We start from the raw sequence: 118789 nt of genomic DNA, 5'->3' as shown, positions 1-118789 counted from the left end.
TTTATGATGGAGAACACAACACTTGAAGACTGCTCTCCAGTGTCATTTGGTTTAGTGTTAGTGTTCTTCTGAACCCACTGCTCTGTGAATTCCTCCAGGTCAGGGACTTGGTCAAAGGTTTTCTTCATAGTCCAATGCCTAATACAGTGCCTGGCACATGGTAACTATTCCATGATTTTTTTTATTTTTTATTCTTCACCTGAGAATATTTTTTCCCATTGATTTTTAGACAATGGAAGCGAAGGTGGAGGGGGAAGAGAGAGAAACATCAACATGAGAGAGACACATCAACTGGTTGCTTCCCACTTGCATCCTGACCGGGGTCAGGGATTGAACTTGTAATCAAGGTATATACTCTTAGGCAGGAATTGAACCTGAGACCCTTTGGTCTGCAGGCCAACGTTCTAACCACTGAACAACGGGCCAAGGCTCTGTGACTTCTTTTTAAATAAATGGGTGGCTGAAGGGTCCTGGGTTTGATTCAGGTCAAGAGCATGTACCTCAGTTGCAAGCTCCTCACCGGTCCGGACCCTGGTTGGGGCAAGTGCGGGAGAAAAACAATTGATGTATTTCTCTCATTTCACATCGATATTTGTCTCTGTTTTTCCCTCTTTCTTCCACTCTCTCAAAAATCAATGGACAAATATGCTTGGGTGATGAGTAATAATAATAATAATAATAATAATAATAATAATAAAATTTAAAAAGAGAACAAAGTTGAAACATAACAGTGAGATGATATTCCTAGGTCAGCCCATCAATGCTTGGCAAACTCATAACTCTTTTTTTTTTTTAAATATATTTTATTGATTATTTTACTGAGAGAGGAAGAGAGAGGGATAGAGAGCTAGAAACATTGATAAGAGAGAATCATCGATCAGCTGCCTCTTGCACAGCCCCCACTGAGGATGTGCCTGCAACCAACGTACACAACCTTGACCGGAATCGAACCTGGGACCCTTCAGTCCACAGGTCGACGCTCTATCCACTGAGCCAAACCAGTTTCGGCGCAAACTCTTGTTAAAACTTTTTTACACCTTGGAGTTGTTTGTTGGCTTGTTTGTTGTTTTTAAATGAAACCTTCCTTGAGCACAGTGCATGTAAAACAAACTGGTCCCTGGCTGATGTGCAGGAAGCTGCAACTGGAGCTTTGGCCCTGTCTTCCCTTGCCTCTCCCTGTAGAGGCCCCTAAAGCATCTCGGAAAAATTCTAGGGCATTACCTTGGAAGCCACTGATGCAGTAAATCATGGCCTCAGGGCCCCAGATGTCCCTGAACTCTGATCATTTGGCTCCTCTTAACCTGCTCTTCTACAGCCTGAAGCCTTCCTCTGGCGTGAATAGTAAGATGGACAAGGCAGATGGACAGCTCCTGGGCAACAGAGGAGAGGGAGAAGTTTATAGCACAAGAAAAGGCTCTGGCCTGATGTTAGAGGCTACCCCAGAAATAGAAATGGGGACATTTATGAAAGGGAAGCAGTATCAGCACTGGAGCACTTAAGGGCCACTTGTTTGTGCCGTCATCTGCCAGGCGGGAACCTTTATAAACGTTGTACCATTCCTGACTATTAAAGGAAAAAGCTCTTGTTTGTGTTAGATCCTTATACACGTGAATAATCTCTGTCACAGTGATTTCACTTCTAATAATTTCCACTAAGGGCACGATCAGAAATGTGAGTAAAAGACATACACAAGGACAACAACAAAAAGCTATGCAAGGGTATTCGTTGCAGTTTTGTAACAGTAAAATTTAAGAAGAAGGGATATCGGATATCTGAGCCGAACCTTAGAGGGTGAGTAGAAATTAGCCAGGCTTACTGGGCAGGGAGTAGAAAGAGGAGAAGGTGTTCCAGCTATGGGGAACAGCGTGTACCAAGGTACAGATAGGACAGAGTCTGGTGCAGGGAGGAATTATAAGAAATTGGGAATAACTAGAGTAAAAGATACACTTGTTAATGGGGGGGGGGGCGCGCGGGGGAGCATGGCTGGAAAGGAGGAAAAGGTCAGAGGCAGAACAAAATTTAATTCCTGTTTTAAAAACACAATAATTTTACTCGAGTGAAAATACATTCTTTAGGTTGGCGTGTATACACAGAAGGTGAGAAATCTAACCCTGTTTGCAGGAAATTCAAACCAAGGGAAGTAGTGAATTATCCTTAAGTATAAATGTTACTTGAAACAATAAAACAAGGAAGATTAATGAGTCATGCTACTTTGATGTCAGATACATCGGTGAAAGTTCAAGAACTGGTTATCTTTATAAAAAATATTACTCTTTACAAGGTCATCACAACGGTTCCAGAATTAATAAGTTTTGTTTCCCATGCAAAAAGTGCCATTTTTAGCCAAGATGATTGTAAATATTTTTTCCATATGAACTATGTCCATTTACGTAATAACAATTGCTCCCCACCCGGTGGTGTGGCTCAGTGGTTGACTGTCAAGCCATGCACTGGTCAGATTCCAGGTTGGAGCACATGTCCGGGTTTCAGGCTTACTCCCCAGCAGGGGGCTTGCAGGAGGCAACTGATGACGTTAATGTTTTTCTCTCATCTATGTTTCTCTCTCCCTCTCCCTTTCCCTCTTCCTAAAATCAATAAAAACATATTTTTAAAAAAACACACTTGAGCACTCATTAAAAAACATTGCTCCCCAATTTACCTTTATCACATTGATTTGGTCATTACCAGCTGTTGTTGCCACGTGCCTATTTTTAAACTTCTCTTACAATTCCCTGTTTACTGGCCCCACCTGCAATTTTTTTTCCCCTTTCTTTCTTTTTTTTTTTTTTTTCTTTTGCCACTTCTACTGCCAAATAATCATCTGAAAGGAAGCTTTCTGTTTCACCTCTTCCCACTGCCTCATTGTTCTCTGAGCACAAAGATCAAGACCAGAACAGAGTACCACCATAATACTAATTATTGCATCCACAAACGCTGGGCCAACAGCAGTACTTGCTCACAGGTGCTCACAGGTAGAAGATTATCAGACTCACTGGACTGGTGAATTGAAACAATTGCATCTTAAAATGTCCTTCTGTGAGCCTCAGATATTTAAGGGTCTCAGAGAAATGTAATTGAAGGAACAATTCATAGAAGAAGAACCAGCCTTAGATCTCAGAATCATGATTATAGAATTTTAGAGGCACACACTAGTGTGCCACTCAGAAATTATCTTATCCGGCTCCTTACAGATGAAACAGCTGCAACACCTGGGAAGATAACATGGTGACTGTGTGACTTTGGGCCATTATTTTCTCCTTGCCTTTCCTTATCTATCAAATTGATCTTAGCAGTACCTCTACCTCAGAGGGTATATTGTAAGGAATGTGAGACAATGCAGTTGAAGAACTTAGAGCAGTGCTTAGCCCAAATATGTCCTTCAATGAATGTTTTTTGTTATGAATATGGATACAACAATGAACAAGGGGTCCTGAATCTGCTTTTAATTTGCAAAGACCTCAGAAGGTTCCTCAGTTTTACCTATCTGTGAAATGGAGTTGGACTAATTAGGTTAAATGGTTTAAGTTGTATGGTGGAGCTCCACGGCTCCTCAGAAGGACTAGAAGGAGAGCATGGGAGACCAGCAGGCAGGCATCAAACTCCTATTCTCCTTCAAGCAAAGCTGTTTCGATTTTATTTTACTTCTTATATTTTTGTTTGAATAAGAGTTCTCAAAAATAACAACAATTACAAAACAAGATAGTCTTTTAAGTTTCTTCAGCTTAAGGTTCTGTGATTTTTGCAAAGATAGCACTGTGTCCCTCTGTCAGTCTGGTTTTGAAATAAAGACAAGGGTGTTAAAGTTTTAAGGATAAGATCAACTTATGACTGTAGGCACAGAGCCAGACAGCTCTGTATCTCCTGACAGTAAGGAAGAGACATGATAATCTCTTGAGGTTAACGCGAAAGAGGTCCTCATATGATTAATGCTCAGTAATGGTTACAGACATTCTTGTGTCTTGCTTTTAGGGAAACAAATCCCACATTTTTGCTTCTTAATTTCCTCTTGAATTCTTCAAGGGGGTACGTGATCTTTTGAACAGTGCTGATGACTGTCTACTCTGTGATTACCACATTTATTACCCAATCCTTTTCTGGGTAACTGAAGATTCAAATCCTCAAACTGAATGATAGTTTATTGAGAAAGAGGACCTTAAGGCGAAATTTCACCATCACTTCTAATCAGATTTAATTTTTGAAAGATTTAGAGTAGTTATTGTTGTATTATTGAAACATCTAGGTAAAGTTTATATATTTCAGATGATGCCACTCTTTGATGTAGTTTCAAAGCTCAAATAAAAAAAGAAGTTGTAAGTATGTCAAAATATTAAACGAGTGAAAATTTTGACACATAATAAGGTTATGGTATATTTTCTATTGAATTAAGTTATTACAGTTGTCTTGTTTTCTCTATGTTTCAGACTTTCCCATGATAAAAAATGTTTAGATTTATACTTACTGTATGAGATTCCAGTACATAAATTTCATACCATTCTTTCTATCTTGCCTTTTCATGTGTCTCTGAACTGATGTTTCCATCATATGAAATAGCTTAAGGACATTGACTTTCGTAAGACAAGAAATGTAACTCTAAAAGGTATGCAGCCTTCTACCATGTAATTTTAATTCTCACATAGAGCACACCTAGTTCAGACTCTGTTATAAGGCATTGTAGTCAACATAACAGATCTGAACGTAAGTGAAATAAAATGTTTCTTTCTGCATTTTCATAAAGATTTTGTTAAAGCCTAAATTTCATAATAATCACTACTAGTACTTCTTTCATCCAGGTATTGCTCTGAGGGGTAAAGACAGGACTTCAAGTCCAAATACATTGTATCTCGATGGTGTTTCTATTACATGGGAGTGATTCTTGAATGCTTCTGTTTAAAAGACTGAATATTTTAAAATTTGGGGAGGCTTTCTTATAACATAAACATATTTAATAAAGAAATCTTAATTCACAGAGTATACTATACACAACACCATTCTGCAACAACTGAGGACAGTAGAAAAAGGTCCACTTTTCTAACAGCTGTATTTGCCTTCCTAGGCATCTAGGTTTTTGTTTTCAAGATTTCTTAGGAAACCCCAACCAACTGCTACAAGGAAGTGTTGCTTTTGGTTGATGTTTATGCCAATACTGCACTCCACCCTTAAATGATCTTAGTGACTAATAGGACTGGCACCAGTTCTCCCTTACCAGATGCGAGTTCCACTCACCAGCTTGTTTTTTTTTTGTTTGTTTTTTTGCGTGTGCCTTCTGCTAATTTGCAGCAATAGACAAAACTAAAGAACTTCTTAAAATAAATGAAAGTAGTCAGTGATGTAGTTGCTCTTTAATTTTTAAATTGGCCCCGCCCTATGGCCTCACCTAAAAGTATTTTGGTCTGTCGGTCGGTCTTATGTTCCCTGACTGTTAGAGGGCCCTCCCCTGCTGCCCACAGTGACTCAGGAGGCAGCTGCAGATAACAGGAAGGCCTGAGATTCATGTGACACACCATGTGCCTTCACCAGGGCAAACCAAGCAGGTGGGGCATTTCTTTGCCCCTCCCCCCTTTACGTTGCTCTTCAGGGACTTTTTTTTCCCCCTTCTCAAACTGCTCTGAGTTTACTCTTTGACCTAATTTTCATCTGTGGAAAAAATGCTGTCCAGAGGGCCTGCTGAGATACTGTCTGGGCCTGCCTCCCCGAAGGCCAACGGTTCATTTGCTCACCAAGAATGGAAAAAATGTTTCTGTGCTTCAGAGATTACTGAGCACACTTTTTACGAAAAGAATCCATTCCTTCCAGCAGGGACAATTTTCAATAGTTGGGAAAATGAAGTATCTAAATTCAGTAGCCAACCTCTAGATTTCAAAAGAGACCACACGTTTTCAAGGTTTCTTGTGGTTTTTCTTTGCCCAGTTTAACCCAAAGTATGGCCTCAGGGCTACTTAGAATCCTAAAGGTTAAGGAATCATTATCTCTGGAGAAAGACCCAATAATTTGTGATTTTAATAAGCACTGCAATTCGTTTTTATATACAAAATTAACTCAGCTAACTCGGAGTTCACAAGCCTTCATTGCTAATGCCCATGGAGACAGTCCTGGGGCAGAGAAACACTAATGCCTTCCCCGCCTTGTCCTCACCTCTCTATTCCTTCCTTGTCCAACTCGCCAAAAATGCTATTTCTGGAACTGTGGCATGGTCGCTGCAGAAGGAAATAGAGGAAAGACTAGGAGCTAAGCAAAGAGCAATGTTCTCTCTTGGTTGTGCTGGTGTTGGACTGGATCCCTGGCCTGTGCAGGGGAAGTGGGAGGTCAGACTCCTAAGGTGGCCTCACAGGAAAAGGAGAAGACAGACTGTGCAGTACAACAGATGCTTCGTCAGTGTTGTGCCCACTTTTGGCAAGAAGAAAGGCTGCAGTGCCACTCTTGTAATCTTGGCTTTCTCTGAAAACGCCACTTAGCCCAGTTTAAAAAAAAAAAAGATTTCACAAATGCCTTAGAAATAGGCGTTTCTAAAAGGACTGATTTTTAGAAAACAATGGACCAGAATGCTTAATCTTTTACAAAGCTTGTTAAAAATGCAAATCACCCTTCTCCACTCTAATTTTGGAGGTGGAGTGTGGGCTCTGGGAACCTGCATTTGTGAAGGCACCTCAGGTGATTCTAATGCAGATGGATCTGGGGGCCCATTAGGGTATCACTTGTTTCCTGTCCTGGAGCCTGGAGCAAATAATAGATTGGGAGAAGATACTTGCAATGTCTATAACTCACATTTATTAGCTAGCTACAACAGCAATTTTTAAAAATATATATTTTATTGATTTTTTTCAGAGAGAAAGGGAGAGGGATAGAGAGCTAGAAATGTCGATGAGAGAGAAACATCGACCAGCTGCCTCCTGCACACCCCCACAGGGGATGTGCCCACAACCAAGGTACATGCCCTTGACCGGAATGGAACCTGGGACCCTTGGCTGACGCTCTATCCACTGAGCCAAACCAGTTTCAGCTACAACAGCAATTTTTAAAGTGTAGTCTCTGGACCCATGGAGTTTCTGAGAATTTTCAGGGGGTCTGCCAGATCAAAAGTATTTTATAATAACACAAAAATTTTATTTGCCTTTTTCTTGTGTTGACTTTTGCACTCATTATTCAAAATCAATATTGGACCTGGTTGGTATGGTTCAGTGGTTGAGTGTTAACCTATGAACCAGAAGGTCACGATTCGATTCTCAATCAGGGCACATGCCTGGGTTGCGTAATTGATCCCCAGGAGGGAGTGTGCAGGAGGCAGCCCATCAGTGATTCTCCTTCATCATTGATGTTTCTCTCTCTCTTTCTCCTCCTCTCTGACATCAATTTAAAAAATACATTTTTTAAATCAATGTTGGGTAAAATTTATGGCCTAGGTACTTAGTGGATAGAAATGAAATAGAAAACATAGAAAGTATAGTTGAAGGGAAAAGGAAGACTACAATTATGTGATACCATAATCAATAAAATAAAATAAAATAAAATAAGAAAAGGAAGATGATTCTAGGTGTGTTGATTTGAGGTGCCTATGGGACATCCAGATGGAATTAGTATGTAGGCATTCATGGTTCTGGAGCTCAACAAAGAATTTTGAACTGGACATACACATAATCAGTCTTCCTTAGGCGAGATGGGTAGTAATTATGCTTCTCCAAATTAGTTAAAATATTCCTGATATTCTCTTTTTGTCCAATGATACACAGCAAAGGATACACTTATCCATCTGTGTGAAATTAGGCAAGTAAAAAAAGACCTCTCTCTATTTCTCAATTTTCTCATCTCTAACATAAGGATAAAGGACCTTTATTATAGCACTACTTTGACAACTAAAGGACTTAATGTGTGTTAAATGCTAAGAACGGTGCATGGTACATAGCAAGCACTCACTAAATACTAGCTATGTTTTTTAATGATGGCACCTGTACTTTTTTTTGTAGCACTCAACACAATTGTTAGCATATAATTACCAAGTTATAAGCTTCATAAGAGTCTGAGTCTGGATCCCCTGCTGTATCCTTTTTTTTTTTTTTAATAGAGGCTAAAAATATATGTATTTGATGAATTAATAAATATATGTTCCAGAGCTGTGGTTGTACTGTTGTAAATTTTTTTCCATCTTGAAGCTGCTCTTAATTTAACTCAGATCAACAAGTTGGAGAAGTAAGTTCACTGAGACTTCATCTTGGCTTTGTACAGTATTGTGTTCCTCAGAATCCCTATGATTGTACATATACATTATGATCAATAAGAGCTTAGGGGTTGGTTGATTGAATGATGTGGATTGATCCTCATCTCATACCCAACTTTACCTGATGTCAGATACAAGACAAAGAAAAAAATTAGGGAAGCAACTCTTAGGTTATAGAGGCCAAATCTTTTCTTTTTTTTTTTTTTTAATATATTTTATTGATTTTATACAGAGAGGAAGGGAGAGAGATAGAGAGTTAGAAACATCGATGAGAGAGTCATCGATCAGCTGCCTCTTGCACACCCCCTACCGGGGATATGCCCGCAACCAAGGTACATGCCTTTGACCAGAATCGAACCCGGGACCCTTCAGTCCCTAAGCCGACGCTCTATCCATTGAGCCAAACCGGTCCCGGCTAGAGGTCAAATCTTTAAGTTGGCGTTTTAAAAATATAATCTGGCATCCATAGGAGCTTGCCTGTTTATCCATCACTGGTCTGAAAAATCAAGATCCTACTGGTCAGCAATCAATTATTACATTATGTCAAATATTATATGTATTAAATTTCATACATGCCCATGTTGTGAATTAATAGGTGTTAGTGTAATTAAAAGTGTTTGTCTCTTTCATCTTGGGCTTTGCAAATGGATGGGTAAATATTCACTCTTCTCTTTGTTATACCAAAATCATAACTATATTAGAGCACCAATAACTCATTAGCTGTGTAGCTTTGGATAAGTTGTATCTATCTGGAAGTAAATTTCCTCATTGATAAAATGAATTGCTTGGCTTCTGGTCTAAGTTCTTTTCTAATTCTGACATCTTTTTTTCTTTGTATCATTCAATACACCAGACCAAACAGATTCATTTTTGTTCATTTTTTCCTCCTCTGTTCACAGAGAAAAAGGGATTCTGTTTTTCCATAACTCTCTCTCTTTCTCTCTTTCTCTTTTTGAGGTAAACTTTTTTATTGTGCTTCTGTGACTGTAAGGGACTTTTCCTTGAAAATAAAATACTGAAAATATAGACTTCTTTTTTCTATTTGGCCATTAGATGTCGCTAAACATTCAGGAAGTGGAATAAACCAAGCATGCGTTATAAAACTCTGGTTTGGTCCTGCCCCTCCTCTTCTCGTCCCTCACCCCCTATTCCCACTGTTTTAATCTGTGGTTTGCTTAGTCATGTATTAGTATTTGTGCATCAGTGTCTTGCTGTTTGAAACCAAAAATCGCCTCAGCCACCAGAAAATGTGTTTTTGTAACAACTTAATTTTGCCATTTAAATCAATATATACTAGTAGTTATTGAATACCCAACTTACTACATACTAGGATCTAGGCCCTCCGTAGTATAATCCCCACTCATCCTTCCAGACCTTGCTCAAATGCTACCTCCTCTGTGGAACCTTATCTCACATTCCCTTCAAACCCAGAGCACTGGAGAACAGTTTTTGTCACAATACTTCTTTGTATTGTTGTATTGTGTGTATTTACAAATCTGTCTTTCCAAATTCTGGGAAAGATCTGAATCTCCATAATAAAGGAAATGCACACTAAAACTACAAAGAGAAGCCATTTTCACTTAGAGTTTGGCAAATAGCCACAATTTTGTAATATATTTGGTTTAGGGTAACAAGGTTTCTCATCCATCTTTGGAAATGTATACTGGTTTATGCTTTCTGGAAGACAATTTGGCAATATCCCCCATCAAAATGTTAAACACAGCAATTTTTCTTCTAGACGTTTCCCTAAAGATATATAGTACTTTCTCACATGGACATGTACCCGTGTAAAGAGGTAGTCATTGCACAATTATTTGTGGTAGAAAAGACTAGACAGGACCTAAATGTCCACCAACAGCAGACTGGTTAAATTGTACACCTTACAGTGAATTATTCCCAGAAGATGTAATAGTCAACATTTATGGTGCACTTTAATATGGAGCTTCTCATTTACTATTTGTAAAAGCCCTAGAAAGTAGGCATTTGCATAATCACCACATTGTGCATGAAACGGAGGCAGAGAGGAGTTAAATAATTTGTCCAGCCAAAACCGGTTTGGCTCAGTGGATAGAGGGTCGGTCTGTGGACTGCAGGGTCCAGGGTTCCATTCCAATCAAGGGCATGTACATTGGTTGAGGGCACATCCCTGGTGGGGGGTATGCAAGAGGCGGCTGGTCAATGTTTCTCTCTCATTGATGTTTCTAGCTCTCTATCCCTTTCCCTTCCTCTCTGTGAAAAATCACTAAAACATATTTAAAAAATAAATAAAATAATTTGTCCAAGTTCTAGCCCTTGTTTGGAAGAACTGATATTTAATTCCAGGTAATCTTGATTTCAGGGTCCTTTCTCTTAATCATTACAATGCTTTTATGTGTAGTAGTGTAGATGATATAGAAGTATAAAGTTCATATTATATGCCCCATATATATCTGGATTCATAACAGCTTGGTAACGGTAGCTGCGTCTGGCAGGAGAATTGGGGTTAATGGCCAAGAAAAGTTTCCATTCTACACCAGTGGCTCCCAGCTTTGGTCGCACAATAGAATCACAAGGAACTTGAAAAAATACGTTTGCCTGGGCACATTACTGGTGCATTAAGTGAGAATTTCCGGAAAGAGGGACTATGCACTGGCTTTTCAAAACTTCCCAGGTGATTCAAATGTGAAGTGGGCAGTAAGAACCATTTTCTATACCTTCTTGTAACCATTTGGGGGGGAAAAATTTTTTTTTGAACAATAGTGTTACTTTAAAAAGATTCTCACAAAGGAGCATTGTTTTAGGATGCAGGTTCTGCAGAACATAGTTTCCTTGTTGACATAGCTTCTTTATTGTGTGAAAAATTACCTTCCTAAAAGTTGGTGTATTAGACTGGTTATTTAGCAAAAACCAAACATTTATGTTTTTGCCTTAAATCCTTAATATATATACACTTCAATTGACATATTACTCATGACTTGATAAAATCTTTTTAAAAAAATATATTTTATTGATTTTCCACAGAGTGGAAGGAAGAGGGACAGAGAGCTAGAAATGTCGATGAGAGAGAAACATTGACCAGCTGCCTCCTGCACAACCCCTCCTGGGGATGTGCCCGCAACCAATGTATAATACATGCCCTTGACCGGAATCAAACTTGGGACCTTTCAGTCCGCAGACTGACGCTTTATCCACTGAGCCAAACCGGTTTTGGCTTGATAAAATCTTTAAGTGAGTTTATTCTATATCCTACAATAATATAAAAACCTCTCTGGCCTAAAATGTTCTTAATATAATAAAAAAATTAGCTCTGTTTTTTGTTAAAATAGTGATCAACAAAATTATTTAATATTATGTTCCTGACATCTTCATTCCTCCCTCCTTCATCATATCACTTCCACACAAAAGCACCTTTGTGATCTCATAGTACAAAAGAGCTGATTTTCTAACACTCTAAGAAATTTACGCATAAAACAATCTCAGAAATTATTTAAGTTCATCAGTCACAATTCTGTTCTCTCCTTTACTGACATAAGACAGCTGAAGACGGGCTTTCCAGAAAACTCCAGTAAAGGCTTTTCTAGGGGGGAAGGAGGGGGGAATAAAATACACATCATGAAACCAGAAGAAAAGTTCACACCAGGTCAGTGATTTACAGGTCCCAGGTTAACAAACTGGTAAGACTTGGGATGAAGAAGAATAACAGTAGCAAGATTGCATTGTGGGCAAACTTGAGTAGGGGAAAGAGAATGTTGGCCTGAGGGAGAAAGGGGGGTGGTAAGTAGGACAGCTGGCATCACTTACACCATCAGTACCTATGGGTCATCCCTACAACCCCAAGAGGATTAAATTGGCATCCTCTGTAGTATCTCTTTCTACCCTTTGGGAAAAAATGTCCTGCTGTTCACCACCTCCAACCTCCCTCTTTCTCCAGAATGCTGCTGTTTATACTTGAGACATACTTCAAAACCATTTTAGTTGGTTGTGTATTTTGCAACCTGCACAGGGAAACTGAGGCACAGTTGGAGACTTTCCTACAAAGTGTTCCAGCCTAACACCATATCTCTGCACAGAGCCATGAATGTAATCATGGTTTCATGGTGAACTTGGTTTTGACTGAATGTCAACATTTTGAGGTTTTGTTTAGCCACAAATTGGATTACTTAATATTTGTTCTCATGTTACAGATTTAAAAAGCTCTTCAGCAAAAGGCTCTCATTTGCTTCTGGTTGATGCCAGAAAATGAGCAACACAGTAGCATCCTGAATATTCCTTGCTGCTTCAACAATAGACCTAAAACAATAGTGGGCTAAAATAAAAATAGAATCCTATATAATAAAAGACTAATAATATGCAAATCAACCGAACGGCAGAATGACTGGTCACTGACCACCAGGGGGCAGACACTCAATGCAGGAGCTGCCCCCTGGTGGTCAGTGTGCTCCCACAGAGGGAACACCGCTCAGCCAGAAGCTGGAGGTCACAGCTGGCAAGCAGAGTGGTGGTGGTGGGAGTCTTTCCTGCCTCCGCAGGAGTGCTAAAGATGTCTGACTGCCAGCTTAGGCCTGTATCTTTTTTGTTTTTCATTTTATCATGTTATGATCTGAGGATTTGGTTTATATAATATTGGCCATTTTGTTTTAGAGCACCTTCCTTTTGGATTAGTACATTGTCAGTTTTATTAAATGATCCTCATGTGCTTCAAACGTATGGTTTTTCTCTAATTGTTGGTTGCAGAGTTCTGCGGTAGGCAGTTAGGCATGAGCAGAGCAAGGACAACGAGCTAGGTACAGAAAGTCACCAGGGCAGAAAGCCCTGGGTGCCTAGCAACAGGCAAAACTGGGAAAACAAGGACCTTACCCCCAGGGTGACCTTTTCTCCCCTAGCATATTTCTAGTCATGCACTTTAACCTCTGACCTTTTATATCACTGGTCATTGGTTTGGACCCTCCTCTGACATTTCCTCCCCAGCATATTGCTAGTCATGCAGTAGAACCCTTAGAGGAGGAACAAGGAGCCGAAGAATGGCCTCATGCAACTTCTATGCAGGCCCTTGCATGACCACTCCCTTGAGCATTAACCCCTAGAGATAACATGTAGGCCTCAGTTGTGTTTCAACTCCAGGCCCAGAAAAGCAGCAAAACCAGACAAGCAATGCCATGGCTGTCATCAGGACCAGCTGTATTGACTAATGACCCCCTTGCCCTGACACTGACCGTTCAGTAGAGACAAAAACCCTGAAAGGATACCTGTGGAAAGCTGATGAATATTCTATTGAGATCCTCCCCTGGGACCTTCCCTAAAATCCCAGCCCTGCTGAAACTGGTTTGGCTCAGTGGATATAGAGTGTCGGTCTGTGGACTGCGAGGTCCCAGGTTCGATTCCGGTCAAGGGCATTTACATTGGTTGCGGGCACATCCCTGGTACGGGGTGTGCAGGAGGCAGCTGGTCGATATTTCTCTCTCATCAATGTTTCTAGCTCTCTATTCCTCTCCCTTCATCTCTGTAAAAAAAATCAATAAAATATATATTGTATATTAAAATCCCAGCCCTTAGGCCTAAAGGATCCAGAGAAGCAATCTCTTCTCTCTTCTCTTTCTCCTCTCTGTCACCCACCCTCCTTCCCTTCACCCCTCCTTTCCTCACCTCTCTTTTTAAAAAAATATTTTAAAAAAATTTTTTTGTGTGTGTGTAAAACTCTGGTGCCTAATATGATCATTGCAATCCAATAAACAGGTTACTGTTTTAAGAGCTTGCAAATCTGATATGTCCCCCACAGGTTGGGAAGGAGCTGAGTTTCCCCGTCTGTGTACAGACATTAGTGGGGTTCTCTGTTAGAGCAGAGAAGGCTTTATGCAGGTAAAGATTTGGGAGCTTGCTTTCTAATTTGATTAGGATTCCGGCAGGCAAGAAAAAAGAAGGACTTATAGTAGAGAGAAAAAATATAAGGGTAGGTAAAGAGGTAGAAATGTATTCCCCACAGGACAATGAAGAAACCAGCTTGATCTGACCTCCAACTCTAGTTGGATCAGTACAGAGTAACATTGAAAAGATAGGATGGGACAGGTCTGTGGTCGGCAAACTGCTGCTCACAAGCCACATGCGGCTCTTTGGCCCCTTGAGTGTGGCTCTTCCACAAAATACCACGGCCTGGGCGAGTTTATTTTGAAGAAGTGGCATTAGAAGTTTAAGTTTAAAAATTTGGCTCTCAAAAGAAATTTCAATCGTCGTACTATTGATATTTGGCTCTGTTGACTAATGAGTTTGCCGACCACTGGGACAGATCAACCTCTTATCATTGTACTGATGAAAGAACACAGCACCAGAATTTCAGAGTGTTAATAGTTATGTGATTTCTCTTTAAGTAATGTGTGGTGTTTCTCCTTTTTCCGCGTCCCGCACGGAAAAAACGACAGGTTCCTGAGGGGAGGAGCTGGGGATTAAGAAATTAGAGAAAGAAAGAGAAAGAGACAAGATGCAGAAATAGATTCATCAAGCTGGGAGCTAGGTGGGTGCCATCTCCCTGATGGAGAGACAGTCACACTCACCACAGACAACACAGCATATTTATTGGCTTCCAAAGGGGAGTTTAAGGTCAAAAGGAGTTTCGGGTGTGCCCAGATCCTATTCATCAAAATCTGGGTAAGCTCCTTATTTTTTGGTACAAGATTTAGCATATCAAGACCTGGGTGAGTCAAGGTCCTATTTGTTCCTCATTCCCCAAGCACATGGATTAAGAAATCAGTACTGATAACAGGATTCTGCCAGTGCCCTCGGGCTCAGCTGATAAGAATTAAAAGAATGTCCACGTAGCCGAAATCGGTTTGGCTCAGTGGTAGAGCATCGGTCTGCAGACTGAAAGGTCCCAGGTTCTATTCCGGTCAAGGGCATGTACATTGGTTGTAGGCACATCCCTGGTAGGAGGTGTGCAAGAGGCAGCTGGTCGATGTTTCTCTCTCATCGATGTTTCTAACTCTCTATCCTTCTCCCTTCCTCTCTGTAAAAAATTAACAAAATATATTTAGTTTTAAAAATGAAAAAAAAAATTTTTTTTTGTTAATCCTCTCCACCCCCCCCCCCCCCCCCCCCCCACTGATTTTAAGAGTGGAAGGGAAGAGGAGAGACAGAGAGAAAAACATTGATGTCAGAGAGACTCATCAACTGGTTGCTTCCCGCACGCGCCAACCAGGGCCGAGATTGGAGCCTGCAACTGGGATGCCTTGACCGGAATCACACCTGGGACCCTTCAGTCAGCAGGCTGACGCTAAGCACTGAGAAAAACCGACTAGGGTTCCTCACCTCTCTTGATCACACCCAGGCCTCTCCACACCTCCTTCTCCAGGTGCATTTCCCTTGCCTCTCTCTCATCAGCTGCGAAGGCCCTTCTTTTTCCTCTGTAACTTGTTTCCTGAGCCCATTTCTTCTATGGCTCACTTCTTTTACCTCTGTGACTTTCTTAATAAACTTTTGCTTGTATTTGAGTCGTGGCTTTGAATTCTTCCTTGGCCAGAACTCAAGTCCTGAGGTTGCTGAACTGAGTTCTGATTGGACTTCACAGGTCTGACACATGGCGCTGTTTTGCTCTCAACAGTTCTGTACTAATTATTTGAGGAAGTGTTTTGTGTTGTACAAATGTCATACTCTCAGAAAATGTCTTTTTGGCTTGAATTCTCTCTCTCTCTCTCTTTTTTAAGATATATATAACAATCTTCTTGCTTGGCATGCCTGTGGGATGGCAAGGAGACCAGTGGGTGGTTCAAAGGCAGTAAGGAGGAGAGGAGTAGGCGTTGAGATCAAAGAAGCAGTAGGGCCAGATCATGTCTTAAAGGCTTTGGATTTTACTGTGAGTGAATTGAGCAATCTTTGAAGAGTTCTGATCAGAGGATTACACTGCCACTGAGTTGAGAATAAAAAGGGGGATGTAGTGGTGGGGCATTTTGTAAGAGATGAGCTAAAAAGATTATTGTAGAAGGCCAGGCAAGAGAAGATAATATTTGGACCAGGTGGTATGGGAAGAAGAGGTAAGAAGGGTCTGGATTCTGGAGAGCTAATGATTTAAGGATGACTCTGAGATTTCTTTACCTAAACTATTAGAAGAATGGAGTTACTACTGATTACTAAGAGGGGAATGTGTAATATATATCTGTGAGTTCCTTCTCAGCATAGCCAGTATCTTCTGTTTCTTTGCCTCCTCTTAGTAGTGACTTTATAATCAGATCCCAACAAATATAATTATGTTAATATCTAATATGTATCTAGTATTTACATGTCAGGCATAGTATAGTTAATGTAAATGTAAATTTATTCCTTTAATGTACATTCTAAATAATTTAATCCTTACACAAATCAATTAAGTCCTATTGTTATCCCCATTTATACATAGAGACACTGAGCCCTATAGAAGTTAATGAACTTGTTCATGGTTGTATAGCTAGTAAAAAGGAAAATGGAAATTCTTCATTCTCTCTATTTTCTCTAAATGTACACCTTTTTACTTTTTCTTTTAAAACAGTTGCTTTAATTTTTCAACAGGTGACAAAGTCATGTAGTTTAAAATAGAAAAAAAACATGATTTTTTTTAACTTTTTATTCCTCAACTACCCACTTCCCCTTCCCCAAGCAATCAATCATTCTTTTAGTTTCTTGAATATTCTTACAGAGATATTTTAATTTATAAACAAGCAGATACAAAATAGAAAAGATTCCCCCCTTTTGTTTTTTCACAAAAGATAACATACTTTATGCACTGCTCTATACTTTGTTTTTCCACTTGGATGACTTTCTACATAGCTATATCAGAAATTATTTCATTAGTTCCCTGTTGATAGACATTTAGTATATTTCCAGTTATTTGTTATCATAAAAAGTACTGAGGTGAATTGCTTTGTACATATACCATTTTGCAAAGCTGGTTATTATAATAAACTAGAGGCCCAGTGCAAGAAATTCATGCATAGGTGCAGTCCCTAGGCCTGGCCAGTGATCAAAGCACAATACTGACTCCACTGCCACCCACTGCCAGTGCTGCATTGCCAACACCCACCATGTTGCGTGCCACCCCCTGGTGGTCAGCACACATCATAGCAAGCAGTCGAACTCCTGGTTGAGGGGACAATTTGCATATTAGGTTTTATTATATAGGATATATGTCTGACTTATTTTGCTTCCATGCCACACTGCCTCCCGATATGTTATTGATTGGTTTTAGAGGATGATTCTTCTTAACTCAAATTTATGAGAGTACTTTATGTCATTTTTTAATTATATTTTTTGTAAAAATTTTTATTGATTTCAGAGAGGAAAGCAGAGGGAGACAGAAATAGAAACATCAATGATGTTTATATAACTGCCTTCTGCCTGCCCATACTAGGGATTGAGCACACAAACTGGGCATGTGCCCTGATGGAGAATTGAACTGTGACCTCTTGGTTCAAAGGTCAATGCTCAATCACTGAGCCATGCTGGCCAGGCAAGAATACTTTATGTCTTAACCCCTGGGACACTCAGCTTCCAGCCCCAGGCATAGCCACTCCTGATCACCTCTTATGTTCCTAAACACTGAATCTCCTCCGGGGATCTTCCCTGGGAGCCTTGTCCACACTCACATGACCCTGATGACAGAGTCTAGGAAAGGGAAATAATGAACTCCGGGTATTTGAAAGGTTCTCTTTGCTTATTGGCTTAAAGTAAAAATACTCTGGGAAGTAACCCACAGAGTGAAAGTGTATAGGGCAGATGGGAAACCTTTTCTAAAGTGAGATGACAATCTGACCACTGCCAAGACTGACTGCACACCAGCACGTTAAGCAATGCACAGAGTCACCACATTGTGCATGACACTTAACACTCGTTGCTTTTGTCTTGCACAACTTTTCACCGTGCATGGGACTAACTTTGTTCTATAATGATTCCAGTCATTTCCTGTTAAATGACTTATCTCTGCTTTGTGGTACCGGTTATGATAAGGTAGATGAGTAACTTAGCAACGCTATGTAACACTGAACTTTGGTCTAGTTTGTGCTGCAATGAAATACAGTCCTCGGTGAACTTTTACCTAAATATCTAATTCCCTGCAATTATTAATAGTACTTTGAGTGGACTTATAATCCTTTTTAAGTCTATTGATATTTGAGATATATAAATAATACATAAACATTATTAGCATGTACAGTTGAAGTTAAAAACCATTTTTCCATCTCAGCTATAGAAAACAGCACTTGCTTACCTTGCCCATCCTCTGGTAATAGTAATAATTATTACTTATTGAGATCTGACTACAAGCTGGGTATTGTTGTAAACCCTTTAGGTAATACTCACAAGAGGTGGGTTCTATTATTATTATTGTCCCCATTTTATAACCAGGAAATTAAAGCACAGTGAGGTTAAGTAATTTGCTTAAGATAACTACTCTAATAAGGAAACTGGGACTTGGACCCCCTGGCGTCTGGCGTTGAACCCCATACTCTTAACCACTCTGCCATGAACTTTTTAGGACACAAAGCCCTCCATCTATGTTACTGCTACTGCCATTTCCTACTTTCCCTTCTTGTCTTTTTTATCTACTTTAAACAACCCTCTGCTCTCCACTCTTAGCCAAACATTGGCAAAGCTGAGTTGGAGAATCAGCTGTCAGAATACAATCCCATGATGTGCCAGAATGTCATCATTCTCTGACTGGGAAATGGTAATATCATTGGGAAATGGTAGGCAGTTCGACAGACAAGGACGATTGGCCAGGTACAGAAGGTCACCAGGGTGGAAAGTCCCAGGTGGCTGGCAAAGGACAATCAATGGTAGGGTGGGACTTCACCCCCAAGGTGACTTTTCCTCCCCTAGCTTATTGCTGGGCATGTGGTTTGGACCAGGATCTCCTGACCTTTCCTCCCTAGATAGCATCTATGTCTAGAACAGGTAAGCAACAAAACCAGCCTCAGGACTAGCAGCATTGAATAATGACCCCTGGTGCCAGCCAATCAATCAGTGGAGACCACAAACCTGAAAGGACACACCTGGAAAACTGCTGAATATTCTAATACTAAGATCTTCTTCTGGGACCTCCCCGAAAATCTCTACCCTGAAACCCTTAGGACCAAGAACCCAGTGTGCTCTCCTTCTGGGGAGCATGCCGCACCTTCTACCTACATCCCCCATCAATCCCCAGGAACCATTAGCTTTCTTGCTCCCAAGCTCCAAGTGCTCTTCCTTTACCTTTATAACCTAAGCCCATTTTTTTCCTAGGAATTACTTTAGCTACCCCTGTGATTTACCAAATAAATGTTCTCTTAAAGTTTGGGTATTGGTTCTGAATTCTTTCCTAGCCAGAATGAAGTACTGAGGTTGCTAAACTCAGATTTGGTCTACCACCTGTTGCTTTTCCCGCAGCCCACAACAATAGTGAAGAACATTTCAATGAGTGCCATAGGTCTTGTGTAGAGATCAAAATGCTGGTAAGGAAGTCAATCTGTTAGGGGCAGAAATAGAATATTGGGGATTAGCTATCCTATATAATAAAAGAGAAACATGCAAATTGACCGTACCTTCACTACGCCCAAGCCACATCCACCAGCCAATCAGGGTGAGAATGCAAATTAACCCAACCAAGATGGCAGTTAATTTGTATATCAAGACAGTGTGGAAAATAGCCAAGCACTGCAGAAGAAGCGAAGCTGCGGAGAAGCAAGCAAGTGGGGTGGGGGAGAAGGGAGGGAAGCAGAAGACAGGAAAGCAGGTGGAGAAAGGAGGGAAGCAGGCAGGACAGGGGAGACCTCAACAGGAAGCCCTATTGCAGGAATTTTCCTGCAAGGGGCCTCTAGTCTACCTTATAAAACCCTAATATGCAAATAAGACCAAACAGCGGAACAACCAAACAATCAGTTGCTATGATGTGTGTTGACCACCAGGGGGCCCACACAGAGCATGGCTGGTGTTGGCAGCAGGAGGCAGAGTATGGAACATGGCAGGCATTGGCCATGGTGGGATAGTGGAGAAGGTGAGCAGGCGCGCCAGACCAAGGTGGGGCACCGGTCACTGTCCTCGGAGTGAACCTATGGTGGTTACTGAAAATTCTTTGCTCCTGTGTGCCATGGTCCCATTGGGCACTTTCACCTGCTGCCAGCATCAGCCCTGCTTGCACCCACTGACAATACGGGACAATTGGGGCTGGAGCCGTCAGTGCTTGGGAGCTGCGGCGGCAGGAGCTGGGCTGCTGGCAGACAGGGGACTAAGTGCCATGGTGGGAGGGGCCGGGTGGGGGCACAGAGGATGGGCCAAGACCTGCCCCTGTGCCCACCACAGCCTTGTGGACCATAGTTCCTTTCAAGGTGCATGAATTTGTGCACTGGGCCCCTCATTAGTTATAAGAAATAATTATAAGCTATGTTAATACCCGTGCTCTGTTAACTGGGATTCCTTTGTTCTGATTAAAGAAAGCACATTCTAATCTGGCTGGGAGTTATGCAGGGGACCTGGGAGCTCACTTGGAAATGCTGCCCATCATCCCCATCCGGGAGCTGCCTGTTATCCTGGAAAGAGTAACACCTTGTAGAGGAAAGGAAACAGTGGAGTCCTGGATTCCTCATTCCCTTTGCAACCCCCCAGCCCACATTGCCCACAATTGCCTGCAATCTGTAACCATTATACCCATTCTTGTTCCTTTTGCCCACTCCCTCATGTAACTTTCATGGATGAGCTGCTGCTCTCCCCTACTGCTGCATTATTGGAATAAACACTCATATATGATTCAACCCTCAATGTGATGTTCGGGTACACCAGCTGCGGAATACTTATTTTCCCACCCCTGGCTTCCTAGGAATTTCAAACTTCTTCGGGGTTTCCATAGGAGCCAGGCAAAATTAGTCTTTCTTCTTTTCCAAAAGAGCTGTGCTTTCTGAGTTTTTTTTTTTTTTTTTTTTTTTTTAATTCTTATTGATCTCTCTCTAATTCATCCTCTGCATTGCTGCCAGAGACCACATAATCCCACTGTAAACTGTCCATTGACTTCCGAACATCACTTTCAGAATAAAGGTTAAACTCCTGAGCTCATCTCACCAAGCCTTGATGATCTGGTCTCTGCCTCTCAAACCGGGCAGCTAATGGGTATGGGCTGCCTGTCTCTACTTGAGCTAATTAAGCAGAGACAGGTTTGAATCATACATGAGCCGTTTATTCCCATACTGCCGGCAGTATGGGAGAGCAGCAGGTCATCCACAAAATCTGCTCTGCAGTCCCCCATAAACCAGCTGCTTATATTGGGCAGAACAAAGGCTATATGGGGAGGTAGGAATTACAGGCTTGGGGAAGCAGGCAATGCGGGCCGGGGTGAGATTCCATTGTTTGGGCAACAAGCTTTTCCTAAGTATATCAAGCACTTCATTGATATGGTTCTCATCCCTAGTTTTCACTGTTCTTCAAAACCCTGCTCCAAAGCCAACTACTTTATGGGAGCTTCCTCGAAACACTGCCCTAATCCCTCCACCCCATTTGAATGAGCTGCACCTTCAGCTCTGTCGTTGGGGCATGATTCTCTTTTATAAGAGAAAATTTTCTTAGAAACTTATGGGTGAAAGAAAGAAAGGAAGGGAGGGAGGGAGGAAGAAAGTCATAGAGATTCAGGAAACAAATTACAGAGGCAAAAGAAAGATCCTTGGAGCTCAGGAGAGAGGAAGGGTAAAGGTAACCGACCTGCCTAGGGGGAAAGAAGTGGGAGAGAAAGGACGAGCTGGACAGTGGCTCGTGATTCTCTGTTTAGATCACATTACATCATCAATGTAGTACATTCAGTTGTTTACAATCTTCTTTCCTTGAGATTGGTGACTGGCACTGTATCTATTTTGTTTCTATATCCCAAGCACCTGGCTCCTAGGTAGTGTTCATTGGAAATGCCCTAAATAATCTGTTTCTTATGAATAAAAGAAAGGCAGGCAACATTTGCTAAATCATTTGTATTTGAGGTACTGGTAAATAAAAGCAACAGATGATATCACTCATACTCTTCTCATTTTAGTAAGAGTTATAGCTTTTAGATGTGGCTGAAAGAATCTAGAATAACACCATGCAATCGGTAATCATAGCCACCTATGGTTATTTAAATTTTTATTAATTTAAAAATTATTTAAAATTCCTTTCCCTAGTCAAATTATCGATAGCTGCATGTGGCTGGTTGCTAATGAGCAAGTGGCACAGATATAGAACATTTTTATCACTCCAGAGAGTTCTGTTGGACAGCATCGATCTAGAATGATTATTGGTACAGATCAGTGGAGTTAAAATAAAGGTTAGCTACCTATTCAGAAACCATTGTAGTGAGCACATGAGGATAACACTGATAATAATTTCATCTTAGAGAATGTCTGTGAATGCTTTACATTTGGATAGTTAACCTTTGGTCAATGGCCCAGGTTTACAGTAAAAAAAAAAAATAATAATAATAAAAATTCATTGGTAAAACATGTTGGAAATTGCTTTGAGGAAAACCTCAGCAATCAGAATCTTAAAAGTAACTTAATAATTGTCAAAAACAGACCTCTGTAGTGCAGCCAGGCCCGGAGCAGCAGCTGCCAGGCTGGGAGCGGCCAGGCCCGGAGCAGCGGCTGCCAGGCTGGGAGCGGCCAGGCCCGGAGCAGCCAGATTGGGTGCGGCCAGGCCCGGAGCAGCAGCAGCCAAGTCCAGAGCAACTAGGTCGGGAGCGGCAGTGACCAGACCCGGAGCAGCTGGTTGTGGAACAAACCAGAGAAACAGAGGCCAGGCCCGGAGCAACCAGGCCTGGAACAGCTCGCTCCTCGCCTGCCCCTGCACCACGGCTGCCTCTCAGACATGGCTGGAATCTTTTGTGGGAACTTGAGGGTCTGCTGAATCAAGTGATGAAGGCTTAGATCTGGATGTGTTGAGTTAGTATAGCGCTGGGGTGTTGATCTGTGAGTGCCTTGGGTGGGGCCTGGATGAGGCTGGTTGACCTATTTGGAAATGTCTTTTGTGTGAAGTGTATCATTGGGCATGTGGAGGTATTATTGATATGAGAAAATGCTAAGTAACTGATTTACTATCTGAAAAGGGATTTACTATCGGGGAAAGGGAGGGAGGAAGAGACTGAACATAAACTGTGCACCTATGGATGAGGACAATGGGGGATGGGGAGGGGGCGGAGGTTGGGGTGGGAACCTGGTGGAGGGGGGAAGAAATGAGGAACTTTTGTAATAATATGAACAATAAAGATTGATTTAAAAACAAACAAACAAAAAAACAGACCTCTGTAGACCTTTTGCAATATATACAGAGTCAAAAGTAGGCATATAAAGGCAGGAGAGGAGCCACAGACAATATGTCCTTGAATGGCCATGCTGTGTTCCAATAGGATTTTACCTGCAAAAAACAGGCGACCGGCAGGATTAACTAGTAGTTATAGTCCGCTGATTCCGGTTGATCCCTGATTTTTGAGCAAGAAGCCCCCTCAGAATCTGCTTGGAGAGAAAGAAAGGAATGAGGGGTTGGGAAGAACAGAGTGCTTTCCTCCCACTCATTCCAATCAGAGCAATTTAACTTTAATCCATTTTGTTTACATAGCTGAGTATGTATAATCAAACATAAAGAATGTTTAATCAAAAATTCTGAAATTTGCCGAAACTGGTTTGGCTCAGTGAATAGCGTGTTGGCCTGCGGACTGAAAGGTCCCAGGTTCAATTCCGGTCAAGGGCATGTACCTTGGTTGCAGACACATCCCCAGTAGGGGGTGTGCAACAGGCAGCTGATCAATGATTCTCTCTCATAGATGTTTCTAACTCTCTGTCCCTCTCCCTTCCTCTCTGTAAAAAATCAGTAAAATATACTTAAAGAAAAAAAATTCTGAAATTTTTTTCCTCCTCCAAACCCTGGAAATCGTAGGAGTCCTGATTAAATGATACAGGATATTTGATCCCCTTGGTTTTCACTGTATACAGTAATTCTATATCATTACTTTGCCAGAGAAGATGGATCAAAGCAGACAGTGGCTAGATTGAGGAAGATGACAGTTTCATATCTAGAATGAACTTCAGAGAACATGCAGATGAGATGTTTCCAAACACAACTGCCCACTTCTGACCATGTCACTTCTCAAACTTCAGTGGTTCCTGTGAGCCATTCCTTAATCTGCCCACCTCCTTCATCTCACCCTCCTGGCATCTAACATACCATCTAGATCAGTCATATGGGGCTTTATGTCTGACACTCAGAAAAGATGCTTTTACTGCTGTCTTCCTGTATGTTCTCCCCTGGACTGGAATGCCCTCTCCCTCCCACCCCACCCTTCCACTTGGTGAAATCGGACAAATGGTCTATCCTTGTCGCTACCCGTCTCACATAGAGACAAGGTTGAATCTTTATGTTGCACTTTTTTTAAAAGGTGTTTTTATTGATTTTAAAGAGAAAGGAAGGGAGAGGAATAGAGAGACAGAAACATCGATGAGAGAGAAACATCAATTGGCCGCCTCCTGCATGACCCCCTATTGGGGGATCAGGTCATAACCCAGACATGTGTCCTGACCGGGAATTGAACTGTGACCTCCTGCTTCAAGGTCAATGCTCAACTACTGAGTCACATTGGACGGGTTATTATTTCAGATGGCCAGAAGCCCAAGAGAGCATCAAGCTTAATACCCTGAAAGAAACTGCTCTGACATTTCAAACCAGCCCTTATATAGGGTGGGAAAAAGAAAAAAATGTAAAACCACGTGCGTCCCCAGGGGCTGTTTTCTATCATTGTCCTTGCAAAGATTACCCGGGACACTGCCTTTCTTCAGATAAGTCCTGTCCTTAAAATGTATCTTCTTTTCTGAGTAATGGACCCATCTGGGCTTCAGGCCGCCTTATCTTCACAGCCCTGTTTTTCTTCTCGCAATTCGTCCTCCAGTTTCCCAGGCTCTGTAAGAAGAACCTCGTTTCTGTGTGAATAGCTACAAACAGCTGTGATTCTATTTCTGTTACGTGCCCCTCCCTGTCACTTGCTCTGTGGGATCGTCTATGATTTCAGTACCCAGAAGCAGCCTCCTCTCTGTTCCTGTGTAATGTTTGCATGCCGCTTTTATGTCCCCAGGTCCCCGTTCTCCAGCTGGATTAATATGCTCCTGATAGGCCCCAAATCACCTTTTACAGATCTTTCCACCCAGCACACGCACAGATCAGAACCACATTCCTGGCAGCCATAGAGCTCTTTTTTTTTTCTTTTTTTCTTTTTTCTTTTTTAATATATTTTATTGATTTCCTACAGAGAGGAAGGGAGAGGGATAGAAAGTTAGAAACATTGAGGAGGATCCAAGATGGCTATGCCCAGGTAAACACCTAGCTGCAGCTGCACACAACAATTTCAATAAAATACAACTAAAATATAAAATGGACATTACCCAGAACTACAGGAAAGTTGACTGACTGGAAATTCTACAACGAGAAGCAAGGAGAAAACCAGAAGGAAGCGTGGAGGAGCTGTAAAAGCCTGAGGTACGGAGACACGCGGCACGCGGAGAGGACGGAGCCGGAGAGGAGGGAGGCCGAGTGCCTGGCTGGCGTTCCCTAGCGGGAAGGAGATAAAACTCCGACTGTGTTGGGCCCCAGTTCTGACTGCTCTGAACCCCAGTTCTAGGCCAGACCCTGGGGACCCTGGCTCATCCATAGGGAGCTAGGCTGTAAGGCGGAACCCCGGGGAAGTGGCGAAAGGAGGTCCCTGTGGTGCGCACATTGCACGCAGAGAAGGGACGGTCGGCTGTGTCATGGGATTGCCCTGGCCGGAAGGAGACTGGAGCTCCAGTCTGCTCTGAATGCCACCTCCAACTCCACTTCCAACTGAACTGAACCCCAATACCGGGCTCATTGGGGGAGAGCATAGACTGTTTGGCAGCAGGCGAAAATCGAGGGCACCTATCTCTCAGAGGCGCTTTGCAGCGAGTACTGAAGGACCCTGAGACGCAGGAGTCGCATAGGGCGGGGCTGACGGAAGCCAGGGCTGTAGGCTCCACCCTGAAACCCCACCCCATCTGTAGCTGCGAAATGCGACAACGAAATCGATCACAAATGAAAGAAATGGAGGACAAAAAGCGACTGGATATAGAGTTCAAATCTACGCTTATAAGGTTTTTTCAAGAATTTCCTAGAAAAGATGGATAAGACCTATGAGGATATGAAAAGAGATCAACTAGAATTAATAAGGAGTCAACAAGAAATGATAAGGGATCAACAAGAAATGATAAGGGATCAACAAGAAATAAAGAATACATTGTCTGAAATAAAAAATATTATACAGAGTCCTAAAAACAGAATGGAAGATCGCAAGAATCAAGTCAAAGATTTGGAACATAAAGAACCAGAAGACACTCCTCCACACCACAGAAGCTAGAAGGCCAGAGAATCCAGAAAATTGAAGATAATGTAAGAAAACTCTGGGAGAACTTCAAGCGAACCAACATCAGAATTATGGGGGTCCCAGAAGATGAGAGAGAGAGCAAGATATCGAAAACATACTGAAAGAAATAGTGACAGAAAACTTCCCCCACCTGGTGAAAGAATTAGACTTACAAGTCCAGGAAGTGCATAGAACTCCAAACAAAAGGAATCCAAAGTGGACCACACCAAGACACATCATAATTAAAATTTCAAGAGCAAAAGACAAAGAGAGAATTTTAAAAGCAGCAAGAGAAAAGCAGGTAGTTACCTATAAAGGAGCACCTATATGATTGTCAGGTGACTTCTCAACAGAAACCATGCAGGCCAGACGGGAATGGCAAGAAATATTCAAGGTGATGAATAGTAAGAACCTACAGCCAAAGATAATCTATCCAGCAAAGCTATCACTCAGAATCGAAGGTCAGATAAAGAGCTTCACTAATAAAAAAAAAGCTAAAGGAGTTCATCAACACCAAACCAGAATTATATGAATTGCTGAAGGGGGTTCTTTCAGAAGAGAAAGTAAATAAAGATAAAAATTATGAACAACAAATACGTAACTATCAACAAGTGAATCTAAAAACCAAGGAAATTAAAAAAATCTGATGAACAATATTAACTGTTGAATATAATAGAATCAGAGGTATGGAAGGGGAGTGAACTGATGATTCTTGGGGAAAAGGGGAGAGGGGGATGTGGGAAGAGACTGAACATAAACTGTGCACCTATGGATGAGGACAATGGGGAGTGGGGAAAGGGCAGAGGGTGGGGTGGGAACCTGGTGGAGGAGAGCAATGGGGGGGGGCGGGGAGAGGAACATTTGTAATAATATGAACAATAAAAACTTATTAAAAAAAAGAAAAAAGAAAAAGAAAGTTAGAAACATTGATAAGAGAGATTCATCGATCAGCTGCCTCTTGCACACCCCCTACTGGGGATGTGCCCTCAACCAGGGTACATGCCCTTGACCGGAATTGAACCCTGAACCCTTCAGTCCCCAAGCTGACGCTCTATCCATTGAGCCAAACCAGTCCCGGCCAAACCTGGGACCTTTCAATCAGCAGGCCGACACTCTATCCACTGAGCCAAACCGGTTTCAGCCATAAGAGCTCTTTATTTGGATGGAAAGAGAATCCTACCTGCTCAAATATGTCTTCACCTGCCTGACATCTTCTCACTTCTCCCCTCCCCACTGCCCACTGAAGGCCACAGTTAGAATGCCCAGGTGTTCCCCGTTGTTCTGAGACAATACTTGGTTGATGCTTGGGAACTGAGCGAATAAGATGCAGGTAAACTTGCAGGGGAAGGAACATGAGAAAGGAAGGGATTGAGAGGGAAAGACAAGTCCAGAAGCCTTGGGTGATTGGCAGACAGAAGGCCTCTGGCCCAGATGGGCAGGCTCCAGACTGGGACATTTGCCAGGGTTTTGAGAGACAATGTCATGCAGTGAGGAGAGAACAACGAGTTTTGAGAATGGACATGCCCGTGCTTAAAATTTACAGCTCTTCAACTTTGGGTGGATGTACCACCCTCTAAGCCTTATCTGCGTGTTAAGAATAAATACATCTTTTGAATTTTTCTAAGGGTTAGAAATCTCTCTGGGACAGAGGAGGGGCTCAATAAGTGGTATTAGAGGTTGTAAAGAAGGGAATGAAGAGGCAAAGGAGAGCTAAGAATAAAAAGAGAAAAGGGCTGAAACTGGTTTGGCTCAGTGGATAGAGCGTCAGCCTGCAGACTGGGGGTCCTGGGTTCGATTCCGGTCTAAGGCATGTGCCTTGGTTGCGGACACATCCCCGGTGGGGTGTGTGCAGGAGGCAGCTGGTCAATGGTTCCCTCTCACTAATTTTTCTAACTCTCTGTCCCTCTCTCTCTTTCTCTCTGTAAAAAAATCAATAAAGTATATTTTTAAAAAATAGAGAGAAAGGGGTAGGCTTTAAGATAAATGTCATTAATTGCTCCTTTTCTTTTTTCCCACCTGGGATTTATCCAGCAAACCTCACTGGCCTCCTTTCTAACCTGTGGCTGAAGTGAGAGTGTAACAGTCTGGCATGTGCCCAGGAATCGCCTGGGGACCTTTAAAATGCAGATTCTTATTCCGTGGGTCTGGGTGGACCTGAGCATGGACATTTGTGATGTCATGCTGCTGGTCCATGAACCACACGGTGAGTAACGAGGTGTTCATCCATGTTGGGTGTTAAGAGAAAGAAAGATGGATGGGTCTGCGGGGCTATCTGGTCTGCTTCTCTCAAATGCCTAAATACTCCTGAACTTCAAGAAGGAAGAGGCCAGCTAAGGGAGGCTGAAGTCTGTTGGGGAGAACAGCACCACATGGGATGATAGGAACAAAGGGCAAGGAATTTACAAGTAAAACAGAGCACGGGTTGCCGAAACCAGTTTGGCTCAGTGGATAGAGCGTCAGCCTGCGGACTCAAGGGTCCCGGGTTCGATTCCGGCCAGGGGCATGTACATTGGTTGCGGGCACATCCCGGGTAGAGGGTGTGCAGGAGGCAGCTGGTCGATGATTCTCTCTCATCGATGTTTCTAGCTCTCTGTCCTTCTCCCTTCCTCTCTGTAAAAACTCAATAAAATATATATTAACAAAACAAAACAAAAAAAAACAGAGCACGGGAGTTCCATGGGGATTATCTACAGATCATATTTGGACACAAGGACCTGGATGTAAATGCTTATTGAGGGACTTTAATCTCTTTGGGTCTTGCATGAAATGCTGGAATAGAAAGATGAGACAGCATGTAGGACTTTTGCAACAAACCATTGATTCCTTGCTCCTATAGCAAGGCAGTGTGATGTGTTGGAAAAAGTACCAATGGGCAGTGTCAACTGAGTGAATTTAGTTAAACTACAAAATATAGCAAATTATTAATTGTGGAATTAAGTAGTGATTGTAAGGGTGTTCACTGAACAATTCTTCCAACTTTCCTGTATATTTGAAAACCTTTGTAATAAAATGTTGAAAGAAACTACAATATATGCTTCCTACCTCTGAGGGTTTCCATAGGTAGAAATGAGAGAAGTTCAAACATAGTAGATGTATCTGGATTACGTTAGCCTAGTTTGAACAGTGCATACTCTCTGAGGGACTTTCTCTTAGCAGTTTTAGAAATTATTTTATAAGCATAAATACAGGGTGGGGCAAAAGTAGGCTTACAGTTGTGAGTACACAAAATAGAACTTATTCTTGTATCATTTGTTATTGTATTATTTTCTATATAAACAATTATAAACCTGCTTTTGCCCCACCCTGTATGCATAAGATGCCTATGGGAAGGGAATTGGTTGGCTAGAAGACAAAAAGGGTAGGGAGCCTGTCAATGAGTTCCCTTTTGTGAGTTTTGAATCGCAAATAAAAAGTATACAATACCTATTCAAAAGTAAATTTTTTAAATTTTATTTTTTCATTAAATTATTAGCAGTGTACATATTTTACCATTGCCCCCCCCCATCCCATACATACCCTCCCTCCCCAGAGTTTTGTGTCCATTGGTTGTACTTATATGCATGTATACAAGTCCTTCAGTTGATCTCTTATCTCCCCCAGATCTCCCTCCCCTCCCCACTGTAATTTGACAGTCTGCTTGTTGCTTTACTGTCTCTGTATCTATCTTTTGGTTCATCAGTTTATAATGTTCTTTATTATCTATAAATGAGTGAGGTCATGTGGTGTTTCTCTTTCATTGACTGGCTTATTTTACTCAGCATGATGTTCTCTAATTCTATCCAGGTTGCTGCAAATGATGAGAATTCCTTCTTTTTTATGGCAGCATAATATTCCATTGTGTAGATATATCATAGTTTTTTGATCCAATCATCTGCTGACGCCTATTCAAAAGTAAATTTAAAACAAACGGGGCTCTCAGAGCCTGCCCCTATTCCAACTAGGATAGTAAGTGTTAAGTTGCAGAATGTGCTGTGTATGGCTCTGGGTTAGCAAGGAAGTCAGTGTCCAGCTTCGTGACCTGGGGCATCGAGGGGCTGGACCAACCCAGCAGCAACAAGCGGGCTCTGTCCACGTGAGGACGCTTTGAGCTATGAGCCAAAGGACGGTGGTTTCCATTTCTGCTGCTCAGCAAGTAACTCGGTTGGGAAGCCCAGAAGAACGAGGAGTTTGGAGGTAGACTGGAAGTCTGGGCCATTGGTGCAGACTTGCATTAAAGGAGGCAGACGGAGACAGGGAGTGAAGAACTATACCTCATGATGTGGGCATGGTCCTGTGTAATTAATAGATTACAAACTCCAGTTCTAACTGGTTTGGCTCAGTGGATAGAGCATCAGCCTGTGAACTGAAGGGTCTCAGGTTTGATTCTGATCAAGAGCATGTACCTTGGTTGCAGGCACATCCCTAGTAGGGGGTATGCAGGAGAAAAAAACAGATCGATGTTTCTCTCTCATTGATGTTTCTAACTCTCTATCCCTCTCCCTTTCTCTCTGTAAAAAATCAATAAAATATATATATATTTTAAAAAAAATTACATACTCCAAATTTTATCGTTTGCAAAGTGTTTATGTGCATTGCCTTCTTTGAGCCACACATCTGTCCTAGGAGGTAAGTGGGCATGGATTTCGTCCTGTTGTGTTGAAGAGGAATCTAAGTGTGATGACTGTGAGCTACGCCTTTTAGATATCCTTCCAATTCCATGAAGCAACGGACTGAATTCTGTACACCTTAAGTCCATCAGTGTGTTCTGGCTGAGGCCATGCTACCCATGGATGGGCCGCTCCCAGTCAGAGGGGAGTTTAGCAGGGATATTGGGAATATTAAGGCAGGCCCATTCTTTGGAAATGTGGGGCTCCTCTGCTGGCTCGAGTGCTCCCCAACAGCCTTGCTGGACTTGCCCCAGAGTTCCTTGGAAACTGCAATTCAATAAGCTTCCACCCAACTTTCCTTCCCTCTCTCTCTTCTTCACTCCTGGTGAGGCCTGCGTCAGTCCGTCAGTCCGAGGGTTCTCCCAGCCTCTCCTGGCTCTGTCGCATTTCCTCTTAGAGGCACTTCCTGCAAGTTAATACTGTTTTGGCATAAAATATAGATCTGGGTGATTCCAGGCTGTGCTTCTTTCTTTTCATGATCTTCAGCCTGAATCCCCAGATAGGCAACATCCTTTTTTCTACCAGTTTGCTATCATTTTTAATACTTTATTATTAAAAATACTTATGTGTATTTGATTATGTCTGGCACATTCCATAGGCATATAAATGAAAATTATTTTATCTTGTAAAAAATGTAATTGTACTTTATTAAATTATGTAATTAATTTTATAAAACAACAATTCACAAAGCTTGCTGTTTGTGTGTGTGTGTGCGCAGACTGGAGGTTTCCTTTGTTGTTCTTTGCTTAATCTTTTGTCCTCTACCATTCTCCAGCTTCAGTGTTTATTGTCCTTATTAATTCTCTAGGGCTTATAATTATGCTGGCCAACCTAGAGATTCTAGGAATTTATGTAGACCAGAAGAACTAACATTTGTAGGTGGCCCTTATAGTCTCTCAGGAAATATCAAAACCCCACAAATGTTAGTCAGAGGAGGAAGCTATTTAAATCTGTTGAACTGGTGTCAGCAGGAGAATGGCGGCATTGTCATCTGTGAGCAGGATGCCATTTAACGTAGGGTGGGGAGGAGGCTGAGGAACCTCAGGCTCTTCTAGGTCCTTCCTGGAATTGGCTGCCCTGCGTGCAATCTGGTTGGCTGTTTGCCGAGTTCCCAGGACTCTATCAGGAGTTCATTCTGAATAAACAGAGTAATTGTCAGAACAATTAGGTCTTCATTCCTAAAGTGTGCTTGGCCAAGAAAGAAAGCAGGAAACCCTCAGGGGCCAATATTCTAGAAGTGATTGACCCTTAAGTGATGAGTGGATGAGGGCTGGAAAGTCAGGAGAGTGGAGAGGATTTGAAGCAACTAGAATAAATGATGCCTGTGAAAACCATCCTCACTGACAGCAGACTGTATCATAATAATGCTTATTTTCTGTTCATCTATTCCAGGGGTCCTCAAACTTTTTAAAGTGGGGGCCAGATCACGGTTCCTCAGAGAGAGGGAGGGCTGGACTATATGAACTACTAATTCCTACTGTAACACCTCGACTGCGCTCACTGCCCAAAAAACCTGGCGGGCCGGATCAGACTCCTCTGCGGGCCGCATGTGGCCCGCGGGCCATAGTTTGAAGACCCCTGATCTATTCCTATGGAGACAAGAGGTGTGGCTGGAGAGTAGGAGGATAGTACCAAAGCCAGAGCCAGATTGAGAGCTTGGCCAGCAATTCTTGATTTGGTGAAGAATATCTTTAAAGAACTGTGTAGCCATGATCAGTGTGACTCAGTTGTTTGGACATTGTCTCATGCACCAGGAGGTTGCCAGTTTGATTCCCATGCAAGGGTACATGCCTGGGTTTCAACTCCATCTCTGGTAGGAAGCGCACAGGAGGCAGCCAATCAATGTTTCTCTCTCATTGATTTTTTTCTCTCCCTCTCCCTTCCTCTCAACAAACTATCCTTAAAAAAAAAAAAAAAAAAAAAAAAAAAAAAAAAAAAAAAAAAAAAGCTGTGTATATAAGCAGAATAGTGATGAGCAGGAGTCAGTACCTTAAACACGTTTATCCTTGTGCATGCATACACACAGGGAGTGAGCGGTGGGAGTGGGGATGAAGGAAAAGAAGGAACAATATTACCTTGTCCCTTTATAACAGTCAAATCCTCAGATATTAACTATATTTTGGGCAATTCAAGAGCAGGAGTCATATATTTTTTTTCTCTATTTTGTCCCAGCTTAGAGCTGCATTGGTGCCAGGGCCTCCTTGAATATACTCTGAGTGGCCAGATTATTATGATCTCTGAACGCATAATAATCTGGCCACTCAGTGTATATCCTATACAATAAAAGGCTAATATGCAAATTATCCCCTCAACCAGAAGTTCGACCAGCAGACAGGCCGGCGATCCGCCCATGTTCCCTCCTCCTGGCCAGGATGGCCAGACCCCACCCATGTGTGAATTCATGCATCGGGCCTCTAATATATACATATATACATATACACTGAATGGCCAGATTATTATGCGTTCAAGGTCAGTGTAGTGTGTTGCTCCTTTGGGTGTCAAAGAAAATGGGCCCTTGGCTTCCTGGCAATATGTCCTTGTATCCCCAGGAGCTCAAAGTTCCCCCCCTTACCTCTAACAATCTTCCTCCATATATTTTAAGAGTTCTGCCTAACAGTCCAGTTCTACCCTTTGCCTTTGACTAAGCTTGCGGTTTGTTGTTACCAACAATCAATATTAAATTAAATCCCCTATGGCCATTAGCCACTTTCTTCTTTCTTTTTTTTAAATATTTTTTTATTAAGTTATTATTTTTGTACATATACCAATGCCCCCCTTCCCGTACATACCCTCCCTCCCCAAAGTTCTTTTTTTTTTTTTTAATATATTTTTATTTATTTTAGAGAGGAAGGGAGAGGGAGAGATAGAGACATCAATGATGAGAGAGAATCATTGATCGGCTGCCTCCTGCATGCCCCCTCTTGAATTGAGTTCACAACCTGGGCATGTACCCTTGACCAGAATCAAACCTCGGACCCTTCAGTCTGAAGGCCAATGCTCTATCCACGGAGCCAAACCGGCTAGGGCACCATTAGCTACTTTCTGAGAGGACTGGGGAGTCAACTGTAAACAAAAGATGTAGGGTGGGGAGTGGGAGTAGGTGTTTGGAGGTGGTGGTAGGCAAGGACCTGAAGGAAAACTGCTCATTCTGATGGCTGAAGACAGTACCAGCACACCCAAGGGAATGAGTCACTCGAAAAGGAAGTTCAGGAGGCTTCTACTTTTTCCAAGATTTATATCTGCGCAATTTCCTACCTATTCAGAGAATTGGTAAAAGAGCTGCCAGATTTTCTCAGGGACTCTCACAGCTGCTTGGAAATTGTATTGGGGATTCTCAAAGATAGGAATATCACAAGGAAGTCTGGCACTAAACTAATTATGTTAATATGTTATCCATTGTTAAGTGATATGCAAGCTGCTTTTTTTTATATTAACCTTATATCCTGTGTGTTTGTGTGGGAGGGAGGAGGGAGACAAACTTTCCTCTACTCTTAAGATTCTTTCGGCTATTCTAATAATCAAATAGACATGAGATAGATTAATGAGAGAAAATAACCCAACTTAATATGGTCATATGTATGGGAATGCCACGTGCATGAGATAGTCAGAGATCCCACATACACGAAAGGTTCAGAGATAAGGAAGTGAGGTTGAGGAATATTCTGAGCTACAGATGAAGTAATGTTTCTTGGGGGCTTCAAAAGGTCATTGCAGAATGACAAGAAGAGCAGATGTTTAGTAAATAGAAGTTTGCCCTGCTGTATAGTGGGTCAATTATTTTGGGAAAGGTCCCTAATTCAAATTATTTTAAGTAGTTAAAGGGAGGGTCAAAAGTTTCTACAGCCTGAAGATCAAATTGCCCTTAACTCAAAGCAATTCACATACTACAGAAGCACGTCTTGTGGTGTGGTTCTGAATGCCCACAGCTGCAACCATCTTTGCGATAATCATTTGTTAGTTCCAGGAATTCTTTTGGATCTTCTAAATAGATTATCATGTCATCTGTGAATGGAGAAATTTTTATTTCTTTCTTCCTAATCTGTATACCTTTTATTTTATTTTCTTGTCTTATTGGATTAGCTAAAACTCTAAGTACAATGTTAAAAGGGAATGGTGAGAGGGGGCATCCTTACCTTGTACCTGATCTTAGTGGAAACGCTTCAAATTTCTCACATTATGATGCTTTTTAAATTTTTTGTTATGGTTTCTGCTTCTAAAAGTAGAAATAGCACTGGCCAGTTTGGCTCAGCGGATAGAGCATCGGCCTACGGACTGAAAGGTCCTGGGTTCCATTCCAGTCAAGGGCATGTACCTTGGTTGCAGGCTCCTCCCCAGCCCCAGCCCTGTTTGGGCGAGTGGAGGAGGCAACCAATTGATGTGTTTTTCTCACATCAATATTACTCTCTGTCTTCCACTCTCTCTAAAAATCAATGAAAAAAATATCCTCGGGTGAGGATTAAAATATATATATATATATATAAATTAATGAATGAATGGATAAATAAAACAAGATTATTTTTATAAAATAAAATAAAGGTAGAAATAGAGGCTCATTAAACATTTGCAAATGTTTTTTTAAAAAAAATATATTTTATTGATTTTGTACAGAGAGGAAGGGAGAGAGATAGAGAGCTAGAAACATCGATGAGAGATAGACATCGATCAGCTGCCTCTTGAACACCCCCTACTGGGATATGCCCACAACCAAGGTACATGCCCTTGACCGAAATCGAACCCGGGACCCTTCAGTCCCCAAGCCGACGCTCTATCCATTGAGCCAAACCGGTCTTGGCACATTTGCAAATGTTTTAAAATATATATATATATATAATATGAAAAGTAGAAGTTTTTTTACAATCTGTGCTCACCTACCCTAAATTGCATTTCCAGTTGTTGGGCATGTTTCTCAAGAAGCTATACTTTGTGATTTTGAAGCAGATTAACACACACTATCTCTCACCCCTCAAAAAAAAAAATTAAAAAAAATTGTACCACAAACTGAGATTCCTTGGCAGTTTATTTTATTTATTTATTTTAAAAAAATATATTTTATTGATTTTTACAGAGGAAGGGAGAGAGATAAAGAGCTAGAAACGTCGATGAGAGAGAAACATCGACCAGCTGCCTCTTGCACACCCCCTACTGGGGATGTGCCCACAACCAACGTACATGCCCCTGACCGGAATTGAACCCCGGACCTTTCAGTCCACAGACTGACTCTCTACCACTGAGCCAAACCGGTTTCGGCTCCTTGGCAGTTTAGACTGTATGTGCCAAGTTGTGTGTGTGTGTGTGTGTGTGTGTGTGTGTGTGTGTGCAAAAGACAGAGAGAGAGAGAGAGAGAGAGAGAGAGAGAGAGAGAGAGAGAGAGAGAGAGAATAAATGTTATGAAATCATACCTGCTACTTTTCTGGGAAATGCTCATCAGTTCTTGATTTTTATCTTTCATAGGAAATTGTGTAGTCAGATCATTTCTTTAATGTGATTATGTTAAAATTTAGTTCAATCCCAGAATGTCCTTATCAGAATTACCCAAGAAATAATAAAATAAAAGATTGATTATGAGTCATGAGACACATATGTACTCACCTGTTGGAGAGCTGTCAAGAACATGGTGGCTAGGTATGGTTTCTGTAGTTCTTATGAACACATGAAGAAAAGGAGCCATATCTTAGATGTCCAGGAAGGAATGGTAGCTTGAGAATTCCATTTGTAAATAAGTGTTTGGGAACCTGCAATTTAAACTTAGAACCACTCATGAAAGTGAAACTGTGTGCCTTTGGGGATGTACCACCCACCAAGCAGCTTCAGTGAGTGGTCCTGGCTAGTTTGGCATGCGTGTCCTAGGAGAAGACAATTGCAGCGGGCCCAGCAGGTGACTAGGAATAGGTCCTGTGATAGTATAGCTGACACTGTTCAGTGTATGGTCCCAGATCACCATCCTCACTTTTTCAGAACAGTTGAGAGACTATATCTTGGTTCATCAATTAGACTTGCAATTCTGAAACACCCTAACTGGCCAACTCTAAGCAGCTGTGGGAACTCTTGATTCAGGTATATGTGTGAAAGTTCACAGTTGGAGTTTCTAGAACAGGTGAGCAGCACCTGTAATCAGGCTGTGAGGTAGAATTTAGCAATCAAGATTGACTCATCTGGCTAGTTGTTTAGTTTTTGAGCATTAATTACAATTTAATAAGAAGCTTAACTAAAAAAAAAAACAACTCCTTTTTATTCTGTCACAAGTAATATATGCTCATTTTAGAGAACAGAGATAAACAATAAGAAATGAGCTATAATTCTTCTATATAACTATAATTAACATTTTGGTACATTTCCTTTTAAAATTCCCATACTTTATAAAAGGAAATGTACCAAAATGTTAATTTTTAAATCCCCATACTTTAATAAGCTTTCAATAAATAGATATTTTATAGATATGTGAGAAAGTTTTTCTCTTACTTTTATTTAGGGATAACTATGATGTTTCTTTTCTTGTTTCTCTTTATAGAAATATTTTATTAATTTATATTTTTTAAAAACATTTGACCATGAATTATTTTTATTCAATCCTAATGGCAACCTTGGGTGGTTTTAGTTTGCTAAATATAAACATGAAAATTTCTGAGCCTTGTTGCTATCATAGATGCCATTCTTACAACCATAACTTTGTGACTTTTTTGCATTTCAGTGTCCTAACATTTGAAGATCATCAAAGACAGACTAATTAAATGCCAAGGGCAAAAGACAAGGAGAGAATCTAACAAGCAGCAAGAGAAAAAATCAGTTAGTTACCTACAACGGAGCACCCAAGGGAGCATGACTATCAGCTGATTTTTCAACAGAAACTATGGTAGGCCAGACATATTCAGTGGCAAAAAATATTCAAAGTGATGAATAGCAAGAACCTACAACCAAGATTACTCTACCCAGCAAAGCTATCATTCAGAATTGAAGGGCAGATAAAGAGCTTCACAGATAAGAAAAATCTAAAGGAGTTCATCACCACCAAATCAGTATTATATGAAATGCTGAAAGGTATTCTTTAAGAAGAGGAAGAAGAAGAAAAAGATAAAGATAAAAATTATGAACAACAAATACATATCTATCAACAAGTGAATCTAAAAATCAAGTGAATAAAAAGTCTGATGAACAGAATAAACTGGTGAATATAATAGAATCAGGGCCATAGAAAGGAGTGAACTGACAATTCTTGGGGGGAAAACGGTGGGGGGGATGCGTGAAGAGACTGGATAAAAATTGTACACCTGTGGATGGGGACAGTCGGGGGTGTGGGAGGTAAGGGCAGAAGGTGGGTGGGAACCTGGTGGAGGGAGCTATGAAGGGGAAGGGGAAGAGGAACACTTGTAATAATCTAAACAGTAAAGAGTTATTTAAAAATAAATAGATAAATAAAAATTAAATATCAAAATATGGAACTTTGAAATGGTTCAGCTAAAAAATGGCCCTGGTACTGGTTAGAAAGTCATGTTTCCCAACTTCCTCAGTTGTTGAGTCATTAAGGTTGTCAGAAGCCAACCTAGGAAAGGAATCTTTGCCAAATCCAGTTCCAGAGCTGGAATGTGGATGTTGACAGTAAATAGAATAGCTAAGTAACTCCTGAAACATTGGGCTCAGTCATCTTTCCAAATTAGCACACTTAAACAAAACCAAAAACAAATCTCTCCTCCCACCTTGCTCCGGACCTGTAAGAGGACTCAGAGAAAGGAAGCATCAGGCATCTTCACAAAATGAAACTAGGCCAAAAGGACGGGTTCCGAGGATGGCTGCCCACAGCACTTGCCTCTAACAAAACTGCTGAAGCAGCCATCTGAGGAGAAGGTGCTTGGCTGAGGACCTGTGCCCAGGTCGTTCCCTCGCACACAGAAGCATGCAGCAACTCCCTGGGTTACTATAGATAGTAAATAACCACCAGGGTCTCCTCCTGCTCTTAAACTCTAGTGCTTTTGACCTCAAATCAAATTGACCTAATTATGATCCTAAGTCTTGAGAAAGAGCACAAAAAGAAATAAACATGTTGTCCACAAGCCTGAGGACTGATACATAAGTAGTATATGGGAGGTGTGTGTGTGTGTGTGTGTGTGTGTGTGTGTGTGTGTGTGTGACTTTCTTAACTTCACATAGGCTTCTTGCCCACCTACCAAACAAAATTGCTTTCTGTTCACCTAAGGAAATGCCCTAACATTTTTTTTCTGTTTCTTTCATATCTCTTCATTCCCTCTTGCTCTTAAAAAATTTTTTTTTTAAATTGATTTCAGAGAGGAAGGGAGAGGGAGAGAGATAGAAACATCAGTGACAAGAGAGAAACGTTGATCGGCTGCCTCCTGTGCACTCCCCCTACTGGGGATTGAGCCACAACCTAGGCATGTGCCCTCACCCATAATCGAACCGTGACTTCCTGGTTCATAGGTTCACACTCAACCACTGAGCCACGCCAGTTGAGCCATTCCCCCTTGCTCTTTATTTTAATATTCATTCAACAAACATTTACTGGGAACCTTTAGACAGTTATCCTTTGGAAACATGATATAGCTGAAAGAACTTTGTCTTCAAAGGCTATAGACCCGACTCTGTCACACACAAGCCCAGTAACCTTGGACAAGAGAGTTTGAGTTGGTGCACAGAATAGGAATAGCATAATGTCCTTCTTACTTTGTATGAGAATATATTTTGAAAAATTTTTTAAAAAATTTAATACCCCTATGAGAGGGGAGTTAATAAACTAGCCTTTAGCATTCTGGCTTGAATTTGTTGATAAGGTCTATTTGCATTGTTACTTTAGAGCACAGGTTTATTAGGGTTGGAGTGCATTTGGGAGGATGCTGTAGGAAGGAGACTCAAAGCAGGCAAAGAGCACCAGGGGAAAGGAGGATCCTCAAGGAGGAGCTAAGTGGCTGCAAGAGTAGCTGAAGTTGCCTCGGGTAGTACTTTGACCTCTTTGATTTTACTGTGGTCAGGCCTGATTGTCAGTGACCTGGATCCACGGTGCACTGTGACCTCCAGGCCCAGCTGCTTAGTTACCCAGGTACAAAGGCCATGCTCTAGCAACTCCCAACTCATACCAAGGTGGGGTTCTGGGCCTTGACATTGGGAATTGGTTCTCATTCTAGTGCTAGGCTGGCCAGTAAATTCATGTCTATGTTATACAGGACTAATAATTTGATGAAACGGATTTATTGTTGAGGGGTATTATTTTATACATTCTGGAAAGGCATCTTAGGTTCTGATTTAAACTCTGCCAGTGGTGGTGCCTTAGGCCAGGGATTTTCAACCTTTCTCATTTCGTGGCATATGTAAACTAATTACTAAAATTCTGTGGCACACCATAAAGTATATATGTTTTTGCTGATCTGAAAAAAATAGGTATAATTTTTATTCATTCACACCATGTAGCTATTCAACATTGTGTTGCCTGTTATCATATTTTATTTGATAATCTAAGGCAGAGGTTCCCAAACTTGTTTGTGCCGTAGACCCCTTGCCATGTTTTTCGGTTTTGGGTACACCCCCTACTTACCTGATATTGATTTTTTTGTAAATTTCTAACTGTAGTGAAGTTTAGTGTTAAAAACTTGAAATAAAACACATGTTAAGTTTTATACATTTATTTATTGAATTTAAATTAAAACTACTCAAAATAAAATTTTGTATCTGTTATATAAAATATACGTAACATAAAATAAACTAAGCAATAAGTAAATGTTTTTAGTGGGAAGGATGAACCTGATGCTTTAATACTAAATTATCAACATTTGGTGTCAATTTTGTAAGGTTTAATCTTAAATCTCCTCGGCTAATGATGTCCAGTCTGTTTCTTTTTTTTCGTTAGGAGATTGGTAACAGCGCTAAACCCCCTTTCCACAAGGTATGACGATGGAAAGGAAATAAAAAATTTCCTCGCTATATTCCATAATACGGGATAAGTAACGGGTATGTTTTTTTGCAGCCAGAATTGCTGATATCCGTTTTTAAACTGAACCTTAAGTTCTTCGTTTGTACTTATTTCAGTCAGTTCCTCTTGTATTATGACATTCGTTTCTTCTATTTCACCATATGGGTTAATTATCCACGGTGGTATTACCATAGTCAAAACATCATCAAACCTAGTTTCAAAATAATGTACCTACTTTTCTCCGGCATTCTCAAACAAAATAACACTGATTCACTATAATTTGTATGATAAACTACCAGTTTATATTTTTTAAAATATTTTCTCAGCACTTTCCTATTCAAGATTCAGGAAACGAATGAACGTATTTTTCTCACATTCATATTTATAGAGTGACGAATTGGACAAGTCGGTGCAAGTTCGCGAAGCTTTGAGACAAAAATTGGCAAGAATGTTTACTGCGCGTATGCTTGTAACAAGATGATACTGGTATATCATTATGTGCAGGTTTTTATCCTACAACTTACACAATTTTATAAACATATATAATAAATTTTTTACTTCATAGGTACTTTTATAAATAATGTATATGTTTTTATATTATAAGATAATATGATGTAAGTAAATAGGTACTATCAGTGTATGTTGAGATCCACTATCGTGGACCCCCATTTTCATTTCATGGACCCCCAAATTTTTTTTTTCGCTGACGTAGACCCCTTGCAGGTTGTCATAGACCCCTGGGGGTCGATATAGACCACTTTGGGAATCACTGATCTAATGGAAAAGAGGTCAGTGCCCCTGACTAATCAGGTATTGCCTTTTTAAAAATTTCTTGTAGCGCACCAGTTCAAAATTGCTGCCTTAATGCAAATCACTCAGCTGCTTTGTCCATCAGAAGAGTCTAGTAAACGCAGTGTTTATTAAAGTATAGTTCTTGGTCTATCTGCATCAGCATGTCCTGGACTATTTCCTAAATCAGGTGAATCAATCTCAGGCGATGAGCCCCAGAATCTATATATCTGTGTATCTATCTATCTATCTATCTATCTATCTATCTATCATCTATCTATCTATATCTGTATATCTAACTATCTAATCTAAATATCTATATCTGCTTATCTATATGAATATATTTTTATTGATTTCAGAGAGTAAGGAAGCGAGAGGAGAGAAATAGAAACATCAATGATGGGAGAGAATCATTGATGGCTGCCTCCTGCTCAGCACACACTGGAGATCGAGCCCGCAATCAGTCATCTGGTCAGGCAATCATGCCCTTGATCAGAATCAAACCTGGGATCCTTCAGTACACAGGTCAATGCTCTACCCACTGAGTGAAACCAGCTAGGGCTAGAATCTATATTTTTAACAAGTGTCCCAGGCCACTGTCATGCACACAGGGACCCACCAGATGGGACCATCAATAGGATCTCTTCCTACTCTCCCTTCCTCTCTTATAGGGAAGCATGGGAGACTTGATTGGAAAGTTTGTAAGGAGGAACATTCCCAAAAAAAGGAGTGGGCTGAAAGCAGCTGCCCTGTGTATCAGAATTCCAACTTAGGGGAGTTTGGCTAAAGACGGCTGCCCCTAATTGTTCATTGACCTTTCTTAACAAGTCTGTGGACCTTTGAGTGTTTACTGGAATCTTTATGCTTAACCTCTAGGTTGTCCTTGCTTAAAAGACACTGCAGACACATGTGTCCTCCCAAGATTACTTACCCTACTGCTTATATCTAAAAGATAAACTTTATCTCAAACCACTATTACAATAAAAGCCTGAAGAGCTGTCTGGTTCCTTTAGCCAGGTAGTCCCTTAGCCCTCTCTTTCACAGCAATCCTGTGTCAGAGTAATCATTCATCCATTACTCAGGGTCTGCTGGTCAGCCCTGGCACTTTCTCTCTAAAGTCAGTAAACATATTCTCAGGTGAGGATTATAAAAACCAGAATGGCAGAGAATTGAGTTCAGGGGTGATTAGGAAGGTAGATTTAGTGGGGCATCCAAGAGATTCTTCCTGCTGGTGACCAGTTTGCATGGAGTTTGAAGTAGTCAAAACAGATATCATCTGGCCTCATGACTCATTACTTGTGACCCATTATTTTTGTCTCTGATCCATGAGAAAGGTAGCTTCCCAGCTCAGGTAAAAAGAGGAAATGGACATAGTAATATTTCCCTTGCGTTTGCATGAGGCTGTGACAAGGGAGTAGGAAAAGGCATCTGTCTCATTTGAGATAATGTTTAAAGAAGGGCATTGTAAAGCCATAAACAAGGCAAGGTATTGTTATTTTTTGAAATAAGATAATACAACTGGAAGGAACCCTAGATATCCTCTTACTCCTTTATCTTCCAGGCTCTGAGGCCTATGAGAGTCACTTGTATTTATCACTTAAGAGCAAACACCATGCAGAGGTGTGCAGCATTGTCATATATGCCTGGTTTGAAGCCACTTACTTGTCTGTGAGCTTAGGGCCGAGGAAGACCTTACAGACATGAAGACCTGAGTCGAACAGAGTGAGCAGAGTTTGCCAGATGGTGTGAGGGTTCAGAACAGTCCTTCCCAAATGGGCCACTGTGGCATGTGAATTCTTTTGAGCAGACAGCAGGCTCATGAGAAACTTTTATATCTCCCTTAAAGAATTTAAATTAGGGACCTTGCCCATAATAAGAGTTGTCTCCAGAAATAACTTTAAAAAAGATTTAAAAAAAAATTAATTTCAGAGAGGAAGGGAGAGGGAGAGGGAGAGAGATAGAAACATTAACAATGAGAGAGAATTGGCTGTTTCCTGCACACCCCACACTGGCCATATGCTCTGACTTGGGCATGTGCTCTGACTGGGAATAGAACCATGATTGTACTATTTTTCAACTTTTGTGGAGCTTAAAATATTTCAAAATAAAAGATTGAGGATATTATATAGCAAATAGAGGCCCAGTGCATGAGTTTGTTCACAGGTGGGGTCCCTCGGCCTGGCCAGTGATCGGGACCAAGGGGCTGTCTCTCCCAATTGGGGCCAGTTGGTGGAGGGGGAAGGGAAAGGGGACCGAGAGAGGTTCACCGGCTGAGGTTGGCCGTGGGAGCACACTGACCATTGGAAACAACTCCTGTGTTGATTGTATATCCCCTGGTGGTCAGTGCATGTCATAGCAACAGGCTGACTGGTCGTTTGGTCACTTAGGCTTTTATATATACAGGCAGGCCTCAGGTTATGTGGGACTTGATATATGTGGTTACGTAGCCATCTCCCATTTATTTATTTAAAAAAAAAAAAAGTTCCGTCATTTCGAAAAAAGAGTGGCGGAGGCAATGGAAGCATTTGTAGGTGAAAGGGCAAGAGTCTTATTGCAAAATAGGTCAGATTAGTGAGAAGTAAAAGAAAAACAACACACACACACACACACACAATTTGGTCTATATGGAGCAACAAAAATTTTCATAGAACGCAAAAATAGTATTGTAATATATTTTTTAAAATTTCAACATAAGTATAATTTACAAATATAATAAATAAAAATTATGTATAGTGGTGTCACTTTCAAGGCCAGCGCTAGACTTTTTGCTGCCACTATAAAATATAAATAATACGAGTACTGTCTGCTAAATTCAAGAAAATTTATATATTTATGAAATACATAAATTACTTACCTAAATTATCTGAATAGTTGATTTGTAATGACATCACTTGTTTAACTAGCTTTCTAGCACACAATATGATGTGTATCATCTGAGAGACAGTTACAAACTGTTTTTTGTCGTTGCCAATCCCCAAAAATGCCATTGTTCATTAAGTCCAAACAATGGTGGTCGAATTCTAACAACTGATCAACAATGCGAACTTTGATAAGCAGTTCTAGATAATCAGTTCTCAACAATTATTTGTTATTATTAATGTTTAACATTATAAAAATTAACAAAAATAATATAAAACTCCTCCTGGCTAAATAGCCACATGGCCGCCGAAAACCATATATTCCCTTCCTGTTCTCCCGCCGTTCCCTAGCTTGTCGTGCATTCTTTCCAAAAATCGGGAATTTTTTAAAATGCGCGGGACGTGGGACAAATTGTTAGAAATCAGGACTGTCCCGCCAAAAGCGGGACGTCTGGTCACCTTAGTTAAGGGCATGTAACTTGGTTGCAGGCACATCCCCAGTAGGAGGTGTGCAGGAGGCAGCTGATTGATGTCTCTATCCCTCTCTCTTCCTCTCTCTAAAAACTCAATAAAATATATATTTTTTAAAAATGACAACAGCCACACAATAGCCATCTGGTATGAACAAAACAAAATTATACCTCTTCCCCCCCCCCCCCCAGATTGGCAAACAATATAAATTCTTTTGGTGTGCCACAGAATTTTAGTAATTAGTGTACGTGTGCCATGAGATGAAAAGGATGAAAATCGCTGTCCTAGAGACTATCAAAATCGCCCTGAGGACTTAAGTACCGTTCTTGCCACCAGCTCCACCTTCTCACAGACTCATGAAGATGAGAGCTGCAGGTGGAGAATTTGGGGCTTCATCGCCCGTGATGTAACAGAAAAGCAAAAGGACATTGCTCATCCTTTAAAGAGGACAAGTGACTCACAAGTTAAAAAAAAGAAGAGAAAAAGAGGGGCGGGGGCAATGGAGGTGAAAGGGCAATGGAGGCATTTGTAGGTGAAAGGGCAAGAGTCTATTGCAAAATAGGTCAGATCAGTGAGAAGTAAAACACACGCGTGCGCGCGCGCACATACACACACATACACACACACACACACACACACACACACACAAAACCACACCCACCATTCCGTACATTCCTGTGTCATAGGGCAGAGGTAAAATAATGATAGGCACACCAAACATCTGCTCAGAGCACCAAGAAAGCCAGAGCACCGGAAAGAAAAGAAAAAGGTGGTCATTTGATTGCTTCAAGCATTGAAGCTGTCAGTCACATGGGGGAGAGGGGGAACAACTTTTTTGGACTTCCTAACATTTATTTGATAGTTTAGTCTCAAATTTAATCTTGAGTTACATGGGGAGGGAGGAAGAGAAATGCCGTAATTGTTTTTCTTTGCTGAGAGCCTGCAGATGTAATCTGACACGTTTTTAATGGTCAGTTTGGAGCTTTAAATACGATAAACAGTATCTATGTGCATGCAACATTAGTTGAGTAATTGAGCTGAAGACCTTTGAAGGCTTTTCACAATTTGCTGCCTCCCCTGGCTCTCCATCCCGGAGGCTGGAGGCGGAGGGCCGCCCGGGGGGTCAGGGACACCTGCAGCCACGTCACACTTCTGCCCAACACTCACTGGGGCAGAAGTCCCGGAACACCTGCCCGGGTCCGGCCAGTGGCACAGCCTGTTTGCTCAAATAATCAGGTTGAAGTCAGGAATTTTACACAAGAAAATCCTGAGACTCAGATGTTGATTTAAGTTTCTTTTAAAAATAAAATAATGCACAACCCACCACTTTAAAAAATTAGTCATCTTGCATAATAAACATAGACAGTTGTTGGGAGTATCTTGCTGAGAAAAAAACAAAAACAAATATGGGGACCAATCTAAAGTATTCAAGGCCCCTTTTGGAAATTCCAATTCAACTTTAAAATAGAAACCTCTACCCTAGATGGTTTGGCTCAGTGGCTAGAGCGTTGGTCTGAGGACTGAAGGCCCGGGGTTAGATTCTGGTGGAGAGCATATACCCCGGTTTGGGGCTCCATCCTAGTTGGGGTGGGGGAGGCGGAGGGTGCAGGAGGCAGCCGATTAGTGATTCTCTCCCATTATTGATGTTTCTGGCTCTTCATTCCTCTCTAAAATCAATAAAAACCTTTTTTTTAAATGTAATAAAATGGAAACCTGTATGAGGAATTGACTTCCAAGTCCCGAGAACAGTGGACCAAATCTCTGTAGGTTTGGTCACAATTCGGGTTAGAATGTCACAAAACTGGAGGTTTTTGCTTGCTAAAAATGAGTGTGGAATCATTGCTCACATTTTGTTTAAAAACACACTCTTCTATTTTGAGGACCAACGGTAATCAGGTTAGTGTTTACCTGTGTCTCCTCCGTAGCCTTTTGCAAAAAGCCGCCCGCGTTTCTGCTCCAGCCTCCCAGGAGCCCTCCCTCCGGCTGAGCCACCCCACCCAGGCCGGGCACCCCTCCACCCGGGCCAGCCACCCCTCCCCGGGGCCGGGCACCCCTCACCCGGGCCGGGCACCCCTCCTCCGGGCCGGGCACCCCTCCCCCGGGCCGGGCACCCCCCCACCCGAGCCGGCCACCCCTCCCCCGGGCCGGGCACCCCCCACCCGGGCCGGGGACCCCTCACCCGGGCCGGGCACCCCCGACCTGGGCCAGGAACCCCTACCCCCTCACCCAGACAGGGCACCCCTCCCCCAGGCCGGGCACCACCCCACCCGGGCGCAGCCCCCACCCCCCCAGGCGGCCAACGGTGTGGGAAGGCGCCCTGTCTCCGCCGAGGGCGCCAGTGGGCGGGGCCGCGGGGGCTCGGGTTCGGGCCGCGGGTCACGTGCCGCGGGCGGGACGGGGCGGGGCCGGCGGGTATTTAATGGGGCGTCCGCGCCCCGCTCTCCCAACGCCCTAGGTGTCGCTGGAGCCCTGAGTGCGTGACTCGTCCGATCCTCGCCTCCTGCCTGCTGTCGTCGGTGGGTGCGCGCCCCTCGGAGACCTACGGGCTGCCCGGTCTCCCCGCGGGCTCCAGGCTGGGCGGCGGGGTGCTGGCCGGCGGGGTGGTGGCCCGGGGGTCCCCCCAAGCCTGGGCGCTGGCTGGGAGGGGCCCTGGGCCTGCGCCTTCCGCACTTGCTTTTGTTCGTGGAGTCTTCTTTTCTGCCATCCACTCGACCTTCTGGGCGTGGTTGCGGGGTAACATTTCTCATCTGTCCCTTAAGGACAGGATTTAAGAGGAATGTATTAGAACTGCGTCTTAAAACCGAGGTGTATGCAGCGTGCCGTGGGTGCGGGGCCGTGGGTGCGGGGCCGTGGGTGCTGGAGCCTCCCTCCGCCTTCGGCGCGGCTCCCCCTGTCCATGTCCGCCTGGGACCCCGGGGGGCGGAGGGGGAGCTGATTGGCCCGGGGGTCGCGGGCAGCGGGCTGTGCAGCTTCTTGAAACGGCCTGGGCCGGGCCGTGAGGCAGTTTTGTGCGGGTGTGGGTCGTTGGGAACGCAACATTTTAAAGCTCCTGGAACGTTTCTCAGTTCCCCGGAGCACATCCTTCCTCCTCTGCTTAGTCACCACCAAACTATTGTAGTTCTTTTTTACAGGGAAGGAGCGAATCCCCGCCGAAGTGCTCCCACACAGTCCTGCCTGTCCAAGATGCCTTCCGCTTGAAATCTCTCCTTAGTTTTAACATGGATTTTTATTTATTTTTAAGTGATTATTACACTCGTTTTTATTTTATGTATGTCAGAGAGGAAGGAAGAAGGAGAGAGAGATAGAAACATCAATGATGAGAGAGAATCATGGATCGGCTGCCTCCTGCACAGCCCCCACTGGGGATCTAGCTAAGGGCTCTTGATGGGAATTGAACCAGGGACCCTTCAGTCTGCAGGTTGACGTTCTATCCACTATGCCAACGTTCTATCCACTAAGCTAGGGCTTAACATGGATTAAAAAAATAATAATAATTAAAAAAAATTATATATATATATATATATATATATATATATATATATTATTTCACCGTGGAAGAGAGAAAGAAACATCAATGATGCAAGATAATCATAGATCGGCTGCCTCCTGCACACCCCCTACCCGGCATGTGCCCTGACTGCCCTGACCTGGTTCATAGGTAGATGCCCAACCACTGAGGCACACTGGCTGGCCTTAACATGTATTTTAACTTGGTTAGAGTTTCTGTGAACAGATATCCCCCACTTCAAAAGGCATTTTTAGTATCCTGGTGAAGAAACGAGACAAAAATATCTGCAACTTCTCTCTGCAGAGCCTGTTTAATATTGGAAGTTCACACAGGACCTCTGAAACTTTGCCCAGTGTTTGCCAGGGGAGAGCTCTCGGAGCTAGAGGGTGGGGAAAAAGTACAGAAGACTATATTTACCTCATCTTGGATTTTTCTCTGCTTGAAATTAGCATGTGCTTGAGTTGGGGAATTGATCTGGGAGAGTCTTATCCTAGTGACCTGAAATAAATTTCTCTTCCACAGATCTCTCCTCTCCCCAGGAAGAAAAATGGTTTCTGTTGCAGTTGACCCACAACCGGTATGAATTTTGGACAGCTGTTTCTTGATTCCTTTTCCTCCCCTTGTGTTTTGGGAAGTTAATCCCCTTCCCCATCTTGATTGCAGAGCGTGGTGACCAGGGTGGCCAACCTGCCCTTGGTGAGCTCCACATACGACCTGGTCTCCTCGGCCTATGTCACTACAAAGGATCAGTATCCTTGCTTGAAGTCTGTGTGTGAGATGGCGGAGAAGGGAGTGAAGACCATCACGTCGGTGGCAGTAATGAGTGCTCAGCCCATCATCCAGAAGCTAGAGCCACAAAGTGAGTTCTGATTCCCACTCCAGATTTAGCCCAAGGGGCCTGTTAGGAGTGAGCCTGGTTTGAATATGGTGAATGCCCCGAGCACAAAGAGAATCTTTAGCCTTTCCTGAGACTTGTACTGCCTTTGTCAATACGCTGCCAGGTGACCCTCTTTGTTATAGAAAGTCTGCTTCCTAGCAATGGCAGATGTTCATGATAACTTTATTTACTTATTATTATTTATTTTAAAAACATATTTTTATTTCAGAGAGGAAGGGAGAGGGAGAGAGAGATAGAAACATCAATGAGGAGAGAGAATCATTGATTGGCTGCTTCCTGCATGCCCCTACTTGGGAATGAGCCCGAAACATGATCATGCGCCCTTGACCCGAAAGGAACTGGGGACCCTTCACTCTGCAGGCTGACGCTCTACCCACTGAGCAAACTGGCCAGGACTCATGATAACTTTTTAAAAATCCCCCACAGATGCTTCTGTACTGGCAACTGAGGTCACAAGAGGAGCCAGTTTGTCAGTTGAAATTAACTTCTTTGGGACCAGACAGTGTACATGAACTGCTTTAAGAATAAATAATAACATCTTTTTGACATATAATTAACCACCATACAATTCACCCACTTAACATATATATTGTCAATGTTTTTTTAGTATATTTACAGAGTTATGTAAGCATCACCTCCATAAATTATAGGACATTTTTATCACCCCAAAAAGAAATCTTATGCCAGTTTCTGTTTGGATGATGAAAAAGTTCTGGGAATGATAGGTGTGATAGTTGCACATTATATTAGTGTTTCATTCCTTTTTGTTGTGGAATAATATCCCGTTGTCTGATTAGATAATATTATTTATTTTTAAAACATTTTTTTAATTCATCAGTCGATGAGCATTTGGGTGCTTTTGCTTTTTGGCGGTAAGAATAATGCTACTGTGAACATTTGTGTGTAAGTTTTTGTGTGGGCACATGTTCTCAGTTTTCTTGGGCTATCAATATACCTGGGAGTTGTATTGCTAGGTCATTAACTATTTCAGCTTTTGAGGAACTGCCAGGCTGTTTTCCAAAATGGCTTATAATTTTGTATTCCCACTAATAGTATATCAAGATTTTCCACATGAACCCTTTTGAATGAAGGTTTAAATCATTCCCCCAAATGGTTAAGTCATGAGCTTTCTGGAGTATAAAGAACCTTTAGAGACCAGTTTTCCAGCTCTGCTACTTCCCAAATGAATTTAGGACTAGCGCTTGGCTTGGTCATCATTAGAGGGAAGGTTGGACTAAAATCTAGGCCTTACTAGGGAGATCCAGAGTGCTGTCAGCATACCACTCCCCATTGCCACATACTGAATTAAGTGTAGGTAGGGGTTAAACCAGCATGGCAATGCTGCTTTTGAGGGTTCTCAGAATGAGGGTTCAGGTGAAGCCTGGCTCCTCTGGGCTCTAACCTCAGGAGCCAGGGGATGAGGAAGAAACTTCTCAGCCAGCTTCCTCCCTGGCCTGCCTGCTGCTCTCCCACCCCCTTGTTTCCCTGTCAGTAGAAGAACTTGCCAGTTTCCTGAGCCTCTTCCTGTCTGAGCTGGAGACATTGGCAATACATAGTGTGATAAATGAAGATCAGTGATTTTGCTTTTTTTATAACTAAATGTTTATGGTATAATAATATGTATTCATTCTATACATACACTAATAACATTTTCCCCATTTGTGATCTTTTTTTAGTTGCTGTTGCCAATAACTATGCCTGTATGGGACTAGACAGGATTGAGGAGAAACTGCCTATACTGAATCAGCCAACAAAGCAGGTGAGCTTGGGACAAGAGTGTTGAGGCTTTACATCTCATATGTTCATGTTCTATTTGTTTAGCATAACTGGTTCCCATGTGGTGTTCGGTAAATGAACAGGTGATATATAGAAGCTTTCTCCTTGGTGTCTGAGAACACATCCAATAAGAGGAAGAAACAGGCATATCTGCCTGTAACATATTGACAAATTTTTAAACTTTGCTTTTAGTTTCTTTTTAAAAAAAAATATATATTTTTAATGATTAAAAAAAAAAGGAGAGGGAGAGAGAGAAACATCAATGATGAGAGAGAATCATTGATCAGCTACCTTCTGCATACTCCCTTCTAGGGATGGAGCCTGCAATGAGGGCATGTTCCCGGACCGGGAATGAAACCGTGACCTCCTGGTTCATAGGTCAATATTCAACCAATGAGCTACACTAGCTGGTCTCCTACTCCTTCTTTAACTCTTCAACTATGCTGCCTTAGTTAAGACCTTAAATATCTATTCATGCCCTTGTTTCTCACCAGCCAAGTGCTCTCCTTTTCTGCGTGTAGGTTGTTGCCAATGCCAGAGGTGCAGTGACTGGGGCGAAAGATGCTGTGACGACCACCGTGACTGGAGCCAAGGATTCTGTGACCAGCACGATCACCGGGGTGGTGGACAAGACCAAAGAAGCCGTTACAGGCAGTGTGGAGAAGACCAAGTCTGTGGTCAGTGACAGCATTAACACGGTCATGGGCAGTCGGATGATGCAGCTGGTGAGCAGTGGAGTGGAAAATGCGCTCAGCACATCAGAGCTGCTGGTAGACCAGTACCTCCCTCTCACCGAGGAAGAACTAGGTAAATGTTTTTGTGTCTTGAAATAGTGTTGCCTACCTTAAATCAGCTTCACCGAGATATACTTTATACACCAAAAAATTCACCTTTTTCATACTAAATTTACAGCTGCATAACCATCAAACCTCAGTTTAGTTTTAGAACATTTCTATCATCCTAAAAGTTCCTCATGCCTGAATCTCCCTCAGACAACCACTACTCTTTCTGTCTTTGTAGATGTTCTTTCTTAAAACAATATTAAGTTTTACATTGAATTTTACATAGTAAGTTTTGAAACTTGAAGAGAAGTTAGCCTAGTGAAATATATTCTACAAATGGATAGTTTTTAATAGGCTGCTTTACAGAATCATTAAACATTTAGTGGCTACTGTCTGCCAGGTACTGTGTTGCCCAAGAAGCTCACAGAGACATGTGTAGATGAACCTTCAGATGCAGTGATATGTTCTGGGTAGCCCAGCAGTAGACATGATTTGTCTTGGGAAAATGAGTGCATAATTGCTGGTGGGTGGGTAGAAGCGCCAAAATCAAGATCCAGATTAAGAGTCCAGGCCTTGTCACTTAGAGCTGTGGTCCCTTATGTTTTTTTGTTTTTTTGTTTTCTTCTTTTTCCCTTTCTAACTTCAGAAAAAGAAGCCAAAAAGGTGGAAGGATTTGAGTCTGTTCAGAAGCCAAGTTATTACGTTAGGCTGGGATCGCTGTCTACCAAGCTCCGTGCACGTGCCTACCAGCAGGCTCTGTGCAGGGTGAAGGAAGCTAAGCAAAAGAGCCAGGAGACCATTTCCCAGCTCCATTCCACCGTTAACCTGGTGGGTAAAAGCTCATTTAAAGGTAGCTGGAGTGAGTTGATTTATCTCAAGGAATGAGAGTCAATGTAATTATGAAATCCAAGAATTTTAAACTTTACCCTATGAACAACCCAATAGAAAAATGGGCAGAGAGTATACAGAAACTCACAGAACAGGAAGTATAAGTAGCTGAAATATCTGAAGTGATGCTAATCATACTCCAAGGGGTCAAATGACAGATGCCTCTCTTTTGCGAACACACTGGCAAAGTGTGATGCTGTGGGCAGGGGTGTAGAGAAAGAGGTGTACTTGTGGACTTCTGGAGGATTTGGGGGACAGTTCTCAGCAGTTTTATAAGCACACCTCTTCCTCTGCAGTTTTCCTTGCAGAAATTGATCCTATAGCTATGTATGTTTAGAGTTGCTGAAGGTTATAAACACTGCATGGCAACTAATAGGGAACTAATTAAATTGATATATCACAAAAGAGTATTGTGTAGCCATTGAAGATTGCCAAGTCCCAGAACAGTGTGTACTGCACTGCCATTCTTGGAAAGGGAAATGATAGCTGACAACAGGGAAGGGGAAGTTTGAATTCCTTTTTTATAATTTTTTCTTATACTTTACACATTAATGTTAAATTTCAGTTGTCTTACCTATGCTAAACTGGAGGTAAATATGGAGACAGTGGCTTAATAGCTTAAGTAGAGGCAGTAAAGAAGTTCGATTGCTCGATAATAAATAACAATGAGGGCAGGGATTGCTGTCCTTAAATTCTTATGGATATTCCTGGTTTTTATGTTCTATGATTTACACCGTAGATCTGAGAACAGACTGACACGGATGTCTGACTGGTTCCTTGGTTTTATCTCAATGTGTTCTAGATTGAATTTGCCAGGGAGAATGTGCAGTGTGCCAACCAGAGGATTCAGGATGCTCACGATAAGTTCTTTCTCTCCTGGGTGGAGTGGAAGAAAAGCATCGGCTATGATGACACCGATGAATCCCACTGTGCTGAGGTAAGTCATCCACAATCCTTTAAGAATTAAAAGTTCTACCAGACTTTTATTACTCAAAATTTCCCTTTATTCCTCTTAGAATACTCTTTTCCAGCAAAAGTTTGAAAAGAAAAGCAAAGTTGCATGACGGAAAAGCAGAACTGCAGTAACTTGAATAACCTACAGCTATTGCTGTAGTGGGATATAGCTAAATAAGAACATGGGCCTTAACCTCAGTGCTGACTAAAAGGGGATGCAGGCATTTTTAGGTGGTGGTGTTTCTGACAGCATAGAAACAGGAACTATGAAACTATGAGACTATAAAAAAAAGTACCTAAGTTGGTCGTGGAGTGAGGGTGGTGAGTCAGATGACTTTCTGGAGGAGGTGCATGCCAAGCAGGGACTGAACGGGGGAATAAACTAGGTGAAAGGGCAGTGAGGGGACTAATGTTTCAGACAGAAGAATTAGCATGTTGCAATACTTAAAAGTGGTTCTTCAGGTTCCCAAAGCTGGTATGCATGTGTAGAAATGTGACTAAAAACACTGCTGCACTCAGGGTTTGTTATGAGGATTTTGAAAAGTTGAGGAATCCACGTGTGCGGTGGACACATAACCAACTTACGGTTATTGAATGAGTTCATACATAGCGCTGTTGGGTCCACTGCTAATTTTAAACTTGTTTTATTTTTAGCACATTGAGTCACGTACTCTTGCTATTGCACGAAACCTGACTCAGCAGCTGCAGACCACGTGCTCCACCCTCCTGTCCAACGTCCAAGGGTTACCACAGAACATCCAAGACCAGGCCAGTCACTTGGGGGAGATGGCTGGTGACATCTACTCAGTGTTCCGCAATGCGTCCTCCTTCACAGAAGTGTCCGACGGCTTCCTCACTTCTAGCAAGGGGCAGCTGCAGAAAATGAAGGAGTCTTTAGATAATGTGATGGATTATCTTGTTAACAACACCCCCCTCAACTGGCTGGTAGGTCCCTTTTATCCTCAGATAATCGAGTCTCAGAATGCTCAGCATCATGTTGCAGAGAAGGACACAGCCAGCCAGCAAGCCCAGCAACCTGAGCACAAAACACAGTAATCCTGTCCCTGTCACCAGCGCATGGTGCGGCCAGCCAGATAACATCTTCTGTTATGTTGCAATTAACCTGCTAGACAACTACATTTTGGGGAAACAGCTAGCTAGGAAAAACGGCCTCTTCATTGTTGTCTGTTAAGATCTGGATTAAGATCTTTAAAGCTTTTGGCCTTAGCAAATGAGTCATTCTGTTTACCTGGCTGGTAAGAAAAGAAATGATAGGTCAGAGTCTAGTCAGAGGTCACAAAAAGTCACACTGCATTTATGGTCTCATTCTGTTGCCACTGTTGCTGTCTGTCTGTACCGAATAAAAACACCTTCCCGTGGGTTGGCGTGTGAACTGGCGTCTGCTCCCGTTTGATCTGAGCAGGCCTCCTCATTGCTTTGTCTCACAATGCATGCTTGTACTCTAGTTTTTTTTAACTTTTCATAAAGGGATGTCTCCTGTGAGTTCAATAAAATTCACTGCAGAATAGATCAGTTTTATGCTGTGTGTCCCATGTGCTTTGTATGTTGCTTTTCTCAGAGCAGCTTGGCCTGCATGACAGGGTTATTCATACACATACATGAATTCCAATTGGCCTGTTAGAGGGAATTTGGAAGTGGGATAACACTGGATGACTAATATCAAAAATGGAATGTTGGATGACAGGTTTTAAACAAGTGAAAAGCTAATGGGCATTTAAGAATTTTATTGGGTGACATTGCCTTCATTTGCCCACTTACTGGACGCTTGAGATTACTTAACTAGTCATTAATCTCCTAGCCTTAGTTTTCCCATCTGTCATAAAATTAATGATGCCTCACCAGATGGAAGTGAAGTGTTTGAAGATGGGTTGTCTTTTTCTATTTTTGCACTAAAGGCTTGGGGATACCCATCTGTGGGACAGTGACATGTAATATCTACAACTTGCTAGTTTGGGTGCGAGTATATACTATGAGGTCATGATTACTAGTCAAATATTCCTATTTTGTTAAGGCATGATAGATATTGAAAGACTAAAAAAATGAAAAGGGGAAAACTAAAGTTTGGTTTGCCCAAGCTATCTCTTTGTCATTCAGCTCATGGAGGTGGTAGTGAGGGAAGGAAGAAGGAGCAGGGTAGATATCTGTGCATTTACCTATCCGGTGTGGGGGAGGGCAAGGAGGGCCTCTTCTGGGCTCATGGACTTGGGTGTGGGTCAGTGGGGCCTTACCCAGTTTTGGGGTGACAGGGCACTGAGGCCTGCCTGGGTGAGGATCTTGTAAGATATCCCTGCTCTGTAAACCAAAGTACTTCTTATTATGTCTCAGGGCAACACCCTTATGCTCTAGGTGTCCACCTTCCCAGCAGATATCTTATGATCCCACAGTAACCATATGGTAAAGAAAAGATACTGAATCAGCCCACTGTTGAGTAACTAAGTTCCTAGTCTCAAGGTAATAGCAACTGTTCAGAGAGAAGAAGTCTCTACAGGCATAAGGTCAGCTTAAGCCAAAGACATGTTTTATGGTGTCTTCTCTGTTCTCCTTGCCTACCTTTTGAAATTCTGATGTCACTCTCCCATGTTTTAGAAGTTACTGATTCCTGGAAGATATGCTGTCAAGTGGGATAGGCCCAGGTCATATTTTTATGGCTGGTGAGGGATGAAGACTTCTTTAAAAAAAAAAAAAAAAAAAAATATATATATATATATATATATATATATATATATATATATGTGTGTGTGTGTGTGTGTGTGTGTGTGTGTGTGTGTGTGTGTATATGTATATGTATATGTATATATATATCCCCCCCCCCCTTTCTTGGATGAAACTTTTTTTTTTAAATCCTCACCTGAGGGCATGTTCTTTTTTAATTTTTTTAATTTATTGTTGAAAGTCTTATAGATGCCCTCTTTTCTTCCCCCCCCATTGACTCTCTCCCTACCACTCCCCCTTAGCCTGCCCCAGGTCTTCACCACACTAGTGTCTGTGTCCATGCTCTCCCCTGCCAGCCTGATCACCCCTAACCAACTCTGCCTTGGCCCCGCCACCATGACTTTGTCCAGAAGGATGTCTGGAAGGTCTCCTGGTCTAATTAGCATATCACTCTTTTATTAAGAAAGATGATTCAATACATAGGTGTTAGCATTGACTAGTTCATTGCTATTCAATGGGTAGCAAGAATCACTTGCATTGTGTCATGATTAGTGACAATCCTTTTCCTAGCCTGAGAGTTCTAACTACTTCCACAGATTCTTTTCAGCCAATGATAAAACACTGGTATAAGAGGGTGTTCCTACTGTAGGGCAGGGGTGTGCCCTCTCTCAAACTGTATCAAATTGTTCAAGTGAAAGGTAAAGAGAGAGTAAAGCAGAATCATGATGTTACTAACCCTCTAACTGCAGGCACATAATCAAGCTATATATGCAAACTATTATGAAGGGTGATAGCCAGGGACATAGGAATTCTTTTTATACAAACAAAAATTTTACTTTTTCTTTATTTTTAAAAGTATATTTTTATTGATTTCAGAGAGGAAGGGGAAGGATGAGAGAGATTTAAACATCAATGATGAGAGAGAATAATTGACTAGGTGCCTTCTGCATGCCCCCTATTGAAGATCAAGTTCACAACCAGGGCATGTGCCTTTGGACAGAATTGAACCTGGGACCCTTCAATCTGATGCTCTATCCACTGAGCCAAACCGGCTAGGGCATACTTTTTCTTTTCATTATTTCTTCTATAATTATTTTTTATTTCAAAATAAATCATCATTCTGTGTGATGTTACCAGCGTTGCATGCACATCACCTTTACTAGCAAGTTAAATTCCAAAAATGATGTTTTTATTTCTGTATTAGTCTCACCAATCCAGGGCCCCAGGTCACCACTAGCTTAACTTCATGCAAATTAGAAGATGGTATGTTATCCTCAATGCATGTAGTGCCACCTTCTGGAAAGTCATAGTAAATATGCGAACCAATGAAGTCTGTGACAGAAAAGGTGCCCTCTGTGGTTGTATGGAGAACAACCTGCAAAAGGTACCCAGGGTCCAGGGAGTCCTAGCAAGGTCACCTGATTTTCTTGAAAAGAATGTATTGCTGGTTTCCTGTCCTTTTCAGAGAGGGACTATGATTATCTCATTAGTTTCATAATAAGCATCTGGTTCTGAGTTTGGCCTCCATCACGGACGGGCATTCACAGCAAGCGACTCCTACACTCCTTTGGTATTGGTTCAGGTCAATGAAAAAGGGATCTATTTTATAAATCTGAGAGGATTTCTGCCACATTTCTGAAAACCCCGTGACGATTGTCAGGCACAACCACTACATTTTATTTTATTTATTTTTTAATGTATCTTATTGATTTTTTTACAGAGAGGAAGAGAGAGGGATAGAAAGTTAGAAACATTGATGAGAGAGAATCATTGATGAGCTGCCTCTTGCACAACCCCTACTGAGGATGTGCCTGCAACCAAGGTACATGCCCTTTACTGGAATCGAGCCCGGGACCTTTCAGTCCGCAGGCTGACGCTCTATCCATTGAGCCAAACCGGTTTCGGCTACATTTTAAACTTACCATGGAAACTTGGGAGGCTGTGGCTACCTCTAAGCTGCTCCGTTTTCCCCTTTTTCCTCCACTGGCTTTGAATTTGAGGGAAATGAGACACTTTGAATCATTCTGATTATATGGAAGGCGAATTATTCATATGTCTCTCCTAAATCATCTCGGGGTGGAGGTACATTTTTTGTGGTGGTGATGGAAACTTTTCTCCTGTAGGTGTGGAATTTCCAAGCTTTGCAATTGCAGAACTCTATTTTAGGCCAACAGTTACTTGGCCTATAGGTGACTGTGAAGGTTTGTATGTGTGGTGGTGTTTAAGGAACTTATGAGAAAAGCTAGTGTTTATTGAACAGCTTTTGTAAGCCAGGTTCATAGTACCTTTATTCACCTTCAATCCACTCAGTTAGCTATTTGCCTCACTTGAGAGGTGGGGAAAGAGGTAGAAAAGAGATATAAGGCTGGGTGGGGATTTAGCACAATGTCTTACTGGTGTCAAAGTGTGTGTATTTTTTCTGTTCTAGCCTCTAGGCCTTTGCTAGGAGAAAACCACAGCTTGCTTTCTTGTCTGGAGCCCAGAAAAATCCCTCTGCTCATAGCTTCTTGTGTTGTAGCTTCCTGTTGTATTTTGCATTTATTTAAAAACAAAGTGATATGGGATGTTAAAATATACATTTATTGGAGAGCTTTTAACCTAAAAAGACTAAAACTACATTTGTTGACCTGCCTCGCTGGATGCTCTGGATCCATTAGTGTAAATATTGCTCGCTTCTGTGGATGTTGGGTTGGATATCATCCTTGCAAAACGAACATTCACGAGTAGCTAGAATGCAGTTTGATCTCTCCAAAGTGAAAGCCTCAGGAACAAATGGTGGACATTTGTACCTCAGACCAGACAATCCTCTGAGCACATGGTTCTTAGGGAAAAGTGCAGTAAAGCCACAGCCAGATAAGGGGTCCCAGTGACCAAAGCAAAATTCCTCGTGTGTGTGTGTGTGTGTGTGTGTGTGTGTTGTTTTTGTTTTACTATTTTAGAAATTGTAATTTTTCTCACTATTTTGATGCATAGCATCAAATTTACCATTTTAGCCTGGCCAGTGTTGCTCAGTGGTTGAGCATCAATGTATGAATTAGAAGTCACAGTTTGATTCCTTATCAGGGCACATGCCTGGGTTGCAGGCTTGATCCCCAGTAGGGGATGTACAGGAGGCATCCGATCAAGGATTTTCTCCCATCATTGATGTTTCTATGTCTCTTTCTCCCTTGTCCTTTGTCTCTGAAATCAATAAAAAGATATATTTTTAAAAAGAATAATAGTTTAATAGATGAAAAACCAGAAATGCTTTATATCTCATATTTTCAAAAAGCTTTCATTTAATAAGTCCACTATGGTCAAGTTCCTTTAAAGAGAAGTATCCTAAGTACTTCTTATAATATGAGTGAATTTGGGAAATAAGACTACATCACCTTGTCAGAAAACACAACTATGGACAAAGTAAGATTCATCCACATGTAGTAAGTAATGTCTCCATGAACTCATCTGAACCTAACAGCTTACTTCATTAGTGTTCGTTTTACTATACAAGATTCTTTTTTTACAGGCATTTGATTTTACTATCATAGACTTGGCATCGGAGACTGATGAAATTCCAGATATTATAGCTTTGGAAGAAGAGGAAGGATCAAATCATTCACACGCTAATAACCCTGAGTCCTCTCAGGGAGAAATGTTGAAAAACTAACAAGAAAATATTTCTTTATCTGAAAACAAAATCTGTGTCATATTAAACTTCATGTTTGCTCATGTATTTATCCCTGTGACTTTTGGGGATTAATCTATTTTTTTTTATTATAGGGCTTAATTGTAATGAAACCTGGATCTAAATTTTTATGAGATCCTAGTCTGTATTATATATCATTTAATAGAATCCTACGAAGTTTAATTATTGAAATGCCTGCAATAAAAATTGGTATAATCATGAATTGTTGTGTGTGTGTGTTTGTATTAATAGAGTGAACATTTTTTGTGTGTATGTGTTTTGTTTTGTTTTGCCTCCCAGTATTCATTTCTGCTTCTTTTGGTATCAGAAATTTTGTATCTTTTTTTAAAAAAAATGTTTTTATTGGTTTTAGAGAGAAAGTGAGAGAAACATTGAAGTGAGAGAAACATTGATCGGCTGCTTCCTGCACGCCGCCCCCCCCCCCCCCCCCCCCCCCCCCCCCCCGCCACTGGGGATTGAGCCTGCAACCCGGGCATGTGCCCTGACCGGGAATCAAACATGACCTCTAGGTGCACAGGATGATGCCCAACCAACTGAGCCATACTGGCCAGGCCAGAATCTTGGGAGAGGGTGCCTCAGTCAAGTGTTTTTGCTTTTCCCTAGCCTAGGTGTGGGCACATGACTGGAAACAGGTCAACTGGGAGAAAGCATATCATTATTGGTAAAGATTTATGAACTTTTAATTAGACTCAGGGTTCTAATCTTGGCTCTGCCACTTAGTAGTTGAGTGACCTTAAACAAGTTACTTAATTCCTGTGTACCTCAATTTCCTCATCTGTAAAATGGGGATAATAGTAGGTTTGTCATAAAGAATCAAAAATCAATTGAAATTTGTAAAAAAACCCCAAAAAACTCAGAGCAGCTCTGACTGGCTTGGCTCAGTGGATAGAGCATTGGCCTGTGAACTGAAAGGTCCCAGGTTTGATTCTGGTCAAGGGCATGTACCTTGGTTGTGGGCAGGAGACAGCTGATTGGTGATTCTCTGTCTTTGATGTTTCTAACTATTACTCTCCCTTCCTCTCTGTAAAAAATCAATAAAATATATATTTTTTAAAAATAAAAAAGCCACCTCAGAGCAATAGCTGACATAAAGCAGCATTACTTAAGTATTAGTTAAGTAAACTGTAGAAACAATGGCCAACTAAGAAGCAATAAGCATCCCTAGTGTCCAGGTTGTAGTTTTTAAAATATATATATGTCCTTATTGATTTTTAGAGAGAAGAAAGAGGGAAAGGGATAGAGACATTGATCCACTACCCACAGCATGGCCCCTACTGGGGAATAAGCCCACAATCTAGGCATGTGCACCAACTGGGTATTGAACTGGTAACCTCTTGATTCATAGTTTGACGCTCAACCACTAAGCCACATCAGCCAGGCCAGGTTGTACTTTCAAAATACCTTTTTCCACTAAAAGAAGTCAGCGCTTCTTGGAGAAATGGCTGATTCCATGTCTGAAGAAATGTACAAAGTGAGCTTTGAACTTTTTGTTATTGCAGATAGCAAGGAAGCCAAGTTGAAGAGATTCCCATTGACCAAAGATGGGCAATCTTGAACTTCAATAAAGAAATAATTTCAATAGCTTGAACCCCATCAAATATGAACCCCCCATAATCTTCAAATATTCAATCTAATTGGTCACCTTCACGGGAGGATAACAAACCAATTCTTAAAACTGGTAACTAAAGGAAAAGAATCAAGAATTTAACCTTCCTTATATATTTACCACTAGGTAAACAAATGGAAAATGAGGGAAAATTTCTGTCATAAAAGTATTGCCGCTAACAAATGAAAAATAAATGATACTGTAGTCAGTGTGAGGTGCTACAACAAATTACCTTAGACCGAGTGGTTTAAACAAAAAACATTTATAGCTCATAGTTCTGGAGGCTGGAAGCTTGAGATCAGGGTGCCAGCATGGTCGGCTTTTGGTGAGGGCCCCTTTTCAGGGTGCAGAAAGTCAACTTCTCTTTCTAGCCTCATATGGTGGGAAGAGCAAGGAAGGATACTGACTTGTGACTCTTATGAGGGCAGCAATCCCATTAATGAGGATTCTACCCTTGTGATCTCATCTAATCCTAATTACCTCCGAACTTTTAATACAATAATATTTGGGTTCTAACACATTAATTTGGGACATGGGCACAAGTATGCAGTCCATGACAAATGACAAATTAAAATTGCATCATTTTGCAATTCCCATTGAATTAAGGTATTTATTAGAAAAATATTTTTAGTGATTTCAGAGAGGAAGGGAGAAAAAGAGAAACATCCATCAATGATGAGAGAGAATCATGGATCAGCTGCCTCTTGCACGCCCCCTACTGGGGGTCAAGCCAGAAATCTGGGATGTGCCCTGATGGAAATCTAACCCAGGATCCTTCAGTCCGCAGGCTAACACTCTATTCACTGAGCCAAACTAGCTAGGGTGTCCTTGGGATTTTGATGGGGTTTGCACCATCACCCAATCTTGCCAAAGGCATCATAGATGAGTTTGAACAATCTCTGGATCCAGGTTCCAATTTGAAAATGTGGAGGACAGAGAGAGAGAGAGTGGGACATGTTGAACTGCACTGTGAGGATGCTCTCTTAATATTAAATTATTAGAACAAACTAACAAACCTTGGAAAGACAAAAAACAAAAGCCAAGATGAATATAAAAAGAGCGAAACTAAATTATAGTGTGTAGGGAAGCACACTGGGACGGTAAAACTACAAGACAAGGAAAGTAAGCGATTCCTACAAAACTGACAATAATGGTTACTTTTTGGCAGAGGGACTGGAGTTTTATTTTGTCAATGTAAGGAATGTCCAAACCTGGAGAGACTTTTTATGAGTTTGAGATAAAGTGATAACATTGCTGGAAAGAGAGTGACAGTTTTTGTTTTTTTGGATATGATCTTTATTGAGCTTAACCACCAGAGTGGAAATAATGTCTGTACAAAACCAAATGTTTGTTACTGTAACTTCTGCATCACAATTAAAATCCAAACAGTTTTTTAAAAACAGTCAACTCAGTCAATACCCACTACTTCAGAATCAATAGCTTCTTTGAAGCCACAGTAACACTTAAATATGGTTAAGACTCGAACGCAGCCGGGACCGGTTTGGCTCAATGGATAGAGCGTCGGCTTGGGGACTGAAGGGTCCTGGGTTCGATTCCAGTCAAGGGCATGTACCTTGGTTGCAGGCAGATCCCCAGTAGGGGGTGTGCAAGAGGCAGCTGATCGATGACTCTCTCTCATCGATGTTTCTAACTCTCTATCTCTCTCCCTTCCTCTCTGTACAAAATCAATAAAATATATTAAAAAAAAAAAAAAAGACTCGAACGCAGAAATTTGGTTGGTTGGAAAGCTAATTAAACTTCCAACATGCTCAAATAGAATTACAAAAAGGCAAAATTGTGTTTTTCACAGAGATACAGTCGACTGGAATCACCAACACTTGGACAGCTGTTAAAGAGTATTTAGAGTCCTGAGATAATATGAAATCCAGGCATCCTTTAAGTAGTTACTTTTATACATCTGGAATTAAGGAGGGAACCTAAAGATTACACGAAGGTGGGGAAAAAGGAAGGCCGGGAAATCCCTATGATTGGATTACTGAGTAGTTAAGAGATGTGCTTTGTCCTTGGTAGTAGCATTTCTGAGGGCGCCTGAAAAGGTGGCCTTTTAAAGCGGTGTTAACCTAGCCTAGACCCAGGCTCAGAGGATAGATGACTTGTTCAGGGTCACAAAGCCAGTGAGAATAGCTGAGGATGGAACCCAGTGCTTTTTTCACTCCTCGGGGCCACACAGTTCAGCGCCTCCAACTTCCATCCGAGGAACTAGGTCTACAGGGACAAAGGGAGCCCCAAACAAAGCCTTGTGTTCAGAAAGCGCGAAGCGGAAAAGCTGAAGCGACCTATTGCGATTGCGCAGGCGCCGGAAAGGTCGCTGGCCACGCAATGCAGTGTGGGTCTTGTAGTTTCTCCGCGGGGCCTGGAGGGAAGGGACCCGAGGGAAGAGCGCATGGCATGGCGGGAGTTAGAGTCGGCCGCGCGGCTTTGCCTCCTCCCCCCGGAAGCCAGGCGGGGCGCGCGCGGACCGCTCTGCTGGAAGCGCGGGAGTCTTGGTTTTGAGGCGGCTCTGGCAGCGGTGCTGTTGTCCAGTGAGAGAGGCTCCATTTCCGCGAGACTTCACGGCCCCTGCGAGGCGAAATGGCCCAGGACTAGAGAGGCCCGGGCGGTGGCAATGCCGGAGGGGCCGCCGCGACCCCAGGCTGCCTGCAGGGAAGGAGCCTGAGGGCGCTCGGGGTCGTTGGGGCCTTTGCTTGCTTCCTTGGTCGTGACAGCGTCTACGACGAGGATGAGCTTCTCCCGCGGCCCCTCTTTCAAGAAGGAGCATCTTTGGATGTATCTGCAGACGCTCGGCTTCGAGCCGGGCGCAGCCGCCACGGCCTGCGGGAAGGTGGCGTCGCACGCGCACCTCGGAGTGTAAGGAGCCCGGCGGCGGGGCGGGGGAGCCCGAGGCTGGACGGGCGGATGGAGGACCCGCCCTTGCGCGGACCCGCTGGGCTGATGGGCGAATGTAGGCTGATGGTGGTTCTGCCTTCCGGGCACCGGCTACTAAGCCTCTGCCCCCCGGGGCTGCCCGCCTAGTGGCTGAGACCACCTGTTAACGGAGCCGTGCCCGGAGCTCTTTGTAGGGGAATAGACTTTGCATTTGGGGCGCAACTGGAGGGGCCCCTTAACCCTGCTTTGGTGGTCGAGCGGCGCGGTCTGTGAGATCCAAGGAGGTATGCAGGGACCCGAGAACAGTGTAGCAAACGCCTTTAGCGCTCCAAGGAGCCTTTCAAGCTGGTTGCTGTTTAGTTTCTACTTTTTTACTCTAGAATTAGCAAACAGGCACGCCACGCTTAGCAAAAAAACAGAAGGTATGAAAATGAAAAGCAAAAGCCTCTTCCCTACTTTGCCACTAATGTTATGGTTATGGTTGTAAGTCTAGATATTTTGTTTGTATTTTTGTGTCTCAACTTACCAGTTTTGTTTTTTTATGTTTTAGCTATGTTTTTATTACTTTCAGAGAGGAAGGGAGCTGGAGAGAGAGATAGAAACATCAATGAGAGAATCATCGATTGGTTGCCTCCTGCAGGCCCCCCACAGGGATCGCTACCTGGGCATGTGCCCTTGACCAGAATCTAACAGGGACCCTTTAGTCCACAGGTGGATGCTCTAGCTACTGAGCCAAACCGGCTAGGGCTTACTTTACCAATTTTAGACATCATCTGATTTTTCCACTATCGGCCAAGAGAAATTTGGGGTACACTGGATACTCCCTGTTCTCAAATAATTGCTTTACTGTCAAGGCTTAGAGATGTAATTAAGTTTTGTTTGATAACGATTTGTTTAGAAGTTACTGCTATTTCCATGTAGAAGTGTTTTGTTTAGGAGTCTGTTCTAAGAATTGATAGTAGTAGATAGCATTTATCAGGTTATGATTATGTATTAACAAATACTTCATTTATTTTGCATGATTTGATACCCCACAGCAGTCTCATTTTTTCTGTGCTGTCAAAGAAGCTTAGAGCTTCTCCAGGCCTCCACTGAGAATGGTTCCCATTGCCACTGCATCCTTCTCGCTAGTGTTTTAGCAATCTTATTTTGCTCTGCTCTGGTTTGGTCCATTGTAATCTGCTTTTGCCTTTAAAAATTGAAATGCTTTAAGCATGAAGGTGGCATTAAACTATTTTGAAAAATATTTATAAATATATAAAAGGCTAATATGCTAAGTGTCTGACCGATAGCTGTGATGTGCACTGACTACCAGAGGGCAGATGCTTGCCGATTGGAGCTGCTGAGCTGCAGTAAGGAAGGAGCCCGATTCCTCTCAGGGCCGTGGGAGTCCACCGAGGGTTATGTTGTTGCTGGGGCACTGTTGGTCTTAATCTGGATTACTGCACACTTGTGTTTGCATTCCACACCCTGTACAACAGCAACTTTGTAGAGGGCCCTCTCATGCTCCGGGACCCCTTGGGGGATGTCTGAGAGCTGGTTTTGGCCTGATGTCTGCAAACCAGGCCGAGGGACCCCACCTGCCAGTGGGACCCTGCTTACTCTGCAGACACCCTTTGAGCCATGGTGCCACCCCAGGTCTGGCCGGGGAAGAACCGTAGGTGAGCTCCAGGGTGAGTTCGGCCTGTCTTGCTCAGTCCCATCCCCCCCTCCCTCCCCCACCTACTAATTAATTTCCTTTCAATGTACACAAATCTGTGTCCTGGGTTACTAGTTCATATGTATTCATTTATGGTAAAATACGTTGTTTTTGGTGTGCAGTTTTGTCTGTTTCTAGTTTCTGTATGTAGCTGTGTAGCCACTTAGAAAGTTAAAAATACACTTAATATATTGTACGTATAATACAGCCATTTCATTGCCATGTATTTGCCCAAAAGATTTGCATTTTAGAAAAATCATTCTGGTTGCATTACAGAGAATGCATTAAAGGGGGACTCAGGGCATTGGAGTTAGGTAGGCCTAAACCAAAGTAGCAGTGGGAATGGAAAGAAAAGGTGATTTATTCATTTGTTAATTCAACAAATACTAATATTAGTGGAGCACAGTATTGGGACTGAGTGAACAGAATACAGTAGTGAACAGAATAGGCAGACTTACATTACAGAGTTTTAGTCTAGTGGGTGAACAAATATCTTCAACAGATATTATTAAAAATTAAAATGTCAAATAGAGGAAGCAGGATACTTTGTAAAATTTAAATGTGAGATAATAAGGAGGTAAGATTTGTGTGGAGGAATACAAACATTTCAAGGACAAAAAGTTGTTTGAGCCAGGACTGGTTTGGCTCAGTGGATAGAGCGTCGGCTTGGGGACGAAGGAGTCCCGGGTTCGATTCCGGTCAAGGGCATGTACCTTGGTTGCGAGCAGATCCCCAGTAGGGGGTGTGCAAGAGGCAGCTGATCGATGACTCTCTCTCATCGATGTTTCTAACTCTTTATCTCTCTCCCTTCCTCTCTGTACAAAATCAATAAAATATATTAAAAAAAAAAAAAGTTGTTTGACATGAGTAAGCATGGAAACTTAAAATGTTTTTCCTCTATTTAGAAAATTAATTTACTTACAATTATAGTTGACATGTAGTGTTATATTAGTTTTAGGTTTACAACATGGTGATTCAATATTAACATACCTTACAAAGAGATCACAATAAATCTGGTACCTATCTGTCACTGTTAACTATTTTTCTTTTTGTTCCCTGCTTTATTTCTTTTTAAACCAATAGGAACATGTTTGACAAGCCAAACCGTGATGCCTTTCAAATAGTGTCTTATTTCTTGTTTCAAACGCTGGACCAGTCTCTCACCAAAGAAGTTTTCAAGTGAGTAAAACTTTTTTTTTTTTTTTTAACTAGTCATTCTCAAATTTGAAAAGGGACTATGCCTTGATTAAAGCTAGGATTTCAACTTTGGCTTTTCAGTATTATTTTGAATTGATAAATCAGGTTTGAGTCTTACAAATTTGGTGCTTAACCTTTATAAACCTGAGTAATCTTTGGTACTAATCGTATTAATCATATACTTCATAGGTAAGCTAGATTTTGTTTTATAAAATTGGTTCCTAACATTCTTTCGTCTTTTTTTAAAAAAATACATTTTTATTGATTTCAGAGAGGAAGAAAGAGGGAAAGAGAGATAGAAACATCAAGGATGAGAGGGAATCATGGATCGGCTGCCTCCCGCAAATCCACCACTGGAGATCAAGCCCAGAACCCAGGCATGTGCCCTTGACTGGAATTGAACCTGGGACTTTTCAGTTTGCAGGTCAAACTCTGTGCACTGAGCAAACCAGCTAGAGCTTCATAGTCTTAATTATTAGGCAAAACAATGAACTGGTACCAATTTATATACTCAGTTTTGCCTTTTTTCTTTTTGTCAATTATCCCCTGCGTTATTCCTTTTATTGTAAGCACTGTTATTTGTTTTGTCTATTTTTACTTTCTTAGTTTCTGTAAATCCTTATTATTTTTGTTCCTGATATATGTATTAAAGTGTCAAGGGCTATAGGCAAAAATAATTTCTATTAAGTTTTGCCTCTCTCTATACATATAAAAGGCTAATATGCTAAGTTCGACCAGTAGCTGTGATATGCACTGACCACCAGGGTGCAGACACTCAAGGCACAGGCACGGAAACATGGAACAGACTGATGAATCTCAGAAGGAAGTGGGGGACAGGGGTAGGGCGGGAAGACCTTACATGCATACTGGAGGCCCCTTGGCCTGGCCTGTGCATTCTCGCAATCCAGGACCCCTCAGGGGTTGTCGGACTGCCAGTTTTGGCCCAATCCCCGTAGGCTAGGCTGAGGGACCGCAGTGGTACACAAATCCATACACCGGCTCTCTGACGTCCCCTGAGGGCTCCCAGATTGCAAGAGGTGCAGGTCAGGCCAAGGGACCCCACTGGTGCACAAATCCATGCACTGGGCCTCTAGTTGTTATATAGTGTTGAATATTAAATAGTTTCAGAAGGAGATAAAAATGTGAATACCACTAGCCTGGTTCCAAGTTATTTTGCATGTGATTTCTTTTGTCAGAAAAAGTGTTCACATTTGTTTCAAAATTTGTGTTATCATCCTCAACATAAAAAAGCAACAACTAAATACATTGTTTAGGGCAGTGGTGGGCAAACTCATTAGTCAATAGTACAACAGTTGAGATTTCTTTTGAGAGCCAAATTTTTTAAGCTTAAACTTCTTTTAATGCCACTTCTTCAATATTTTGTGGAAGAGCCAAACTCAAGGGGCAAAAGAGCTGCAGTTTGCTGACCACTGGTTTAGGCATTGTTTTCTTTTTGATAATTTGTTCTTAATATTTTGCCTTCAGTTAGGGTTATGAATGACCAGGAGAATAAATATCTTTGAAACATTTTTTGGACATTTTTATCATTGTGGTATAGGGCTTCCTCTGCTCAAAATAGATTTTCTTGGGGACTTCCCCTTCCCCATGTGGGAGTCCAAAGTTCAGGGACTTTTCCCCTCCCTATTTGGGAGTCCATTCTGTGGGACTCTTCCCCCTCCCCACGTGGGAGTCTGTACTTGTTCTTCAATAAATATCCATCTTTGCTATATCAAAAGAAAAAAAAAAAAGATTTTCTGATTCCTTCCTCCAATTATAAACAAAATAAAGCTCATTTTAAACAATTCAGAAAATACAGAGAAATGTAAAAAAGGATGTAGAAATTATTCTGAAACCCACCAACCAGAGAATACCTGTTGACATTCCAGCCTTTCAGTCTTTTTTTCTATGCATACTAATTTTTTTTTGATTAATATAGAATGTATGATATGTTATAGAAATGAAAAAAAAAAAAAACACACACAAAACCATGGGGTCCTAGAATACCTCAGAATAAAAATTTAGATAAAATTGATTATTAGGGGAAAGCAGTAGGTAAATTTAAGTCTTTCATTTTTTAACTAAAACACTGGCAAAGCTTTTTTTTAAATAATTTTATGTCATTTTTATCCACAAAACAGTAGAACCCACTCACTGTAATATAGATTATCTTTCGGAGTCAGAAATTCTCATGGCATTTCTTCTCGTGCTCTTCACGTATAACCATTGATATTTCTCTTTCTTTTCTAGGCATAAAATACTAACTTATACTATCTTTATGTGTTAGTCTAGTGAATCCATTGAGAGTATTCTCATCTTTAGCTGATTTTTAGTAATTTTAAGAGTGATTAATTCCTTTATTTAATATATATATAGTTATTGGTTATTCACATGAAACAACTTAACTCCATAAATATTTATAAAGAAAAAGACCTACTTTCTCACAGGTCGGTGTCTCGCATTAGTTGAAATCTGTGAATGCTAGCCTTGATTCATTTAACATTATTGTTTTTAATATGGGAGGAAAATGTTTTTAATTTTTGTTGAGTTGTCTTTGTTAGTAATTCTAATGGTTTTATTTCTGTTTTTAAGAGTTTGTTGGCCTCCATTTGACCAAAAAAGTGATACTGAATTCCGGAAACTTTGCTGTGAATGGTTAAAAAAAATTTCTGTAAGTATTCTCTTTCTGGAAAATGAAAACTTTTAAGAGGTTTAAAAATACATTAGTTTTTTTTTTCTGGCTTTCTGAGGTACAATTGTATCTTTTTTAGATGTAAAAAAAAATAGTTTTTTTTTTTTTTTTTTTTTTTTTTTTTTTTTTTTTTTATTGACTTCAGAGAGAGGAAGGAAGAGGGAGCTAGAGAGAGAAATTTCAGTGACGAAAAAAAAAAAAAAATCAATTGGCTGCCTCCTGCATGCCCCTTACTGGGGATCGAGCTGGCAACATAGGCATGTGCCCTTTCTGGAAATCCAAACATGACTTCCTGGTTCATGGGTCGATCTCAATCACTGAGCTACATCAGCAGGGCTTAGAGGTGAAATATTTTTAATGCTTTTATGCTAACAGTATAAGCAAGATTAATATTTTTTTTATCGTTTTTGAATGGGATTTCTGGAAAAGCAGCTTTGCTAGCTAGATGCATTAGAAATAAGTTTTTGATTCCTTGGAATTTATATTGCAGTTTTTATTTAAAGAAAACTATTTTGATTATAGATTATTTTAGCTTGTGTCCCCAAATAGTGTCAATAATTATAGGGTTATATTGTAATTACCTTTTTGTGACAAGTCCACCAAAATTTTAGAATGATTCAAATATTAAACTTTGGATTCAAATGGAATAATCCTGATCAGTCCTATGCTTCAAAAACAGTTTGATGTGAATATAAAGGTTATTGTTGATAAGTACTTCAAATTATTTATTTTTTTCCTAGGTGGAATGTGGAAATAACTTTCCTCAAGTTGTTGGTTCACTATTTCTTTCTCCTGGTGGTCCTAAGTTTATTCACCTGATGTATCATTTTGCAAGATTTGTAGCAATAAAATATATAAAAACATCCAAAAGTAAGTTAAACTTATAGTAGGAATTCTTTTTGTTTTGTTTCTTAAATACTTACTCTTTGCAGTTTGCAAATCATCAAGGGTAAGATAAAAATGTCCAGTAACTCAGAAGGCTAATAGTTAATGTTTATTAGAACTATAGTTTGAAATAATGAATGTGAGTAACAATTCCAATTATTTTATGTTCTAATACAGGGGTTGAGAATGTTTTGACGGTCTGTCATATATACCTCTTTTTATTTTTTTAATTTTAATTTAATTTAAAAAATACTTTTATTGATTTCAGAGAGGAAGGAAGAAGGAGACAGAGATAGAAACATCAGTGATAAGAGAGAATCACTGATTGGCTGCCTTCTGCATGCCCCACACTGCGGATCCAGCTTGCAACCTGGACATGTGTCCCTACCGGGAATTGAACCGTGAGCTTCTGGTTCATAGATCAATGCTTAGTCACTGATTCACTGAGTCTACTTTGTAAAAAATTTTAATACAACCCTTTAAAAATGTGGAAAGTATTCCTTGCTTGTTGCTGACCTCAGAAAAACAGCCAGTGGGCCAAATAAGACCTGCAAATTATAGTTTGCCTCTAATACACTATGTTAAATGTTGTGTTGAATGTGTGGGAGCTTTATTTTGGCTATTGGTAATGTGTGAAAATTTTTTGTTACAAGTTGCAGTTTTAAATATATTTTTTTATTGATTTTATACAGAGAGGAAGGGAGAGAGATAGAGAGTTAGAAACATCGATGAGAGAGAGTCATCGATCAGCTGCCTCTTGCACACCCCCTACTGGGGATATGCCCGCAACCAAGGTACATGCCCTTGACCGGAATCGAACCCGGGACCCTTCAGTCCCCAAGCCGACGCTCTATCCATTGAGCCAAACTGGTCCCGGCTACAAGTTGCAGTTTTAAAGGGATTTTGCAAATTCATAGAAACAAAATACAAATTGGATTTTTAAGCTGAGGCTTAAAAGACTGCTACTTGTAGCGTATTAAATATACTGCTCTGTTTATTTGGTTTATGCTATAAAACATGGACAGGAAAATACAGGAAAGTTGATTCAGCAAACCGTATCCATTTTTCAATTTCTAGAGACAACCATTGCTGACATTTTGGTTCATTTTCTTTTAGTTTTTTATTTTTATTTTTAGTGTACATATATATATATATATTTCTGGGTTTTAATTATTTTGAATAGGTAAAATAATTAAAACCCAGAAATATATATATTGTGTATGTGGTATGCCAGCTTTTAAAGAGTTGTTATACGAAGTTGTTAATCTCTTTAAAAATAAATAATATATAAATAATAATAAAGGCCAGCAGTTTTAATATTTCTTAGCTTACAAGTCTAAGTTTTTGATGATCTTCTGTTCCATGTAGGTTCATTCAAACATGTTGCAGAGACATTTAATTCAAAGCCACAAGATTTACACATGTGCATTGCCAGGTCCCATGTAGCACGTAACAGATTTTTACAGATTTTACAAAGAGAAGATTTTGTTTTCCAGAAGTATCAAGAAAATTCACAGTAAGTAATACTTCGATAGTTAGAAATGGAAAATTCTTTTATGTATAAATGTCATTAGTATGCCTTCAGTGATAGTAATCCATGTTTACTTCAAAATTCTGTGCTGTTATTTTTCCATTTTAAAGCCAGATAACTTCTGAATAAAATGTTTTAAACTTTAGGTATACTATAAATGAAAGTTTAGAGAAGGAAAAGGTCACTATAGTTTAAAATTTTAATTTCTTAGGAGTTTTTTCTTTTAACTTGGAAATATGTTTTTAAGATGTATAGTGTTCATTCTATTTTGTATCCTTTTTTATCTTAATATTTCATTCTGTAAATTTTTCCATATTCCTATAGATATTACTTTTAATGACTATATTATAGTTTGCTGAGTATCTATTAAGTAGATAATCCTTTATGTAGGTGTTCCATAGTTTCTTTAACCATTTTATACTAATTTTATGTTTAGGGCCATCTCTTCAGTAGATTTGGTTTTAGGTTACAGTGTTAAACAAGATAGGCAAGGTTCTTAGTCTCAAAATAGTTTGTGTCTAATTTTTACAATTATTAACAACTTCAGTAAGATACCTTTTTTTCTTCTGGTAAGATACCTTTTTAAATGCTGTGCTATTATTAAAGCTACAAAATATATATTTAAAAATATTTTAATTGACTTTCAGAGAATAAGGGAAAGAGAGAGAGAGATAAACATAAATTATTGAGAGAGAATCATTGATTGGCTCCTCCTGCACACCCCCTACTGGGGCTCGAGCCTGCAGCCTAGGCATGTGCCCTTGACCAGAATCGAACCTGGGACCCTTCAGTCTGCAGGCAGACGCTCTAGCCACTGAGCCAAACCAGCTAGGGCACTATGAAATCTTTTGACACTATCTTTTTTTAATATATTTTATTGATTTTTTACAGAGAGGAAGAGAGAGGGAGAGAGAGTTAGAAACATTGATGAAAGAGATTCATCGATCAGCTGCCTCTTGCACACCCCCTACTGGGGATGTACCTGCAACCAAGGTACATGCCCTTGACCGGAATTGAACCTGGGACCTTTCAGTCCGCAGGCCAGCGCTATCCACTGAGCCAAACCGGTTTCGGCTTTTGATACTATCTTAAAGCTGCAATATTGCTTGACTGTCTTAGCTCACATTAAAATTTATCCCCTAGGAATGTGAGACAAGGATAAGAGGGCAGGGTAATTTTATTGACCTCCAATATTTTTACGTGAAGTCAGAGAGTACACGAGTCAAAAAGTCCTTGGTCCATCTTAATAGTAGCCTGTGTGTTAAATCCTGGAACTCTAAAAGGAGCCTTTAGCTGGCTGCTGGGTGTATTTGTAAGAATAGTCCTCAGAGGCCTTGAGCAAAGATATGAAATGGTGAAAATAGTAACATAACTATACTGTTTAATTTTAATGGAATTATAGATGGACCCTGATTTACAATGGTTAGACTTAAGATATTTTGACTTTATGATGGTGTGAAAGTGATATGCATTCACTAGAAATTATACTTTGAATTTTGAATTTGGTTGTTCCTGGGCTAATAATATGTGGTAATATACTCTATTGTGAGGGCAGTGGCAGCGAGCCACAGCTCTTACACCTGCAAATGATCACAAGGTAAACAACTGATACTCTGCATTAATTGTGTTGCCAGCGTTTTTTGGATATTGTGTTACATGTTTTCACATCTCTCCATGTCTATAAAATGCCCATTTGTGTCTCTTGTTTCTTGTAAGCAGAAGGGTAAGGCAGTTACTCTTAAGATAAAATTCAAGAGAATTGCACAAGAGTAGGCTCAAGTAAGTGTTCTGAACACATTTAAGGTAGACTACGCTAAGCTATAATGTTCAGTAGGTTAGGTGTATGAAATATATTTTCAACTTAAGATGTTTTCACCTTGTGATGGGTTTATTGGGATGTAATCCCATCATAAGTTGAGAAGCATAGGTAGAGTTTTCATTTTATATGTTTTTTTACAGAGTATTAGATGAAGAAGTACAAAATTTGAGATCAGAATATATAGGACTGCAAAACCAAATAAAAAAGTAAGTGACTTGTAGAGCTGGAAGTTGCTTTATATATTAGTTTAGCTCTTGCATTTTACAGGTAAGAAACTGAGAGTCTCAGAAACATAAATAATAGCAATAGCTAGATAATGATAGGTAGAGAATATAATTCTGATTCCTAGACCAGTTCTTCTAATAAGTTATTGCTTTGATCTAGAATTTTATTTTTGTTTTAAGTGGAATGGTTATTAGTGGGTAATTTTGCAGATCAGTTAGCTCTTTGGATAGTAAATTAACATGTGATTTTTTTTTTTTTAATCCTCATCTGAGGATATTTTTCCATTGATTTTTAGAGAGAGTGGAAAGGAGAGGGATAAAAAGACAGAAAAATTGATATGAGATTGGTTGCCTCCCTCATGTACCCTAACGAGGGCTGGAGACTGGGCCTGCAACTGAGGTATGTGCCCTTGACTGGTATTGAACCCAGGACCTGTTAGTATGCAGGCTGATGCTCTATCCACTCAGCCAAACCAGCTAGGGCTATCATATGATTTTTAAAATTAGTAATGGGCCTAGAGGTTGTTATGCTAAGTGAAATTAGCCAGTCAGAGAGACAAATACCATATGATTTCACTTATATGTGGAATTTACTGAACAAAATAGAAGCAGAAGCATAGAATCTGGAATAGACTGACAGCTGTCAGGGAAGAGGGGAGGGGAAGGCTGGATGAAAGAAGCCAAAGAACTATATGCATAACCCATAGACAACAGTGTGATGACCAGAGGGAAGGGGAAGCTGGGGAAAAATGACGGGGGAAATGGGGACATCTGTAATAGTGTCAACTAGAAAAATAAAGTTTAAAAATATGACTAATGAGATTAATTTTTAACTAGCATGGAACCTTATGATGACCAAAGTGATATACAAGAAAAAATTCAAAAGGTGAGACAGCTTTTGAAGAGGGAAATGTGCTCTTTCTTACTTTTGTGGTAGTATTTTTTTGTGATAGTATTTATTCTTATTATGAGTATTATATTTGTAAAGGTATCAACAGGGTGCCTCTAAAATGTTTGGATATGATGGGAAAAATAGCTTATAATTTATAATACTAAATATATACAAAAGCAGCTTTAAATATGGTTAATTTAAAGTCATGCCAGCAAGAAAAGTTCAGTTTGATTGTAACGACGTAATCAGTAGTATTTATCAAAATAAAATATATTAACAGAAAGGAGATGGAAGAAAAGTGAGAAACAAAAATTGAGATTGGCTTGGGTAGTAGAGAGTAATCTGGCAGACATAAATGGTCTGGCTTTAGAACAAGCATGTCAAACTCATTGCTTGCGGACCACATGCGGCTCACAACAAATATTTTTGCGGCCCAGCCAATTTAACAGTATGTAAGAAACATTTTAATAAAAATTTTGTAACTTAATTTTTACAATATCCTGTTATACATAATTATTAATAACAAACTACAAATTTGCTATTGACGGATTTCCATAATCGTGTTGCATTCATTTCCCTGTGTGCCTTACACACGGTGCACCATTTCTCTCCACTAATACTAGCAGCGAATATTTTAGCAGCCAATTGCCATGTCATTACTCTTGTACTGACTTGTTTGGTGTGCGCAACAGGAAATATTTCGCTTTCAAAGAACAAGAAAAATAGATTTATTTGTGTTACGCTTATTAATTTGTGCAGTTATTCAGTGTCAAGTTAATGTTCAAGAAAAAATATTAATTTCTATTAAAATGTTCTGTTATTTTATGTTAATGATTACTCATTTACTTCAGCCTTTTTCTTCAGCATGTCTCTATTGAAATAAACCTATTAAGCTGTTTTAATGGTTTACTTGCCATTATTTCACATTCAACCTGTGAAAATTGAAGCTTTTTTTGTGTGTGGCCCATTTAAACTTAAACCTTGTTTATTTGGCCCATGTTAGCCTTTGAGTTTGACCTGCTTGCTTTAGAGGTTGATTTTGATGTGGGGTAGGAATATTTTCTTAGGCTCTGTGTTCAGATGACATCTGTCTTCAAGCTCGTTCTGATTCTACGACCATCATGCTCCTTTGGGTATTAATTTGGCTGCTCAGGCACTTTGTTCCTAGAAAAGGTAAGTGCCATCCTCAGAAATAATTGTTCATTCATTCATTGAATAATTATTGATCATCTAGAACAGTGTTTCCCAAAGTGTGGTACGTGTACCCCCAGGGGTATGGGAAGTTTGGTGGGGGTACACGTTGCACCGGAGTTTGGTGGGGATATGCACTGCACCGTGCTTAGCTGCGCCTAATTCTACCTTACGAAAATTATAGAAGGGGTACACATATGTCAAAAGTTTGGGAAACACTGATCTAGAAGAATGCCATTTGCCAGGCATTCTTCTATATAGATATTACAGCTACTATAGGAATGAAAAAAACAGGCAACATCACTTTTTTCATGAAACTTCCAGTTTAGTGCATGTGAATATTATTATTGAATGCAGCATCTTTAAAAAAATTTTTTTTAAATTGATTTCAGAGAGGAAGGGGGATAGAGATAGAAACATCAATGATGAGAGGTAATCATTGATTGGCTGGCTACTGCATGCCCCCCCAATAGGGATCAAGTCTGCAACCTGGGCATTTGCCCTGACCAGGAATTGAACTGCGACCTCCTGGTTTATAGGTTGATGCCAATCACTGAGCTATGCTGGTTGAGCTAGATGGCATTTAAAAAAAAAAAAAATAGGTCTATTGATTTCAGAGAGAAAGGGAGAGAGAGAGAGAAATATAAATATCAATGATGAGAGAGAGTCATTGATTGGCTGCCTCCTGTATGCCCCCTACTGGGGATTGAGCCAGCAACCTGGGCATGTGCCCTTAACCGGAATCGAACCTGGGACCCTTCAGTTCGAAGCCTTAGGCTCTATCCACTGAGCCAAACCAGCTAGGGCTTAACTGCAGCTTTGATGCCTTTAAGAAGCATGGCTTTTCAAAGCTTTTACCTTTTTGAAACTTGAATGACGTATGATTAATGTGCAGTATTCTTGTTTCTCTTTTTTTCTGAAAATCTTTTATTTCTTCCTGAAAAGTCTTCCTTAGATTGCTAGCTTGTCCGAGTATAGGAAATACTACTTGCATTTTGGTAGTATAAGGCTTCTTAGATTTGTTTTGAAAATCATAGTGGGCTAGATTCTCCTGAGAAATTTTTTAGTTTTAAAGCCCTGCTGGAGATTATTATTATTAAACTTTATTAGTTTGTCAAAATACTTGAATTTACCTCAAGAAAAGATGCCAGCTACATGCTGTATTGCTGCATGCATATTGGGATTTTAGGATTATAATAATGACAAGTAAACCATTAAAACAGCTTTAGAGTGTTTATTGACAACCTTTTGAGAATGTTAAAAAATGAATAAACAGAAGGAACTAATTTAATTAGGGAATCAATTTTAAATTATTTTATTAATTTTACTTCGTTGAATTTTTTGGGCATTTTGCCTGAAATATGTCCATGTCAAATTCCCTCTTTTCTTTGAGATGCTTGGTGATAATGGTTAGTAAACATTTGCTGGTTTAAAATTTACAAGAGCTTTAAATCTCTAATTCTTGAAAAAAGATGACAATTTAAGGGTCAGCATAAAAAAATACAACTCTAAGATATCTAAATGTATATTCATTACAAAATGCTATCTTTTCTAAAAGCTGTGTGCACATAACTTATTGAAGTTTAATAAGTATTTTTCTATGTAAAAAAAAGCCCCATTGGAAATACTACCAGTGATTTCAGACTATTAAAATACAGTAAAATAAAAGTAAAATACAGTTAGCTAATTTTTTAACCAGAAGCCATTCCAGGAATACTTCATTTGTTCTTGGGAGTGAGTATATGTTGGTGTTTTACATTTCTTTAATTTATGTACAGATTACATGTAGACTATATTTTGTTTGTCTGTTTTCAAAGGTTCGGTCTTTGTGGGCTTCAGTGAATGAAACACTCCTGTTTTTGGAAGAAGAAAGAGAAATTGTTAGTTCAGTCCTTAGTCTTGCTAACCAATATACTTTAGATGGAACTAATGTTGCTATCAATGTTCCAAGGCTCTTACTTGATGAAATTGAGAAACAAATGTGTCAGGTAAGCATTTGATATTAAAGAAGCTTTTGAGATGACTCCCTTCATGCAGTTATTTTTATATATTACATGTTGTTTTCCGTATAGTGTTTTCAAAATTTATTTTTGAGTATATCTAGTAAAACTTTTATAAATGGGTTCTGGTAAAGCTGTTTATCTTTTTTTCTTTTTTGATTATTTTTTATTTATATATTTTTTGTTAATCCTTATCCGAGGATATTTTTCCATTGAGTTTTAAGAGAGTGGAAGAAAGGGGGAGAGACAGAGAGAAACATTGATGTGAGAGAGACACATCAGTTGGTTGCCTCCTGCCCTTACTTAAGCAGGGCCAAGGATCGAGCCTGTAACCTAAGTATGTGCTCTTGACCTGATTTGAACCTGGGACGCTTCAATCCACAGGTCGACACTCTATCCACTGAGCTAAACCAGTTAGGGCAAGGCTGTGTATCTATATCCATCAACTTTTATTAATTGTCCATACCTTGTATGGTGTTACATCATATATAGTGTAGAGAGTAGGAAGTTATTTAGGAAGATGATATGGTACTTTAAGTTCTTTACAAATTCTCACATAGAACAACAATGGTCTCCTGATTGCTAACTGTCTTCTTAAAAAGGCTCTATTCTCTCTGCTTTCTCTTTCATCTTGATGCTATTAGTATTTCAGATTTTTTTCTTCCTTTAGCTTTTGTGACTTCAATTTCTCTGCTCTCCTCTGGTTTTTCAGATTGCTGTTTTCAGTATTTTCACTGATTCCTTTTCCTCTGCTTGACCTTTAAATCAAAGTGCTCCCATGATTCCTTTTTTTTTTCTTTTACATTTTTTATTAAATTATTATCTGTGTACATATTTTAACATTGCCCCCCCTCCCATACATTCCCATGATTCCTTTAATGTCCTTCCTTTCCCACATTATAAATTCATGTGTATTTTCTTTTTCTTTTTTTTTTAAATATATTTTATTGATTTTTTTACAGAGACGAAGGGAGAGAGATAGAGAGCTAGAAACGTCGATAAGAGAGAAACATCGACCAGCTGCCTCCTGCACACCCCCTACCAGGGATGTGCCCGCAACCAAGGTACATGCCTTGACCGGAATTGAACCCGGGACCTTTCAGTCTGCAGACCGATGCTCTACCATGAGCCAAACCAGTTTCGGCTCATGTGTATTTTCTTAACCAATTCTATTGCTTTATCAGCTTCCTATATATTAATATCCTCAAATTGGTATTTCCAGCCTCTCTCCTTTATTCCAAGCTACATCAAATTATTTCCACTTGCTCTCTGGTTGGGTGGCTCAGATGGTTGGAGCATAGTCCATCCCGTACACCAAAAGGTTGCAGATTTAATTTATGATCAGGGTACATACCTAGGTTGTAGGTTTGATCCCTGGTGGGGGGTACAGGAGGCAAACAATTGATGTTTACCCCCTTCTCCTATCTCTCAAATCAATGAACGTATCAAAAAAAAAAAAAAAAAAAAGTTAAAAGAAATTATTTTCACTTGCTTATGGGACACTTCCATCTGGATTGCCTACTTTAAAAAAAAAATGAAACTTACAATTTATTAAGGATTTACTATATGCCAGGTATTGATTATAGTACGATAAAATATTGTGACCCTGAAGAGTTTTCATAGGTAACATGACAGGCACTTCACATTCAGAGCACATAAAAATTGGGATCTGCGAGTCCTAGAAGGACTAGGCAGATAGTGTGTATAAATGAAGTACACTAATTGCATGTAACAGGATAAAGTGGGAAGTGATGAGGTCTTTGGAAAAATAGTAATTTTTAAAAACCTTGTTAAATATATTTTTTATTGTTGATAATGTTACAGTATCCCCCTCACCCCCCTTTAAACTCCTCTCAGCTGGTACCCCTACCCTTCCCCCCCTCCCAGAGGTCTTCACTATCCTATTGCCCATATCCATGGGCTGTGCTTATAAGTATATAAGTTCTTTGATTTATCTCTTCTCATCCCCCAAACTCTACATCGAGTATGTCAGTCTGTTCCATACCTCCATGTTTTGGGTAGAGAAATAGTAATTTTTATGTGAAATCTATGATTAAAAACATTGGCAAATAATTAAAATGATTTTTTTGTTGTTAATCCTCCTCCAAGGATATTTTCCCATTGATTTTTAGGGAGAGTAGAAAAGAGAGGGAATGATGGAGAGAAACATGGATGTGAGAGAAACACATCCATTGTTTGCCTCTTGCATGAGCCCTGAGCAGGGCCAGGGAGGAACCTGCAACCAAGGTACATGCCCTTAACTGAAATCAAAACCCTTTGATCTGCAGGCTGATGCTCTATCCACTGAACCAAAACTGGCTAGGGCCAAATGATTTTAAAACACTGGAACTATGTAGGCCAAAAATCATGTCTAAGTTTGGATTTAGCTTGTAGGTACCATCAATTTGCAGCTATTGTTAAAACATAATTTATCATACATGGGTTTGGATTTATGGCAGGCCCATCCCCTTGGGTCTTTCATAGTGCTCCATGCCAGAGCAAACTGTGGCCTTGGACCATTGCCTGGCCTCAGCCTCTACGCTGCAGGAACTGAAGCCAGTTCCACAGTGTTAAAAAACCCAACAAAACAAGACATGAATTTGTAATCTTTCTCCAAATCTCTTTTTTCCTTAATCTTCATTTATTTGCATTTCTTTCATTCTAGTTTTCAACTTTTTGCATGTAGTATGGCATGTTAATTGTTCCACAACAGTTTTCTTTGGACCAAAATTATTTATATAGTGTTATTTTGGGGTAGACTTTTAACTTTTTTTTATTCTATAAGGTAACCTTTTATTATAATAGTAAAACATATAAGTATGTTTATAGAGTAGTTTATTATGCTAAGAACTTACAGTTTACTACTTTTCCCCCCTTTTTACCTTTAGTTGCACATAGGAAATGTTTATGAGGCTGGAAAATTGAACCTGTTGACAGTTATTCAGTTATTAAATGAAGTCTTGAAAATAATGAAATATGAATGTTGTCAGGCTGACCAAGCAAAACTGACAATGGACCTTCGCTTCCTTGAAAAAGAGACCAAATTACAGAGAGAAAGATTATTGGATCTGCAGCATATGAGGTACACTAGTAAGATTCTCTGTTATTTTATTAGGTGAGGAGTAGAATGGTTTTAATAAATTCTCAGCACAGCTCATGTAGTTTAACAACTCTTTAGCTTTGGCAAACAAGTGTGAACATTTTAAAACCTGTCATTAGCTTTCAGAGAGACACATGAAGTAGAAAGGAAAATTAATGTAATTTTCTTTATGTCTGAAATATATTATTTGCTGTGAGTGATAATTCTTTATGAAATAATTTTAACTTTTCTATCGCTTTTCTTTTGTGGGATCTAGTAATAAAACTAGGGCTCAGGCCCTACCTGGTTTGGCTCAGTGGATAGAGCATTGGCCTGTGGACTGAAGGGTCCCGGATTCAATTCCAGTCCAGGGCACATGCCCAGGTTGCGGGCTCGATCCCCAGTAAGGTGTGTGCAGGAGGCAGCCAACCAGTAATTCTCTCTCATCATTGATGTTTCTATCTCTCCCTGTCCATTCCTCTCTCAAATCAATGAAAAAAAGTAATCTAGAGAAATTAAATTAAAAAGACAAAACAAAACTAGGGTTCAGAAAAGTTTTTTATTTGAGCAGAGTGACTAAGAGGTATGGGCTATCTTTAGGCATGGACAGGACAGATAAGGGGAGTAGAATTTCTATTTGAGTTCAAAACTAGGAAATAAATTGTATTTTATTGATTGAAATGTTTTTGCCTGGATATTGTGGCTAAATGGTTTAGTGCTGACGTAGGAACCAGGAAGTCGCCTTTCAATTCCCGATCAGATTTCAGATTCAGTTCCCAGTAGGGGGTATGTAGGAGACAGCTGATCAATGATTCTCTCATCATTGATGTTTCTCTCTTCTCTCTTTCTTTCTGAAATGAAGGGAGAGGGAGAGAGAGAAAGGAAGAAATATAGGTGTGAGAGAGAAACATTGATTAGTTGCCTCTGTACACACCCAGACTCGGGTTTGAACCCACAACCTGGGCATGTGCCCTGACCAGGAATGGGACCAGTGACCTTTTGGTACATGGGACTATGGTCAACCAACTGAGCCATGCCGCCCAAGGTTGGAAAAAAATTGTATTTTAAAGATAAATGGAGTAATAGGTGTATTATTGCTTTCTTATTTATTTCTTTTGTTTTTATTTTATTTTTTAAAATCTTTGTTTTTGGAAGTATTACACAGGTCTTCCACCCTCCCGCCCTGCCCATAACTTCTTTTGGCCACTCTGCCTTTCTCCTACCACAGGCCCTCACCACCCCATTGTCTTGTGTCCATAATTATTTTTAGATAGAGAGGAAGGGAGAGGAAGAGAGATAGAAACATTGATGAGAGCAACACATTGATTGCTGCCCCTAACAGTTATTCAGTTATTCAGTGGAGCCTTGAATGGAGCCCAGAACCCAGGCATGTGCCCTGACTGGGAATCGAACTCAGAACTTCTTGGTTTATGGGATGATGCTCAATCCACTGAGCCACTCCAGTTGGGCTATTATTACTTTCTAATCTTTTTTTTTTTTTTTTTTTTTTTTAATATTTTATTAATTTTCATAGAGAGGAAGGGAGAGGGATAGAAAGTTATAAACATGGATGAGAGAGAAACATTGATCAGCTGCTTCCTGCACATCCCCCACTGGGGATGAGCCCGCAATCAAGGTATCGATACATACCCTTGACTTGAATCAAACCTGGGACCCGTCAGTCTGTAGGCCGACGCTCTATCCACTGAGCCACACCAGTTAGAGCTACTTTCTAGTCTTAAAAAGAAAAGTATTTTAGGTTCTGAGTGTTTGTGAGAGTTCATGCAACTTATATGTGCTATATTGACTTTCCTTTTTTTTTTTTTTTTTTTTTTTAAGATATATTTTATTAATTTTTTACAGAGAGGAAGGGAGAGGGATAGAGAGTTAGAAACATCGATGAGAGAGAGCTGCTTCCTGCACACCTCCTACTGGGGATGTGCCTGCAAGCAAGGCATATGCCCTTGACTGGAATCAAACCTGAAACCCTTCAGTCTGCAGGCCAGTGCTCTATCCACTGAGCCAAACCAGTTAGGGCTTTCTTTCCTTTTTCTACAAACTTCTTAAATTTTACTCAATACTTTTATTATGTATTTGTGTTTTGAACAGTTATTTTTATTCTATTATAGGCATAAATTAGAAGAAGATCTTACAACTGTAAAACATTCTATTGTTGAAAAACAAGGAAAATGGCATAAAAAGTGGAAAGAATTTCTTGGTTTGTCTCCTTTTAATCTAATTAAAGGTTGGACTCCAGTAAGTAATATTGACTTGCCTTTTCCCTTCTTCAGTGTTGTTTCTCTTTTCTTTATTGATTACGGTATTACATATGTATCCTATCTCCCATGGTCCCCCCACCCTTTGCCCTCACCCCCCTGTTGTCTGTGTCCATTGCTTAGGCTTATATGCATGCATATAAGTCCTTGGATTGATCTCTTCCCTTACCCTCTCCCCTACCTTCCCTCTGAGGTTTGACGGTCTGATTGATGTTTCTCTGTTTCTGGATTTGTTTTTGTTCATCAGTTTATGTTGTTCATTATATTCCACAAATGAGTGAGGTCATGTGATATCTTTCTCTGACTGGCTTATTTCGCTTAGCATAATGCTCTCCAGTTCCATCCATGTTGTTGCACATGTTAAGAATTCCTTCTTTCTTACAGCAGCATAGTATTTCATTGTGTAGATGAACCACATTTTTTAATCCACTCATCTGCTGATAGGCACTTAGGCTATTTCCAATTCTTAGCTATTAGTTAATTGTGCCCCTATGAACATAGGGGTGCATATATCCTTTCTGATTGGTGTTTCTAGTTTCTTGGGGTATATTCCTAGAAGTGGGATCACTGGGTCAAATGGGAATTCCATTTTTAGTTTTTTGAGGAAACTCCATACTGTTCTCCACAGTGGCTGCACCAGTCTGCATTCCCACCAGCAGCGAAGGATGGTTCCTTTTTCTCTGCATCCTCACCAGCACTTGTCTTTGTTGATTTATTGATGATTGCCATTCTGATGTGTGAGATGGTACCATATTGTCGTTTTGATTTTCATCTCTCGGATGATAAGTAACTTTGAGCATGTTTTCATATGTCTCTTGGCCTTCCTTATGTCCTCTTTTGAAAAGTCTCTAGCTAAGTCCATTGCCCATTTTTTTTTTTTAAATAAATGAGTAAATTCTTTTATTTATATATATTGATTTTTTACAGAGAGGAAGGGAGAGATATAGAGAGGTAGAAACGTCGATGAGAGAGAAACATCGACCAGCTGCCTCTTGCACACCCCCTACCGGGGTTGTGCCCGCAACCAATGTACATGCCCTTGACTGGAATCGAACCTGGGACCTTTCAGTCCGCAGACCAATGCTCTACCACTGAGCCAAACCGGCTTCGGCTCATTGCCCATTTTTTGATTGGGTTGTTTATCTTCCTTTGTTAAGTTGTATGAGTTCCCTGTAAATGTTGGAGATTAAACCCTTATTGGTGATAACATTGGCAAAAATATTCTCACATGCAGTGAGCCGGCTTTCTTGTTGTTTTGTTGATGGTTTCTTTTGCTGTGTTTTGTTTTTAATTTTTCTGTTATAGTTGGCATACAATATATTAGTTGCAGGTATACACATAGTGTTTAGATATCTATATGACCTATGAGGTGATCATCTGTATAAATCTAGTATCTATCTGACACTGCACATAGTTATTATAATATTGACAATATTCTCTATGCTGTCTTTTATATCCTCAATACTATTTTGTAACTACCAATTTGTAATTCTTAATTTCTTTCCCTTTTCACCCATCTCTCCAACCCTCCCTCCTATCTGGTTACCATCAAAATGTTCTCTATATCTTAGAGTTTGTTTCTGTTTTGTTTGTTCATTTGGTTTTTCAGATACTACATTTAAGTGAAATCATATGGCATTTATCTTTTTCTGACTTATTTCACTTAGGACAGTACCCTTTAGATCCATCCATGTTGTTACAGATGGCAAGATTTCATTATTTTTTTATTTTTTATTTTTTTAAAATATATTTTATTGATTTTACACAGAGAGGAATTGAGAGGGATAGAGTTAGAAACGTCGATGAGAGAGATACATCGACCAGCTGCCTCTTGCACAGCCTCCACTGGGGATGTGCCCGCAACGAAGGTACGTGCCCTTGCTCGGAATCGAACCCGGGACCTTTCAGTCCGCAGCCCGACGCTCTATCCACTCAGCCAAACCGATTTCGGCAGATTTCATTATTTTTTATGACTAAGTCATATATGCACTACTTTTTTTAAAAAAATTGATTTCAGAGAAGAAGGGAGAGGAGGAGAGAGAGAAATATCAATGATGATAATCATTGATTGGCTGCCTCCTGCACACTCCCCACTGGGATCAAGCCTGCAACCTGGGCATGTGCCCTTGACCGGATTCGAACCTGGGACTCTTTAGTCCTCCGGTCAACGCTCTATCCACTGAGACAAACCGGCTATGATTATAGCCTTTGTTTTAAAGTCTATTTTGTCTTGTATAAGTATTGATACCTCAGCTGTTTTGTTTTTGTTTTTATTTTCATGAAGTTTCTTTTCCATCCCTTTACTTTCAGTCTGTGTGTGTCTATCTAAAGTGAGTCTCTTATAGGCAGCATATGTAAGGGTCTTTTTGTTCTTACTATTAAACTACGCTATGTCTTTTGATTGGAGCATTTAAGTCATTTATAATTAAAGTAATTATTGATAGATATGTAGTTATTGTCATTTTACTATTCAGTCTTTTTTTTTCTTTTTTTTTTTCCTCTTTATCTTAAAGAAATCCCTTAAACATTTCTTGTAATACTGGTTTGGTGGTAATAAACTCCTTTAGCCTTTTCTTGTCTGGGATTGACTTGGCTTTTGAAGACTAGTTTAATATAAGGCAATCTCTTGATTTATCATGTTACAGAATAACCTAGAAATGTTGTGTGTATCATTCTGTCATTTTGCATTTGAGCCTAAAGATCAAATGTTTGGTTTCTGTAATTCTAAATACATATTAGAGTAGTAGAGTGGCTGTTGTGATTTATAATAGTTAGTATTTTTAGATTCAGAGAATTGTATTTAAAAGTGAGATGTTCCTCTTGATGTTAGAAATACTATTACATTTGAAATATAGCTGAAGGACAAAGTAGTCTCCTTGTTCCTAATATAGTACTCCTTGTTTTACTTTTTATTTTATTTTTTTTAGTACTCCTTGTTTTAAAAATAATTATGGGATAATTTATATGCATAGTAATTCTGTCTTTGTTGGGATCAACCAGTCAAAGATTAACTTAATATTGTTACGTGGTAGTGAGTAAAATGTATATGTTTCAAATTATGAATTCTTTGTTTTAAGGCTGTGGATCTTTTACCACCTATGTCTCCTCTTTCATTTGATCCTGCCTCAGAGGAAGTATATGCAAAAAGTATTCTTTTGCAGTATCCTGCTTCTCTTCCAGGTTAGTTATTTTTTCTCTTTTAAATTTCCCTCTCATTAATATTTCTCACTATGATAATTGTTCCTTTACATTCTTTTTCCCAGTTATTTTTCATTTTGATGAAATGCACGTCATTGCACCATTGTAGTGTGTATCTCAGTGGTATATTGTAAATTCAAAGTTGTGCCATCACCACTATCTAGTTCCAAAGGAGTTTTATTACTTCAAAAGGAAATCTTGTATCTATGAAAAGTCACTCTCCATTTCTACCTCCCCCAGTTCCTAACAACCACTAATGTATTTCATGTCTCTACTAGGGTCCTGGTGCACAAAATTTGTGCATGGTGGGGGCGGAGGTCCCTCAGTCTGCCCTGTACCCTTTCCAATCTGGGACCCATGTCCTAAACCGGCAGTAGGATATCCCTCTCGCAGTCCAGGACCACTGGTTTCTAACTGCTCACCTGCTTGCCTGCCTGATCACCTCTAACTGCCTCAGCCTGTTGGCCTGATCATCCCCTAACTGCTCCTATGCTGGCCTGATTGCCCCTAACCCCCTCTGCCTCACTCCCGCCATCGTGGCTTTGTCCAGAAGGACATGCAGAAAATGTTTGGTCTAATTAGCATATTATCCTTTTATTAGTATAGATGCATTTGCCTATTCTGGATATATTATATAAGTAGAGTCTGGCTTTTCTCATTTGTATAGTTTTCCACTTTGCACAGTGTTTTCAAGGTTCTTCCAAGTTGTAGCATCATTACTTTTTTTTTTTTAATGCTCACCCGAGGACATTTTTTGCATTGATTTTTGAGAGTGGAAGGGAGGGGGAGAGATACAGATAAACACCGATGTGAGAGAGACACTTTGATTGGTTGCTTTCTGCATACCCTTGACCAAAGCTAGGAGCCTGCAACTGAGGTATATGCCCTTGACTAGAATTTTACTGGGATCTTTCAGTCTACAGTCCGATGCTCTATCCACTGAGTCAAACCGGCTAGGGGGTACTTAATTACTTTAATGAATAATTCTATTGTATGATTAAGTCATATTTTGCTTTTTTTGTCTCTTGATGGAAATTTGGATTGTTCCACCATTTAGCTATTCTATATAATATGTCTAATATGCAAATTGACCAAATGGTGGAATGACCGTTCACTATGATGTGCATTGACACCAGCGGGTAGACACTCAACACAGGAGCTGTCCCTAATGGTCAGTGTACGCCCACAGGGGAAGTGCCACTCAGCCAGAAGCCGAGCTCACAGCTGGCAATGCTAAGGATGTCTGACTACTGGACTTGGCCCACTCCCCACAGCCATCAGTTGGAAATCCCCTGAGGGCTCCTGGACTGCGAATTTCATGCACCAAGCCTCCAGTTATGAATAATACTGCTATAGCTGGGACCGGTTTGGTTCAATGAATAGAGCGTCGGCTTGGGGACTGAAGGGTCCCTGGTTTGATTCCGGTCAAGGGCATGTACCTTGGTTGCGGGCAGCTGATTGATGACTCTCTCTCATCTATGTTTCTAATTCTCTATTTCTCTCCCTTCCTCTCTGTATAAAATCAATAAAATAAAAAAATAAAAAAAAGAATAATACTGCTATAAACATTCGCTTACAAGTTTTTGTGTAGAAACCCACAATTTTTTTAACAAGAAAGAATAATATAGTAATTACCTCATCATCCCCTAACTATACCACAATTCTCTGCTCATCAATACTTACAGTCTGTTTTAACAATGAACATTTATCATATTTGCTTTACTAGTAAATGTATATATTTGTGCTTTTGCTAAACCAAGAAAATTCTAGACAATTAAAATACTTTTAGCTGAAACCAGTTTGGCTCAGTGGATAGAGCGTCGGTCTGTGGACTGAAAGGTCCCAGGTTCGATTCCTGTCAAGGGCATGTACATTGGTTGTGGGCACATCCCCAGTGGGGGTGTGCAGGAGGCAGCTGGTTGATGTTTCTCTCTCATCGACGATTCTAGCTCTCTATGCCTCTCCCTTCCTCTCTGTGGAAAAATCAATAAAATATATTAAAAAAAAAATACTTTTAGTGTTTTAGCTTGCTTTCCCATAGAGTGATATTCTATATAACTACCATAATAATATCACACCTAAAAATGAATAATCTTATCTAATAAAAGAGTAGTATGCAAATTGACTGTCATTCCAACACACAAGATGGCTGCCCCCATGTGGACACAAGATATCCACCAAAAGATGGCCAGCAGGGGAGGGCAGTTGGGGAGGGGTGCCAGCCTGCAAGGGAGGGCAGTTGTCGGAGATCAGGCCAGCAGGGGAGGGCAGTTGGGGAGGGGTGCCAGCCTGCAAGGGAGGGCAGTTGTCGGAGATCAGGCCAGCAGGGGAGGGCAGTTAGGGGTGACCAGGCCAGCAGAGGAGGGAAGCTGGGGGCAACCAGGCCTGCAGGGAAGGGCAGTTGGGAGGGACCCAGGCCTGCAGGGGAGAGAAATTAGGGGTGACTAGGCTGGCAGAGGAGGGAGCAGTTAGGGAAAATCAGGCTGTCAGGGGAGCAGTTAGGAATCAATCAGGCTGACGGGAGTGGTTAGGGGGTGATCAGGCTGGCAGGCAGAAGCGGTTAGGGGCAATCAGGAAGGCAGGCAGGCAAGCAGTTGGGAGCCAGCAGTCCTGGATTGTGAGAAGGATATCCAACTGCCCATTTAGGCCTGATCCTACCAGGATCATGCACCGGGCCTCTAGTTTCATTATAATTAGTAGCTGTAAAAGCAGAGATATTGAAAATGTTATAAGTTGGTATACTATTATGATGGATTAAAAGAAAAAGTTTATATAGTGCATATTGGCTCTTATATAGTAACACTTTGGACACGTGTATAATAGTCTTTTAGGATCTAACATGTTGAAAGAAGAGGAGCTCCTGGAATATCATCCTCTGTAATCTAGCAATGGCTTTCTTACCAGTTTCATTTCTTACCATGCTTCCACTACATATACCCTATTCTCTTGCATACCAAACTTGTATCTTATTCTCCTAGCACTTTAGTGCCTTCTTCATGTTTCCTTAGTGTAGGTCAGATGCCTTTCTGCTTTCCTGCATTCTGTGTATACTCTGTCATAATACCGTAGTAATATACCACAATTCTCTGCTCATCAATTTGCTTTTCTATACTAACTCCTTGAAGGCAGGCCTCCATCATTTCTTTCTTCCATTGTTAGTTCAGTAGTGGCATGTAGTTCTTGGTGCTTGTTGAAGAATAAATATTCTTCTAATAAATGTACTTCTAATATCATAGATGCTGGGGTGAAATATGCTAAGAACTTTATCTTTTTTGCTTTGCTGGTTTACATGGTAATTGCATAGTCTGTGTACTTAAATGTGAAGCATGACTAATAATACTGGAGAAATATAGACTGTCCCTTTTGGAAACAGTATAAACTATCGATCTTTTTAGAAAAGACTATTAATAGATATTCTCTATCACTGTCCTGTCTATCACTTTATACTTGACAATTGAATAGTTGTGTTTTCTTGTTAGAATACGTATTATTTTGATTTTTTTTGTTATTTTTGTTTAAGTTGTAAAATTTCAAGAGATCCTTGAATATTAGAATGTAAAAACATAAATAGTAATTCATTTTTCTGTTCCCTTAGATACACCTAAACAGCATAACCAGGAAAATGATTGTAGAAGAGCCAGTGATATACTGGGAACTGTATATGATTTAACCAACAGGTAAAACAAAATGATTTTCATATTGATTTTCTTCCCCCTTTGTTAATTAATAGTCCCATCTTTAGCCAGTTTCCAAGCTTTTTTAATGTACAAGAGTCCATACTTTCCTTACGCAGACAGTATTTTTCCACTGCAAGTCTATATTTTTAGGAAAGATTCAACATTTCTGATACATAGGCATATTTTTTTCTTTATAAAAATGTTGGGATTCATGGGAATCATCTCATTTTTTATGAAAAACATATGTGGAGATTATCTAATGCAAGTTTGGGAATTTGAATTTTTTTCTTTTTTTGTCTGTGAACTTCTTTGAAACCACTTTAGCTCTTGACTAAATCCAAGAGTTTAAGTATCTTTGAGATCATCCACTTTGTAGTCTTCAGCTTGTATTCTGAAGCACCTCTGGTTCTGTGATTGAATCTAATTCAGCCTGTTGGCAGTCCCACCTTTCCCACTTGAACCTGAGCAGATTGCTCTTTTATCTCTATTATATGTTGGGATTTTTATATGCCATTTGATAAAAAGTTCATTCTTTTAAACAAAGAAAAACTTCTGATTAAGTTTTAACATATGAAAAACTGAACCTACTTAATTTGTTTGTAACTTCAGGAGTATTCTTATGTTTTTAATGCTTGTTTTTTCTGTTATCCCTTTTTGGCCCTTAAAACTGATGCCAGATTATGTAAGTGCGGAGGGTGGGGGAATAAATAATATATATATACACACGGTATATATATATTTTCTTTTTAAATCCTCACCTGAGGATCTTTTCCCATTATTTTTAGAGAGAGTGAAAGAGAGAGAGATACATTGATTGGTTGCCCCCCTGCTTGTGCCCAAACCATGGTCAGGGATTGAGCCTGCAACCGAGGCACGTGCCCTTCACCCGAATTGAACCCAGAACCCTTCATTCCACAGGCAACCCTCTATCTACTGAGCCAAACCAGCTAGGGCTATAAGCAGAAATCTTTAAACTAAATGTATTCTCCACAATGTACTTGGGGGAATATATATATATATATTTTTAATTGGAATTAAGCATTAAATAGCAATCAAATACAGATATACTCCCTTGGGAGTAGCCTTTGGAAAGACATAGTCTTTTTCTTCAAGGAGCTCACCATCTCATCTTGGCATCTTGGTGGCCTTGGTGCATAGATTATTGGACCTTCTTCACAGGGCTTTTGGTCATTTTAATGTTGAGTTTTTGGAATAATTAAGATAAAATTGCAGTAGATAGTTAATTTTTTGCCTTTGATATATAGATTATATTCTGTTTAGGTGAAGCTGAAATGAGCAATTTCAGTGATTTTGAATTGTTTGGAAGGAGCATATTTGCTTTTTTACAAAATATTTGCAAGTATTAATTTTTTTTATTTCTGGCTATGAACAGAAAGTAAAGCACTGACATTTAAAAATATATATATATATATATATTTGCCGAAACCGGTTTGGCTCAGTGGTAGAGCGTCGGTCTGTGGACTGAAAGGTCCCAGGTTCGATTCCGGTCAAGGGCATGTACATTGGTTGCGGGCACATCCCCAGTAGGGGGTGTGCAAGAGGCAGCTGGTCGATGTTTCTCTCTCATCGACGTTTCTAGCTCTCTATCCCTCTCTCCTCCTCTCTGAAAAAATCAATAAAATATATTTTAAAAAATATATATATATATTTGTATTGATTTCAGAGAGGATGGGAGAAGGGGGAGAGAGAGATAGAAACATCAATGATAGCCGAAACTGGTTTGGCTCAGTGGATAGAATGTCGGCCTGCGGAGTGAAAGGTCCCAGGTTCGATTCCGGTCAAGGACACATACCTTGGTTGCGGGCACATCCCCAGTAGGGAGTGTGCAGGAGGCAGCTGATAATATGATTCTCTCTCATCGATGTTTCTAACTCTATCCCTCTCTCTTCCTCTCTGTAAAAAATCAATAAAATATATTAAAAAAGAAAAAAAGAAGAAAGAAACATCAATGATAGAGAATCATTGTTTTGTTGCCTTCTGCATGTCCCACACTGGGGATCGAGCCTGCAACCTGAGCATACATATGTCCTGTCTGGGAATTGAACCCTGACCTCCTGGTTTATAGGTTGATGGTCAACCACTGAGTCATGCAAGCCAGGTGCACTGACATGGTTGATGTTGAAAAGTGGTCTCTTGTAATCTTGCCTTTCATATAACCTAGAATAGAAAAGCTTTTGGACATAAGAAGACCCAGTCCATGAATGAATTTGAAAGTTCTTTCAAGATGAAGATAAAGTTGTCAATGCTTAAAGGCTTTAGAAATTTAATAACTTATTTTATAATTATAATAAAAAGATACATAAGGTTTTTTAAAAATAATATGTGTATTGATTTTTTTTTTTTTAACAGAAAGGAAGGGAAAGAGATAGAGAGAAACATCAATGAGAGAGCAACGTTATCTATCAGCTCCCTTCTACACCCCCTACCGGGGATTGAGCCCAAAAACTGGGCTTATGCCCTGACCGGGAATTGAACCAGCGACCTTTTTGTTCATGGGTCAACGTTTAATCACTTAGCCACACTGGCTGGGCAAGATCATAGGTTTTCATGTTTATTCAAAGGAGCAAGGGAATTTTAAGAGATTAAAGAATACAATGTGTAGAATGTAACAAAGTGAATAACCTTATGACTATTGTTAGTATAACATACTTGCTATAGAGCAAAATTCAGCGTAAGAGATATTGATTTTGGTCATGAAATATCAAAAGAATCTGAAAGTCTCTGTTACAATGAAATTCTGTGATCTAAAGATTGAGGATGTTATAATAATGGCAATCTAGTTAATTGAATTTGTTCTTACCCTTTATTCAAGTTTTTGAGTGTTCATTAAATAATTTAACCCTTGTAAAAAATGCTGATGACTTAAAATATATAGCAGGTAACGCAAATATTTATAATTTGGGAGGCTGATACACAAATTGAGCTGCAGTACTGCTCTAATTGTCACTATACCTCCGTAGAATAAACTGCCTTTTGATGACCGGGACGAATTGAGAGAAATCGTAACGGACAGATACGGGGCAGACAGTTTTTTAAGAATATTCAGATATATAAAGTGTATGGGATTCTTTCATACTCATAACTTGGATTTGTTCGTTTTATTTTTCCTGTAGCCCTGCTTCTTCCCTGTTTCATCCAGTTTCATCAGATGGAAACAGTGTTACAATATTTGAAAAGGTAAATTTTAAAACAATTTTTAATTCTGATCATACTTAGGATAAAATATTCATTTTTATTGATGCCCCAATTAAATTAAAATTTTATTTTCACATTTCTCAGTATTTGCATATTATGTACCGTTTCTATTAACAATTCCCTGTTGCTTCTATAGGGGAATATTGGAATTATTTAATTGTGCCAGTGAACATATAATTAATTTCACAATAATGTTAATAAACTTTTATAGGTTCATGTTAACTCAAGAACCTCTAATGAAAATCAGGTGCAGTTATTAAGGTTTTAACATATGTCTGTCTTCTTCAGGACATGAAGATTGGAACATCTAGAGAAAAAACTGAAACAATTTCTAAGAAAACACCAGAGTGTGAAGGGGAAGACTTCCCACCGTCATATATTGCAAAGAAAATGGAGAGTAGTGCATTAGGAGGGCCTCTGCCGGTTAAAAAAATTGATCCATTCCAGAAAGAGCAAGATCACTTGGCAGAGGAGGTTAGAAAAAGATTGTAAAAAGTATACTGAAATATCTGTTATTTTCTCTATAGTGTTGTGATTGAAAATGAAGTACAGTTAATTAGTGATTTACTGGGGGAAATTTGGGGAAGGAGATCACAGATAATAAAAGTCATGGTTAAAGCAAAATTGTTCCTCCCAAAAGTAGAAATAGATTTCATATAAACTTACTTAGTTAAGATTACCTCCATGGTTTAGAGCTCATGTCCCATCCTATAAATATTCAAAAGTATAAAAATAATAACATGTATGCTATTTTTGGAGCTAACCATTAAATCTCAGTTGTTGGGTAAATATACCCAATGGTTACGCTCTATTAAAATACTTCATGAATATTGTCCATTGCTTATCTGAGCTTCCTCTCTTTTTGAATATTAGAACAAAATATTATCACTGAGCAAATTTTGTCCTGCTTTCTAAGTATTTCAAAATAATTAAGTACATCATTATTAATGATCTAGGTTTTCCTAAATTAATGCTGTCCTACTTTTTATTGACAAGTGACCCCAATATTATTATCGCTCAGTAATATTACAGAATAGTTTATACAAATGCTGCTTAAGCATTTTCTAATGTTATTTTTATTACAGTCTCCCACAACATCTCTTAGCATTGTTTGAATTGAGATAAGCATTCAGAGAATAAATCAGCTGTTGAGAGACTAAAATAAAAATTTGGTTTAGTACTCTTTTAAAAAAAAAAATATATATATATATATATAGTTTATTTTTCCATTGATTTTTAGAGAGAGTGGAAGATAAGGGGAGAGACAGAAAAAGAGAAACATCGATGTGAGAGAGACACATCAATTGGTTGCCTCTTGCATACACCCCGACCAGGCTTGGGGAACCTGCAACTCAGGTACATGCCTTTGACCAGAATTGACCTGGGACCCTTCAGTCCACAGGCCAACACTCCATCCACTGAGCCAAACCGGCTAGGGCTGGTTTAGTACATATTGATTCAGGTATTGGAGTTCCCTCCTTTATCTCAATTTTGATCAAAGTAAATGAATATTGTCCAAATAAGAGAGCTGGATGTCAGACATTTTTCTTGTTTGTAACATGAGGAGATTGGGCCAGTTTTATGGTCTATAAATGATTTTTCTTGAGTTTTAGGGAGAGGAAGGGACAGGGAGAGGGAGAAGCTTTGATGTGAGAATGAAACATGGTTTGGCTGTCTGCTGCATAACACCCTACTGGGTTATCCAGCTAAAACCTGCGATTGTGCCCCAGACGGAATCGAACTGGCAACATGTTGGTGCGTGGGACAATGCCCACCCAACTGACCCCACAGTGGCTAGGGCTCTGAGTATTTTTAAATTTCTAAAGACCTATTGTTTTCTTTGTTAGTTGATTGCACTAAAGAAAAGATTGTCAGTCTTTTTTCTTTCCCGATGGAAGGAAAGGCATATTCTCTGATTAAAAGTATTTATAGTAACAGTGGAATAGATGGGATGGGAAAGAAGAGTTCAAAACCTCATAAAGCTCTGAAAATAAATGAACCTTAATAGTGTTGGGGACAAGGAATATTTAGAATTTGAATTCTGAAAAGCCCTCTGTTTTCACAGGGGAGGGTGAGTGCAGGCCAATTTGATTATGGTTGTTGGAAAATTTATTCTTTACGGATTTCAAGGGGCAGATAGTTTAATTTGCATATTTTTCGGATTTAGTCAATTAATACAGAGTGCTATTTTCTTTCTTTAAAAAAAAATATTATTTATTAATTTTGTACAGCGAGGAAGGGAGAGAGATAGTTAGAAACATTGATGAGAGAGAGTTATCGATCAGCTGCCTGTTGCACACCCCCTACTGGGGGTATGCCCGCAACCAAGGTACATGCCCTTGACCGGAATCGAACCCAGGACCTTTTAGTTCCCAAGCCGACGCTCTATCCATTGAGCGAAACCGGTTTCAGCCAGAGTGCTATTTTCATATTGGATAATTAGTTTTCTTTATTTTAGAAAGCATCTATGCCTTGTTCACTAATTTATATTTGATAATGAGGTTTCTGGCAAAGAAATACATTGTCAGAATGTATTCTACTTATTAATAGAAGTGTTACTGTGCAAATGGTATATAATTAAAAACCTGCTTGCTTTCAAAGTGTCATTTTAGATACAGAATTGTCAAGCTCAATGGTGTAGCAGATGGTAGTTGAGTTTTAGGTCACTGTGTAGTCAGAAGTACCTCTACATCTTCCTAAGTATAAAGAGTCTTATCTGTTCTCTCCTTTATAATGGAATATCCATTTAAGATAAGGGAGGAAACTGTTTTGTGTTACCTTATAGCAGCAATTTTCAACCTGTGTGCTGAAAGGATTTTTAAAACATGCAATACTCACTATTTAATCAGGCTACTGACCTCTTTTCCCTTAGATTGTCAAAAAAAAAAAAAAAATGACAACAGCTGGTACAACAATAGCCATCTGGTATGAATTAATAAAAAATTATATCTATTTTTTGTCAGATTGGCATAAAATATATTTTTTAGTGCTGCAGAATTTTAGTAATTAGTTTATGTGTGCCATTAAATGAAAAAGATTGAAAATGGCTGCCTTGTAAGATTGTGCCCAGATAGTCTGTAAGGAGTATCGGGGAGCTGCACTGTTGAGGGTACTTTTATGCCACCTGCAGTGGGAAGGACTGCTGACTGTAAAGTGCTTTCTGCTATTATCAGGGCTTTTGTTGCATTCTACCAGTAGGCTTAATTTTAGGATAATTTTTGCTTTACCTCTTTCTTTCTGTTTTAGGTTGTGAGGACAGTATTATCTGATTCACCACAGCCCTCTTCTACCCGAAAAGAAGTAAAATTAGAGGAACTAATTGACTGTCTAGTTTCTAACCCATTCTTAACTAGGAAGCAAATTCCCCGAACTCCAGAAAACTTGAGTAAGTTAATATTGTCTTCTATCACTTATTTTATTTTTTATACATTACTATGGTCTGAGAAATCTTTTTGGAAGCTCACTTTTAAAACTCTTTTACTGCCCTAGCTGGTTTGGCTCAGTGGATAGAGTCTTGGCCTTCGGACTGAAGGGTCCCAGGTTTGATTCTGGTCAAGGGCACATATCTGCGTTGTGGACTCAATCCCAGTAGGGGGCATGTAGGAAGCAGCCATCAATGATTCTCTCTCATCATTGATGTTTCTATCTCCTCCTCCCTTTGTCTCTGAAATAAAAAATATATTAAAAAACGAAAACAAAAACTCTTTTACTTAAGTTTAGTGGCAATGGGTCTTTGTTTTGACATAAGTGACTTTAATGAAGTATTACATGTAGGCACTCTCACTTATATGGCAGTCCTTTTCATTAAAATTATTTTGCCCTGATATTGTACAATTTTGTTTTTTGTTTTACTTGACTTTTTCCTGGAAATATTTTAGTTGATCACTTAAACCCTCTGCCTTCACATCTGATCTATAATCAATATAGAGTATAGAGGTTGTGATCTCCCAGGCAGTAACCAGCAGCATCAGCCAAAAACTGTGCTCAGAGATCTTTCCTATCCCTCCAAAGCCAGCCAGAATGCACAGTACATTTAAAAAAATATGTTTTTATTTATTTCAGAGAGGAAGGGAGAGGGAGAGAGATAAAAAAACATCAATGATGAGAGAGAATCATTGATCGGCTGCCTCCTGCATGCCCCTCAATGTGGATCGAACTTGCAATTCGGGCATGTACCCTTGACCGGAATCGAACCTGGGACTCTTCAGTCTGCAGGCCAACACTCTGTCCACTGAGCCAAACTGGCTAGGGGCCAATACATTTTTTTAATAACCTACAATTTGTGTAGATAAAGTTCTAATATTGTCCTTTTGTAGGCACATCATCCTGGTTGACTGATTAAATATAATTCCCATTTTGCTGCTAGAAATGATATATTCAAATTTAAGTTGGTCACTTCAGGTTGAATTGAATCACAAAGCCTAACACACTGTCCTGTGTTTTTTTGTAAAGTTATATTGAACATAATCTTGTTCATTTGTCAACATATTGTTTATGGATGCTTTCATGCTACAGTGGCAGAGTTGAATACTTGATGTAGACAAGATGGCCTGCAAAGCCTAAAATATTACTTAGTATCTGGCCTTTTGCAGAAAAGGTTTGCTGAACGCTGGCCAAAATATCTTTTTGATTCATGTAATTTGTATGTTCTGTGCACATTTCAGGAATAGATTTTGTTATTTGTGTGTGATTAGTTGGAGATAAGTTCTTTGATCTTTTTGGGCTTTGGTATATTGTGGAGCCTTATCATTCAACTAGCATATCTGTGGAACATATACTCAGTAGCTTTATCTTGACCCTTAGAAATGAAATGTTTATTTGCATGCTGTGTTTGGGAATATTGGTAAATTATGTTTTTTTTCTACTCCCCCTTTAATTAGTCAGTGATATTAGGAACTCATGGAGAAAAGCAGTTAAAATAGAAGATAACAGAAGTACAGAATCAATTCAAATGGATACTGAACATACAGAAGGTTTTAAGGATATTGATTTTGGCATATTACATGAAACTCTTCCAGAAGATGTTGGTCATTTAAGTCTTAATAGCTCCAATAGTACAGAGGCCAATTTTAAACTGGATCCAAATAGCCCTATGCCCAGTAGCATTTTCCCAGAAGATGTTGTGGGAGAAAGACAGACTACTCCAAAATCCGACTCCCATGTACAGGCTATTTACAGTAGAAATGAGGCTCTGAAAAAATCTTTTATAAAGAAAAAGGAAGAAACTTACCACTTTAATTCTGAAATACCTGAAAGATACAAACTAGAATTGAGCCCTGCTCCTCAAACCATGCAAACAGATGATATGCTTAACCTTCTGGACACTCAAGATTTTCATTCTGACTATACAAAATCATCTTTACGAATGTCCGTTGGTGAAAGAAAATGGTCTCTTTCACCACTAATTAAGTTTTCTCCAGTGGAACAAAGATTGAGTACCACAAGGCCATGTAGTCTTGAAGAACTTCCACCTTATTTAAAAGGTAAGATTAAATAGATCTGTGCATGTTAACTTGCTAAAGTTTTCTCTCAACTTCTCATAAGAATAGTATACAATGAATGCTACATGATCTTTGTTAATGTGACAAAATATGCTCATTGTTTTGGCTAGGATGAGAAAAGTGTACCCATCACTATTATGGATACTATCAGAGTCTTTAGTGATGTGTATGTAGTTTATAATTAGTCTGGGATGGTTTGAAAACTAAACCAAAAACTTGAAACCTTTTGTAATATAAACTAATAAAGGTAAATTTCATCAAAATCTTTTTGGCTAGTGGAAGATGGTTCTAAAAAAGTTGAGAAACTGTTAAATATCATTTTTGTAATATAATATCTGTTACTTGCTTTAAAATAAATTTGGTGTGGGTGGGATGATAAAACAAGTAAGGTCAGTGTATTAGTTTTCTGGGTCTGCCAAAGCAAACGGGGTGGCTTAAATTGAGATTTATTGTCTCTACAGACAATAAGTTCTGGAGGCTAGAAACCAGCCTCAAGATGTTGGCAAGAACCATGTTCTCTGAAGCCACTAGAGAAGATCCTTCTTGCCTTTTCTAGCTTCTGGTAGCCCCAGATGTTCTTTGGCTTGTGGCAGCATAACGCCATACTTTCTCTGCCTTCCTCTTCACATGGCGTTCTCCCCCGTGTGTCTCTGCACTTTGTTATAAGGACACCAGTCATGTAGATAAAGGGCTTATCCTACTTTACAATGACCTCATCTTAACTGATCATATCTGCAATGACCCTATTTCCATTAAAGTCCTGGGGTTAAAACTTCAACATATCTGTATGGGAGACACCATTAAACTCATTAACAGTTAGTATTAAATAATTATTGAATTATTAAAGCTAACTATATTAGGTTAATCATAATTTTTAAAAAATATGTTTGAAAATTTTCATGGTAAAGAGTTATAAAAACTGCCCTTAAAGTATGTTAGAACAGATATGGGTCGGGTGATAATTCATTATTTGTCACTCTGATTTGCCCATGATAATTAAACACTGGTATATTGAAAAGTATTTTAAGAGGGTAAAAAAAAAAAAAGTATACTAAGAAGGATATATTAATATTCTTTGGAGAATACCTCAGTGAGAATGATGGTAATTTTATCATAGTTAAATATCTATAAGTGAACTTTTTTCTTAAGAAGAAATTTCTTAGAAATTTGTTTGCTACTACTTGGAATCTGTTCTATTTGATTTTTTTGGTAATGTTTGTATATCCTTTTCTTTAAAATCAATTTTGCAGAAGCAGAAATCTTGAATAAGAGCCTTGATGCAAAAGAATCACCATCTGAGTTGAAGAAATAATTTACTTACGGTGCACACTTCAATTGAAGCAAGTTTATTTAAAAATAGACCTATAGCCCTACCTGATGTGGTTCAGTTGGTTGAGCATCCTCCTATGAAATGAGAAGTCACCTGTTTGATTCCTGGTCAGGACCCATGCCCAGGTTGCTGGCTTGTCGGAATTGTGCAAGAGGCAGCTGGTTGATATTTCTTTCTCACATTGGTGTTTCTCTCCCTCTCCCTTCCTCTCGCTAAAATAAATAAAAACAACAACACAAAAACAAAAACACCAGATTTATAGGGGTGGGTGGAGGTGGAGGAGTTATAGGGGGGGATAAATGGTGATGAAAAAAAGCCAAAAAAATTTAAAAGCCCCCCCCCCCCCCCCCCAAATAACATTTTTCAAGGTCTAAAAAGTCTTAAATTATTCCCTTTAGCCTCTCCTAATGTTTTTTAGGTAAGTGGAGTTGAAATGTGAAGTACTTGGAAAGCAAACATCAAGTTATAGGAAGCCATTTTGATTTCTTGAACAATCTTCTAAGCATTAAGAAAAGGGCAACGTAGTAGTTAAATTTACTGATATAATTTCAGTTAACATAAGGATGAGTAGTTTTTGATGCAAATTTATTACATGGTTAACATAATAGCTATTGAATACATTGATCTTTCATTTAGGGAAATAGAGAACTTTTATTATTTCTTAATAGAACATTCTGGTACTAACAAAAAATAAAAAATAAAAGAAAAATAGTGCCTTGAGCTGTGTAGTCAAAAGGACAAAGTTTAAGTTTGGAAAGCTCTAAACAGGCTTCATGACTGATTATTCAAGTAGGTTGATGCTGGAAAATGGTTTTATGGAATAAAGTGCATGTGATATGTGAAGACTGGAGCAGAATGAATTTATCAATAGTAAAAAGGAAAAGGATGGAAGATGACTAGACACTTTTAAGGAACACTATCAAACTATAAATCCATTCATTGGGTTGTATAGCAGATTTATATTTAGTCTAATTTAGACTATGAGAATTTAATTTAACCCTACTTTCATATTTGAACAGAAAAGAATGCAAATTAAAAAATTTGTGTGTTTGTATTTTGGGGGGGGGGGAGGGAGGGTGGTGGTGGTAAGGGCACTGTTTTGTGGGAAAGGAGCTAATTTTGATTATATTGCTTTCTTCCAGTTTCCCATAGCCTACAGAATAGTCTCATAATAACTTGAGAAAACTGAATTTGGGGTTAAATAACTTGTTCAGCGTCATACAGCTATGTCAGTGGTAAAGCTAGGATTTGACCATATTTTCCTTCCTTAATAAACTACAAATAACTAAAAGGCCGGGGACAGTAGAGATGGGAGTCAGATGTAAGGCCTCTTGTACAAAATCCTGCCTCACTCAGTCATGGTCTCTGGCCAAGAAAAGCGCTTGTCTCTAGAATCAAGTGAGTACATCCCATGGCTCTCTATGAATCAGGAGGATTGAGTACACACTGGAAGGCAATAGCACAAACAGTACCTCTCTATCTTGCCCAAACTCTTAACCAGGGGTCTTCAAACTACGGCCCTCGGGCCACATGCGGCCCGCAGAGGAATCTGATCCGGCCCGCCAGGTTTTTTGGGCAGTGAGCGCAGCCGAGGTGTTACAGTAGGAATTAGTAGTTCATATAGTCCGGCCCTCCAGCTCTCTGAGGGACCGTGATCTGGCCCCCACTTTAAAAAGTTTGAGGACCCCTGCAACCATTAAAACCATGTTCATTTGCCAGAAAACTGGCAGGGAGAGGAGAAAAAGGGAGGGAAGAGTTCTGGAAGTGGGGGCTTAATTATTATCTTTCACTCATTTTGGGCTTCTCTAAGTTATTCAATCCCAGTTTGAAGGCTACTCTGTGAGAAAAGATGGAAAAAAGCATACTTGCAGTGGAAAAAAAATCTAAATTGCTATATTCCTTTATTAGTTAATAAACCAATAAGGGACTCTATAGATATACTGGGAAACTAAATTCTCTAGTCTAAAGAAAACTGTCTATAAATCCAAAATTAATGTTAGGGAGGATAGGGCTATTACTAGTTACCAGAGCTAATACTAGTTACTTAATATGTATAATTTAATTTTTATAATTATTAAGATAGTGATTATACCTGTTTTGCAGATGGGCTGAAGCCAGGGAGTTTTAATGATTTGTCTTAAAATGGACTCGGGAATCACCTGTGACAGATTAGATTATATAGGTCTAAAATGGGGATTAGGAATCTTCTTTTTAACCCTTTGCACTCCGCTGTCCCCTCTCAGGGGACATCGGAATTCTAGCATATCACTCGGATGTCCCCTCTCAGGGGACATTGCAGTTTATTAGTGATTACGGGGAATTGAGTTAATTCAACGCACGTTTCCACCGCAAAGTAGCCTCGAGTAGCTGGTAGCCAATGTCCGGAATGGTTCGGAGTGCAAAGGGTTAAATATGCTTTCTTGGTAATTATCACACCAAAAAGCTTAAGGCTAACCCTAGCCAAGATAGTTCAGTTGGTTAGAGCAGTGGTCAGCAAACTCATTAGTTGACAGAAGCCAAATGTCAACAGTACGATTTAAATTTCTTTTGAGAGCCAAATTATTTAAACTTCTAATGCCACTTCTTCAAAATAGATTTGCCCAGGCCGAGGTATTTTGTGGAAGAGCCACACAAGGGGCCAAAGAACTGCATGTGGCTCGAGAACCACAGGTTGCCTATCACAGGGTTAGAGTATCTTCCTGATATGCTAAAGTTGAGGGTTCAATCCCAGACCAACAGCTACCCCACGAGGGCAGTCAATTTTATCTAAAGGAAAAACAAATTCTTGAGACCTGTATAAAAGGAAACCCTATTTTTTCCTACACTGAGTAAACTAAAATATGTTTAAGGACATTTTCCTCAATGTAAAGCAAGTGTATGCTAAACTAAAATTCTCTTTTATGTAATGTTAACAGATGAGTAGTTCTAGTGAACGTCAAATCTGCATCCTAAATTTAAAATATTTGTGGGTCCCCTATGAGACTATTTGTAAATATGTTCTATATGCTCTAGTATTGAATAAACATTCAATATTATATCACATGGCTCTGGAACTTGCTAGATTTTTATATACAAAAGAACCATGCCTGCCCTAACTGGTTTGGCTCAGTGGATAGAGCACTGGCCTGTGGACTGAAGGGCCCCAGGTTCAATTCCAGTCAAGGGCATGTACCTTGGTTGCAGGCACATCCCCAGTAGGGAGTGTGCAAGAGGCAGCTGATTGATATTTCTCATCAATGTTTCTAACTATCTTCCTCTCTGTGGAGAATCAATAAAATATATATAAAAAACAAAAACATGCCCTTCAAAAAAAAAAATCATAGTTATACCAGCAACCTTATCAACAGAAATTTGTGAGATTCAGATGTGAGCATTTTGTTACTGCCATTTAATTATTAGAGTCACTAATGAAGTATTTTAAAAAGTACATCTATACCTTCAAAGTTTTCATCTGGAGCCTTTATAGTAACTTACTGCCAAAGGCTCCAAGTAGATGAGTTTAATTGCTTGCATCCTCTTAGCTTCTTGCTCTTCACAAGTAGGGGACCTTGTCATCCACACACAGCTGTAAAGTTTATTGCTTATATTTAATCTGTATACAGAACTAATGTCTCATTTGTAAAAAGAGGTGAGAGGAGTTGATCAGAGGTTTCTTGGCTCTAAAATATGTAGAATGCTTTAAGGCAGCTGGAAAGGGCATTTTAGATGTTTTCTGATTTCACCATACCACATTGCCAATCCAAATTAGGAATGTTATCTTTCCCTCAAACTAGTTAATCTAAGAATTTGATTCAGTATTATCCAATTTCCAAGCAAATGCAGATGGGATAGTGATCTTGCCCAAAAGTTACTTAACCACTATTGAGAAGTTACTTAACTTACTGGGCTTGTTTCTTTCATCTGTAAAATTAGGGGAATTATATGAATGTACACTTAAAAAGGTAGGATTTTTATGATTAACACTTCTGTCAGTGGGATGTAATAGGAAAGGGGGAGGATCTGAAATCATATTGTCTAGATTCAGTTCTATTAAGGCCATACCAGTTTTCTCATTTATTGAAGTAGAGATAAAAGTAATTCATAGGTTGTGAGGATTAATAAGAAAATGCACATCAAGTATTTAAGAATACCTAGCATTTAGTAAGGGTTCAAATAAATGTTGCTAGGCTTCATGTCCAGTAATTTTGGAGTATGTGTGTGGGGTTGGGGCAAAAAGAATGGTATTGCTAACTGACACAGTACTGAGTATATACCAGGCACCATTCTAAATGCTTTCTATGTTTTAACTGAATCCTTTTAACAATCCTATTTTGTAGTGCTATTCTTATCTACATTTTATAAATGAGAAAACCCAACAGCGAAATTAAATGCTTTGCCCAGTTTACAAAGCCAGTAAGTGAAGGTACTAGAAAGAATACTAACTCAGCTCAGGTGGTCTAGCTCCAGATGCAATGTTCAGTCACTGTTACAGCTGCTATGAAACATCCTTAAGGTGATGGGGGCTAAGATCACAAAATCAGACTTACCGGGAAAGCAATACTGTGGCCAGTCAGAATCTTTAGATTTACATATTAACCCCTTCAAATTATTTCAAATAAGACCATGTTTTAAATTGCTAACAGCAAATGTTTATTTATGACTGAAGCCAAAAAGAATTTATAAATGCATTTTAATATCTTGCTGATAAAATAGTAACATTCCATCTTTGCAATCTTGCAAGGAATACAGGAAGATATTGTAAAGGCTTTGATGTGTATATCTATTATAACCAGGTAATCAGAACACACATACACACACACATACACACACACCACCTACTTTAGTGTTACACCATACCAACTTTTCAGAAAGGCCATCTTAAAGCTCTACTGGATAGCTGAGTAAATAGCGTCCGAGATTTAAAGAATGGGGAGTAGGGAAGAGATGGAAGTAGTAAGCAGCACACAATTCAAAGCCCACTTTTAAGCACACCACATTATGAATACTAAAAGGATGCGGGAGGGGCTGGGAAGGGAGAGGGAAGGCAATTCAGCATTTTCAGAAAGAGCATTTGGCAACATTCAACGCATAAGGAGGCTGTGTTTGGGACCATCCACTCTCTCCAGCTTCTCAAAGTGTTTCCTGGCGTTGCGAATGTTGATAAGAGTAGCTGCGGACGGGATCGACGGATCCGACATCACCACCATCACGTACGTGTTTGACGTGAAGATGTCGATGAAAGCAGCGAAGTTGGAATTTCTAACTTCCATGCTCTGGAAAGAAGCGGCCAGCTTACTGCAGCTCAGCTTGAACTGCTTGATGATGTTGCTGATCTTCTCGAACCGGTGCACGTCGCGCTGCTCCTTGCACTGGTAGTGGGAAATGACCAGGAACGTGGCTCTCTCGAACAGCAGAACTTCATCGGCCTCGATGATCTGGGCAAAATTCCTTAGGTTCATCTCCAGCTGCTGGACATTGGGGATCAGCTGGTAGACAATGCTGGACCAGGCCTTGTAGAGCGTTTCATCCCAGATGGATGTTCGAAAACAGGCGCACTCCAGCGGGCGGGACAGACGCCTCAGGTCTTCCTCTCGCTCTTTAAAAATCAGGTCACGCTGGTCCTCCTGCACCAGATCCATCTTGTGCACCAGGCAGAAGATTTTGGCGTCGGGAGAGTTCTGGAGGATGGCCTCCAGGCACGACTGGTAGTAGTGCATGTCCTTTTCCAGCTCGCGGCTCTCCACGTCAAACACGTAGATGAGCACCTCGACGTTGCGGAAGATGTTGTCCCGCTGGCTGGTGAAGTAATTCTCCATGAAGGTGTCCTGGCCGCCGCAGTCCCACAGGTTCAGCACCAGGTTGCCCAGGAATCGGACGTGGGAGTGCTCCACATCGATGGTGGCGCCCAGGCGCCGGGTGTCGCGAGCGATGTAATTGGCAAAGATGATCGACCTCATGCTGGTCTTCCCCGACCCGCTCTTCCCCATCAGCAGCACCTTTTTCTTCATGGCCGTATTGGGCATCACCCGCCGGGAGCCGCCGCGGACTGGGCCTCAGGGCGCGGCCTCGCTGCAGCGCGGACGGAGGGAGGGAGCGAGCGAGCGAGGGAGCGGCCGGACGTTCGGAGGGCTCGGCAGGCTGGGCCGCGCGGCGGAGCAAGGCAGGGAGGCCGAGAGAGCGGGCTGGGGTTGGCAAGGCCCGGCGGGGTGAGCGCTGCCGCGGGAGACAGAAGCAAACGGCTGCAGCAGCTCCACCGACCGCTCGCCTTCCGGTGAGGAAAGCCGCTGCGTCTCGGCTGCCACCTACTTCCGGCGGCGATCTCGCGAGAACTGCCCGCGCTCGCCGCCCCAGCCTGAGGAGCTCTGATAAACTGCTCTTTAATAATGAGACAGAGCAGAGGCCTCGGGACCAGGAAATGGAAGGGGAACCCAGGATTCTAGTGTCTTGTTCTTTTGTTCCAGCTGGGTTTAGGGTCGCAGAGGTGTACGCGGGTGGTCGTTTGGGAGAATACTGCCCTCTCGCGGCCAGCCCGCCCCTAAGACGTGATGCCGGGGTGTCTGGGTGATGGTGGGCCCGGGCGGGAGGAGGGGGAAGGAGCTCAGCCCAGTGAGGCCTCCCCAGGTCTCCTGTTTGCTGAGAACCAGGGCAGGGCAAACGCCTACTGAACAGGCCAGGGAAGTTAAGTGATGGCCCAAGGCTACCAAGCTGCACGGTAGTAAATGTCTGCTGAGCAATATCCCGACTCCCAGTTCGTGCTTTTTCTCCTTGGAAGTTCCTTTCTCACATCTCCTTTTCCGGTCATCTCAGACTTTAGAATTGACAATCAGCTCTCCAGAGCTTGAGGAAACTATAATATGGAACCTGTGCCTTAGCTCTATTCTCACAATGACCCTATGAATAAATAACCCAATTTTCAAGTGAGTAAATCGAAGCTTGGAGGGGGTTAAGTAGCATTGGCAAGTTATACATCTATTAAGTGATGACATGCAATTTTACCTAAAAAATATAAATAGTATCTTTAATCTTTAAGGTGTACAACATGATTTGATCATACACAGTGAAATGATTACTACAGTCAAGCTAATGAACATACCTTTGTGGTGAGAATATCTGAAATCCACTCTTAGAAAATTTCCAGTATTCAATACAGTATTAACTATAGTCATCATGCTTTAGGTTAGATCTTTATCCTACTAACTGCACCCCCCTATTTTCCCCACCTCCCTTACCTCTGTTAACCAGTCTACTTTTTGCTATTATATATGTAAGATTCTATCCTTAAGTGAGACCTTGCAAGCTTTTTTCCCTTTCTGTGTCTGGTTTTATTTCATCCATATTGTTTGCAAATGGCAGGCTCTCCTTTTTAAAAGCTGAATAATATTAATATTACATTTGCTCATATAAAGCATCATTTCTCTTTTAATGTAAAAAGCTTACTTTCTGTTTAAAAGTTAATATACTTTGAGTAAGTCATCTAGAATATTCTTTAACAGCATATTCTATAAACAGATGAGATATTAACAGATTTTGGCTAAAATATATCAATAGCAGAATTCCTGCTGTCCCATGGATAGGTTAACATTTTTTTTTTATTTTTAGCATTTGAGCTATGAAATTCTTCTTGTATTTCTGTTGGATTATGGTGATGTTTCCCCCCAGTTTTATTGAGATATATAGTTGACATATAACATTGCATTCATTTTAGGTGTACAACATAATGATTTTATATTTAGCCAAATAACTACTACAATAAGTGTTTTTTTTTACCTCAATATATTTAAAATTATTTTCCTTATGATGAAAATTTTTTAGGTCTACTCTTAGCAAATTTTAAATGTAAAATGCAGTATTGTTAACTATAACCATCAAGTATTGTAGTACATTATATTCTTAAAACTTATCTTTAAGTGGAAGTTTGTACCTTTTCTTTTAATTTTATAATTTTTAAATTCTCACCGAGGATATTTTTCCAATGATTTTTAGAGAAAGTAGAAGAGAGAGGGAAAGACAGAGAGAAACATTGATGTGAGAGAAACACATGGGTTGGTTGCCTCCTGTAAGGGCCTGGTAGGGCCCAGGCTGCAAAGGAGGCTGCACTGAGGTACATGCCCTTAACTGGAATTTAATTCAGGACCCTTTGGTCTGCAGGCCAATGCTTTACTCACTGAGTCAAACTGGTCAGGGTGGAAATTTGTACCTTTTCACCATCTCCACTCATTTTACTCACTCCCCAACCTCTACCTCTGGCAATCACCAATCTGCTGTGCCAATGAGTTTTTCATTTTATTTTTTAGGTTCCACTATTAGTGAGATCATACAGTATTTGTCTTTCTCTGTCTGACTTATTTCCTTAGCATAATGCCTTCCAGATTCATCCCTATTGTTGCAAATGGCAGGATTTCTTTCCTTTTTATTGCTGAAAAATTATCTCTCGTATTTTCTTCACCATTAGTTCATCTATGTACAGTTGCATTGTTTCCATATCTTGACTATCTATATATCTATCTATATATATATATATAAAAGCCTAATATGCAAAGGGATTTGCATATTAGGCTTTTATATATATATATAGATATATAGATAGTCAAGATATCTCGGGATTTTGACCTACCAGGAGTTTGATTGCTCGCTATGACATGCACTGACCACCAGGGGGCAGCGTGGAATGAAGGGAGGCCTACGTCAGCCAGGGAAAGGAGGCCCAGCATTCAGCAGCTGCTAGGGACCCTATCTGTGCACGAATTTCGGTCACTGGGCCTCTAGTTATAAATAATCCTGCAATGATCATGGGGGGGCGGGGGGGGGGGAAGAGGATGTTACACTTACCTTTTTTAAAAAAATATATATATATATTTTATTGATTTTTTTACAGAGAGGAAGAGAGAGGGATAGAGAGTTAGAAACATCGATGAGAGAGAATCATTGATGAGCTGCCTCTTGCACACCCCCTACTGGGGAAGTGCCCGCAACCACGTTACATGCCCTTGACTGGAATCAAACCTGGGATCCTTCAGTCCTCAGGCTGGCGCTCTATCCATTGAGCCAAACCGGTTTCGGCTACACATACCTTTTTAAGATAGTGATTTTGTTTTCTTTGAATATATGCCTGGAAGAGGGATTGCTGAGTCATATGGTAGTTCTATTTTTAATATTTTTAAAAAATTGTTTTTAATTGTCAAAAGTATTACAGATGTTCCATTTTATTCCTCATTGACTCTCTTCACCCCACACCAGAACCCCACCGCCAGACCTTCACTGGACTATAAATTTTAAAGGAAATACCATATTGTCACAGAGGCTGCACCAGTTTACATTTCTACAAACAATGCACAAGGATTAACTTTTATCCACATCCTCACCAACATGTTTTCTCGTCTTTGATGATAGGCATTCTAACAGGTGATATATCATTGTAGGTATTTTTTTCTATAAATATGGAACGCTTCACAAATTTGCATGTCATCCTTCCGCAGGAGCCATGCTAATCTTCTCTGTGTCATTCTAATTTTAGCACATGTGCTGCTGAAGTGAGCACTATCATTGTGGTTTTGAATTGCCTTTCCCTGATAGTGATGTTGAACATCTTTCCATGTATCTGTTGGCCATTTGTGTGTCTCCATTGTAAAAATGTCTATTCAGTTTCTCTGCCCATATTTTCACCTGATTTTTTTCTAGTGAGTTATATATTTTGGATATTAACCCTTATCACATAAATGACGTGCAATTTTTCTATCTCTCTGTCCCTCTCCCTTCCTTTCTGAAATCAATAAAAATATATTAAAAAATAAAAAATTCCCTTGCCTTTGTTTGCCACCAGTCTCTGCTCCCACCCTGAGACTGAGGCAGTCACTCTTCTACTTTCTGTCTCTATTAATTTGCCTTCTTTAGAAATTTCATGTAAGTTGAATCATACATACACACACACACACACGTATTTTCCGGCGTATAAGACGACCCCCCTAATTTTACAGTTAAAACATAGGTTTAGGCCTATATTCGCTGTATAAGACTACCCCCCACTTCCGAGGCAACACCAGTTCTTTTTTTTTTTTTTTTTTAACATATTAATACTATTTTATTTTATTTTATTTATTTTTTAAATATATTTTATTGATTTTGTACAGAGAGGAAGGGAGAGAGATAGAGAGTTAGAAACATCGATGAGAGAGAGTTATTGATCAGCTGCCTCTTGCACACCCCCTACTGGGGATGTGCCCGCAACCAAGGTACATGCCCTTGACCGGAATCGAACCCGGGACCTTTCAGTCCCCAAGCCGATGCTCTATCCACTGAGCCAAACCGGTCTCGGCACCAGTTTTTTTTTTTTAATAGACTGCCTCTCTGACTCTGGCCAGTCTGAGCAGGCTTTTTTTTTGTTTCAAAAGTCGTCTTATACGCCAGAAAATATGGTACTTGAAAAACTTGCTTCTTTCTCTTAGCATAAGGTTTTTGAGGTTCATCCAATATTATAGCATGTATTGAAATTCCAAATATTTTTGCTGAATAATATTCCATACACTACTGTATTTTGTTTGTTCATTCACCAGCTAATGGAAACTGGGATTATTTCCAGTTTTTATGCTATTAGGAATAATGCTTCCATGAATGTTCATGTTAAAGTTTTTGGGTGGACATACGTTTTCATATCTTTTGGGTAAATACCTATGAGTGGAATTGCTGGGTCATCTGGTAAGAATATGTTTAACTTTTTAAGAAATTGTCAAACTATTTTCTAAAGCAGCTGTACCATTTTACACTCTTATCAGCAATGTATGAGAGTTCCACTTTATTCACATCCTTGGCAACAATGTTGACTGATAGCATTCTAATGATTCTGAAAGGGAGTCTCATTATGGTTGTGGTTTACATATCCTTAATGATTATTAATGTCATGCATTTTGTTGGGGGTCTTGAAGACCACCACCAGGCTCAATGATTTGTTAGGAGGATTCAGAGGACTCAGTATGTTGTCATACTAATGGCTTTGATTTATTACAGTGAAAGGACTTATAGCAAAAGCAGCAAAGGAAAAAGGCAAATGGGGTGAAATCTGGAGGAAAACAGCCACAGGTTTCCAAAAGTTCTTTCCCAGTGAAATCACACAGGATGTGCTTAATTCTCACAAGCAATGAGTTGTGACAACACGTGTGAAATATCTACAAGGAAATCTCATTAGGGTCTCATGGCCCAGGGTTTTTATTGGGGGCTGGCCACACCGGCACCATTTACCCTAGCATGTACCAGAATTCCAGGTTCCCAGAAGGAAAGTAGGTGGTCAGTATAAACCACATTGCTGGAACAGTTTAGGCACAGCGAGCCATTATTATCAGGGAATGGCCAGAACTCTCCTCAAATCCAAGTTCTTAGCCAAGGGCAATCCTTGTAAGCAGGACTTTCCAAGGATAGCAGTTTCAGGCTTGCTATGTTAACTCTTTTCTGCACAAGCATCTTTTCATGTGTTTATTGGCATTCATATATTTTCTTTGGTGAAATCTCTTAAAACCTCTTGCTCTTTTTTAATTGGGTTGTGTTATTTTGAGCTGTAAGAGTTCTTTGTATATTCTGGATACAAGTTCATTATCAGGTAAGTGATTTGCAAGTATTTCTCCCAGTCTGTACTTATCTTTTCATTCTCTTAACAGGATATTTTGAAGAATTAATTATTATTAGTTTTATGGATTATGTCTGAGTTTCACAAAGATTTAGTTATTTGCTTTCACCTAAATATTTTATAATTTTAGATTTTACATTTAAGTGTCTGAAACATTTAAAAAATGTTTTTGTTTCAGAGAGAGAGATAGAAACATCAATGATGAGAGAGAATCATTGATCATCTGCCTTCTGCACATCCCCTACTGGGGATTGAACCGTCAACCTGGGAACATGCCCTGACTAGGAATGGAACTCTGATTTCCTGGCTCATAGGTCGTTTAACCCCTGAGCCACACACACTGGCCAGGCTGTGATTAATTTTTTAGTTAATTTTTGTATGAAGTGATGTTATTGTATAAATTTTCTTTTTTCCCCCTGCATATGGATTTCCAATTATCTCAGCATCATCGAAAGACCATCCTTTCCTCATTCTCATTGAATGTCCTTGTTACCTTTTTTGAAATCAATAGACCATAACTGTAAGAGTTATGAATTCTTCATTGTGTTCCTTGATTTATATGTCTTTTCTTAGTCAGCATCATACTGTCTCGATTAACTTAGTTATAATTTTGATAATGTGTAGAAATTGGGTGTTTTAAGTCCTCTTTGTTTTTTTCACAATTATCTGGCTATTCTAGGACCTTTGACTTTCTATATAAAATTTTAGAATCAGCATGCCAATTTCTATTTAAAACATTTGCTGGGATTTTGATGGGTATAGCATTGAATCTATAAATCAATTTGGGGAGAATTGCCTTTTTAACAATATTGCATATTTTGATCTATGCACATGATATCTCTCTCAATTCATTTAGATCTGAACTTATCTCAGCAGTGGTTTATAGCTTGCACAATAAAAGTCTTGCTCTTATAGGGTTAAATTTATTGCCACATATTTGAATCATTTTGATACTATTGTGAATCAAATTGTTTTATTAATGTAACTTTTGGATTATTTGTTGCTAGTATATAGAAATTCAATTGATCTTATCTCCTGCAGCCTTGCTTAACTTGTTTCTTGTTTTTTTTTTTAAATAAAACTTTTAGGATTTTCTACATATAGGATCATGTCATCTGCAAATAGAGTTTAGTATTTTCTACACAGAGGGTTATGTTATCTGTAAATGCAGTTTTATTTTTTCCTTTTCAATCTGGATGACTTCAATTTTTGTTTTTTACTCGACTGGTAATAACCTCCAGTAGGATGCTGAGTAGAAGTGGTGAGAACAGACATCTGGTCTAGTTCCTTACATCAGGGGAGAAGCCTTCAGTCTTATTACTAAGCATGATGACAATTGTAGTGTTTTTGTAAATGCCTTTTTCAGGTTGAGGAGATTCCCCTCTTTTATTAATTTCTTGAGGATTTTTATCAAGAATGAGCATTGGATTGTGTCAAATGCCTTTTCTATATCTATTGAGAATATGAAATATCTGTTGTCCTTTATTCTATTGGTGTAGTATATTACATTAATTAATTTTCAAAACAACCTTGTATTCCTGGGATAAACCTCTCTTGGTCATAGCATTTAATCCTTCTTATATGTTTTTGGTGTCAGTTTGTTAGTATTTAAAAAGGATTTTTATATTTATATTCATGAGAGATATTGACCTGTAGTTTTTGTGTGACAATTTTATCTGGTTTTGGAATTCATGCTGGCCTCATAGGATGAGTTGGGAAGTTTTCCTTCTCTATTTTTTGAAAAAGTATGCATAGGATTGGTATTATTTACTCCTCAAATATTTGATAGGATTTATTTGCTCCTTATTTTTCCTTCTTGATACAATAGTTTATAGTGATATACTTTGGCAATATTTTGGACATCTGCTTCTCCCTCTAGATTAAGTTGTGTGAGGGCACTGTTCTTGTGTCTATCCTTCAGTACCCTGGCTCCTCTGAGAGTGTTTGTAAAATAAATGAATGGTCAAATGGTAGAGGTCCAGTTTGTGTATCATGAAGAGATAATCTTCATTTGGTGCCAATTAAGTTTAGAAATCTAAAATATAGTTAAAGATGCTAACAGTGTTTTGCTAAAGTGCTTTATGCTGAGAGGAGTAACTAAAGATTTTCAACAATTTTCTAAAAGAGTAGATTTTCAGGTAGTATGTAGCAATGAGTTTGGGGAATAAAAATTATGTAGTTTCACAGCATATAAATTTTATGAAAACATTTTGGGGAAAATAGTAAATAAAGATGGCCATATAGAATGGAAAATGTAAAATTTTAAGATAAAATGCCATTTATAGTGGTCTTTAAGATCTCCAGCTTACCTATTCATTCTTTGTCTTTTTCTTGGGTGGAACCGCTTGAAAAGAAAGTCCTGGGAAAGTCTGAATCCCGGCTCTCATACTTAATAGCTATGTCATCTTTTTTCTGTTTTGTTTTTGTTAATTCTCATCCAAGAATATTTTATTCCCCATTGATTTTTAGAGACAGTGGAAAGGGCAGAAAGAGAGAGAAAGAAACATCTATGTGAGAGAGACACATTGATTGGTTGCCTCCTACACAAGCTCCAACTGAGGCCAGGGATCGAACCTGAAACCCAGCTATGTGCCCTTGACTGGGAATTGAACCCAAGACCCTCCAGTGCATGGGTTGACGCTCTAACCACTGAGAAAACACTGGCCAGGGCTAGCTATGTTATCTTGAGTGAGCTTACCTCCTAGGTTCAGTGTTCTTGTACTTTGGGTCTGATAGATTTATGTTAGTTTTAAGAGAGCTTATGGGAAAGTAGCAGAGTATATAATGCATAGCAAGTGACAGTAAATTGTATATAGTAGGCAAGGACACTTTGGAACAGAGAGAAGTGTTTAAATGAGTTAGAGTTGACTGGAACTAAACATGGGCAGTACGTGTAATGAGGGTGGCAGGGGGAGTTGTCCTGCCTAGCACCTGCTCTACAGAAATACCCAAGACAAATTAGTGTTGAGGCTTATTTATTCACACCACCTTTGTCTTTCAAAATCTCCACCCCCTGTTGAGGGCAGGGATGGAAGAAGTTGGGAGTGTGATGGGTTGTCCACAAGCCTGCTATCCACAAGAGCAGTTTGATTGGGGGTGGTTCTCATCAAAGTCTAGGGGCATGAATAGGACATTCTTCTTCTGGAAGATTCATGGAGATGTTTAGTCAGCTGCCAAGAGAAGGCTGGTGCTCAGTACGATAGTTCCTCTGTAAGGGCCATGTGATTGGTGCTCCCTGGCAGTGGGTAGGATTGCATTCATGCTTTGCCTTGCCTTCCACTAGCTCCCACTTCGCCATCTTGTCCACTAGGTTTCCATCCTCCCTTTTAGGACTCTGACCTCCTACCAGGAAGGCCAGGAGCAGCTTCACTCTCCACTGTTCTTGTCTTTTTTAAAAAAAATATATTTTATTGATTTTTTACAGAGAGGAAGGGAGAGAGAGATAGAGAGCTAGAAACATCGATGAGAGAGAAACATCGACCAGCTGCCTTTTGCACACCCCCTACCGGGGATGTGCCCGCAACCAATGTACATGCCCTTGACTGGAATTGAACCTGGGGCCTTTCAGTCTGCAGACCGACGCTCCACCACTGAGCCAAACCAGCTTCGGCTGTTCTTGTCTTTTTTTAATCTCAACCAGGATCGGGGAGGATCCTGCAACCGAGGTATGTGCCCTTGTCTGGAATTGAACCTGGGACCCTTTGCTCTATCCACTGAGCCAAACTGGCTAGGGCCCCTTCACTGTTCTTAAGAACAATCAGGAAGCTTGCTCCCCCTTTGATCCACCTTTTTTACTTTCTTGAGTTGGGGTTGGCAAACATTTTCTATATAAAGTTATATAGTAAACTATGGTGTTTCTCCTTTTTTCGCGTCCTGCATGGGAAAATGACAGGTTCCTGAGGGGAGGTGCTGGGAATTAAGAAATTAGAGAAAGATGCCGAAGCCGGTTTGGCTCAGTGGATAGAGCATCGGCTTGTGGACTGAAGGGTCCCAGTTCCATTCCGGTCAGGGGCATGTACCTTGGTTGCGGGCATATCCTCAGTGGGGGGTGTGCAGGAGGCAGCTGATCGATGATTCTCTCTCATTGATGTTTCTGACTCTCTATCCCTCTCTCTTCCTCTCTGTAAAAAATCAATAAAATATATATTAAAAAAAAAAGAAATTAGAGAAAGAAAGAGACAAGAGGTAGAAATAGATTCATAAAGCTGGGCGCTAGGTGGGTACCATCTCTCTGATGGAGACAGTCACACTCACCACAGACAACACAGCATATTTATTGGCTTCCAAAGGGGAGTTTAAGGTCAAAAGGAGTTTTGGGTGTGCCCAGATCCTATTCATCAAAATCTGGGTAAGCTCCTTATTTTTTAGTACAAGATTTAGCATATCAAGACCTGGGTGAGTCAAGGTCCTATTTGTTCCTCATTCCAAGCAAATGGATTAAGAAATCAGTATTGATAACAGGATTCTGCCAGTGCCCTTGGGCTCAGCTGATAAGAATTAAAGAATGTCCCATGTGCCTTCTCAGGTGGCTCTCTACAGTAAACGTTTTAGTTTTTGAGGGCCAACAAGAAAATTCAGGAATATTTTCACAAATTCTTGACAAGATTCAAAATTTTATTTATGGATACTGAAATTTGAATTTTATTATTTCATTTGTCATGCAATATTTTTTTTAATGCTTTTCAACCATTAAAAAACATACAAACCATTATTAGCTTGCTTGCCAAACAAAAACAGGTGGCCTGCTGAATTTGGCTTGCTGACTTCTGTTCTGCAGCCTAACATGGAAGAAACCCCCCCAAATAACCTCTGAATATTAAGTTTCCTGAAGTCTAATAATCCTCCGACTGACTGACACACTCTCTCACTAAAACAAAGCAGAAGTGTGGGAAAGAAAAATAAGCATAAGGATGATCAGTACTTTAAGCTCCCATTTTCACTAACCAGGAAGTCTTAATGTTTAATTCCACACAACCTACCAGAGCAGAGTAAACGAGGGTCCCAGACTAGAAATTTGGAAGCTGGAGGCTTCTGGGAGGATCTGGTAAGCTGCAATACTATACGGGGAAGGCTCCTTAGAGAGGGCAAAAGAATCTTAAGAAGCTGTGCTTCCTACAGTGTGGTTCTTGACGCAGCAGCATCAATAGCACTTGTTAGCTTGTTAGATACAAAGTTCTCTTCCTACCCCAGACCTACGCAATCAGAAGCTCAGGGGTGAGCCCTGGCAATCTTATTTTTATCAAGCCAGCTGATTCTGATGCACAACTAACTAACTAACTAACTAACAAACACTTAACCACCGTCCCTCTGCCCCATCATTGTTAGCACCTGCAGAAGCAATTGAGCACCCACCCAAAAGGCAAAGGCCAGCTGCCCTGAAACGCCCTGTTCCCAAGAGTGCGAGGTCTACGGGTGGAGTCAAGGGCATTGATTTCCGCAAGAAAGACCTGGAAATAGTATTTAAGGCCAGCCTTCCGGAAGTCAAGGGATGCCTTTCTCTAAGAAAGGATTCTATGGTCCTTAGAGCTAGAAAATGCCACCCAATATGGTGACAGCCCTTTGGCATAGGCGATTGTTGACTTGCTCCCCCACGAGCTTTCCAAAGCTTTTCCCTGTTCTCCAGGTTTCTCCAAGTTCCAATGAGCCTTTGCGCTGGGCCTGCCAGCCGAGGCGCTGGGAGCCTTCTGACCTCACAAAGGGCCCCTGTGACGGCATGGCCACCGGAGGCGAGCCTACGGGCCGCGGTGACGTCACAGAGCCCCGCGGCCCCGCGCTGTGGCTTCCAGGGCCGGGGGCGGCTGCGGGCGCAGTTGGGCCTGCAGAGGCCGGCGGCTAGGTGCATGCACCGGAGCTCGCGGGGCTGGCGCTGCCCACGCTCAGTGCTTCTCTCGTGCAAGGCCAGCTCAGGAAAGG

The 118789-nt window shown here is 40.2% G+C and overlaps 3 protein-coding genes across 3 annotated transcripts; 2 read left to right on the top strand and 1 right to left on the bottom strand.

The window, feature by feature from the left end:
• The first annotated feature begins 47614 nt into the window (after window positions 1-47614).
• Window positions 47615-60589, top strand: PLIN2 (perilipin 2). Its single transcript, XM_084897911.1, has 9 exons — window positions 47615-47739; window positions 49254-49308; window positions 49395-49590; window positions 51306-51388; window positions 51927-52212; window positions 52834-53015; window positions 53878-54012; window positions 54684-54974; window positions 60208-60589. The coding sequence occupies exons 2-9, from the start codon at window positions 49279-49281 to the stop codon at window positions 60346-60348; spliced, it is 1344 nt and encodes a 447-aa protein (XP_084754037.1). The 5' UTR covers window positions 47615-47739; window positions 49254-49278; the 3' UTR covers window positions 60349-60589.
• Window positions 60590-64384: 3795 nt separating this feature from the next.
• HAUS6 (HAUS augmin like complex subunit 6) lies at window positions 64385-101634 on the top strand. The gene is made up of 17 exons (XM_084898462.1): window positions 64385-64861; window positions 67662-67757; window positions 70365-70443; window positions 71205-71334; window positions 72718-72865; window positions 74840-74905; window positions 75761-75809; window positions 78824-78994; window positions 81895-82088; window positions 84215-84341; window positions 87439-87541; window positions 91155-91236; window positions 94371-94434; window positions 94741-94926; window positions 97699-97837; window positions 99333-99935; window positions 101204-101634. The coding sequence occupies exons 1-17, from the start codon at window positions 64734-64736 to the stop codon at window positions 101263-101265; spliced, it is 2427 nt and encodes an 808-aa protein (XP_084754588.1). The 5' UTR covers window positions 64385-64733; the 3' UTR covers window positions 101266-101634.
• A 4301-nt stretch (window positions 101635-105935) lies between these two features.
• On the bottom strand, window positions 105936-107554 carry RRAGA (Ras related GTP binding A). The gene has a single exon (XM_084898088.1). It carries the CDS (start codon window positions 107283-107285, stop codon window positions 106344-106346), a length of 942 nt encoding a protein of 313 aa, XP_084754214.1. The 5' UTR covers window positions 107286-107554; the 3' UTR covers window positions 105936-106343.
• Between the last annotated feature and the right edge of the window lie 11235 nt (window positions 107555-118789).

Source organism: Pipistrellus hanaki, assembly GCF_964339955.1.
Source record: "Pipistrellus hanaki genome assembly, chromosome: 11".
Classification (NCBI taxonomy): Eukaryota; Metazoa; Chordata; class Mammalia; order Chiroptera; family Vespertilionidae; genus Pipistrellus; species Pipistrellus hanaki.
This window is presented reverse-complemented; position numbering and strand designations above follow the sequence as displayed.

Coding starts and splice junctions, on each gene's coding strand:
- HAUS6 (XM_084898462.1), top strand. CDS start 64,734: ATGAGCTTCTCCCGCGGCCCCTCTTTCAAGAAGGAGCATCTTTGGATG. Junction 87,542..91,154: donor GTATCCTGCTTCTCTTCCAG/GTTAGTTATTTT, acceptor CTGTTCCCTTAG/ATACACCTAAACAGCATAAC. Junction 94,435..94,740: donor GTGTTACAATATTTGAAAAG/GTAAATTTTAAA, acceptor TGTCTTCTTCAG/GACATGAAGATTGGAACATC.
- RRAGA (XM_084898088.1), bottom strand. CDS start 107,285: ATGCCCAATACGGCCATGAAGAAAAAGGTGCTGCTGATGGGGAAGAGC.
- PLIN2 (XM_084897911.1), top strand. CDS start 49,279: ATGGTTTCTGTTGCAGTTGACCCACAACCG. Junction 54,013..54,683: donor ATGAATCCCACTGTGCTGAG/GTAAGTCATCCA, acceptor TTTTATTTTTAG/CACATTGAGTCACGTACTCT. Junction 54,975..60,207: donor ACACCCCCCTCAACTGGCTG/GTAGGTCCCTTT, acceptor CTTTTTTTACAG/GCATTTGATTTTACTATCAT.